The following is a 144179-nucleotide window of genomic DNA, read 5'->3' as shown; positions in this document are numbered from 1 at the left end:
GCAGGGAGCTGAGCTGGCTGTCAGCTCTGCCTCTGCCCACTGCCCCTCGCTGGTGGCATCCAGGCAGCCCAGCCCTGTGGGGACAGGCCCCTGAGGGGCAGGGAGGGAGCATGGCAGCAGGCCCAGGGGCTGACATGCCAGGGCTGGGAAAGGGAGCAGCCAGAGGGCCCTGGAACTCTCTGTTGCTCAGACACCTGGAACAGGTTGTACAGGGTGATGGGCTGGTGAGCCCTGAGCCCTCTGGGCTGGTGGGCCCCATACCTGTCACACGATGGGGCCACACGCAGGAGTGTCACCACCACATCAGCGGGCTGTGCCTCAGTGAGATCCAGCAGAGTGTTCTCCATCGTGTGGTCAGCAGACTCATTGGTCATGAGCCACTGGTAGATGTACCTCACCATGCCAGGCACCTGAAGGAGGCGTGGGGAGACTTGGAAACCTGCTAGAGGGAGTAATGTCCCCAGAGAAGTGTTTCCCTTCCCACCACACTGGAATGGCCTCAAAGGCTTACAGGGACCAGCAGGCCCCAGTGGCTTGAGAGGCCATATGACTCATGGAGGAATTAAACCCTGGCCACAGGCTGCTTACCTGCTCTGGAATGAAAACACCCTTCTCCACAAGCAAATCCATCATGGCAGCACTGGTGTCAGTGGTGTAGACGTCACTGTTTTCAATAATCTCAAGGCCCATGACACTGGTCTCTTCCTGCCAAATGGATGTGGTGAATTTGCACGTCTGGCAGGATAACAAAGGGCAAGAAGCCAGGGCTTTTCCATGGAGTGCTCCAAGCATGGCGCTTGGCTGAGCAGTGACAGCAGGCCCAGCCCAGCTGGGGATGGCTGCAGGTACCTGTGCTGTCCTGCGGAAGAGGCCACCAGTGGGTTCCTGCTTTTGTGTCGGCTCCACGGCTGCACCTGGCAAAGAGCGAGCAGAGCCAGAGCTGAGGGGCTGCGGGAGAGGCTGGAGAACACAGCCAGGCCTTCATTCCCCAGGCAGGGACAGCCCCGGGATGCCCCAGGGGATGGAGCACGGCCACTGTGAGCTGTCTGCCCGGCCCCTCTTCTGTCCTGTCCATGGGTGTGTCCACAGGGGATGGGATGGGATGGGATGGGATGGGATGGGATGGGATGGGATGGGATGGGATGGGATGGGATGGGATAGGATGGGGCCAAGCTGGATGCTGGCAGCAGCCCTGAAGCCCAGCTCACCCTGCTGTTCTGGCTGGAACGGTACCACCTCTTCAGTCTCCTGTGCTGGGGAAGATCCAGGGTTTTCTTCCTCTTCTATCACCCAGGCCAGCTTGGGCACTCTCGGGGGTCTCTGTTCCATGTCAGTGACTGGATTGATGGCTACTGGCAGGAGAGATGCCTTGGAAAACCTCTGAGTTAGCAAGTCTTGTAGTCGTGCCTGGAAGACAAGACTGCTCTCCTGGTAAGAGTACAGGACAGCAGGTCCTGCACTCTGGTCTCGAGGGCTCCTTCCACAAGGATGGGACACTCCTCGTCAACGACTGTGGTCAGAAAATCCCTCAGTGTGGTCTTGAGGGCAACTGCTGCGGGAATGGGAGATGCCTCAGACAGCTCGGCACCAAGTCCCACGATCTATCCCTCTGCAGGGCACCTGGAGAATACCAGACTTGGGAAGGCCGCAGGTCACCAAGTCCTGTGGTCTGGCCTCGAGGTCACCTGCAGGAATAATGACTCTGAAAAGCTCCGGGTCAGGCACGAAGGAGTGTGCTGTGCAGGGACTCCTCACAGCACAGCTCTGGCGCGTCCTGTCCCGTCGCGTGCTCCGAGCACTGTGGTGTGGCCGTGTCACCACCAGCTCCTATGTCACCACATGTCACAAAGGGTCCTTTGACAGCGTTCCAAGCCACAGTGACCATGCTGCACCGTGTCACAAAGGGCCCTTGCACACGCTGCCACCTGGCCTGGGGACACCCTGAGACCACGCAAAGTGGCCCAGGAATCCCTTGGCCCAAATGTCTAAGCCCGACAGGAATGTTAGGAATGCCTCAAATCATATCCGGCGATGTCCGGCTCCACGGGCACAAGGCATTTAAAAATCCTCAAATCAGGAAAGCTTTCCTTCCCAATTGCTCAACTCAAGTAATTCCAAAAAGTTGCAAACTTCCTAAATTCATTGGCATGGCCTGAGAGTGTGATAGATTTGGAAGTTTGCTTCCCATCTCAAAACGGCAACTCGTTTCCCTTAACATCATCCATTGAGAGTCACTTTACAAAAGAACACTACACAGAGGCAAAAAAACGCCATTCTTTACTTTGCAAATGGTTTTCAGTGAAGAGATGAGAACATCCTAATTCTATGAAAGAATAAAAGCTCACAAGGAATCGAAGTCCACTCAGTGTCACAAAATTAGCCCAAACAAATGAGTAGATTGCAAAATGGCTAATCCTCCTCCTGGTACAGATAGCTAAGTGGCTCATGAAGTCCAGCTGTCCTCTCTTCCTCCCTGCAGGAGAATCAGGGCCACTAACAGAAAAAATCACAGCTATTCCTTCTGCCCTCCTAACCTAAGCTGTGCCAAAGCACAGATGCTGCCTTCAAGCTGACTCCAATTTCACCTCTCACCTTCCAGACAACTCCTTCCCCAAGACACCCATCAACACCAACCCCCCTAAACAGCCACACACGAGCCCCCAACAGCCTGCCAAGATCCCCAGCTATCCCCATCCCTCCGCAGAGCTTTCCCAGCCTCCAGCAGACCCCCTGGTTCCCTGCACGTGCCGTGGGATGGCACTCAGGAGGATCTGCTCCAAGGCATTCCCCGGTAGCAAGCTCAGGCTGCCAGGTCTATGGTCCCTGGACCATCCTTCCCACCACCCCTCCCTGTGCACAGCTGTTACATTTGCACATTGGTACTCACCTTGGATTTCTGCACTTGAGCAGCAGTGCTGGGAAAGGATGGAGAGTGGCCTGGCAAGCTCTTTTTCCAGCTCCCTCTTGACTCTTGAAGGAGGCAGAACATTCCACAGGAAAGCACCTGGTACCACAAGGAGTGGATGACATCAGACAGCTGTGGGGGGAATCCTCAGGACAGCTATATCCTGAGGGAACACCGTTGACCTTGACCTGTAGGCACCTGCAAAAGCTTAAAATCAGCTGCCTCAGCTTCCAGGACCTCTCTTGGCCAGCATCCTGGTGTGCACGCAGGACTGCTGCGGGGCACTGCTGGGACCCAGCGGGCCAGGAGCGGCTGTCTCGTGTCCACCCAGCACCCCCTGACAGAGCCAGGGTCATCCCTAAAGCAGACAAAAGATCTGGTGTCAGCAGAGAGGAGCAAGGAGAACTGGGCTGGCTCCTCTCAGGCTATTTCAGCTGGGCTTGCTCCACAACACGCCCTCATTTTAAGGCCTGCTAATGCCAAGATGCCAGAAATGCCGACCTTCTCCTCTCCAAGGTGCACAGGAAGAGCCAATCAGCAGGATGCTTTAGGAGGAAAACCTTCCCAGCCTTTGGTGAGGCCGGGGACACACCAGGATCAGCCAAGACTCTGCACGTAGCCTGGCCCACACAACCCAGCTCTTTGCTGGCCCTAGCCCACAGCAGCTTCCTCCAAGCGAGAGGCAATTGCATATTGCCAAGAGCTGAAACACAGCAGGCAGGTGAGATGTGAACAGTGTGTGCGTAAAGGCCTTTTAATTCACAGTTCTCAAAGAGAGCTTTGGGGCTCGCAGCTGCACAGAGATGCTCCTGCTCACACCTCCGTTCAAAGGAGGGTAACACACCCTGCTGCAGTTGCCTGGGTTGGTCTCCACAGCTCCAGGCAGATGCCAAACCTGCTCTTCACAGCCTTCGCCCTTCCCCTGCCCCAGTGCCAAGGGCAGCGGGCCTCAAGGACTGAAAGGACCACAGGGAGCCAAAGGGGGACACTGGCACCTACGGCACTGGGATCTCCTTGGGAAGCACTTCCCTGAAGAAGTAAGCCCCTTTCCTCCAAAGGTGTTTCCCCAAATGTGTAGCTTTCCTCAAGAACACCAACACACTCTTAAGAAACGCTGGCAAGGCAGAATTATTGCTGGTCTTTTCACAGAATGAAAGAATCACTGGGTTAGAAGAGACCTTCAAATCATCGAGTCCAACCCATGCCCTAACACTTCAACTAAGCCATGGCACTGAGTGCCACATCCAGTCTTTTCTTATGTGCATCCAGGGACGGAGACTCCACCACCTCCCTGGGCAGACAATCCGGTACTTGATCACTTTTTCCTAATATCCAACCTGTATTTCCCTTGGCGCAGCTTAAGACTCTGTCTTCTCATTCTGTCAGTGCTGCTTGGAGAAAGAGACCAACCCCACCTGACTACAGCCACCTTTCAGGGAGTTGTAGAGAGAGATAAGGTCACCCCTGAGTCTCCTTTTCTCCAGGCTAAACAACCCCAGCTCCCTCAGTCATTCCTCACAGGCTTTGTATTCCGAGCCCCTCCCCAGCCTTGTTGCTCTCCTCTGGACATGCTCAAGTGTCTCAAGGACCTTCCAAAACAGAGGGGCCCAGAACTGGACACAGCACTGAAGGCGTAGCCTCACCAGTGCTGAGTACAGGGGAAGAATGACCCTCCTGCTGGCCACACTCTTCCTGATCCAGGCCAGGGGCCATTGACCTTCTTGGCCACCAGGGCACACTGCTGGCTCATGTTCAGTCGGCTGTTGACCAGCACCCCCAGGCCCTTCTGGCCTGGGCACTGTCCAGCCACAGCATTCCCAGCCTATAACGTTGCAGGGGGTTATGGAGGCCAAAATGCAGGACTCAGCACTTGGATGTATTAAACTTCATTTTATTGGACTCTGCCTGTCCATCCAACCATTCCAGGTCTTTCTGCAGAGCCCTCCTACCTTCCAGCAGATCTACACATGCTCCCAGCTTTGTGTTTTCTGTAACTTTACTAATGAAAGACTCAATACCCTCATCCATGTCGTCAATAAAAATATTGAACAGGACTGGCCCCAGCACAGAGCCCTGAGGGACACCACTGGTGACTGATCCCCAGCTGGATGCAGCACCATTCACCACCACTCTCTGGGCCAGCCATCCAGAGTGCTCCTGTCCAAGCCGTGGGCTGCAGCTTTTCCAGGGAATGCTGTGTGAGACAGTGTCAAAGGCCTTGCTGGACTCCAAATACACAACATCCACAGCCCTTCCCACACCCACCAGGTGGGTCACTTGGTCATAAAAGGAGATCAGGTTGCTCAAACACGACCTACCTCTCCTAAACCTATGCTGGCTGGGTCTGATACCCTGACCATCCTGTAAGTGCTGCATGAGAACACTCAGTAGAAACTGTGTCATTACCTTACCTGGTACTGAGGTCAGGCTAACTGGCCTATAATAACTGGCCAGGATCCTCCTTCCCACCCGTTTTGTGAGTGAGTGTCACATTGGCCAGCTTCCAGTCATTTGGAACCTCACCAGTGAGCCAGGACTGCTGGTAAATGATGCAGAGGGGCTTTGCCAGCACATCTGCCAGCTCCCTCATCGGCCTGGCGTGGATCCCATCTGGTCCCATACATTTATGAACATCTAAGCTGCTCAGCGGTTCCCTGACTGCCTCCTCCTGGATAACAGGGGGACCATTCTGCTCCTTGATAGCATCTACAATCCAGGAGTACACTTGTCCAGAGGACAAGCCTTCTTCCCACTAAAGATTGAGGCAAAGAAGGTGTTAAGGACTTCTGCCTTCTCCACATCTGCAGTTACTAAATTCCCTCTCTCATCCAATAGAGAACAAAGGCTGGACTTACCCTTCCTTTTACCATTAATATATTTGTAAAAACATTTTTTATTCTCTTTTACAGAAGTTGCCATTTGTAGTTCAAACACAGCTTTGGCCTCCCTAATTTTTTTCCTACACTCTCTAGTTGCCCCCTTAAATACTTCTTGAGAGACCTGACTCTCCTTCCAAAGATGATACATCCTCTTTTTATTTCGAAGTTCTTTCAAAACCTCCTTGCCCATCCAGGCTGGACGTTTCCCTCGTTGACTCACCTTTCAGCACACAGAGACAGTCTGCTCCTGTGCCCTCAAGATCTCTGTTTGGAAGCACGCCCACCTTTCCTGAACTCCATTATTTTTAAGGGCTGCTTCCCAAGGAACTCTCTGAATAAGTTTCCTAAATATGCCAAAGTCTGCCCTCCGGAAGTCTCATGTAAAAGTCTTATTGATGTTCCTCCTGATTTCACCAAATATCGAGAACTCTGTAACTTCATGATCACTGTGCCCCAAGCGGCCTCCAACCACCCCATCTGCCACCAGCCCGTCTCTATTTACAAACTACGGATCTAATATAGTCCCTTCCCTGGTGGGCTGACTCACCAGGATAACAAGAAATTTTCCTCCAGACACTCTAAGAACTTCCTCTTTTCTGCTGTATTGAGTTTCCAGCAGATGTCTGGCAGCTTAAAGTCACCTACAAGAACAAGGTCTGATGATGCTGAAACATTCTCCAGCAGCTTATAGAATAAGTTGTCCACCTCTCCTCCCTGGTTGGGTGGACGAAAACAGACTCCTAGTAGGATGTCAGCCTTAGTAGCCTTGCCCTGAATTCTTACCCATAGGCACTCGACTTGATCATCATTCATTTCAATACCCATGGTGTCAAAAGCCTCCCTAATATAAAGGGCCACCCCTCCACTTCTCCCTTTCCTGTCTCTTCTGAAGAGCTTGTAGCCATCCAGTGCAGTGCTCCAGCTCTGTGATTCATCCCACCATGTTTCAGCGATGGCAGCTACATCATAGCTCTGCTCTTGCACCATGGCTTCCAGCTCTTCTTGTTTATTACCCATGCAGCGTGCATTGGGGTACATGCACCTCAGCTGGGCTACTGATTTCACCCCTAACTCAGGCTTACCACCCTTGGGCCTGCTTTCAGACAGCCCAGCTGCATCCCCTTCCTCCTTCAAACCTAGTTAAAAGCCCTCTCAACAAGGTCTGCAAGTTCATGAGCTAAATGCCTTTTGCCTTTAACTGAGAGATGGATCCCATCTGATTCCAGCAGGGAGGTCCTGTAAAAGTTGCCCCATGATCAAAAAATCCAAAATTTTGCCGATGACACCAACCCTTGATTGAGCCACTTGTTAATGATGTGAATTCTCCTATTCCTTTCACTGTTTATCTCAGCCACCACGGGGACTGAGGAAAAGACTACCTGTGCCCCACTCCTACCAACCACTTGACCCAATGCCCTAAAGTCCCTTTAAATTGCCCTGACACTCCTCTTTTCAGTCTCATCACTGACAGCCTGGACTATTGGCAGTGGGTAATAACCAGAGGGCTGAATCAGCCCACGAAGTCTCTCCGTGATATCCCATACCCAGGCCCCAGGGAGGCAGCAGACCTCCCTGTGGGATAGGTCCGGTCGACATATGGGGCCCTCAGTTCCCCTCAGAAGGGAGTCACCCACTACAACTACCCTTCTTTTCCTTTTCATGTCAGAGGTGGTGATCCCTTTGACAGATGAATTGTAATGGGGAGGCTCACTGTGCAGATAATTTTCTTCTAAATCATCTGAATCATCTGGCTGACTCTCTAAATCCAGGCCTTCATACTTATTCTGGAGTGGCACCTGGCTAGGTGATGGGGGCCAGGAGGAATTTTTATTATTACCTCCCTGAGCAGGGAACCATTTCCAGTCCCCTTCATCTACCAGGTGCCCTTCTATTGCCTAACAGTGGGAGGCATAGGAGTCCTCTGACTCTTGTTTGACCACTCTCAAAGATGGAAGGGCTGAACTCCACCAGTCTATTTCCCTTTCACTTTCCCTGATACTTCTTGTTCTTTCAACCTCCTCCCAAAGCTCGGCCACCAGTGAAAGGAGATGGTTCACCCGTTCAAACCACAGGCAGGATTCCTCCAGAACGCCCCCTGAAACCACTGATAAGCTCAAACATTCCACAAAGAAATGGGTCTGTACAGGTGTCACGATCCGCTATTAATGCAGAGTGGGGTCGTGATGGTTCTTTTGATCTTAAAGGTGCAAACAGGCAAAATGCAGGGGACAAAATCAGTTTATTCAACAGCAGAAAATCAGTTTATTCAACAACAGCAATGCATTTCATCAAATGCCAACAACTCAGTTACGGTAAAGGGGAGAGGTATAGGAAACAAAGTATAGGGAAAGGGGAAGGAAAGGAAGGGATGGGAAAATAGCTACCAACCGACGAGACGGGCGTCCTCACGGGTCATCCGATAGACGAGTCTTTGTCCGTGGGGAGATCTCAGGGGTCTTCTCCAGGGGGTCTTCATCAGTGGAGAGATCTCAAAGGGTCTTTTCCAGAGGGTTGCTCTTTTATAGTCCTTCTCCAAAGCGAGTGGCCTCTGGCCAAGAGGTGGGAAGATTTATGGACCATTGTGTGGTGCTGCAGGAGACAGGTACAGACAAGCAGTCCTCAGTTGACACAACACAACCTCTGGTTGGTGTCACAACAGCACAGTCCAGTGAACACAATACACCAGCACACAGTCACGAGCATCCACCTGGCCCGGCCAGGAAACCATTGTTGGGAGTCAGCCTGGGTGGGGGTCCTCGAGGTCTCCTTGCGACGGTCGGGAGGCAAAATCGAGGGGAACTTCGGACCGACCCTTACACCACCTCGTGACTCACGATCGTCGTCAAGAGCCCCCCCTTTGTGGAGTTGTAGTGAAATCTGCAGTTGTGGTGTCTTCAGGACTCGTCCAAGTTGGTAGCATATCCCGGAAAACAGAGACAGGACAGTAGGAAAAAGATAAGGGACAGGATAAGGAAAAGGAGAAAAGGGAAAACAAAACAGATTAATTATATTCAATTTTTTTGATTGCTAACAATTTCAAACAATTTGTTCAATTCTTTAAATTTTTCAATTTTGATTAGAAATAAATCAATTTTTTAAAGCAAGTTTTTGATTAAACAATTCTAATTGCAATTAGAAGATAATCAATTCTAGTTAAAAATCATATTTTATCCTATTTAAAGCCTTGTGTCAATAACTCTAGGGGTGTCAACAGTAACCGATCTGGATACATCTGTCACAGATGCCAATTGTGCTAACCGTTTCATTATTCTCCAAGTCATAATGTATAGAATTGCTGATAAAACAAAACCAATTAAAACCAAAATCAAAAGAACAATGGTGGGATGACACAATTTGTTCAGGACACCTGTAGCAGTAGGTGACCACCCAAATAGAGTATCCCACCACCTGTGTTCAGCATCTGTCTTTACCCTTTCCAAAACACGATGTATTTTTTCCACATTGTGATGAACAGCTATTAGAGTTTTCTGTCCGTTTTTCTTGATCTTCTCCAAAATTTCGATCAGATCTTGGTGGAGCAACAATTGCTTCACCAGAGAAAGGTTCATTCCAATTGGAGTGGGCAATAGATGGTGGATCAGTGTGTAATTTGACTGCAAAAGGTGGTGAGAAGTAACTGGGGCTACATAGGAAAAAATCACATCCTGAAATCCTAGTAAAGTTACAGACACAAAAGTTTGAATGATTTTTGGTATTCACTACTAAATTTTCTATGAAAACACCATCACAAGCACTTCTAAAGCATGCACATCCATTGCCTACATATACCAGTACTGTTTCAGGAACCTTGTTTGGATGAATTTCAAAATTGCAAACATTCTGTTCTGTATCCAAGCAAATATCTTGAGCTCTGATTGCATTCCTTTCACAGATAAACACTTGTTGTTCCCGGACAATGCAAGTTTCCAAATTGACAGTTTGCCACCTCCCACCAATTTGACGGGCCCATTCCCTATGCTCGAAAGGATAGAGAATAGCTCCATCATGGTTCAACCCTAATGTAATGATGGGGAATATTGAATGCACTGAAGCATTACAAATTGTCAGTACAAAGGCTGTGGCTGTGTTTGTGCTGGGATCATAGGTAAAAGTTACTAAGTTCCACCAGGACTGGAATTCTTTTTCAAAATCAGTGGCACTGTCCCAGACTATTTTTCGAATTTCAGTGGGAAAAGTGCCTTCCTCACCTTCTCTTATAATTAAAGCAGCAACCGACTGCATCCACAACTGGGCCTGGATACAACTGAGAGCCAAAGAGATGTTATTTGGTAGTACCAAGTGCATCGATTATCAATTTGTGGTCATTTACGTTTACCTTTTCCCAACTTGGTAATATGTTTGATAACAACCACTGTTGGGTCCCCAAAGCTGTTAAGGATGATTGCAGGGGCTGCTGTAATTTGGTTACATCTCCAGCTGTGGTAGCCAATTTATTCATTAGTACTTCTGAATCGATGCCATTCAAAATTCCCAATCCTGTTCCCACAACACCGGTTATGTCTCTTGCCATTCGTTTTTTTAGAAGGATTCCGTTTCCGCAGCCAGGTTGTCCATCCCTCAAAAGAAGTCTGTAGAAAGGGTGAACAAGCTGGCTGAACTTCTGAGACATTATTTTGCATCAGCAATTTGATCTGTTTGAGAGACCATGCCGGATTAAATAATATTTGTTGTTGGCCAGTTTTTCTAATTACATATGGTCCAAATTGAAAAATCGTAGGGCTCAGCACAAGCGGTGGTTGGGTAGTAGGTGTTACAACATTAACATCAAGTTCCCCCCAGTATTTTGTATCATTTTTTCCACACATGATTTTGTAGGAAAGTTGTATAGCAGTTAAGTTTAGCCAACAGTCCTAATTATGAATTTCACAATATAAAACACGGCCATAAAGTCCTGTGCCATAACTGTATGCAGGTTCGGTGAGGGATCCAGCCACTAATTTACAAGTTATTGTGACATCATCACCTTGTGTCACCATGGAAGGAGGAAAAACCTTGTTTTTGTCATCCAACACTAAGGGGGGGTGCTTCTTCATGTCCCTCGGTGTTCTTCTGTGAAAAGTAAACACAAACAGAGTCTGCCTCCAGGAGGCAGGAGATTAAAATGATGGAACTATCCAGTGTGTAGCGTGGACTGGAATTCTGTTAACTTCCCAATCATTTTGCTGCTGAAAAGGAAGCCACTCTGTACCTCCTTTAAACACAGCAAAAGGAGGCCACTGTACCTCCTTTAAACACATCATAGGAGTCAGTGTAGATGTAAACAAGAGAGATATTCTGTACCTCAAGTTGGAAAACACTCCAAACAACTGTCAGCTCCCCAGCCTGAGAGCTGCCTTCTCCCTCAGTAATAATTTGTTCACCACAGAAGTGGGGAGGGCTACTGCCCTGTATCTCCCCACCTTTCCCTCTCGTTTGGCAGAAGCATCAGTGAACCAAGAATTTGCTGATTGTTCAGGGGAGAAAGGAGTGGCTACTTTACTTACCAGGGCAGGTTTGTCATGGCTATTTGCCAAGCTCTCAGTTTCTTGTATTGCCAGATTTTTTATAGCTCTTTCTATCACTGAGAAGATGTTACAGTAATGTTTGATCTGGGCATACCACTTCCCAACTGAGGATCTCTGGGCCACCCAGTCAGGGGGAGGGGTCTCAATAGTGACTGTGATGTGTTTTCTCCAGAACACTAATAATTCTAGAGCCTGTTGGATCTCTTTCCTGGATTCAGGCAATTTAATTTGATCCAGGGAGGTTAGAGTATCAGGTGGAATACATGTCATACTTCCTTTCCCCCAAATTCCCAACAACTTCACCTCCTGAGAAGGTTTTTGAATTTTCTCTGAGGAAATTTGCAAATCAGGGTTTTCCAAATGAGAGATTATTTTTTGTTGGGTATCCCCCACTACTTTTATTTCATCCCTTCCCACCAGAATATCATCAATGTATTGATAGACAGCTGTATTGTCACGTTTGGGTATCTTTTCTAATTCCTGGGCTAAAGTGTGGTGGGCCGAAGTGGGGGAATGTTCAGACCCTTGGGAAAGCCCAGTGCAGGTGTACTGCTTTGGCTCAGCTCCCAGAGCCTGTGGAGGAGATTGATTTGGTTCATTGTTCAGAACTTGTGGAGAAGTTTGCTCTGGTACACTGCCCAGAACCTGTGGAGAACATTGCTCGGGGGGTGCATCACTGATATAATCATATTCTATTTTAATCACAGGTTTTAAGTTGGGGCACCAGTGTTGCCCACAATTTTTCATCAAAATTAGGTCTTTTTGAGAGTGTATTGGATTAATGTGAATAGCTTCCTTCTCCTGTGTTTCTTTTGGTGTTATACCCTGCGTTGAATTTTTGTCCCATTCTTCTCTTAAGGCAGCTTTTAACAAATTATTTTCATCTAGCAACAAATGGTTCTCATGCCTTTCTTGATCTAATTGCTTTTACAAAATTTGAACAAGATTTTGTAAAGAATCTATAATTGTGCTTTCTTCACTCACTCGCTTAGAGCGAGTTTCTATGGCTGCTGTAAGACAAGCTCCCAAAACTGAGCAGAGTATGGTTTTATTTTTGCCCAGTTTGAACTTTGACTCATGTTGCAAAGAATATATTCTATCAATCACATTCTCCAGATTAAACCGATTATTGTTAGCCCATTCCTCCCCACCTTGGGACGGTCTGGCGCTATACTTAGCTAATAGAGCATAAAATGCAGCTTTATCTGTTACAGTGGAATTCTCAGTCATTTTGTGAAGGGATAAGTAAAAACCACAACAGGGAGATCTATTGCTTAAGTTACCACACACAACGAAACAGCTTCCGCTGTGTGCCCCCCTTTGCTTCCCTGTGCGGGTGAAGAGACCAAACTACTTGGGAGGCACTCCTTAGTTACAAAACACCAGGTTGTCTCTTCACTACACCAAGTAGTCAAACATCATAAAAAACAACAACAACAACAACAACAACAACAACAACAACAACAGTGTCCCACCTTTTGCACCAGTAGATCTTTTGTGAAATTCTGACGACAGAACCCTCAAGCGAGTCTGGGGATGCTCCACACCAAGGTGTCTGCAGTCTGCGGGAAATCAGAAAAACACCCCTTGCTTTCTAGACAGGCTCACCCATCCAAGGTGGCCAGCTAGGTGCGGCTGGAGTAAGACTTCCTTCCCCTGATACAGACTACAGTCAACCTTGCATCCCTTCTGTCTGCCAGAAAATCCTGTCCATGACACCAGTTTCATGTCACGATCCGCTATTAATGCAGAGCGGGGGTCGTGATGGTTCTTTTGATCTTAAAGGTGCAAACAGGCAAAATGCAGGGGACAAAATCAGTTTATTCAACAGCAGAAAATCAGTTTATTCAACAACAGCAATGCATTTCATCAAATGCCAACAACTCAGTTACGGTAAAGGGGAGAGGTATAGGAAACAAAGTATAGGGAAAGGGGAAGGAAAGGAAGGGATGGGAAAATAGCTACCAACCGACGAGACGGGCGTCCTCACGGGTCATCTGATAGACGAGTCTTCATCTGTGGGGAGATCTCAGGGGTCTTCTCCAGGGGGTCTTCATCAGTGGAGAGATCTCAAAGGGTCTTTCCCAGAGGGTCGCTCTTTTATAGTCCTTCTCCAAAGCGAGTGGCCTCTGGCCAAGAGGTGGGAAGATTTATGGACCATTGTGTGGTGCTGCAGGAGACAGGTACGGACAAGCAGTCATCAGTTGATGCAACACAACCTCTGGTTGGTGTCACAACAGCACAGTCCAAGTGAACACAATACACCAGCACACAGTCACGAGCATCCACCTGGCCCGGCCAGGAAACCATTGTTGGGAGTCAGCCTGGGTGGGGGTCCTCGAGGTCTCCTTGTGACGGTCGGGAGGCAAAATCGAGGGGAACTTCGGACCGACCCTTACAACAAGCACATCCTTTTTTGAGGGTTCCACTTGGTTACATACACTTGTACTAACTGCAGGTTTTGATCATGTAACAGAAACCCTAACACCAGCCAGCCAACAGAAACACATCAGACAACACACAGGAAATCTTACTAGCAAGAAAACTTGTTCCCTGCCTGCTGGCCCTGCTGTGCACACTGCCGTGCCACGCCCCCAGGGATGTGCCACGCTCCTGTCTGCCAGCTCCTGTTCCCCACGCTCCCCAGAGGCCTCTTAGAAGCAGCCACTCACGGAGGAAGGAAGCCCCAACCCATTCCTGCCTGACACACAACTTATCCCTATCCTCTGCACTTCCCCACGTGTCTGCTTTGATGTTCACTGAGGAAATTCCCTTTTTTGTTGCCGTCCATTGCTGTGCATTTAACAGACTTGTGTTCCGCACAGACCAAAAAATGTGCAGCCTCATTGAAAGACTTGTGGAGCTCCTGCAGGACAGAGATGGAGAAATAGTTACAGTGACAGTCATGGTACTCAGCTTTATCGTGTTGGAGAAGGACATGCTGATACCCAGCCCCATCGCCCTGCAGCTGGCTGAGTCCCTCCTGCCACTCTTTGACCACGTAAGGCTTTGCGCCCCCAGCCACAGCCACTGGCAGTGGCTCAAACACTTTGTGCCCTGTGAATTTGCAGGCTAGCAGTCAGCTGAGCCCCGTGCAGCCAATGCTGAAATGTTCTCTTTCTTCCTTTCATACGGGAGAATAGCCAGGTGCAGCTGGTGTCCATATTGCTCTTCCGGACAATGGTGACTCTTCTAATGGAAAAAGAAAAAAAGGCCCTGAAGCCACAGGTGCAGAAGAGCCTGCTTCCACTCTTCTTCCACTGCCAGGATAAGAATCGACATGTGGCAGAGGTGAGGACTGGTGGGCTGCTGCTGTCCCCCTGGGAGGGGGCTTGGCTGCCTCCTGCTCTGGTGCCTGGCGGGCTGCAGCCTCCTCCCAGCCTTGGCACAGGGACACGGGTCCTGTGCTCTGTGCTGTGAAGCCATCTCTGCATCTCTGCTGCTCTCCAGGCCTCTCAGAAAACACTGGTTTGTGTGGCCAAGTTCCTAAGGAGAAGCGACCTTGAGAAACTGGTGAAAAAGAAGAAGCTGTGGATGTTTGCAGAGTGCCTGGTAAGGAGGGCCTGGAAGCGCCAGGCTCAGCCTGGAGAAGCCCCCTGAGCGCGGTGCTCACTGTGTGCGCTTGGCAGCTGTGGCCCTGCCCAGGGCTGCACGCAGGAGCCGCACGGGCTCTTCTCCAGGCTCCTGTGGGCCCGAGCCGGGTGCCCACGGAGCCCCGGCCCAGCGGCTGCTGGCCGCGCCTCAGGGCTGTGCGGGCAGGGGAGGCCGGGGCCGGCCAAAGCAGGGAGCGCCTGGCAAAGGGGCACAAAGCCCGGCCCGACCCTTCCCTCCCGCTGCTCTCTCCAGCTGGCAGACGACAGGAGCCGAGCGGCCGAGCACCTGCGCCAGGCCCTGCCGTACGTGCAGAGCCCACAGGAGCCCCTGCGAGAGGCGGCCATCAGGTTCATGGGTGAGCCCGGGCTCCCTCCCCGCCCCGTCCCGCCGCAGCTCGGCCCCAGCCCCGCCTGCTGCCCCGGCAGAGGCATCCGGGCCCGGCGCCGTGGAGCCCCGGCTGCCCTCGGGGCTGCTGCCGCCCTGTCGCAGCCGTGCCCTTGGGCGTCAGGATGCGGCAAGGGCCCGGGCTGAGCCCTGCCGGGCCACGAGGGCGTGTGGCCACAGGGCTGGCAGCGCCGCTGGCAGGGAGCTGTGCCGCTGGGCAGAGGCATGACAGGCTATATGTACCCAGGGATGGCCGGGCCGCACCTGAGGGGGAAGAAGGAAGAGCTGCAGCTCATCTACAGAGGTGAGTGAGGGCAGCGGGCTGTCAGCGGGGGCTGGCAGGAGCAGCTGCAAGCCCTGGCCCGGCTGCGGAGGGCTCTGCTCCCTGTGCGGTCGGGGGCCGGCGTGGGCAGAGCACACCGAGATTTCAGGGGCACGTGGGGGATTTGTGGCCAGCAGCTTCGGGCTGATCCCGGTGCTCCCTGCTCCCTCCTGGCCATGGCAAGAGCGGTCTCAGATGCCCCTGGCACGGGGGTCTCGTCATGTCCCCACAGATCTGGGATCTGACTGTGACTCTCTTCTTCCAGCTCTGGAGGTCGTGGCATGTGAGAGTAGCACTGCCGTCAGCAGCGTGGCAATTCAAACATGGTACATCCTCAAGGCAGATTCGGAGAACTCAATATTTCATTTTCGAGAATCTGCAAGGTCAGTTCCGCAGGGCATGGAAGACACGGCCTCATCTGTCAGATCTCGGCTGGCTGTGCTGCTGGACATCTGCAGAGAACTGATCTGGGAGGCTCTGTCTGCCGAGGCCACCTGGGCCAGTTGGATTTTCTTTTTCTTTAAGACAGTTCTTTTCTTCTTTTAGTTTTACTTTGGTCTAGAAATATAGGATGTGTTATAATACACAGACTGCCAGGATCCTTCTTTTGCTGATCAGGGTCTGCATGGCATCGGGGAAGAGGGGGAAAGGGTGCTTGTGCTCTGCAAGATGCCCAGGCATGCAGTGTTACAGGGAAAATGGCCAGAAGCCCCTTGGCCTTTGGTGGTTGTGCTGAAGCCTTTGTGCTGGTGACAGAGCGGGTGGGCAGGGGCCGGAGCTTCAGGGATCCCTGCGAGACCGGTGCCTGGAGATGGCCACGACCCCTGTCCCAACCAGGAACCACCATCGGTGTCCTCCTGCCCGGGTGTTGCTGGCTGGATTGCTGAGGGCTCTGAGGTGCCTCTTGATCCAGCTCCATAAGCAGCCCCCGGGCAGATGCCTTTTTCCTGACACCCGGCTGCTCTGGTGCTTCCCCAAAGCCTCTTCCAGCCCTGCAGCTAAATCCCTCGAGGCTGAGACACCCCCAGCAGGATGGTGGGGACATCCCCAAGGTGCCCAGGCTGGGCTGGCTGGGGACAAGGAGCACAAGGCTCCTCTGCTGGGGCACATGACAAGGTAGTGGGCAGTCAGGTGAACTGAGATTTTACCCCCAAAATATTGCCCATTTCTACCTGGATGAGCCAAGAATTGGAAACTGGGAATGAGCAAATTTCCCACATTTGAAGTTGGCAGGAAATTCCTCATATGTGGTGGTAGATTCAGCTGGCGGATTTGAAACTTGGTAGGAAAACAGCTGGAATTGGAGCAAGTTTATCCGAGGGGTGTGAGAATGCCAGGATATGCCAGCATCAGAGCACTCGGGATTCCAAGGAAGAAACCATAAAACCCTCGTTTCCAGGAGATACCAACCGTCTGCATCATTCCTGGGATTTTTCCTGAGAGGAATAGCAGAAATTCCAGTATAACAGGGCACCAGGGCCTGAAAGGGCCCAAAGTTTTGGTTTTATTTGGGAATTCTTTGGAGTTTAAAATTTTTAATTTTTTTTTCCATCAAAATCCCACTTTTCCTTTCTGATGCGACTGGAAGTTGTCTCCTTTTCGTGTAGTGCTGCTTTTGCCCATCCTCCTTCTGCAATATTTTTAGAAACTTCTAGAAAATGGTGAAAATGATGATGGATTGTGGCCTTTTTTCATTCTTGTTACTTGTGATGCAATTGCAGTGAAAAGAAGAGAAAAAAACGATAAGAAACGCCAAAAAAAGATTAAAAATGAGAATTTTACCATGTATCAGTGCCTGGCTTTTTGTTATAAAGCTTTGTTTGTCTAGTGCTCTTTATGATAAAATAAAATCGTAGGAGACTCTGAGTATGTTAAAAAAACAAACAAACAACTGAAATTTGAAAAAAAAAATTGACAAGATTCTAAATATTTTTTCTTTGTAGATTTTTTGGGGAGTAAATGTTTAGTGCTTTATTTGGTTTTGGTGGGAATTTGGAAGTGAAACAGGAGGATTCAAAATTCCCAACAGCAGAAATGCCGTAATTCCATGGGAATTTGTGTGGGGAAATGGAATAGTCTAAATTCCTGAAAACAGGAATGTAGTTATTCCATGGGAATTTGCTGTGATTTTGCGACTGCATCTGGCACATTCTAAATTCCTAACACCCAGAATGCCATTATTCCATGGGAATTTTGGTGGGGAACTGGAGTATTCGAATTTTGTGTCACCAGGAATGCTGTTATTCCATAGGAATTTGGTAGGAATTTGAGGGGGCATATGGGGGACTTGTAAATTCTTCAAACCCGGAATGCTATAATTCCATGGCAAATTGGGCGGAGAAATGGAGGATTCTCAATTCCTAACACTTGGAATTCTGTTGTTCCATGGGGATTATGGTGCGCAACTGGAAGATTCCAAATTCTTGACTCCCAGAATTCTCTTATTCCCTAGGAATTTGGGAAGGGAACTGGCAAATTCTCAATTCCCAATGTCCAGAATGTTGTTACTCCATGGGATTTTTGGAAAGGAACTAGAGGATTCCAAATTCCCCATTCCTGGAAGGCTGTTATTGCATTGGAATTATGGGAGGGCATATGGACAATTTAAAATTCCCCATGCCTGGGAGTGTGTTATTCCATGGGAATTTGAGAGGGCATATGGGTGATTCGAAAATCCTGATACCCAGAATGCATGTCCTTCATGGGAATTTGTGTGGGAAAGTGGAGTATCCTAAATTCCTGACACCCGGAATTCACTTATTCCATGGGAATTTGGTGGAGATTTCTGAGGGCATATGGGAGATTGTAAATTCCCACCAGCCAGAATGCCATTATTCTATGAGAAATTGGGAGGTGAACTGGAGGATTCAAGATTCCCAATGCTTAGAATATCTTTATTCCATGGGAATTTCCGTGGGGAACTGGAGTATTCAAAATTCCCGACACCTGGAATGCTGTTTTCCGTTGGAATTTGGTAAGAATTTGAGGGGGCATTTGAGGGACTGTAAATTCTTCAAATCCGGAATGCCATTATTCCAGGGGAAATTCAAAGGGGAACTGGAAGATTCTCAATTCCTGACACCTGGAATACTGTTATTCCATGGAGATTTTGGTGCGGAGCTGGAGGATTCCAAATTCTTGACTCCCAGAATTCTCTTATTCCCTAGGAATTTGAGAAGGGAATTGGCAAATTCTCAATTCTCAATGCCCAGAATGTCGTTATTCCATGGGCTTTTTGGAAGGGAACTAGAGGATTCCAAGTTCTCCATTCCCGGTAGGCTGTTTTCCATTGGAATTATGGGGCATATGGATTATTCCTAATTCCTGACTCCTGAAATGCCATTATTCCATGGAAATTTGGGAGATGAACTGCAGGGTTCTAAATTCCCAGTGCCCGGAATGCTGTAATTCCATACTTTTGGTGGGAATTTGGGAGTGAAAAGGGGGGATTCCGTATTCCCAACACCCAAATACGGTTTTTCAAGTATTTTTGTGGGAGTGTAATAGGTCGTATGGAGAACTCGAAAATCCCCAAACCTGGAATGCAGCTATTCTGTGACAGTTTGGGAGGGGCGCTGGAGGATTCAAAATTCTGAATGCCTGCACTGCTCTTATTCCATGGTTTTGTTGGCAATTTGCAGGAGGAAGTGGAGGATTCTAAATTCTCAACACACAAAATATCATTATTTCGTGGCACTCTGGTGGGAATTTGGGACAGGAAATGGAGTATTTGAAACTCCCAACTCCAGAAATGTGGCTATTCCATGGGAATTTGGAACTGGAACTTGAGGATTCTAAATTCCCATTGAGAGGAATGGTGTAATTCCATGTTTTTCGTGGGAATTGAGGAGGATAGCTAGAAGATTCTAAATCCCCAGTGCCAGGAATGCTGTAATTCCATGGGAATTAGTGAGGGGAATTGGAAGGTTCAAAATTCCCAACACCGAGAATGCCATTATTTCTCAGCAAATTGGTGAGGAACTGGAGTCTTCAAAATTCCTCACACCTGGAATGCTGCTACTGCATAGAAATTTGGTGCAAATTTTGGAGGATGTATTGGGGATTCTGAATTCCAAAAACCCGGAAAGCCATTATTCCATGGGAATTTGGTGGGGGGAAGTGGAGGATTCAAGATTCGCCATGGTTGGAAAGCTGTTCTTCCATGGTAATTTGACAGGGCATATAGAAATTCCTGACACCTGGAATGCCATTATTCCATGTTTTTTGTAGGAATTTGGAAGAGGAAGTGGAGGATCCCAAATTCCCAACACACCAAATGTGGTTATTCCATGGTCATTTGGGAGGAGAGCCGGAGGATTCTAAATTCCCATTGCCTGGAATGCTGTAATTCAATCGTTTTAGTGGGAATGTTGGAGGGAAGCAGGACGATTCTAAATTGTCAATGCCTGGAATGCTGTTATTCCATGGGTATTAGTAAGGGGAATTGGAGGTTGCAAAGTTCCCTACTCCAGTATTGCCATTATACCAAAGCAAATTCGATGGGGAAATTGGTGAAGAATTTGAATTTCCTGTCACTGGGAATGGTGCTATTTCATGGGAATTTGGTGGGAATTTGGGAGGTTGTAGGGGGGATTCTAAATTCCTGAAACCCAGAATGCCATTATTACATGGGAATTTGGGAGGAGATCTGCCAAATTCTAAATATCCAATGCCCAGAATATCATTGTTCCATGGGGAATTTGGGTAAGGAAGTAGACGATTATAAATTCCCCATGCCTGGGAATGTTTTACTCCATGGGAATTTGGGAGGGCATATGGACAGTTCGAAATTCCACATGCCTGGAAGGCTGTTATTCCTTGGGAATTTGGGAGGTGAATTGGAGTATTTGAAATTCACAATACTCTGAAATACTTATTCCAAGGGAATTTGGTAGGGGAACATGGCAATTATAGATTCCCAATACCTGAAATGCTGCTATTCCTTGGGAACTTTGGAGGGAAATTGGCAAATTCCAAATTCCCAGCACCCAGAATCCTGTTATTCCATGAGAATTTGGTGGGGAACTAGAAGATATTAAATACTGCATGCTTGGAAATGTCTTATTCCATGGGAATATGAGAGGAAACATGGACAATTTGAAATTTCTGATAACCGGAAGGCGATAATTCTGTGGGCAAAAGGTTGGAGAACTGGAATATTCCAAATTCCTGATGTCTGAAAAGTACCTCTTCCTTGGGTTTTGGTGGGATTTTGGGTCATTTAATGGGGGATTGTAAATTCCCAACAACAAGAATGCCATTATTCCATGAGGATTTGGGACGGTAAGTGGAGGAGTCAAGATTCCCACCACCCGGTATGCCATGATTCCAATGGAAATTCAAGGGGAACTGGAGGATGCTCAATTCCTGACACCTGGAATTCTGTTATTCCATGGCGATTATGGTGCGGATTTGAAGGATTCGAAATACGTGACACCCAGAAGTGTCTTATTCCCTAGGGATCTGGGAAGGGAATGGGCAAATTCTCAATTCTCCATGCCCAGACTATCATTATTCCATGTGCTTTTTGGAAGGGAACTAGAGGATTCCAATATCCCCATGCCTGCAAGGCTGTTATTCCATTGGAATTTGGGAACGGAACTGGAGGATTCCAAACTCCTAATTCCCAGAGTGCTGTAATTCCATGGTTTTGCTGGGAATTGGAAAGTGGAAGTGGCGGATACCATATTCCCAAGACCATGAATGCTGTTTTTCCGAGGTTGTCGTGGGAATTTAAGTGGGCATATAGATGTTTTGGAGATCCCCAAACCCGGAATGCAGCTAGTCTATGGCAATATGTAGGGGGAAGTGGAGCATTCGAAATTCCCAACACACTAAAATGGTTATTTCATGGGAATTTGCAAGGGGAACATGAGGATTCTAAGTTCCAAATGCCCGCGATATCGTTATTCCCTAAACATTTGGGAGGGAAACAGGCAGCTTCCAAGTACTCAGCTCCCAGAATGCTCTTATTCCATGGGAATTGGGGTATGGAACTAGATGAAACTCAATTCCCCATGCTTGGGTATGCGTTATTCCATGGGAATATGGGAGACTGTATGGACAATTCGAAATTCGTGATAGCCGGAAAGGCTGTTATTCTATGGGAATTTGGATGCGGAAATGGGGTATCCTAAATTCCTGACACTTGGAATGTCGCTATTGCATGGGAATTTGGTGGGATTTTGGGACAGCTTCTGGGGGGTTCCAAATTACAAAGTAACAGAATGCCATGTTTCCATGGGAATTTGGGAGGGGAAGAGGATGATTCTCAGTTCGTGAAATCTGGAATGTTGTTATTCCATGGGAATGTGGTGGGAATCTGGGAGGCTGTACGGGGCATTCTCAATTCCTCACACCTGGAATCCCATGATTCCATGGGAATTTTTTTTCAGAGAGCTGGAGGATTCCCAATTCCTGACACTTGGGATTATGTTATTCCACGGGAATTTGAGTGGGGAACTGGAATATTCCAAAGTGCAGACATCTGGACAGTTGCTTTTCTTTGGGAATATAGTGGGATTTGGGGTGGGTTTATGGGGGATTGTTAATTCCCAACACCCAGAATGCCATTTTTTCTGTGGGGATTTGGGAGGATAAGTGGAGGAGTCAAGATTCCCTGCACCAGGAATGCCATGATTCCATGGGAAATTGCGTGGGGAGCTGGCGGATAATCCATACCTGATATCTGGAATTCTGTTATTCCTTGTGAATTTTGGGTTATTTGGGAAGGTGTATGGGAGATTCTAAAGTGCCACCGTCCATAATGCCATGATTCCATGGGAAATTGCGTGGAGAGCTGGCGGATAATCCATACCTGATATCCGGAATTCTGTTATTCCTTGTGAATTTTGGGGTATTTCGGAGGGTGTATGGGAGATTCTAAAGTGCCGACAGCCAGAATGCCATGATACCATGGGAAATTCGAAGGGGAACTGGAGGATGCTCAATTCCTGACACCTGGAATTCTGTTATTCCATGGCTGTTATGGTGTGGAGCTGAAGGATTTGAAATACGTGACACCCAGAAGTGTCTTATTCACTGGGGATCTGGGAAGGGATTGGGCATATTCTCAATTCTCAATACCCAGAATGTCGTTATTCCATGGGCTTTTTGGAAGGGAACTAGAGGATTCCAATATCCCCATGCCTGCAAGGCCTTTATTCTATTGGAATTTGGGAGTGGAACTGGAGGATTCCAAATTCCCAATGCCCAGAATGCTGTAATTGCATGGTTTTGCTGGGAATTGGATAGTGCAAATGGCGGATACCATATTCCCAACATCATGAATGCTGTTGTTCTGAGGTTGTAGTGGGAATTTAAGTGGGCATATGGATGTTTTGGTAATCCCCATACCCGGAATGCAGCTCTTCTATGGGAATTTGGAAGGGGAAGTGGAGGATTCTATATTTCGCACACACAAAATGCCGTTCATCCATTCAAGTTTGGTGGAAATTTGGGAGTGGAAGAGGAGGAGCTGAAATAAGCAATGAGTGAACTGCTCTTATTCCATGGTTTTGTTGGGAATTTGGAAGGGGAAGTGGAGGATTCTAAATTCTCAACACACATAGTGTCATTATTTCGTTAGAGGTTGATTGGAATTTGGGAGAGGAAGTGGAGCATTCGAAATTCCCAACACACTAAAATGGTTATTTCATGGGAATTTGCAAGGGGAACATGCGGATTCTACGTTCCCAATGCCCGGAATGCCGTTATTCCCTAAACATTTGGGAGGGAAACAGGCAGATTCCAAATACTCAGCTCCCAGAATGCTCTTATTCCATGGGAATTGGGGTATGGAACTAGATGAAACTCAATTCCCCAAGCTAGGGTATGCGTTGTTCCATGGGAATATGGGAGACCGTATGGATGATTCGAAATTCCTGATAGCCGGAAGGCCGTTATTCTATGGGAATTTGGATGCGGAAATGGGGTATCCTAAATTCCTGACACTTGGAATGTCGCTATTGCATGGGAATTTGGTGGGATTTTGGGAAAGGTTACGGAGGGTTCCAAATTGCGGAAATACAGAATGCCATGTTTCCATGGGAATTTGGAAGGGGAAGAGGATGATTCTCAGTTCCTGAAATCTGGAATGTTGTTATTCCATGGGAATGTGGTGGGAATCTGGGAGGCTGTACGGGGCATTCTCAATTCCTCACACCTGGAATCCCATGATTCCATGGGAATTTTTTTCAGGGAGCTGGAGGATTCCCAATTCCTGACACTTGGGATGATGTATTCCATGGGAATTTGAGTGGGGAACTGGAATATTCCAAATTGCAGACATCTGGACAGTTGCTTTTCTTTGGGAATATAGTGGGATTTGGGGTGGGTTTATGGGGGATTGTTAATTCCCAACACCCAGAATACCATTATTCTGTGGGAATTTGGGTGGATAACTGGAGGAGTCAGGATTCCCTGCACCAGGAATGCCATGATTCCATGGGAAATTATGTGGAGAGCTGGCAAATAATCCATACCTGTTACCTGGAATTCTGTTATTCCTTGTGAATTTTGGGTTATTTGGGAAGGTTTAAGGGAGAATCTAAAGTGCCAACATTCAGAATGCCTTGATTCCGTGGGAAATTGCCTGGAGAACTGGAGAATAATACATACCTGATATCCGGAATTCTGTTATTCCTTGTGAATTTTGGGGTATTTGGGAGAGTGCATGGGAGTTCTTAAGTGCCGACAGCCAGAATGCCATGATTCCATGGGAAATTCGAAGGGGAACTGGAGGATGCTCAATTCCTGACACCTGGAATTCTGTTATTCCATGGCTGTTATGGTGCGGAGCAGAAGGATTCGAAATACGTGACACCCGGAAGTGTCTTATTCCCTAGGGATCTGGGAAGGCATTGGGCAAATTCTCAATTCTCAATACCCAGAAGTCGTTATTCCATGGGCTTTTTGGAAGGGAACTCGAGGATTCCAATATCCCCATGCCTGCAAGGCTGTTATTCTATTGGAATTTGGGAGTGGAACCGGAGGATTCCAAATTCCCAATGCCCAGAGTGCTGTAATTGCATGGTTTTGCTGGGAATTGGATAGTGCAAATGGCGGATACCATATTCCCAACACCATGAATGCTGTTTTTCCTAGGTTGTCGTGGGAATTTAAGTGGGCATATGGATGTTTTGGAAATCCCCATACCCGGAATGCAGCTATTCCATGGGAATTTGGAAGGGGAAGTGGAGGATTCTAAATTTGGCACACACAAAATGCCGTTCTTCCATTCGAGTTTGGTGAAATTTGGGAGAGGAAGAGGAGGAGTTGAAATTAGCAATGAGTGAACTGCTCTTATTCCATGGTTTTGTTGGGAATTTGGAAGGGGAAGTGGAGGATTCTAAATTCTCAACACACATAGTGTCATTATTTCGTTAGAGGTTGATTGGAATTTGGGAGAGGAAGTGGAGCATTCGAAATTCCCAACACACTAAAATGGTTATTTCATGGGAATTTGCAAGGGGAACATGCGGATTCTACGTTCCCAATGCCCGGAATGCCGTTATTCCCTAAACATTTGGGAGGGAAACAGGCAGCTTCCAAATACTCAGCTCCCAGAATGCTGTTATTCCATGGGAATTGGGGTATGGAACTAGATGAAACTCAATTCCCCAAGCTAGGGTATGCGTTGTTCCATGGGAATATGGGAGACCGTATGGACGATTCGAAATTCCTGATAGCCGGAAGGCCGTTATTCTATGGGAATTTGGATGCGGAAATGGGGTATCCTAAATTCCTGACACTTGGAATGTCGCTATTGCATGGGAATTTGGTGGGATTTTGGGAAAGGTTACGGAGGGTTCCAAATTGCGGAAATACAGAATGCCATGTTTCCATGGGAATTTGGAAGGGGAAGAGGATGATTCTCAGTTCGTGAAATCTGGAATGTTGTTATTCCATGGGAATGTGGTGGGAATCTGGGAGGCTGTACGGGGCATTCTCAATTGCTCACACCTGGAATCCCATGATTCCATGGGAATTTTTTTCAGGGAGCTGGAGGATTCCCAATTCCTGACACTTGGGATGATGTATTCCATGGGAATTTGAGTGGGGAACTGGAATATTCCAAATTGCAGACATCTGGACAGTTGCTTTTCTTTGGGAATATAGTGGGATTTGGGGTGGGTTTATGGGGGATTGTTAATTCCCAACACCCAGAATACCATTATTCTGTGGGAATTTGGGTGGATAACTGGAGGAGTCAGGATTCCCTGCACCAGGAATGCCATGATTCCATGGGAAATTATGTGGAGAGCTGGCAAATAATCCATACCTGTTACCTGGAATTCTGTTATTCCTTGTGAATTTTGGGTTATTTGGGAAGGTTTAAGGGAGAATCTAAAGTGCCAACATTCAGAATGCCTTGATTCCGTGGGAAATTGCCTGGAGAACTGGAGAATAATACATACCTGATATCCGGAATTCTGTTATTCCTTGTGAATTTTGGGGTATTTGGGAGAGTGCATGGGAGTTCTTAAGTGCCGACAGCCAGAATGCCATGATTCCATGGGAAATTCGAAGGGGAACTGGAGGATGCTCAATTCCTGACACCTGGAATTCTGTTATTCCATGGCTGTTATGGTGCGGAGCAGAAGGATTCGAAATACGTGACACCCGGAAGTGTCTTATTCCCTAGGGATCTGGGAAGGCATTGGGCAAATTCTCAATTCTCAATACCCAGAAGTCGTTATTCCATGGGCTTTTTGGAAGGGAACTCGAGGATTCCAATATCCCCATGCCTGCAAGGCTGTTATTCTATTGGAATTTGGGAGTGGAACCGGAGGATTCCAAATTCCCAATGCCCAGAGTGCTGTAATTGCATGGTTTTGCTGGGAATTGGATAGTGCAAATGGCGGATACCATATTCCCAACACCATGAATGCTGTTTTTCCTAGGTTGTCGTGGGAATTTAAGTGGGCATATGGATGTTTTGGAAATCCCCATACCCGGAATGCAGCTATTCCATGGGAATTTGGAAGGGGAAGTGGAGGATTCTAAATTTGGCACACACAAAATGCCGTTCTTCCATTCGAGTTTGGTGAAATTTGGGAGAGGAAGAGGAGGAGTTGAAATTAGCAATGAGTGAACTGCTCTTATTCCATGGTTTTGTTGGGAATTTGGAAGGGGAAGTGGAGGATTCTAAATTCTCAACACACATAGTGTCATTATTTCGTTAGAGGTTGATTGGAATTTGGGAGAGGAAGTGGAGCATTCGAAATTCCCAACACACTAAAATGGTTATTTCATGGGAATTTGCAAGGGGAACATGCGGATTCTACGTTCCCAATGCCCGGAATGCCGTTATTCCCTAAACATTTGGGAGGGAAACAGGCAGCTTCCAAATACTCAGCTCCCAGAATGCTGTTATTCCATGGGAATTGGGGTATGGAACTAGATGAAACTCAATTCCCCATGCTTGGGTATGCGTTGTTCCATGGGAATATGGGAGACCGTATGGACGATTCGAAATTCCTGATAGCCGGAAGGCCGTTATTCTATGGGAATTTGGATGCGGAAATGGGGTATCCTAAATTCCTGACACTTGGAATGTCGCTATTGCATGGGAATTTGGTGGGATTTTGGGAAAGGTTACGGAGGGTTCCAAATTGCGGAAATACAGAATGCCATGTTTCCATGGGAATTTGGAAGGGGAAGAGGATGATTCTCAGTTCCTGAAATCTGGAATGTTGTTATTCCATGGGAATGTGGTGGGAATCTGGGAGGCTGTACGGGGCATTCTCAATTGCTCACACCTGGAATCCCATGATTCCATGGGAATTTTTTTCAGGGAGCTGGAGGATTCCCAATTCCTGACACTTGGGATGATGTATTCCATGGGAATTTGAGTGGGGAACTGGAATATTCCAAATTGCAGACATCTGGACAGTTGCTTTTCTTTGGGAATATAGTGGGATTTGGGGTGGGTTTATGGGGGATTGTTAATTCCCAACACCCAGAATACCATTATTCTGTGGGAATTTGGGTGGATAACTGGAGGAGTCAGGATTCCCTGCACCAGGAATGCCATGATTCCATGGGAAATTATGTGGAGAGCTGGCAAATAATCCATACCTGATACCTGGAATTCTGTTATTCCTTGTGAATTTTGGGTTATTTGGGAAGGTGTATGGGAGATTCTAAAGTGCCAACAGCCAGAATGCCATGATTCCATGGGAAATTCGAAGGGGAAGTGGTGGATGCTCAATTCCTGACACCTGGAATTCTGTTATTCCATGGCAGTTATGGTGCGGATTTGAAGGATTCCAAATGCCTGACACCCGGAATTCTCTTATTCCCTAGGGATCTGGGAGGGAAATGGGCAAATTGTCAATTCTCAATACCCAGAATGTCGTTATTCCATGGGCTTTTTGGAAGGGAACTCGAGGATTCCAATATCCCCATGCCTGCAAGGCTGTTATTCTATTGGAATTTGGGAGTGGAACCGGAGGATTCCAAATTCCCAATGCCCAGAGTGCTGTAATTGCATGGTTTTGCTGGAATTGGATAGTGCAAATGGCGGATACCATATTCCCAACACCATGAACGCTGTTTTTCCGAGGTTGTCGTGGGAATTTAAGTGGGCATATGGATGTTTTGAAAATCCCCATACCCGGAATGCAGCTATTCTATGGGAATTTGGAAGGGGAAGTGGAGGATTCTAAATTTCACACACACATAGTGTCATGATTTCGTTACAGGTTGATTGGAATTTGGGCGAGGAACTGGAGCATTCGAAATTCCCAAGACATTAAATTGGTTATTTCATGGGAATTTGCAAGGGGAACATGAGGATTCTACGTTCCCAATGCCCAGAATGCCATTATTCCCTAAATATTTGGGAGTGAAATAGGCGGATTCCAAGTACTCAGCTCCCAGAATGCTGTTATTCCATGGGAATTGGGGTATGGAACTAGATGAAACTCAATTCCCCATGCTTGGGTATGCGTTATTCCATGGGAATATGGGAGACCGTATGGATGATTCGAAATTCCTGATAGCCGGAAGGCCGTTATTCTATGGGAATTTGGATGCGGAAATGGGGTATCCTAAATTCCTGACACTTGGAATGCCGCTATTGCATGGGAATTTGGTGGGATTTTGGGACAGCTTCTGGGGGGTTCCAAATTGCGGAAAAACCGAATGCAATGTTCCCATGGGAATTTGGGAGGGGAAGAGGATGATTCTCAGTTCCTGAAATCTGGAATGTTGTTATTCCATGGGAATGTGGTGGGAATCTGGGAGGCTGTACGGGGCATTCTCAATTCCTCACACCTGGAATCCCATGATTCCATGGGAATTTTTTTCAGGAAGCTGGAGGATTCCCAATTCCTGACACTTGGGATGCTGTTGTTCCATCGGAATTTGAGTGGGGAACTGGAATATTTCAAATTGCGGACATCTGGAAAGTTGCTTTTCTTTGGGAATGTGCTGGGATTTGGGGTGGGTTTCTGGGGGATTGTTAATTCCCAACACGCAGAATGCCATATTTCTATGGGGATTTGGGAGCATAACTGGAGGAGTCAAGATTCCCTGCAGCAGTAATTCCATGATTCGATGGGAAATTCGAAGGGGAACTGGACCATGCTCAAATCCTAACAACTGGAATTCTGTTATTCCATGGGGATTATGGTGCCGATCTGAAGGATTCCAAATATCTGACACCCAGCGTTGTCTTAGTCCCTGGGTATTTGGGAATGGATTTGGGAAATTCTCAATTCCCAATATCCAGAATGTCATTATCCCATGGGTTTTTTGGAAGGGAACTAGAGGATTCCAAATTCCTGAAGGCTAGAAGGTTGTTATTTCATTTGAATTTGGGAGACAAACTGGAGGATTCCAAACACCCAATGCCCACAGTGCTGTAATTCCATGGTTTTGCTGGGAATTGGATTGTGCAAGTGGCAGATACCATATTCCCAACACCATGAATGCTGTTTTTCTGAGGTTTTCGTGAGTGTTCAAGTGGGCATATGGATGTTTTGAAAATCCTCATCCCCAGACTGCAGATATTCCATGGGAATGTGGGAGAGGAGGTGGTGCATTCTAAATTCCCAACACACTAAATGTCAGTATTCCTTTAGAGTTTGTTCAGAATTTGGGAGAGGGACTGGAGGAGTTGAAATTGCCAGTGCCTGAACTGCTCTTTTTCCATTTTTGTGGGGGAATTATGAAGGGAAAGTGGAGGATATTAAATTCTCAAATCCGGAAAGGCAGTATTCTGTGGCAGTTTGGGGGGATTTTGAGAGTGGACCCTCAATATTAATAATTCATAACACCTGAATTGTGATTATTCCATGGGAATTTGAGGGGGGAACTGGACAATTCTAATTTCCCAATTCCTGGAATGCTGTTATTCCATGGTTTTAGTGGGAATATTGGAGGGAAACAGAAGGATTCTTAATTCTCAGTGCCTAAAATGCCTCTATTCCATGCGAGTATGGCAGTCTAACTGGAGTATTCTGAAACCTGGAATGCTGTTTTTCCATGGGAATTGAGTGGGAATTTGGGAAACTGTATGGGGGAACTCTTCATTCCCAACACCTGGAATGCCATTATTCCAGGGGAAATTAGGAGGAGAACTGGAGAATTGTCAATTCCTGACACCTGGAATGCTGTTTTTCCTTGGGAATTTGGTGTCATTTTGGGACGTTTTATTGGAGATGCCAAATTCTCGACAACTAGAATGCCATTTTTCCATGGGAGTATTGAAAAGAAACTGGACGATTCAAGATTCCCAACACCCATTATACCATTATTCCAGAGGAATTTATGTGGGCAGCTGGAGAATTCTAAATTCCTAATGCCAGGAATGCTGTAATTCCATAGTTTAAGTGGGTATCTGGGAGGGCAGCAAGAGGATTCTACATCCTTAGCACCTGGAATACAGTTATTCCATGGATTCATAGCGTACCCCATGAAATACAACCATGGACCTTCAAATCCTACTATGCACATTCATATGCAACCTTTGACCACCAACTCCTACACTGGACTTCAACTCCAACCTGGATTATCAATTTCAACCTTGAACCACCTGGGATGGGATGGGATGGGATGGGATGGGATGGGATGGGATGGGATGGGATGGGATGGGATGGGATGGGATGGGATGGGGCCAAGCTGGATGCAGGCACCAGCCCTGAGGCCCAGCTCTGCCACTCACCCTGCTGTTCTGGCTGGAACGGCACCACCTCTTCAGTCTCCTGTGCTGGGGCAGCTCCAGGGCTTTCTTCCTCCTCTGTCACCCAGGTCAGCTTGGGCACTCTCGGGAGTCTCTGCTCCATGTCAGTTCCTGGATTGATGGCTACTGGCAGGAGAGATGCCTTGGAAAACCTCTGAGTCAGCATGTCCTTCAGTCATGCCTGGAAGGCACCTGCAAGAGAGAAGCCTCAGGAAGGCTCCAGGAGAGCAGGTCCTGCTGAAACAGTTAATGAGAGACTGCACAGGCCTAGAGGAGAAATGTGAAAAGGGCATGGAGGTGACAACGGTCCTTGAGAACTGCCCAGAAGGAAGCAATTTCCCAGACATCTCAACCACAAACCGTAAGAGAACTCCGTGCTGTCCTTGGAATGACACGTTGGTGCCAACTAGGGATATAGAGCAATGGATTGATTGTGAAACCTTTCTATGAATTGGTGAAAATGTCTAAAACTACCTTGATATGGAGCCCAGAAGTGAACAGGGCCTTTGAAGAAACAAAGCGTGAACTCATGAGGGCCCTTGCTTTGGGGCCGCTGATGTGAGTAAGCTATTTTGGGTATTCTCACATGAGAGACAGGGAAGAGCTTTAGCAGTTCTGGCACAATGCCTGGGGCCTTACAAAAGGGCAGTAGGCTGCTTTTCTAAACAACTCCATACTGTGCCCAAGGGCTGGCCCACCTGCCTTAGGGCAGGAGCAGCAGCCATCATGAACATTGAAGAAGCAAGGAAGTTTACAACAGGACAAAAGATGACTGTCTTAGTCTCACACACGCTGTCACCTGTTTTAGATCAGAAAAGAGACCCAATGTCTGTCTCCCTCAAGGCTCCTAAAATATCAAGCAGTCTTGGCTGAACCTGATGATACTGAAATTCAAGTGAGCAGTAGCGTTAACCCAGCCTCTTTTCTGCAAAGGAAGTCAGAAGCTGAACCTGTAGTACACGATTGCCTAGAGACCATGGAAGCTGTGTATTCCAGCCAGCCAAATCTAAAGGAACAGCTGCTCCCAGCTGCCATGAACTGGTTCACTGATGGCAGCAGTTTGTGAGACAGCGAGTGTGAAGGGTGGGGTAGCCTGTGACTACAGTCTCGGAGGTCATCAAGTCAAGCCCATTGCCAGCAGGAACCTGAGCACAAAGGGCTGAGCTGAGAGCCCTCACTCGAGCATCACAACTGGCAAAAGGAAGGAAAGTTAATGTTTGGACTGATGGGAGATGTGCTTATGGCAATTGTTCATACCCACAGAGCCATATGGAGGGAAAGAAGACTCCTGACTGCACAAAAGAAGAGCGTCAAATATGCCACTGAAATCCTCCGGCTCCCCAGGGAGGTGGAACTCCCATTGCAAGTGGCAACTGTACATTGCTGAGGGCACTCTAAAGGTAACACCCTCCCGGAAGGCAGCAGGAAATTTGCAGATGATGCAGCTGGAATCGCTGCCAAAAGAAATGAACCACTTGTGGCAGCTCTAATACCCACTGCAGTATCAACTAAGCAGCCTGTAAAACACCAACCTTCTGATTATAAATGGATTAATGAAAAGAAAAGGAAACTTTTAGAAAATGGTTGGGGACAATTAGACAACAGGTCAACTAATAATACCAGAAAAGTTCATGGTCATAATGTGAAATCTGTACGTGGTAAGACTTGTAAGAGGAGCAGAATCCCTACAACACCACCTAAAAAATGAATTGCAGGCCCAGGCATGCAGGACATTGTTAAAGAAGTAACATCACAATGTGTGACTTGTTTGAAGAATAATCCAAACCCTATAGGATTTAGGCTAGAACAAGGAGTTATTAGTGGAGGAGCTTTTCCTGGAGCCCTGTGGCAGACAGACTTTTCTGAACTCCCAACAAAGGGGGGTTTTGATATTTGCTGGTACTTACTGATACTTTCTCTGGGTGGCCAGAATCTGCGTTCCCTTGTAGGACAAATAAAGCTAGAGAAGTGATAAAAGTGTTTTTGAATGAGATCATACCTTGGTTTGGTGCACCCAGAGAAATATCCCCTGACAGAGGATCACATTTCTGTGCAGAAATTGTGCAAGCTCTCAGCAAAGCATTAGGAATCCAAGGGCAGCTTCACACACCCTACAGATCACAAGCTAGTGGTCAAGTAGAAAACCTCAATCATATGATCAAAAAACAGATAGCTAAAATATGTCAAGAAATTAATTTATATTGCTATCAAGCTTTACCTATTGCCCTTACCAGACTCAGAAGAAAACCTAGGTCTAAAGAAAAAGTTAGTTCATTTGAAATGCTGTGTTGGTTTGAAAGTAAAACCAGTTCGAGACTCCAAGTCAGTAATACAATTTAATAGGAGAAAAGAGAAAAAATAAAATACATGCAATAATATAAAAGAAACAACCATCGACACAGTCAGAAATATAACCTGACACGCTGTCAGTCAGGGTGTTGGTAGCAGTCCCTATAAATGGTGGCTGCAGTCCTCCTGGATGACGGATGTGGTTCCGTTGAAGCAGTGCTCCTGTAGAGGGTGCAGTTTTCCTCAGAAGATCCAGCGATGATGTGGAAATGATCCGACTTTCCTCTGGGATCCAGTGGAAAGGTCTGCCTTCGTGTCCCAAACCCCAGTTTTTAATCTAGGTAGGAAAGGCTTGGCTCCTGCCCCAGCTGGGGCATCTCCCAATGGGATGATGTAATCTTATCAGTCACACAATAGGACTTAATGGCCCATTAACGGAATATATCTTCTGGAGGAAGGATGGGTTGTGAAAAGATAACGATGATCATCCCCCGATCTTATCAGATGGCACAGCAGCAGAGGATATCTCCCACAGAGATAAGGATCACCACCCCTCCTACATTTTAACAGATGGTGATAGAATACACATTTTTGCATTGTACCCCAGGACAAATGCTTTGTGGCAGACCTTATGGATTAAATGTTACTCATGATGAAAATTTGGCTCAAGTTGGTAATCAATATGTCTATGAATATTTAATGGCTATAAACAACCAATTGCACCAGATGTTTAATACTGTGTTTGAGAATCAAGCGAAGCAGCCAGATCATAAATTACATACAATTGATCCTGGTGACTGGGTGTAGGTCAAGAATGTTACAGGTGATCCTCTGCAAGTAAAGTGGGATGGATCCATCCAAGTGCTCCTGACTACCTTTACATCCGTTTGAGTAAAGGAAAGACCTACCTGGATTCACTGCATCCCAGTGAAGAAATCACCAATTAAACCTTGGACAATCAAATCTGTTGGGGATCATGGACTAAAATTGAAATTCACTCAAAAACCATTAAATTCATATTGCATTTCACTGTCTTCTTCATTGCTTATACTGTCACTGGCCTTCAAAGTTATCAGCCATGTAACACTAATAGGAACCACAGCTAATTATACAGGACTCAGGGATTGCTGGCTTTGTGGAAAGGTGCAACAATGGAACCTTCCTTAACAGGGGTGCCATCAAGCAATTGGTCAGATTTAAAGCCCTGTAGCTTACACAGCACTAGTGCTCAGTGTAGACAGGCAGGATCTTCCTTGGGCAAGCCCCTTCTCCAATTACTGCCTATCAACGAGTCAGTCGCATACACAGGGCTGAACCACTCTGGAGCAAATCTTGGCAACTTTTCCAGTAACACAACTGAGTGGGTCAATGTCACTTAGCCAATGTGAGAAAACTGTCTTCTTGACAGACATAGTGGAAACGAGTCCCTGAGAATTAACACCAGCTGCAACCTTCCTGGTGCATCAGCAGCTGATGGTGTTCTGGTGCTCCTGCCAATCCCTTCCCCGAAAAAAATAATTTCAGGACGGACAGCTTCTGCCTGCTGACAGATGCCAAGTGTTGCCAGCAGTTGCTCCAGGTGCTCCTGCCAATAGCCCCTGTAGGAAGGAGCACAGCCCCCAGTGCACATGGGCTTTGGCTCCCTCTGGCACAGAAGCCCCCAGGGGCACAGGTCTCTGGGGCAGGAGCCGGGCACCAGCGCTGCCAAGGCTCAGAGGGGTGGCAGCTCTGCTTGAGCTGGGACTCTGCCACAGCTGCTTATTTCAGTGCTGGCAGGGCCCCAGGGGTCAGAGCAGCATTCATGCCCTGACCCACACGTTCCTTCTCTGTGTCACACCCGTGGGTTTAGGATGGTTTTGGCAGTTAGGTTTCTTTTCTTTTTTCTTTCTTTCTTTCCTATAGAATTTTGGCCATAAGCTCTTAAGAAACACTGACTACTTGGCACTGATGAGTAACTAAGAAAACAAAGAAGTGGCAAAGCCCAGGGGGAAGGAGGGCAACTGGTTGCATTATCTCGCATCTGGGAATTTCTCTTGGGGGAACAGAGATACCGTGGGATCTTGGGCAGGAAAAGTAGGGCTGGTGCAGCTGCGAGCTCTCTTGCTCTGCAGCTTCAGAGGAGGACGCTCGGAGCTGCTGCTGCATGGGGAATGGGATTCGCCATAACCCAGCCCAGACGTTCTTGTTCTTGTTCCTCTTCTTTTTCTTGTTCCTTGTCTTTTTCTTGTTCCTCTTGTTGTTGTTGTTGTTGTTCTTCTGCTTCTTCTGTGTGGTGAGCCACTGCTCGTGAGAGCAGCCACTGACCTGGGACCTTATTATCACCCTACCTCACTAAAAGAGGGATCTATCAGCATCTGCTTGTGTGCCTGGGAATCCTGAGACCACCTCTCCCTGCCCTGCTTGGAGCCAGGCAAGCAAAGCTCTCCTCCATCCTTTCCCGGCTCAGCCGAGAAGGATGTCAAAGGGTCTCTGGTTCTGTTTGTTACGAATTCCATAGTTGTTATTGTTTGTTTGCCTTGTTATACATAATAGTAAAGAACTGTTGTTCCTATCCTCATATATTTGCCTGAGAGCCTCTTAATGGGAAAACTATAAGAATTTGGAAGGAGGGGGTTTACAGCCTCATTCCAAGGGAGGGACCTGCCTTCTCTAGCAGACACCTGTCTTTCAGTTGGCCACCAGCTGGGACGTGTCCCAAGGAGGCTGAGCCAGCTTCTGTGGAAGGCCCTGTGCCCTTCCCATTACAGCTGTGTCAGAAGCCCTCGGGGCTCCTTCTGCTGCCCTGAGCCTGCAGAGCAGGGCAGCGTTTGCTGATGGCTTAAGCTGTTCCTAAGGATCCTGTCAGGCTGTCTTAGACACTTGGGCCAAGGGATTTCTTCCAACCTGGGCCACTTTGGCTGAGCTGGGGCCAGCCCCAGGCCAGGTGGCAGCGTGTGCAAGGGCCCTTTGTGACACATGGTTACCATGGAACGGAACGGAACGGAACAGGGTGTCCAAGGACCCTTTGTGACATGTGGTGACATAGGAGCTGGTGGTGCCACGGCCACACCACAGTGCTCGGAGCACACTGCGGGACAGGACGCACCAGAGCTGTGCTGTGAGGAGCCCCTGCACAGCACACTCATTCGTGCCTGACCAGAGCTTTTCCGAAGAGTGATTCCTGCAGGTGACCTTGAGACCAGACTGAGGGATTTGCTGATCACGATCCCTGACGAGGAGTCTCTCGTCCTTCTGGTAAGAACCTTTGAGACCAGAGTGCAGGACCTGCTGTCCTGTGGCCTTCCCAGAAGATTTGTGTTGCAGGTGCCTTGCAGGCACGACTGCAGGACTTGCTGACTCATGGTTTTCTGAGGCAACTCTCCTGCCATTAGCCATCAATCCAGTCACTGACATGGAGCAGAGAACCCCAAGAATGACCAAGCTGGCCTGGGGGAATGTGGAGGAAGAAAGTCCTGGAGCTGCCTCAGCACAGGAGACAGAACAGGTGGTGACACTGCAGCCAGAACAGCAGGGTGAGTGGCAGATCTGGGCCTCAGGGCTGGTGCCTGCAGACAGCTTGACCTCATCCCATCCCATCCCATCCCATCCCATCCCATCCCATCCCATCCCATCCCACCCCACCCACTGTGGACATGCCCATGGACAGGATGGAAGAGGAAGCCGGGCAGACAGCTTATAGTGGCCCAGCTCCATCCCCTGGGGTATCTTGGGGCTGTCCCTGCCTGGGGAATGAAGGGCTGGGCTGTGTTTTCCAGCCTCTCCCGCAGCCCCTCAGCTCTGGCTCTGCTCGCTCTTTGCCAGGTGCAGCCATGGAGCCGACACAAAAGCAGGAACCCACTGGTGGCCTCTTCCGCAGGACAGCACAGGTACCTGCAGCCATCCCCAGCTGGGCTGGGCCTGCTGTCACTGCTCAGCCAAGCACCATGCTTGGAGCACTCCATGGAACAGCTCTCGATTCGTGCCCTTTGTTCTCCTGCTGGACTTGCAATTTCATTAAATGCATTTGGCAGGAAGAGACAAGCGCCGTGGGCATTGGGTCCATGGAAAACTGTGACATCTACACCACCAACACCAGTGCTGCCCTGATGGATATGCTTGTAGAAGAGAGTTTTTCCACTCCAAAGCAAGTAAGCAGCCTGTGGGCAGGGTTTGATCCTCCTATGAATTGCTTGGCTCTCCAGCCACTGGGCTATGTTGGTCACTGTAAGCCTTTGAGGCCATTCCAGTGTGGTGGGAAGGGAAGCATTTCTCTCGGGAGCTGGGGACATTACTCCCTCTAGCAGCTTTCTAAGTCTATCTGTGCCTCCTGCAGGTGCCTGGCATGGTGAGGTACATCCACCAGTGGCTCATGACCAATGAGTCTGCTGACCACAGGATGGAGAAGACCCTGCTGGATCTCACTGAGGCACAGCCTGCTGATGTGGTGGTGACTCTCCTGGATGTGGCCCCATCGTGTGACAGGTATGGGGCTCACCAGCCCAGAGGGCTCAGGGCTCACCAGCCCATCACCCTGTACAACCTGTTCCAGGTGTCTGAGCAACAGAGAGTTCCAGGGCCCTCTGGCTGCTCCCTTTCTCAGCCCTGGCATGTCAGCCCCTGAGCCTGCTGCCATGCTCCCTCCCTGCCCCTCAGGGGCCTGTCCCCACAGGGCTGGGCTGCCTGGGTGCCACCAGCGAGGGGCAGTGGGCAGAGGCAGAGCTGGCAGCCAGCTCAGCTCCCCACTGCTGCCCAGGCCACAGTTCTGTGTCTGAGACTGCCCTGAGACAGAGCTCTGACCCCACAGAGCTGCTATGACCATGTGGAAGACGATCATGTCCTCGAGCAGGACCTCGGAGCTGGCACAGCTGACACTCCTCGATGTGATGGGGAACTGGCCAGAGCACAGCACATGCACCTCTGATGGGGACAGAATGCGTGTCTTTGCCCTGGCTGTGAGTTTCTGGAAGTGGCCTTTGCTCACTCCAAAGCCGCCTCTCCAGCAGCTCTCCACCCTCCTTCCCCCACTGCATCTCCCTGCCTCAGGCATTGCACTGAATCCTGGCCTAGGGGCAGCTTCATGGGCACCAGGCCCGGTGCTCCCCCTGCATCTCCCCTGGCCTCTCCGTGCCACGCTCGGGCCCTGCCGCACTGACACCTGGGCACTGAGCGCTGTCTCGGGGTGCTTTGTCCTTTGCAGGCAACTCTGGTGATGTGGAAGATCCTCCAGCAGCCCAGCTGCCCACATATAGTGACGGTGTATTTCACCCGCCTATTTGTCCACCTGCTCTTCCAAGTGTTCTTCCATACTCGGGATATGCCAGAGGAGGTCGACACCTTCTGGAAGGGATGCCAGGAAGAGCACGGCCTTGCCGCCAGCCCCAACAGGTTCTCCATGCCAGTCCATCTGTCCCTGCCATGTCCTCAGGCATGGAGCCAGTGCTCCCAGCATGACCTGAGCTTTGCTCTGCACACAGATTTGCAGTGCAGACCCTGAAGTCTCTGCTCTGCCAAATGCAGTATGAGACTGTAGTCATGGAAATGGAACGCAGGCGTGGCTGGGACACCCTGCTCTGTGTTGACACCCAGCACTATGCCGTGGGTCTGCTGGCCAGGTGAGATCCCCTTCTCCTCACTGCCCCCAGCATTTGTGCTCTGTGCCTGGTCTGCTTCACACCTGTACCTGTGGTCATGGACCAGAGGGCCTTGTCACTGTGGGATGCTCAAGCAGCCTGGAAAAGGCTGGGAGAGGAGGGTCCCCAAAAGCAGCCACCTCCCAAATGGCCCAGGCCCCCTTGCAGGATGGTGGGCAAAGACGAGAACTGTGTGAGTCAGTCCTGGGAGAGGTTTGTCCCCCTGGCTCAGGCCTTGGTTCCTTTTTCCTCCTTTCAGGGTAATGCACCATTCATCCATACCCTTGTGTTCTGGGATTGCATTGTACCTGCTCAGGCTGATCAGCATGGAGATGCCATTCTGGGATTTCTATGCCCTGGCATTCTTTGTGGAGGTGAGCCTGATGGCCAGCTCTGTGCCCTTTCGTAGCCACAGTTGCCTGGGATGGTGCCTGTGCCCCGTGCTGCTGTCTGGGCCCAGCCCTATGTGGTTACAGGCTCCTGCCGGCCCAGTCCCCTGTCACTGCCCTGTGCCTTTCAGGTCCTTGAGTGCTTGGACGTGACTGAATATGGGGCCATCCTCCTTGAGATCATGTCAAAAAACCTGCAGAGCGAGTGCAGGGAGAGGCGTCGCCTGGCCCTCAGAGGCCTCGTAGTGCTCAGCAAGAATCCCCCCATGGTGAGAAGGGGGCAGTTGCTGAAGCCCTGCCAGCAGCGTGAGGCTGGGGAATGCAGTCGCTTGGGCATGGCTGTGCTTCGGGTGCTGAGGCAGCTGCTCCCAGCTCTCTAGTTCTTTAGGACAGGCCTTTGGCCTCTAGACCCTGTGGCAGCAGGCTGGCCTTTCACACACTTGTGTTCCATACAGGCAAAAAAAATATGGAGCCTGACTGAAAGTCTTGTGCAGCTCCTGCAAGAAAATGATAGCGACGTGGTCAGGATGGCTGTCGTTCTACTCAGATATTTGTTTCTCTATAACGGTGTCCCCATACCCAGCCCCATCGCCCTGCAGCTGGCTGAGGCGCTCCTGCCACTCTTTGACAATGTAAGGCTCTGGGCCCCCAGCCACAGCCACTGGGTGCAGCCTGGACACTTGGTGCCCTGTGCATTTCTATGCCGGTGCCCAGGTGGGCCTGAAAGAACCAATGCTTAGGCTTCTTCTCCTTCCTTTCATACAGGATGATAGCCAGGTGCAACTATGTTCCATGCTTGTCTTTCAAGAGATAATGGATTTACTAGTGGAAGAGGAAAGAAGGGCCCTGAAGCCACATGTGCGCCAGAGTCTGGTCCCACTCTCTTTCCACTGCCATGATGAGAATCCGCAAGTGGCAGAGGTGAGGACTCGTGGGCTGCTGGCGTCCCCCTGGGAGGGGGCTCGGCTGCCTCCAGATCTGGCACCTCCCGGGCTGCAGCCTCCTCCCAGCCTTGGCACAGGGACACGGGTCCTGTGCCCTGAACTGCGGTGCCATCTGCACATCTCTGCTACTCTCCAGGCCTCTCGGGAAACGCTGCATTGTTCTGCAAGATTCCTGAAGAGGAGGGATATTGAACAGATGCTGCAGGTGGATAAGACGTGGAGATTTGGCGAGTGCCTGGTAAGGAGGGCCTGGAAGCGCCAGGCTCAGCCTGGAGAAGCCCCCTGAGCGCGGTGCTCACTGTGTGCGCTTGGCAGCTGTGGCCCTGCCCAGGGCTGCACGCAGGAGCCGCACGGGCTCTTCTCCAGGCTCCTGTGGGCCCGAGCCGGGTGCCCACGGAGCCCCGGCCCAGCGGCTGCTGGCCGCGCCTCAGGGCTGTGCGGGCAGGGGAGGCCGGGGCCGGCCAAAGCGGGGAGCGCCTGGCAAAGGGGCACAAAGCCCGGCCCGACCCTTCCCTCCTGCCGCTCTCTCCAGCTGGCAGACGACAGGAGCCGAGCGGCCGAGCACCTGCGCCAGGCCCTGCCGTACGTGCAGAGCCCACAGGAGCCCCTGCGAGAGGCGGCCATCAGGTTCATGGGTGAGCCCGGGCTCCCTCCCCGCCCCGCCCCGTCCCGCCGCAGCTCGGCCCCAGCCCCGCCTGCTGCCCCGGCAGCGGCATCCGGGCCCGGCGCCGTGGAGCCCCGGCTGCCCTCGGGGCTGCTGCCGCCCTGTCGCAGCCGTGCCCTTGGGCGTCAGGATGCGGCAAGGGCCCGGGCTGAGCCCTGCCGGGCCACGAGGGCGTGTGGCCACAGGGCTGGCAGCGCCGCTGGCAGGGAGCTCTGCCGCTGGGCAGAGCCGTGACAGGCTCTCTCGTTCCCAGGGATGGCCGGGCCGCACCTGAGGGGGAAGAAGGAAGAGCTGCAGCTCATCTGTGAGGGTGAGTGAGGGCAGCGGGCTGTCAGCAGGGGCTGGCAGGAGCAGCTGCAAGCCCTGGCCCGGCTGCGGAGGGCTCTGCTCCCTGTGCGGGCGGGGGTCGGCGTGGGCAGAGCACACCGAGATTTCAGGGGCACGTGGGGGATTTGTGGCCATCAGCTTCGGGCTGATCCCAGTGGTCCCTGGTCCCTCCTGGCCATGGCTGGAGCTGGCTGGGATAGCCCTGGCACGGGGGGCTCGTGGTGTCCCCACAGATCCGGGATCTTACCGTGGCTCTGTTCCACACTCTTGCAGCTCTGGATGACACGGCAGATGACAGTAACCCTGCCATTAGAAACCTCGCAAGTGAAACAGCGTTTGTCCTGCGTGCATTACAGAGAGCTCCGTACTCCATATTGCGGAGGCTGCAAGACCGATTCCGCAGGGCATGCAAGAGACGGCGTTGTCTGTGCGGCAGTGCCTGGCTGTGCTGCTGGAGCTCTGCAGAGAGCTGAGTATGTAGGCTGTGTCTGGTGGGGCCACCTGAATGAGCAGAGAATTTTCTTTCAGTTTGTTCTCCTTTCTGTTTTACTCTATTATATAAATATAGGATGTGTTATAATAAACAGACTCCCTGGAGCTTTCTTTTGCTGCCCAGGGTCCGCATGGCATCGGGGAAGAGGGGGAAAGGGTGCCTGTGCTCTGCAAGCTGCCCAGGCATGCGGTGTTACAAGGAAAATGGCCAGAAGCCCCTTGGCCTTTGGTGGTTGTGCTGAAGCCTTTGTGCTGGTGACAGAGCGGGTGGGCAGGGGCTGGAGCTGCAGGGATCCCTGCGAGACCGGTGCCTGGAGATGGCCACGACCCCTGTCCCTGCCAGGAACCGCCATCGGTGTCCTCCTGCCCGGGTGTTGCTGGCTGGATTGCTGAGGGCTCCGTGGTGCCTCTTGATCGGGTTCCTCTGGAGCTGGGCAGGTTGGCCTGGCTGGGGGAGACCCTGAGGGGACAGGGCACTGGGAGGCCATGAAGGGATGAGGGACTGAGGAGATCCTGATGGGACAAGGCTGTGGGAAGGCACGAGGGGGATTTGTGTGGGATTCGGTGGCAGGAGGCTACAAGGGGACAGGAGGCACCTGAGGGACTGTGGTGGGAAGCCCTGAGGAATTGGGTGTCAGAGGCCATAAGCAGCCCCCAGGCTTGTTCGTGTAACCTGTCTGCTCTGGTGCTTTCCCAAAGCCTTTCCCCAGCCTGCAGCAGAAGCCTCAGCAGGAGGGTAGGGACACTGCCAAAGTGCCCAGGCTGGGCCGGCTGGGGACAAACAGGGCAAGGCTCCCATGCTGGGGGATGGGACAAGGTTGGCTCTTTGTCGAGTACCCAAGGCATGGAACTGTGGTTTCCTCAGATACATTGCCTGCCTTTAGGCAACCATTTCTGATACCTTCAGGAACCTTACACTGGCCCCTGGTAGTATTACAAAGGCTACTTACTTTACGAAAGTTCCCAGTACAAATAGTTGAGTATTCTGAGTAGCTCAGCCCATCAAAGGACGTAGTTGTGCTATCAGGATTCCATGCATATCTGGGTCACCATCACGTGGTCATGGAATTGGGCATGATATACCCTCATAGGATGATGATGTTCCTGGCTACCCCTCCAAGTTGATTGGTTAATATCCCTGATGACCTGCAATACCCCAAGAATGACATTCAATTCTCAAACGCACATCCTCTATGAGATCTGTTCCATGTATTAAGCAGACGACCAGTACGATTTATTATTCTAGTTGCACAAGAGTTGGCTCTTGGAAACAATATTTGTTGGGTGGGATTCCTGGTGGGCTCAGTTACTATATCTCTACATGACGATGGTCTCCCCACCTATGTGTCACAGAAGAAGAGGACTATCTTGCACTAGGTTATAGCCTTCCATTTTTATTTGCTTAGTGCAAAAATCCTGATAGAAATCACATGAAAATGAATGCACACACTACTTGTTCAAGGGTCACAGACGCACATGGTCACTGTAGTAATCTTATCTACAAGGGATTTGTGAGTTTCAAATATACAAGCCATAGAGATCTTACTTTCAGGTGGGACAAGAAAGGCAGGCATGGAGTCAGGTTTTCCTCAATCTTCAACTGCTTGTCATTAATCCGTAAAATGACGTCAAGCCTTTTTACCTTTTTAATCCCTTTTAGCCCATTAGATCCTGAATATTTTTGAGTGTTCCATCCACCAGGATCTTGCAGGCCAAGAAGATCTTGATGGTAGTGACAGTCATCAAGTGTGGCTTGAATTCTGATAAGAAGCATCAGGAAGACGATGATCATGTGAAACACAGCTTGGTTTCTCCTGTTCTTTCTCAGGTCTAGTTTTGGACTCCCCTTGCCTTTTGCAGAAGCCTTTTGATTCTGGAATAAAGTATCCAAGAGATTAATGCTTTCAGCTTTAAAGGCTGTATAAGTGATTAAAAGTACTAAATAGAGTTCTTTCCATTTTGGCATAAGACAGTTTCCCTCAGGGGATTTTACGTATATCTGGTCCCTAGGCTGGATTTGGGGAGAGGAGCGTCCTCTTGCTCATGTGCTCAAAATGTGTTGATTAGCTTTCTGCAGCTGTTGTGTTAGTTGGACCACATAGTCCTGGAGATACCCCTCCTCCACTTGTACAGTAGCTTCCCCTTGATAGTTGTGCTTCTCTGGTATTCTACACAGTATTTCGAAGGCATTCAGCTTGTCTTTTGTTCTTGATCTTACTCAAATCCATAGTAAAGCCAAAGGTGGGTTCTGGGGCCAAGGTGTGTTGGCCTCTTGTCCAGTTTTAACCATCTGTTGTTGTATCAGATAATTCATCTTTTCCACCTGGTCGCTGGCCTGGGCCTATACAGCATGTGTAGGTGCCAGTTGATTTGGAGATTGTTGCAAAAGTCCAGTGCAATATTTGCTAGGGAATGTGGTACTCGATGGGAGGAGATGTCGAGAAGCACTCTGAACCGGGCCTTATGTTGTTTAACAAAATGTTGACAACTTCTTTGGCTTTATTTGTTTGAGTTGGGAATGCCTCAGGTCACACTTAGAAGGTGTCCTAGGGTGATGTTATGGTGCTTGTATCCCCAATTGTGTGTTCTGTTTGTGCTTGGTATTATGTTCTGTGCTTTCAGGACTGAATCTGAAAGTGAAGGTTTGTTTTGTCTCGTTATCAGTCAGCTCACCTCCTCCATGGTCTCTGTTTAGGAGAGGCTTGCTCGCGTGCTTGCTTTCTTGCTTGCTTCCTTTTGTTCCTACTTTTTTTGCTTTTGCCCTTGCTTTTGCTCATTAGTTAGTTCAGCTAGGCAGTCCTTTTTTTTCCCTGGACTGTTTTTGTTTTTTTTTTTTCCTCTCCCTTTCCTGAATACCATCAGAACCTGTTCCAGACGGGGACCTGGGAAACACCAAGAAACACCGGGAGTCTGCATTTTGTGATGTGTAGCAGCCATCCCCCAATGCCAGAGACCGGTAACTGAGTGACGACGCGCAGGAGAGACTTTCTGAGTTTGTCATCCATTCAGAGCTGTGAAAGAGTTTTCCATCATCTGGTGTTGTTTCTTTGTGCCAAGGAGTGTTTAGTTTGTTAAATACACAGGTTTTCAGGTTTTTTTTCCACTCCTCTCTGAGGAGATTCTTCCCGAACCTGGTGGTGGGGGGAGGAGTCATGGGGGTTTGCTTTCTGGGGGCTCCGTCCGAAGGTTTTCCCCCATATTTGCCCTAAACCAGGACAGCCCAGCACCCCTTCACCAGCCCAACCCCGTGGAAATGGCATGGAGCAGCAGCCAGACTGGAGGGCTTCTAGCCCCTTGTTCTGATCCACTGATTAAAATGATCAGAAATGGCTCTGCCTCCATTACAGTGCAAATGAGACCATGTGCCAAAGTCAATAGTTTTATTGAACAGTAAATGAGAGAGAGACAAAATGACAAAGAGAGAAAAACAGAAATGGAATAGAGGTAGGGGGAGAGCAAGAGAGTGACAGAGAAAGATTCATTGGAAAACCTCACCACTTGGTGGATCCCAATGGCTTCCTGTGGATGCTCTACATCTCTTTCTTCTTGGTGCTCTGGGTCCCCCACAAACACAGAGTTCTGGGGGTCCATACACATTTGGGCCAAGTGGGAAGGCCCAGGTACCTCCCCTGGCAGGGACAAGTCTGACACAGGCTCTGGCAGCAGCCTCTGGCTCTGCTGCATCCCTTTGCATCAGGAGCAGTGCTCTGCTGCAAGGCCTCAGCAGTGAGTCTGGGCAGGGCTTTGGGGCCGTTGGATGGATTCTGGCACCTCCTCAGGTGTCCTTCATGGGAATGTGCCATGGATGTGGCCTTCCCGGGTGGGGAATTTTCAGCTGAGGCAGTTTGTGTGAGGGAGGATGGGTGTTCACTGCTTGTGAGCAGAGGTTCCCCACAGCCCCAGAACTCTCCTCCTCCCTGGCTGGCTGTGGGCAGTGTGTGCAAAGGTGGCCTCAGCAGATGAGCCTGTGGGCCACGGCCTTGCCCAGCCCCAGCCTGGCCCAAGCTGATTTTCAGGAGAGCTGCTGGCTTTGGCTTTCTTTGGATACATTCTCCTGCCTCAGTCTTGTGTCCTTGTCCCTAGACCAGAGGCAATTGATCAGTGGTGTCACCTTGACGGTACCTCAGGTGCTGTTAGGCCACTCATGTGCCAGGCCAATGCTGCAGTCAGGTTAAAGAAGCGTTTCCGGAGAGGCCTGGAGAGTAGCAGAGATGTGCAGATGGCACCGCAGTTCAGGGCACAGGACCATCGCGTCCCTGTGCCGAGGCTGGGAGGAGGCTGCAGCCTTGGAGGTGCCAGGGCAGGAGGCAGGTGAGCCCCTCCCAGTGATCCACCAGCATCACACAAATCCTCATCTTTGCCAGGTGCAGGTTCTCATCATGGCAGTAGATTAGAAGTGGGTACAGGCTCTTGTGAACAATTGTCTTCAGGCACTTTTTTCCCTCATCCACTACCAATTCCATCACTTTACAGAAGAGGTGAATGGAGAGCAGCTGCACTTGGCTGTTGTGCTAGAGGAAAGAGAAAAACTTAAGCACCTACTACTCCAGGCCCACCAAGGCAAAGGCCTTAAAACGCAGAGGGCACAAATTTCTGGGAAGCACCCAATGCCTGTGGCTCGGGGCGCAGAACCTTACGTGGTCAAAGAGCTCCAGGAGTGCCTTGGCCAGCTTGGGGGTGTGGTGCTGGATATCAGGATGTCTTTGTCCTGGAGCACATTAGTGAACACACGGACGGTCATGCCAATCACCTCTCCATCTGCATCACCCAGCAGCTCCAAAAGACTTGGAGACAGGCTGCACATTTTTCTGGCCTGTGTGGAACACAAGGCTGTGCTGTGCTGTGAAGCCATGAGCGGCTGCAGCACCAACACCGCGCTGGCACTGCAACCTCACCCTGCTGCTGCAGGGCCCAGAGGCCAAAGGTCTGTCCCGAAGAACTCAGGGAGGTGAGGCAGGAGAGCTGGGAGCATCTGCTGCAGCTCCTGAAGCCCAGGCAGCCCAAGGGGCAGCTTTCCCCAGTACAGCTTCAGCCCTGCCCCCTTCTCACCATCGAGGGATCCTTGCTGAGCACCACAAGGCCTCTGAGCGCCAGACGACGTCTCTCCCTGCACTTGTTCTGCAGGTGCCTTGACATGATCTCAAGGATGCTGTCACCACATTTAGTGAAATCCAAGCAGTTCAGCACCTGAAAGGCACAGGGTAGTGAAAGGGGGATCCAGTCGGCAGGACCCCAGAACCGCACAGGGCTGGGCTCAGAGAGCAGCACAAGGCACGGGCAGTGTCCCAGGCAGCTGTGGCGACGAGAGGACAGAGAGCTGGGAGGGAGCTCAGCGAGTCAGCGCTGGCCATCAGGCTCACCTCCACAAGGAATGCCAGGAAGGGCATATCCCAGTGTGGCTCTTCCTTACTGAGCCACCCAAGCAGGTGGTGGGGAAATCCCAGATCAGAAGGAGAGGGAGATATGGCGCATCTCCCTGGTGGGGGTGAAAAGGCACCAAGGCACTGAGGTGGGCAAGCAAACCACTCCCAGCACTGACTCACCGAGATCCAGTCTTTCCCCAGCATCCCTGGAGGTCATGTGGGCACTTTGAGAGGCAGTTCCTTCTGGACACCTCCTCTGCCAGCCTTTTCCAGTCTGCTTGGCCGTCCATCGGTGACAAGGCCCTCTGGCCCATGACCACAGGGACTGTGTGGGGCACCCCGGGCATTGAGCACAAATGTTGGGGGCAGAGGGGAAATGGGGGGGTCTCACCTGTCCAGCAGAGCCACGGCATAGTGCTGGGTGTCAGCACAGAGCAGCGTGTCCCAGCCACGCTTGCGCTCCATGGCCATCACCTCAGGGTCATACTGCAGACAGAAGAGCAGAGCCTTCATGGTCTGCACTGCAAACCTGTGTGCAGAGCAAAGCCCAGGTCACACTGGGAGCACTGGCGCTGGTCACGAGGGCATGGGAAGGACAGGAGGGCCGGAACCTGTTGGGCTTGCTGGGAAGGTGGTGATCCTACCAGCACACCCTCCAGAAGTTATCAACTTCCTCTGGCATCTGCTGTGTTGTGATGACAACATGGAAGAGTTGTCAACATCCATCAAATTGGATTTAGAGCATGTGTTCCTATCTCACTGTGCATGACTCCAGCATCAGTGGGGAGCATGAGTCCTTGCTGTGCTCCACTGATGAGCTGGAAGCTTGGTGGATACAGCCAGGACGTTCTCTGTTTCCACCACAGCTGGCACCTGCAGGCACCTTGGCACCCCTTGGCACAGGCTGTGCCACCCAACAAAGCCCGGAAGGCCAGCAGGAGAGCCCAGGGGCAGCACAACTGCTTAGGCAGTCACTCCTTCCATGGACCCATCCAAACCCATCCCTGATCAGCCACTGCCAGCCCTGACCCGCCCAGCCCCGTGACAGCTCCCCCAGCCCAAGGGGACAGAGTCAGGCCCTCTCAGGACACACTGGAGCCTTGCTCTCCCCCTCTGCCCTTTCCCCACCATGGTTACCCCTTGCAGCCCCTCCCAGCTTTTGGGCGGTGTCTCCCATGGAGGGACCCCAGCAGGAGTGCTCAGTACCCGAGTGCCCTGAGCCTGTTTGGGATAATTCCTCTGGGCTGTGCCGGCCTTGCCCAGCCTGTGCAAGAGTAAACATTAAGAATTAATGCAATTTTATTATTTATTGCAGAAGAGTCCAAAGATTCTAGGTTTTGTTATAAATGAGAAAAAAAGTCTCAATATTCAGCAAAATTTAGATTGCTTTATTTGATATAGGTCGAGCAATGCAGCCCTGGAGAACGTGAGGGGTCACTGCCCACTCCATGCTCCACCGAACCCCGGCCTGCAGCCTTTTCTTATGCTATGGTTTCTCTCCGTAATCAATAATTTTTGTATTTTAGCTGTCATAATTTTGCTAGGTAAGCAGTGGTGGTCGAATAAACATCCTTATAGAAATTCACAAAGTCTCTGGCGATAGTCAGTTTCACAGATAATCATCTGGTCCTTGTAGATAACCACCAGCGAAGTTCTGGAAGTCTGGTCCTTGAGATAGGCAGCATTGATCAAACAGAGGCAGGAAAGACTATCAGGAAGTCTGTTATTGTAAGCTGGTAGTAGATTCAACTTACTTGGAAAACATAACATAACATAACATAACATAACATAACAAACATAACATAACATAACATAACATGGTGATTTAAAACAGAATTATTTAATCGTATAATTTCCTTTATCTAGTGTCCATGCTTCACTTCAGAGCTTAGTATTCTGGTTTATACAAACCCCAATACTTTTGTGATTAACACAAAACTTTTATTAATTTTCGCAGTTTCCATAACTGTAAAACTACTTTGACAAATACAGGACTGTTGGGGGAAAGGGAAATAAACATTTCAGATTTATGTTCTATGAAAACTCTTTTTAATTGCTGGAAATGAAAAACATTCCTAAATGTTTCAAAATGAAAAACAAAGATAACATGAGGTGTCTGTATGTATCAGGAGCCCCATGCCCAGCTGCTGCCTGCCCAGCCCTGGCTGTGCCAGACAAGGAGCTCCACCAGTGCTGCTGGTACCGCTCAGACCCCAGAGCTGAAGCCCAAAGGTGATGCTGGACTCAAGCACTGTCTTGGCTGGAAGGCCCCACTTCCTGCCCTGGTTGGAGAGTGGGGCCAGTCCCTTTGGGGACAGAGGGACCTGTTCAGCATGCTGGTGGCAGCTTGTACACAGCATTTAGCTGGTATTGCAATTGTGGTATGGAAAACGAACACGTGCATGGAGATGCAAGATGACAGATCCAGTCTGTCCAGACTGAAGTTGTCGGCCGGTCTTGAGAAGGGGGAGAAGTGCTCCTGTGGAGAGAGGAGTGTCTGAGGCCCCAGCTGCCACTGGCACACAGGGAACCTCCTGCACAGCAGAGCCCAGAGCTGGCGAGGCTCCCCAGCACGGCTGGAGCTGCTGGCACACCTTGGCCCAGCTGCACAGCTGCCCCTCAGGGCCCCGGCGAGCAAGGCATGGCTCTGGGCAGGGTCCCTGGCCAGGAGCGGGCCCCAGAGCGCATCTGCCTTCCAAGGGCAACCTGGACCCTGCTCTTTCTCCTCCCCACCTTGCTTTGTCTCTGCCCGCTGCTCCTGGGGCTGCTCTTGGCCACGCAGCCTCAGTGGGAGCCAGCACTGGCTGCAGCCCCAGTAGGCTCCCCCGGACAAGGCCCAGCAATTAAGAGGCCAATTAAAGCACTAGGCTGCAGCAGAACCCTCAGCAGAGTTATACGGACAACCATTGACCATCCACAACTCCACAGCAGCCTCACTAGGAATGTTTCCTTTCTACAAGCAGCCATCAAATGAAGCTGTGTGAGGGGGAGAGCAACAAAACACTCACTGTTTTCTCTTCCAGCAATACCAGATTCTGACACACAAAATGAAGACAAGCTCCAAAACAAAGAGGCCTGTCATTATCTCTACCTAACAGCGTGTTCCCTGACAGAAACCCTTTCCAATGTCCTTCTGGGAATCAGGAAGACGTGTTGAGGTGCCGGCTGCATGTGTGGGAGCAATGGGGACCGTGAGCCTGTGCTGTGCTCCACTGCTCAGCTGGCAGCTCGCTGGATAAGGCCACGACGTTCTCTGTTTCCCCCACAGCTGGGTCCTGCAGGCACCTTGGCATCCCATGGCACAGGCAGTGCCACACAACAAAGCCCAGAAGGCCGGGAGGAAAGCCCAGGGGCAGCGCAGCTGCTTGGGGAGTTGCTCCTTCCAGGGACACGGCCAAACCCATCCCTCAGCAGCCACTAGCAGCAACCCTAACCCTAGCCCTAACCCTAACCCTAACCCTAACCCTAACCCTAACCCTAACCCTAACCCTAACCCTGACCCTCCCAGCCCCGTGACAGCTCCCCCAGCCCAAGGGGACAGAGTCAGGCCCTGTCAGGACCCAGTGCAGCCCCTGCCCAGTCGGGAGCCCTGGGCTCTCAGCAGGGCTCCCACTCGGGGCTGCTCCTGTGCCTTGGGCCTCTGGGCACTCAGGGCAGCTCCAGGAGCAGCTGCAGCAGGAGGGACCTTGGTGCACCACTCCCGTATCCCAGGGGCTGGGAACGAGCTCCAGAGGCCTCGAAGCCAAAGCGCCTCCAGCTTTGGCTGCTGCCAGGCCATGCAAGGGCAGGCCCTGGGAGAAGAGCTGCTGCCACACAGCCCTGCCCAGGGCTGAGCCTGACACAGCAATTACCTCCTCTGCCTGTGCCCGTGCCTGGCATTGCCTCCTTTCCTTCTGGAAATGCCTCCTTCCATAGAGCCTCTCTGTCCATTCCTTGAGAAAGGAAGAGGTAGAGCTGCATCTGATGAAACCATTACATATCAGGGAATTGGCCTCGTCAGGAGGCAATACTTGCCAAAGACATGGATAAGGATGAGGAAAAGGCCCAGGCTCTTGGGGCTATGACAGGGCTCTCTCTTGTCCAAAGCAGCACTTCTCCTGACCTACCCTGAGACCGGGAAATGGCAGGGATCTCAGGGTGTGCATGGCCCGTGGGGCACTTTGGGCTCCCTGGCAGCTGATGCCAAATGCCTTCCTGCAGAGGCTGGGGAGAAGCTGCAGCCAGGCCAGGCTGGGAAACAGCCCTGCAGGGTGTGACAGCAGCAGCAGGGCAGTGAGGCTTCCTGCTGTGCCAGGCACAATGTGTCCAGATGTGCAGAGAAAGCCCCTGGCTGCTGAGTGTCAGGAGAAGGCTGAGGGAAATGCACCCACCTTGTCTTCCCTGCCGCATTTCCTTCAGCTTTTGCTGCCTGAGTTTGGATAAATCATGAAGTTTCTTGTGTTCTGAAGCTTTGTTCCTTCCTCTTGGAGGACCTTAGAGCAACAAAATTCCATTTCCCAGAAACGGATCCCACAAAAGCAGTGCTCAGCCTGTGGGGTCAGCAGGGACATACAACTCACCCCTGCCATGGGAGCCGGGCTTGTGTGCAGCAACCAGCAGAGGAGTTGGAGAAATCCTCCCTGCAGACACACCTGTAACTCAACAGCCACAGAGGCTTCTGTCATCTCTGCACTGCTGGCCGACGTTTGGGCTCTGAGCTGGCAGCTGTCACAGGGGTAACGCCTTGACCTAGCCTCACCATCTCCCAAAGACTCATTCCTGAACGAGGGTTGGGAAGCCAGATCACCTTCCCCAACAGGTTCATTGGCAAAGAAAGGCAGGACAGAACAACTCCCAGCACCACAGGAAATCCTCAGGCTGCCTGGGTGTCTTGGTTTGAAAGACAGGTATCTGCCAAAAGAGACAGGGGCCTGTTTTTTTTTTTGATAAGGAGAGTATAACCCCCCATCACTCTACTACGATTTTGAAATTAAAAGATTCTCAGGCGAAGATATGGGGGTAGGAATAACAGTTCTTAACTGATATATATATATATGTAACCAGGGAAACAAAACACAACAACAATAACTGCGAGATCTACAACAACCGAGCAGAAAACCCAGCAAACAGTTCTCTCGGTTGTGGACACCTTTCCTCTGAGGTCCAGTTACAGTTCTGGTGCTGCCTGCCAGCCCCTGGTGAGCAGGGAGGAGATGCGGTGATCCCACGTGGCTGGAGGGGCGCTGCGGTGAACGGCCTCTGTATCCCAGATGGGAAGAGCGGAGGGGAGACGCTGCTCACAGGTCGCAGGGCAGTGTCAGTCCTGATGCTTCAAAAGGATGTGCTGCAGTCAGTAGGAGATGCGGGACAGCGTCCAAGCAGGGAGGTTGCGAAATCGCACAGCCAAGGAAGGCAGCTCCCGGCGTCAGCGTGGCAGAGCTGAGTTTCTAGCGACCGTCCTCCGAGCCAGACCCGCGAGAGAGGCAGAGAACAGCCCCTACCCCACCTCTCCTTTTCCGCTACTGCCCCTTCTCGTCCCCCCTTCGAGAGAAACTGTTAACTTAGCTATCCGACCTTCTGCGTGTAGCTCCAAATACTTAGCATAACAACGGGAAAAATTCCACAGAAAGAAAAGGGGAAAATTCAACCCCCAAGACTGGGGCCAGCAAAGGAGCCCAGCAAGGCACAGCCCCGGGGCACAGCCCTGGGCCCTTCCCTTCCCTCTCTGCTCTTCTCCCTGGCTGCACAGAGCACATGGAAGGAGACACTGGCATTGCACATGGGAAGAGGATTGACAGTTAAATGCTCCTTCCTCCCACTGACAGCAATCCTGTGGGATCATCAGGGCTCAAAAAGCGAGCAGGGCAACGATTCCACTATGCTTCAACCTTGAGGTGATCTTAAGGGAAATGGCACATGAGGGAGCTCTTGCCTCAGTGACACTGCATATTCTATCAGGAAAGGCACATTGAGAACTTGCCTCCAGCATCTCAGACGATCTTCAAAGCACCATTCACCAGCAATTCCAAATAATCCAAGTCAGGTTCCCAATCTAGAAGGAAGCACAGATCAGAACTATTTCCATGGTATCCTGGGATCCCCTTCTGCCTTAGGGAACTGGGCACTGCAAGGGGCTCGGGTAAAGCTGTGGGAGCCAGATCAGAATGGATGTGACCAAACCTGCAGAGGGGCCTGGGAAGCTCTGGGCTGGCTCCTGATTGTGAAAAACGAGGTCCAGTTTCCTGGTAGATTTTAACAAGTTTAATAAAAGACAATAACAGACAATAAAGCCAAAGGTTACAAGGGCCCAGTGCTTGGCATTCTGCCAAGAGCACACCTTAACTCAGAGAACATTTTCTTAAATGCATCCACCTGTTGCATATTCATGGACCTTCATGCAGAAATTAAAATCACCCCCAACCTCTAAACCAACATCTTTACTTCTTTTTTTTTTTTTTCCCTTGTGGATCCTTCTTGTCAGTGCACTCTCTGCTATTGGAGATCAAAGGATCCTTTCCTTAGAGTTCTGCTGTTCCTCAGCCCGCCTTCATCCAGAAAGGATAATCCAAGAATGTGAAGAATTTCCTGATTATCTTTTTACCAATCTCTGAGTTAGTTACATGAAAAAAAGCTTTTCATATCAACATGTTACAGTCCAAGAAATATATTTATCACACTATTATGTCTAAGTTTTGCTAATAGCAGAACTAAAAGAAACTATATTCATTCAGCAAAGCTTTCCAACATTCTGCATAGAGCATTCATTTTAATATTTGTGAAAACCAATCATATAAGATGTACTTATGACACTCATGTCACCTCAGTGGCATGTAGGGCACCCGCCACCCACTTCCCCCTCAGTGACCCCCCTGTCACCTCAGTGGCATGCAGGTGCCTGGCATTCAAAGACCATCATGACACATCAGTGACACACGGAAAATCCGCCTCCCTTGAGTGATGCATGAGGCACTTGTGTCAGGAAAATTAATCCACAAACACCAGAGGTTTATGTCCAAATCAGAGACAGAGGAGTCCTGTTACTTTCTCTGAATAAAGGGACAGGCCATGGGACATTCCCCTGGGGAGTTTCACATTTTTAGAGGATGCAGCCTCCTTTTTATCCTCATTTCCTGGCCGCATTTCCCTCTCTCTAACCCCATTGGCTAATACAGGTACTAATACAGACCCCTTCTAATGTAGACCCGCACTTTTTCTTTTCCTATGGAATTGATGGTTCCATCCATTGCTTCTTTCATCTCTCATTCTCTAGCTTTACCCACAGTTTATTTGTAAAGACAAATCTCTCTCATTCCTTTCACCTGCAGCCTCCTCTGGGACCCTAATATCCTCTCAGCGACCAAATGCCCCCTCAGCATCACCTGGGACACCCACCTTTTCCTCAGTGACCCTCACGTCCCATCAGCAAACCCAGGGGCAGCAGCCACCCCCGCAGTGACACAGCCCCAGCAGAGCGGGTCATGCTGGCCCAAGGCCAGCAGCAGGCAGAAAGCCGTCAGGGGTGGGGAAAAGGCTCTGTTCTGCTTCCAGCCTTGGCCACGGGCCGGGACAGCTCCATTTCCCCCTTCAGGATTTGGAGACAGGGGCTTGCACTCTCCTTATAGGGCTGCCCTTGTCTCCTGGCAGCCAGAGGAGCACGACAGCAAAAGGCCAACGACAGCACAGCAGAGAGACAGCCCTGCGCACAGGGAGGTCGCCCAGCCCCAAGCCAGCCGTGGCACCCTGAAGGTGCTCACCACACTCTCTGTGTGCCTGCCCTGGCAATGCCAGCAAAGCCCTTTGCCCACAGGGCCTTTCTGCAGGGCTCTCCCTTGGGCTCGAAGGTGCTGCTCGTCTCACTCAGTCGTGCCTAAAGCCAAGGATCTTGGCCTCCGTCATGACAACAGGAACAAGACTCAGCACCCAGGCAGTCGAGCTCATGGCCTGAGGCGGAGGGGACTCCAGTGCCCAGGACAGGGTGGGCACACGCCCAGTGCCACAACTCAGACTGGGCCCGCAGCTCAGAAAGGCCAGCATCAGGGTGACACTCCCGGTTATAGGGAGCCCCTTAAAGAGCCTGCTGAGTGAAATACCTTGGGAAAGCACCAGAGCAGACACGTTACAGGAACAAGGCAGCTGCCCAGGGGCTATATATGGCCTCTGACACCCATTTCCTTAGGGCTCCCCACCACAGTCCCTCAGGTGCCTCCTGTAACCTTGTAGCCTCCTGCCACCCACTCCCTCACATGTACACCTCGTGCCTTCCCACTGCCTGGTCCCATCGGGCCTCCACAGCCCCTCATCCCTTCATGGCCTCCCAGTGCCTGTCCCCTCAGGGTCTCCCCCAGCCAGGCCAACCTGCCCAGCAGCAGCACTGCAGCCCCACAGGAGCTCCAGAAAAGCCCGATCAAGAGACACCACAGGAACTCTCAGTAATCCAGCCAGCAACACCTGAGCAGGAGGACACCGATGGCGGTTCCTGGCTGGGACAGGGGTCGTGGCCATCTCCAGGCACCGGTCTCGCAGGGATCCTTGAAGCTCCAGCCCCTGCCCACCCGCTCTGTCACCAGCACAAAGGATTCAGCACAACCACCAAAGGCCAAGGGGCTTCTGGCCATTCTCCCTTCAACACTACACGGCTGCGCAGCTTGCTGAGCACAAGCACCTATTCCCCCTCTTCCCTGTAGCCATGCAGACCCTGGGCAGGAAAAGAAAGCTCCTGGGAGTCTGTCTATTCTAACATATCCTATATTTCTGAAGTAAAACAATAAAAAAGAAAAAAAACCATTTTGACAAAAAAGAAAATTCTCGCTGGCTCAGGTGGCCCCAGCAGACAGAGCTTCCCAGATCAGTTCTCTGCAGAGCTCCAGCAGCGCAGACGGCCGACGCTCGACAGACGAGGCCGCGTCTTCCATGCCCGGCGGAGCTGAGCTTGCAGCCTCTGGAACATGGAGATCCGAGGCTGCTCTACTGCCCTAAGAATGTAGGAAGTTTGAAGTGCCAGGCTTCCGACGGCAAGGCTGATGTCATCTGCCATGTCATCCAGGGCTGGAAGAGAAAGGAAAAGAGCCATGGCCAGATCCTTGATCTGCGGGGACATGACGAGACCCCCGTGCCAGGGGCAACCCAGCCCGCTCTTGCCATGGCCAGGAGGGAGCAGGGACCACTGGGATCAGCCCGAAGCTGCTGGCCACAAATCCCCCACGTGCCCCTGAAATCTCGGTGTGCTCTGCCCACGCCGACCCCCGCCCGCACAGGGAGCAGAGCCCTCCGCAGCCGGGCCAGGGCTTGCAGCTGCTCCTGCCAGCCCCCGCTGACAGCCCGCTGCCCTCACTCACCTCTGTAGATGAGCTGCAGCTCTTCCTGCTGCCTCCGAAAGCTCCGTCCGGCGATCCCTGGGTACATATAGCCTGTCATGCCTCTGGCCAGCGGCACAGCTCCCTGCCAGCGGCGCTGCCAGCCCTGTGGCCACACGCCCTCGTGGCCCGGCAGGGCTCAGCCCGGGCCCTGGCCGCATCCTGACGCCCAAGGGCACGGCTGCGACAGGGCGGCAGCAGCCCCGAGGGCAGCCGGGGCTCCACGGCGCCGGGCCCGGATGCCGCTGCCGGGGCAGCAGGCGGGGCTGGGGCCGAGCTGCGGCGGGACGGGGCGGGGCGGGGAGGGAGCCCGGGCTCACCCATGAACCTGATGGCCGCCTCTCGCAGGGGCTCCTGTGGGCTCTGCACGTACGGCAGGGCCTGGCGCAGGTGCTCGGCCGCTCGGCTCCTGTCGTCTGCCAGCTGGAGAGAGCGGCGGGAGGGAAGGGTCGGGCCGGGCTTTGTGCCCCTTTGCCAGGCGTTCCCCGCTTTGGCCGGCCCCGGCCTCCCCTGCCCGCACAGCCCTGAGGCGCGGCCAGCAGCCGCTGGGCCGGGGCTCCGTGGGCACCCGGCTCGGGCCCACAGGAGCCTGGAGAAGAGCCCGTGCGGCTCCTGCGTGCAGCCCTGGGCAGGGCCACAGCTGCCAAGCGCACACAGTGAGCACCGCTCTCAGGGGCTTCTCCAGGCTGAGCCTGGCGCTTCCAGACACTCCTTACCAGGCACTCGGCGAACTTCCAGAGTTTCTCCTCCTTCACCAGCTTTTTGAGATCCCTGTTCTTCAGGAATTTGACCACACAAAGCAGGGTTTCCCGAGAGGCCTGGAGAGCAGCAGAGATGTGCAGATGGCACCGCAGCTCAGGGCACAGGAGCCGTGTCCCTGTGCCAAGCCTGGGAGGAGGCTGTAGCCTGGGAGGTGCCAGGGCAGGAGGCAGCCGAGCCCCCTCCCAGGGAGACACCAGCAGCCCACCAGTCCTCACCTGTGCCACATGCAGATTCTCATCATGGCAGTGGAAGAAGAGAGGGAGGAGACTCTGCTGCACTGGATTCTCCAAAAGCTTTTCTCTCTCTTCCATGAAATATTCCAGCATATCTTTGAAGAGCCTTATGGAGAGCAGCTGCACCTGGCTATCATCCTGTATGAAAGGAAGGAAAAAAAATCCTCAGCTTTGGCTGATCCAGGCCCATTCCAGCACCCACCTTAAAATCCATAGGGCACCAAGCTTCTGAGAAGCACCCAGGGGCCATGGCCTGGGGCACAGAGCCTTACCGCGTCAAGGAAAGGCAAGAGCGCCTCAGCCAATTGCAGTGCAATGGAGCTTGGTATCAGGAAATATTTGTGCATGAATATAAAGTTGATGGTGATGAGTGTCATCCCAACTATCTCTGCATCCTTGTCCCACAGTAGGTCCATGAGGCCTTCAGTCAGGCTGAACATTTTTTCGGCCTATGCAGAACACAAGTCTGTGAAACGCCACCCTGCTGCCTCAGGCCGCAGAGGCCAAAGGCCTGTCCTGAAGCACTCGGGCAGCTGAACAGGGAGGCAGGAGAGCTGGGAGCAGGTGCTCCAGCACCCGAAGCCCAAGGGGCTGCTTTCCCCAGTGCAGCTTCAGCCACTGCCCCCTTCTCACCATGGAGGGATCATCAATGAGCTCAAGAAGGGCCCTGAGTGCCAGGCAACGCTTCTCCCTGCACTCGCTCTGCAGGTACCTTGATGTGACCTTTACAACACTGCCACCACATTCACGGGGGTCCAGGCACCTGAGGACCTGAAAGGCAGAGGGCAATGACAGGGGACCCGGCCAGCAAGAGCCCAGAACTGCACAGGGCTGGGCCCAGACAGCAGCACGGGGCACGGGCACCGTCCCAGGCAGCTGTGGTGATGAGAGGGCAGAGAGCTGGGAGGCAGCTCAGTGAGGCAGCGCTGGCCATCAGGCTCACCTCCACAAGAAATGCCATGGCAGGCAGATCCCAGCATGTTTCCTGTATGGTGAGCACCTGGAGTAGGTGGAGTGCAATACTGGAACACAACCACATAGAAGCATGACGCATCTCCCTAGCAGGCCGAAAAAGAAACCAGGTTCCTGAGTTGGGGGGTAAATCTCTCTGCTCTTTCCCCACCATGATACAAGGGGAGCTGGGCCATTGGAAGGTGGCTGCTCCTGAGCACCTCCTCTCCTAGCCATTTGCAGTCTGATTGGCCATCTCTCAGTGACAAGGCCCTCTGGCCCATGACCACAGGGACTGTGTGGCACACCCCGGGCACAGAACACAAATGCTGGGGGCAGTGGAGAGCAGGGAATCTCACCTGGCCAACAGACCCACGGCATAGTGGTGGGTGTCAACACAGAGCAGCGTGTCCCAGCCACGCTTGCGCTCCATTGCCATCACCACATCCTCACACTGGAGAAAGCAGAGCAGAGACTTCAGGGTCTGCACTGCAAACCTGTGTGCAGAGCAAAGCTCAGGTCACACTGGGAGCACTGGCTCCTTGACAGGGGATGTGTCAGGGACAGAAGGACTGGCATGGAGAACCTGTTGGGGCTGGTGGCAAGGCCATGTTCTTCCTGGCATCCCTTCCAGAAGTTATCGACCTCCTCTGGTGTATCCAGAGTGCTGAAGAACACTTGGAAGAGCAGGTGGACAAACAGACAGGGGAAATACATCACCAGTATATCTGGCCAGCAGGGCACCTGGAGGATCTTCCACATCACCAGAGTTGCCTGCAAAGGACAAAGCACCCCGAGACAGCGCTCAGTGCCCAGGTGTCGGTGCGGCAGGGCCCGAGCGTGGCACGGAGAGGCCAGGGGAGATGCAGGGGGAGCACCGGGCCTGATGACCCTGAAGGTGCCCCTAGGCCAGGATTCAGCGCAGTGCCTGAGGCAGGGAGATGCAGTGGGGGAAGGAGGGTGGAGAGCTGCTGGAGAGGCGGCCTTGGGGTGAGCAAAGGCGAGTTCCAGAAACTCACAGCCAGGGCAAAGACACCCGTTCTGTCCCCATCAGAGGTGTATGTGCTGTGCTCTGGCCAGTCCCCCAGCACATCCAGGAGTATCTCCAGCACTGGCTCCACAGTCCTGCTCGAGGACATGATCGTCTTCCACATGGCCATAGCAGCTCTGTGGGGTCAGAGCTCTGTCTCAGGGCCGTCTCAGACACAGAACTGTGGCCTGGGCAGCAGCAGGGAGCTGAGCTGGCTGTCAGCTCTGCCTCTGCCCACTGCCCCTCGCTGGTGGCATCCAGGCAGCCCAGCCCTGTGGGGACAGGCCCCTGAGGGGCAGGGAGGGAGCATGGCAGCAGGCCCAGGGGCTGACATGCCAGGGCTGGGAAAGGGAGCAGCCAGAGGGCCCTGGAACTCTCTGTTGCTCAGACACCTGGAACAGGTTGTACAGGGTGATGGGCTGGTGAGCCCTGAGCCCTCTGGGCTGGTGGGCCCCATACCTGTCACACGATGGGGCCACACGCAGGAGTGTCACCACCACATCAGCGGGCTGTGCCTCAGTGAGATCCAGCAGAGTGTTCTCCATCGTGTGGTCAGCAGACTCATTGGTCATGAGCCACTGGTAGATGTACCTCACCATGCCAGGCACCTGAAGGAGGCGTGGGGAGACTTGGAAACCTGCTAGAGGGAGTAATGTCCCCAGAGAAGTGTTTCCCTTCCCACCACACTGGAATGGCCTCAAAGGCTTACAGGGACCAGCAGGCCCCAGTGGCTTGAGAGGCCATATGACTCATGGAGGAATTAAACCCTGGCCACAGGCTGCTTACCTGCTCTGGAATGAAAACACCCTTCTCCACAAGCAAATCCATCATGGCAGCACTGGTGTCAGTGGTGTAGACGTCACTGTTTTCAATAATCTCAAGGCCCATGACACTGGTCTCTTCCTGCCAAATGGATGTGGTGAATTTGCACGTCTGGCAGGATAACAAAGGGCAAGAAGCCAGGGCTTTTCCATGGAGTGCTCCAAGCATGGCGCTTGGCTGAGCAGTGACAGCAGGCCCAGCCCAGCTGGGGATGGCTGCAGGTACCTGTGCTGTCCTGCGGAAGAGGCCACCAGTGGGTTCCTGCTTTTGTGTCGGCTCCACGGCTGCACCTGGCAAAGAGCGAGCAGAGCCAGAGCTGAGGGGCTGCGGGAGAGGCTGGAGAACACAGCCAGGCCTTCATTCCCCAGGCAGGGACAGCCCCGGGATGCCCCAGGGGATGGAGCACGGCCACTGTGAGCTGTCTGCCCGGCCCCTCTTCTGTCCTGTCCATGGGTGTGTCCACAGGGGATGGGATGGGATGGGATGGGATGGGATGGGATGGGATGGGATGGGATGGGATGGGATGGGATGGGATGGGATGGGATAGGATGGGGCCAAGCTGGATGCTGGCAGCAGCCCTGAAGCCCAGCTCACCCTGCTGTTCTGGCTGGAACGGTACCACCTCTTCAGTCTCCTGTGCTGGGGAAGATCCAGGGTTTTCTTCCTCTTCTATCACCCAGGCCAGCTTGGGCACTCTCGGGGGTCTCTGCTCCATGTCAGTGACTGGATTGATGGCTACTGGCAGGAGAGATGCCTTGGAAAACCTCTGAGTTAGCAAGTCTTGTAGTCGTGCCTGGAAGACAAGACTGCTCTCCTGGTAAGAGTACAGGACAGCAGGTCCTGCACTCTGGTCTCGAGGGCTCCTTCCACAAGGATGGGACACTCCTCGTCAACGACTGTGGTCAGAAAATCCCTCAGTGTGGTCTTGAGGGCAACTGCTGCGGGAATGGGAGATGCCTCAGACAGCTCGGCACCAAGTCCCACGATCTATCCCTCTGCAGGGCACCTGGAGAATACCAGACTTGGGAAGGCCGCAGGTCACCAAGTCCTGTGGTCTGGCCTCGAGGTCACCTGCAGGAATAATGACTCAGAAAAGCTCCGGGTCAGGCACGAAGGAGTGTGCTGTGCAGGGACTCCTCACAGCACAGCTCTGGCGCGTCCTGTCCCGTCGCGTGCTCCGAGCACTGTGGTGTGGCCGTGTCACCACCAGCTCCTATGTCACCACATGTCACAAAGGGTCCTTTGACAGCGTTCCAAGCCACAGTGACCATGCTGCACCGTGTCACAAAGGGCCCTTGCACACGCTGCCACCTGGCCTGGGGACACCCTGAGACCACGCAAAGTGGCCCAGGAATCCCTTGGCCCAAATGTCTAAGCCCGACAGGAATGTTAGGAATGCCTCAAATCATATCCGGCGATGTCCGGCTCCACGGGCACAAGGCATTTAAAAATCCTCAAATCAGGAAAGCTTTCCTTCCCAATTGCTCAACTCAAGTAATTCCAAAAAGTTGCAAACTTCCTAAATTCATTGGCATGGCCTGAGAGTGTGATAGATTTGGAAGTTTGCTTCCCATCTCAAAACGGCAACTCGTTTCCCTTAACATCATCCATTGAGAGTCACTTTACAAAAGAACACTACACAGAGGCAAAAAAACGCCATTCTTTACTTTGCAAATGGTTTTCAGTGAAGAGATGAGAACATCCTAATTCTATGAAAGAATAAAAGCTCACAAGGAATCGAAGTCCACTCAGTGTCACAAAATTAGCCCAAACAAATGAGTAGATTGCAAAATGGCTAATCCTCCTCCTGGTACAGATAGCTAAGTGGCTCATGAAGTCCAGCTGTCCTCTCTTCCTCCCTGCAGGAGAATCAGGGCCACTAACAGAAAAAATCACAGCTATTCCTTCTGCCCTCCTAACCTAAGCTGTGCCAAAGCACAGATGCTGCCTTCAAGCTGACTCCAATTTCACCTCTCACCTTCCAGACAACTCCTTCCCCAAGACACCCATCAACACCAACCCCCCTAAACAGCCACACACGAGCCCCCAACAGCCTGCCAAGATCCCCAGCTATCCCCATCCCTCCGCAGAGCTTTCCCAGCCTCCAGCAGACCCCCTGGTTCCCTGCACGTGCCGTGGGATGGCACTCAGGAGGATCTGCTCCAAGGCATTCCCCGGTAGCAAGCTCAGGCTGCCAGGTCTATGGTCCCTGGACCATCCTTCCCACCACCCCTCCCTGTGCACAGCTGTTACATTTGCACATTGGTACTCACCTTGGATTTCTGCACTTGAGCAGCAGTGCTGGGAAAGGATGGAGAGTGGCCTGGCAAGCTCTTTTTCCAGCTCCCTCTTGACTCTTGAAGGAGGCAGAACATTCCACAGGAAAGCACCTGGTACCACAAGGAGTGGATGACATCAGACAGCTGTGGGGGGAATCCTCAGGACAGCTATATCCTGAGGGAACACCGTTGACCTTGACCTGTAGGCACCTGCAAAAGCTTAAAATCAGCTGCCTCAGCTTCCAGGACCTCTCTTGGCCAGCATCCTGGTGTGCACGCAGGACTGCTGCGGGGCACTGCTGGGACCCAGCGGGCCAGGAGCGGCTGTCTCGTGTCCACCCAGCACCCCCTGACAGAGCCAGGGTCATCCCTAAAGCAGACAAAAGATCTGGTGTCAGCAGAGAGGAGCAAGGAGAACTGGGCTGGCTCCTCTCAGGCTATTTCAGCTGGGCTTGCTCCACAACACGCCCTCATTTTAAGGCCTGCTAATGCCAAGATGCCAGAAATGCCGACCTTCTCCTCTCCAAGGTGCACAGGAAGAGCCAATCAGCAGGATGCTTTAGGAGGAAAACCTTCCCAGCCTTTGGTGAGGCCGGGGACACACCAGGATCAGCCAAGACTCTGCACGTAGCCTGGCCCACACAACCCAGCTCTTTGCTGGCCCTAGCCCACAGCAGCTTCCTCCAAGCGAGAGGCAATTGCATATTGCCAAGAGCTGAAACACAGCAGGCAGGTGAGATGTGAACAGTGTGTGCGTAAAGGCCTTTTAATTCACAGTTCTCAAAGAGAGCTTTGGGGCTCGCAGCTGCACAGAGATGCTCCTGCTCACACCTCCGTTCAAAGGAGGGTAACACACCCTGCTGCAGTTGCCTGGGTTGGTCTCCACAGCTCCAGGCAGATGCCAAACCTGCTCTTCACAGCCTTCGCCCTTCCCCTGCCCCAGTGCCAAGGGCAGCGGGCCTCAAGGACTGAAAGGACCACAGGGAGCCAAAGGGGGACACTGGCACCTACGGCACTGGGATCTCCTTGGGAAGCACTTCCCTGAAGAAGTAAGCCCCTTTCCTCCAAAGGTGTTTCCCCAAATGTGTAGCTTTCCTCAAGAACACCAACACACTCTTAAGAAACGCTGGCAAGGCAGAATTATTGCTGGTCTTTTCACAGAATGAAAGAATCACTGGGTTAGAAGAGACCTTCAAATCATCGAGTCCAACCCATGCCCTAACACTTCAACTAAGCCATGGCACTGAGTGCCACATCCAGTCTTTTCTTATGTGCATCCAGGGACGGAGACTCCACCACCTCCCTGGGCAGACAATCCGGTACTTGATCACTTTTTCCTAATATCCAACCTGTATTTCCCTTGGCGCAGCTTAAGACTCTGTCTTCTCATTCTGTCAGTGCTGCTTGGAGAAAGAGACCAACCCCACCTGACTACAGCCACCTTTCAGGGAGTTGTAGAGAGAGATAAGGTCACCCCTGAGTCTCCTTTTCTCCAGGCTAAACAACCCCAGCTCCCTCAGTCATTCCTCACAGGCTTTGTATTCCGAGCCCCTCCCCAGCCTTGTTGCTCTCCTCTGGACATGCTCAAGTGTCTCAAGGACCTTCCAAAACAGAGGGGCCCAGAACTGGACACAGCACTGAAGGCGTGGCCTCACCAGTGCTGAGTACAGGGGAAGAATGACCCTCCTGCTGGCCACACTCTTCCTGATCCAGGCCAGGGGCCATTGACCTTCTTGGCCACCAGGGCACACTGCTGGCTCATGTTCAGTCGGCTGTTGACCAGCACCCCCAGGCCCTTCTGGCCTGGGCACTGTCCAGCCACAGCATTCCCAGCCTATAACGTTGCAGGGGGTTATGGAGGCCAAAATGCAGGACTCAGCACTTGGATGTATTAAACTTCATTTTATTGGACTCTGCCTGTCCATCCAACCATTCCAGGTCTTTCTGCAGAGCCCTCCTACCTTCCAGCAGATCTACACATGCTCCCAGCTTTGTGTTTTCTGTAACTTTACTAATGAAAGACTCAATACCCTCATCCATGTCGTCAATAAAAATATTGAACAGGACTGGCCCCAGCACAGAGCCCTGAGGGACACCACTGGTGACTGATCCCCAGCTGGATGCAGCACCATTCACCACCACTCTCTGGGCCAGCCATCCAGAGTGCTCCTGTCCAAGCCGTGGGCTGCAGCTTTTCCAGGGAATGCTGTGTGAGACAGTGTCAAAGGCCTTGCTGGACTCCAAATACACAACATCCACAGCCCTTCCCACACCCACCAGGTGGGTCACTTGGTCATAAAAGGAGATCAGGTTGCTCAAACACGACCTACCTCTCCTAAACCTATGCTGGCTGGGTCTGATACCCTGACCATCCTGTAAGTGCTGCATGAGAACACTCAGTAGAAACTGTGTCATTACCTTACCTGGTACTGAGCTCAGGCTAACTGGCCTATAATAACTGGCCAGGATCCTCCTTCCCACCCGTTTTGTGAGTGAGTGTCACATTGGCCAGCTTCCAGTCATTTGGAACCTCACCAGTGAGCCAGGACTGCTGGTAAATGATGCAGAGGGGCTTTGCCAGCACATCTGCCAGCTCCCTCATCGGCCTGGCGTGGATCCCATCTGGTCCCATACATTTATGAACATCTAAGCTGCTCAGCGGTTCCCTGACTGCCTCCTCCTGGATAACAGGGGGACCATTCTGCTCCTTGATAGCATCTACAATCCAGGAGTACACTTGTCCAGAGGACAAGCCTTCTTCCCACTAAAGATTGAGGCAAAGAAGGTGTTAAGGACTTCTGCCTTCTCCACATCTGCAGTTACTAAATTCCCTCTCTCATCCAATAGAGAACAAAGGCTGGACTTACCCTTCCTTTTACCATTAATATATTTGTAAAAACATTTTTTATTCTCTTTTACAGAAGTTGCCATTTGTAGTTCAAACACAGCTTTGGCCTCCCTAATTTTTTTCCTACACTCTCTAGTTGCCCCCTTAAATACTTCTTGAGAGACCTGACTCTCCTTCCAAAGATGATACATCCTCTTTTTATTTCGAAGTTCTTTCAAAACCTCCTTGCCCATCCAGGCTGGACGTTTCCCTCGTTGACTCACCTTTCAGCACACAGAGACAGTCTGCTCCTGTGCCCTCAAGATCTCTGTTTGGAAGCACGCCCACCTTTCCTGAACTCCATTATTTTTAAGGGCTGCTTCCCAAGGAACTCTCTGAATAAGTTTCCTAAATATGCCAAAGTCTGCCCTCCGGAAGTCTCATGTAAAAGTCTTATTGATGTTCCTCCTGATTTCACCAAATATCGAGAACTCTGTAACTTCATGATCACTGTGCCCCAAGCGGCCTCCAACCACCCCATCTGCCACCAGCCCGTCTCTATTTACAAACTACGGATCTAATATAGTCCCTTCCCTGGTGGGCTGACTCACCAGGATAACAAGAAATTTTCCTCCAGACACTCTAAGAACTTCCTCTTTTCTGCTGTATTGAGTTTCCAGCAGATGTCTGGCAGCTTAAAGTCACCTACAAGAACAAGGTCTGATGATGCTGAAACATTCTCCAGCAGCTTATAGAATAAGTTGTCCACCTCTCCTCCCTGGTTGGGTGGACGAAAACAGACTCCTAGTAGGATGTCAGCCTTAGTAGCCTTGCCCTGAATTCTTACCCATAGGCACTCGACTTGATCATCATTCATTTCAATACCCATGGTGTCAAAAGCCTCCCTAATATAAAGGGCCACCCCTCCACTTCTCCCTTTCCTGTCTCTTCTGAAGAGCTTGTAGCCATCCAGTGCAGTGCTCCAGCTCTGTGATTCATCCCACCATGTTTCAGCGATGGCAGCTACATCATAGCTCTGCTCTTGCACCATGGCTTCCAGCTCTTCTTGTTTATTACCCATGCAGCGTGCATTGGGGTACATGCACCTCAGCTGGGCTACTGATTTCACCCCTAACTCAGGCTTACCACCCTTGGGCCTGCTTTCAGACAGCCCAGCTGCATCCCCTTCCTCCTTCAAACCTAGTTAAAAGCCCTCTCAACAAGGTCTGCAAGTTCATGAGCTAAATGCCTTTTGCCTTTAACTGAGAGATGGATCCCATCTGATTCCAGCAGGGAGGTCCTGTAAAAGTTGCCCCATGATCAAAAAATCCAAAATTTTGCCGATGACACCAACCCTTGATTGAGCCACTTGTTAATGATGTGAATTCTCCTATTCCTTTCACTGTTTATCTCAGCCACCACGGGGACTGAGGAAAAGACTACCTGTGCCCCACTCCTACCAACCACTTGACCCAATGCCCTAAAGTCCCTTTAAATTGCCCTGACACTCCTCTTTTCAGTCTCATCACTGACAGCCTGGACTATTGGCAGTGGGTAATAACCAGAGGGCTGAATCAGCCCACGAAGTCTCTCCGTGATATCCCATACCCAGGCCCCAGGGAGGCAGCAGACCTCCCTGTGGGATAGGTCCGGTCGACATATGGGGCCCTCAGTTCCCCTCAGAAGGGAGTCACCCACTACAACTACCCTTCTTTTCCTTTTCATGTCAGAGGTGGTGATCCCTTTGACAGATGAATTGTAATGGGGAGGCTCACTGTGCAGATAATTTTCTTCTAAATCATCTGAATCATCTGGCTGACTCTCTAAATCCAGGCCTTCATACTTATTCTGGAGTGGCACCTGGCTAGGTGATGGGGGCCAGGAGGAATTTTTATTATTACCTCCCTGAGCAGGGAACCATTTCCAGTCCCCTTCATCTACCAGGTGCCCTTCTATTGCCTAACAGTGGGAGGCATAGGAGTCCTCTGACTCTTGTTTGACCACTCTCAAAGATGGAAGGGCTGAACTCCACCAGTCTATTTCCCTTTCACTTTCCCTGATACTTCTTGTTCTTTCAACCTCCTCCCAAAGCTCGGCCACCAGTGAAAGGAGATGGTTCACCCGTTCAAACCACAGGCAGGATTCCTCCAGAACGCCCCCTGAAACCACTGATAAGCTCAAACATTCCACAAAGAAATGGGTCTGTACAGGTGTCACGATCCGCTATTAATGCAGAGTGGGGTCGTGATGGTTCTTTTGATCTTAAAGGTGCAAACAGGCAAAATGCAGGGGACAAAATCAGTTTATTCAACAGCAGAAAATCAGTTTATTCAACAACAGCAATGCATTTCATCAAATGCCAACAACTCAGTCACAGTAAAGAGGAGAGGTATAGGAAACAAAGTATAGGGAAAGGGGAAGGAAAGGAAGGGATGGGAAAATAGCTACCAACAGACGAGACGGGCGTCCTCACGGGTCATCTGATAGACGAGTCTTCGTCCGTGGGGAGATCTCAGGGGTCTTCTCCAGGGGGTCTTCATCAGTGGAGAGATCTCAAAGGGTCTTTCCCAGAGGGTTGCTCTTTTATAGTCCTTCTCCAAAGCGAGTGGCCTCTGGCCAAGAGGTGGGGAGATTTATGGACCATTGTGTGGTGCTGCAGGAGACAGGTACGGACAAGCAGTCCTCAGTTGACACAACACAACCTCTGGTTGGTGTCACAACAGCACAGTCCAAGTGAACACAATACACCAGCACACAGTCACGAGCATCCACCTGGCCCGGCCAGGAAACCATTGTTGGGAGTCAGCCTGGGTGGGGGTCCTCGAGGTCTCCTTGCGACGGTCGGGAGGCAAAATCGAGGGGAACTTCGGACCGACCCTTACACCACCTCGTGACTCACAATCGTTGTCAAGAGCACCCCCTTTGTAGAGTTGTAGTGACATCTTCAGTTGTGGTGTCTTCAGGACTTGTCCAAGTTGGTAGCATATCCCGGAAAACAGAGACAGGAGAGTAGGAAAAAGATAAAGGACAGGATAAGGAAAAGGAGAAAAGGGAAAACAAAACAGATTAATTATATTCAATTTTTTTGATTGTTAACAATTTCAAACAATTTGTTCAATTCTTTAAATTTTTCAATTTTGATTAGAAATAAATCAATTTTTTAAAGCAAGTTTTTGATTAAACAATTCTAATTGCAATTAGAAGATAATCAATTCTAGTTAAAAATCATATTTTATCCTATTTAAAACCTTGTGTCAATAACCCTAGGGGTGTCGACAGTAACCGATCTGGATACATCTGTCACAGATGCCAATTGTGCTAACCGTTTCATTATTCTCCAAGTCATAATGTATAGAATTGCTGATAAAACAAAACCAATTAAAACCAAAATCAAAAGAACAATGGTGGGATGACACAATTTGTTCAGGACACCTGTAGCAGTAGGTGACCACCCAAATAGAGTATCCCACCACCTGTGTTCAGCATCTGTCTTTACCCTTTCCAAAACACGATGTATTTTTTCCACATTGTGATGAACAGCTATTAGAGTTTTCTGTCCGTTTTTCTTGATCTTCTCCAAAATTTCGATCAGATCTTGGTGGAGCAACAATTGCTTCACCAGAGAAAGGTTCATTCCAATTGGAGTGGGCAATAGATGGTGGATCAGTGTGTAATTTGACTGCAAAAGGTGGTTAGAAGTAACTGGGGCTACATAGGAAAAAATCACATCCTGAAATCCTAGTAAAATTACAGACACAAAAGTTTGAATGATTTTTGGTATTCACTACTAAATTTTCTATGAAAACACTATCACAAGCAGTTCTAAACATGCACATCCATTGCCTACATATACCAGTACTGTTTCAGGAACCTTGTTTGGATGAATTTCAAAATTGCAAACATTCTGTTCTGTATCCAAGCAAATATCTTGAGCTCTGATTGCATTACTTTCACAGATAAACACTTGTTGTTCCCGGACAATGCAAGTTTCCAAATTGACAGTTTGCCACCTCCCACCAATTTGACGGGCCCATTCCCTATGCTCGAAAGGATAGAGAATAGCTCCATCATGGTTCAACCCTAACGTAATGATGGGGAATATTGAATGCACTGAAGCATTACAAATTGTCAGTACAAAGGCTGTGGCTGTGTTTGTGCTGGGATCATAGGTAAAAGTTACTAAGTTCCACCAGGACTGGAATTCTTTTTCAAAATCAGTGCCACTGTCCCAGACTATTTTTCGAATTTCAGTGGGAAAAGTGCCTTCCTCACCTTCTCTTATAATTAAAGCAGCAACCGACTGCATCCACAACTGGGCCTGGATACAACTGAGAGCCAAAGAGATGTTATTTGGTAGTACCAAGTGCATCGATTATCAATTTGTGGTCATTTACGTTTACCTTTTCCCAACTTGGTAATATGTTTGATAACAACCACTGTTGGGTCCCCAAAGCTGTTAAGGATGATTGCAGGGGCTGCTGTAATTTGGTTACATCTCCAGCTGTGGTAGCCAATTTATTCATTAGTACTTCTGAATCGATGCCATTCAAAATTCCCAATCCTGTTCCCACAACACCGGTTATGTCTCTTGCCATTCGTTTTTTTAGAAGGATTCCGTTTCCGCAGCCAGGTTGTCCATCCCTCAAAAGAAGTCTGTAGAAAGGGTGAACAAGCTGGCTGAAATTCTGAGACATTATTTTGCATCAGCAATTTGATCTGTTTGAGAGACCATGCCGGATTAAATAATATTTGTTGTTGGCCAGTTTTTCTAATTACATATGGTCCAAATTGAAAAATCGTAGGGCTCAGCACAAGCGGTGGTTGGGTAGTAGGTGTTACAACATTAACATCAAGTTCCCCCCAGTATTTTGTATCATTTTTTCCACACATGATTTTGTAGGAAAGTTGTATAGCAGTTAAGTTTAGCCAACAGTCCTAATTATGAATTTCACAATATAAAACACGGCCATAAAGTCCTGTGCCATAACTGTATGCAGGTTCGGTGAGGGATCCAGCCACTAATTTACAAGTTATTGTGACACCATCACCTTGTGTCACCATGGAAGGAGGAAAAACCTTGTTTTTGTCATCCAGCACTAAGGGGGGGTGCTTCTTCATGTCCCTCGGTGTTCTTCTGTGAAAAGTAAACACAAACAGAGTCTGCCTCCAGGAGGCAGGAGATTAAAATGATGGAACTATCCAGTGTGTAGCGTGGACTGGAATTCTGTTAACTTCCCAATCATTTTGCTGCTGAAAAGGAAGCCACTCTGTACCTCCTTTAAACACAGCAAAAGGAGGCCACTGTACCTCCTTTAAACACATCATAGGAGTCAGTGTAGATGTAAACAAGAGAGATATTCTGTACCTCAAGTTGGAAAACACTCCAAACAACTGTCAGCTCCCCAGCCTGAGAGCTGCCTTCTCCCTCAGTAATAATTTGTTCACCACAGAAGTGGGGAGGGCTACTGCCCTGTATCTCCCCACCTTTCCCTCTCGTTTGGCAGAAGCATCAGTGAACCAAGAATTTGCTGATTGTTCAGGGGAGAAAGGAATGGCTACTTTACTTACCAGGGCAGGTTTGTCATGGCTATTTGCCAAGCTCTCAGTTTCTTGTATTGCCAGATTTTTTATAGCTCTTTCTATCACTGAGAAGATGTTACAGTAATGTTTGATCTGGGCATACCACTTCCCAACTGAGGATCTCTGGGCCACCCAGTCAGGGGGAGGGGTCTCAATAGTGACTGTGATGTGTTTTCTCCAGAACACTAATAATTCTAGAGCCTGTTGGATCTCTTTCCTGGATTCAGGCAATTTAATTTGATCCAGGGAGGTTAGAGTATCAGGTGGAATACATGTCATACTTCCTTTCCCCCAAATTCCCAACAACTTCACCTCCTGAGAAGGTTTTTGAATTTTCTCTGAGGAAATTTGCAAATCAGGGTTTTCCAAATGAGAGATTATTTTTTGTTGGGTATCCCCCACTACTTTTATTTCATCCCTTCCCACCAGAATATCATCAATGTATTGATAGACAGCTGTATTGTCACGTTTGGGTATCTTTTCTAATTCCTGGGCTAAAGTGTGGTGGGCCGAAGTGGGGGAATGTTCAGACCCTTGGGAAAGCCCAGTGCAGGTGTACTGCTTTGGCTCAGCTCCCAGAGCCTGTGGAGGAGATTGATTTGGTTCATTGTTCAGAACTTGTGGAGAAGTTTGCTCTGGTACACTGCCCAGAACCTGTGGAGAACATTGCTCGGGGGGTGCATCACTGATATAATCATATTCTATTTTAATCACAGGTTTTAAGTTGGGGCACCAGTGTTGCCCACAATTTTTCATCAAAATTAGGTCTTTTTGAGAGTGTATTGGATTAATGTGAATAGCTTCCTTCTCCTGTGTTTCTTTTGGTGTTATACCCTGCGTTGAATTTTTGTCCCATTCTTCTCTTAAGGCAGCTTTTAACAAATTATTTTCATCTAGCAACAAATGGTTCTCATGCCTTTCTTGATCTAATTGCTTTTACAAAATTTGAACAAGATTTTGTAAAGAATCTATAATTGTGCTTTCTTCACTCACTCGCTTAGAGCGAGTTTCTATGGCTGCTGTAAGACAAGCTCCCAAAACTGAGCAGAGTATGGTTTTATTTTTGCCCAGTTTGAACTTTGACTCATGTTGCAAAGAATATATTCTATCAATCACATTCTCCAGATTAAACCGATTATTGTTCGCCCATTCCTCCCCACCTTGGGACGGTCTGGCGCTATACTTAGCTAATAGAGCATAAAATGCAGCTTTATCTGTTACAGTGGAATTCTCAGTCATTTTGTGAAGGGATAAGTAAAAACCACAACAGGGAGATCTATTGCTTAAGTTACCACACACAACGAAACAGCTTCCGCTGTGTGCCCCCCTTTGCTTCCCTGTGCGGGTGAAGAGACCAAACTACTTGGGAGGCACTCCTTAGTTACAAAACACCAGGTTGTCTCTTCACTACACCAAGTAGTCAAACATCATAAAAAACAACAACAACAACAACAACAACAACAACAACAACAACAGTGTCCCACCTTTTGCACCAGTAGATCTTTTGTGAAATTCTGACGACAGAACCCTCAAGCGAGTCTGGGGATGCTCCACACCAAGGTGTCTGCAGTCTGCGGGAAATCAGAAAAACACCCCTTGCTTTCTAGACAGGCTCACCCATCCAAGGTGGCCAGCTAGGTGCGGCTGGAGTAAGACTTCCTTCCCCTGATACAGACTACAGTCAACCTTGCATCCCTTCTGTCTGCCAGAAAATCCTGTCCATGACACCAGTTTCATGTCACGATCCGCTATTAATGCAGAGCGGGGGTCGTGATGGTTCTTTTGATCTTAAAGGTGCAAACAGGCAAAATGCAGGGGACAAAATCAGTTTATTCAACAGCAGAAAATCAGTTTATTCAACAACAGCAATGCATTTCATCAAATGCCAACAACTCAGTTACGGTAAAGGGGAGAGGTATAGGAAACAAAGTATAGGGAAAGGGGAAGGAAAGGAAGGGATGGGAAAATAGCTACCAACCGACGAGACGGGCGTCCTCACGGGTCATCTGATAGACGAGTCTTCATCTGTGGGGAGATCTCAGGGGTCTTCTCCAGGGGGTCTTCATCAGTGGAGAGATCTCAAAGGGTCTTTCCCAGAGGGTCGCTCTTTTATAGTCCTTCTCCAAAGCGAGTGGCCTCTGGCCAAGAGGTGGGAAGATTTATGGACCATTGTGTGGTGCTGCAGGAGACAGGTACGGACAAGCAGTCATCAGTTGATGCAACACAACCTCTGGTTGGTGTCACAACAGCACAGTCCAAGTGAACACAATACACCAGCACACAGTCACGAGCATCCACCTGGCCCGGCCAGGAAACCATTGTTGGGAGTCAGCCTGGGTGGGGGTCCTCGAGGTCTCCTTGTGACGGTCGGGAGGCAAAATCGAGGGGAACTTCGGACCGACCCTTACAACAAGCACATCCTTTTTTGAGGGTTCCACTTGGTTACATACACTTGTACTAACTGCAGGTTTTGATCATGTAACAGAAACCCTAACACCAGCCAGCCAACAGAAACACAGCAGACAACACACAGGAAATCTTACTAGCAAGAAAACTTGTTCCCTGCCTGCTGGCCCTGCTGTGCACACTGCCGTGCCACGCCCCCAGGGATGTGCCACGCTCCTGTCTGCCAGCTCCTGTTCCCCACGCTCCCCAGAGGCCTCTTAGAAGCAGCCACTCACGGAGGAAGGAAGCCCCAACCCATTCCTGCCTGACACACAACTTATCCCTATCCTCTGCACTTCCCCACGTGTCTGCTTTGATGTTCACTGAGGAAATTCCCTTTTTTGTTGCCGTCCATTGCTGTGCATTTAACAGACTTGTGTTCCGCACAGACCAAAAAATGTGCAGCCTCATTGAAAGACTTGTGGAGCTCCTGCAGGACAGAGATGGAGAAATAGTTACAGTGACAGTCATGGTACTCAGCTTTATCGTGTTGGAGAAGGACATGCTGATACCCAGCCCCATCGCCCTGCAGCTGGCTGAGTCCCTCCTGCCACTCTTTGACCACGTAAGGCTTTGCGCCCCCAGCCACAGCCACTGGCAGTGGCTCAAACACTTTGTGCCCTGTGAATTTGCAGGCTAGCAGTCAGCTGAGCCCCGTGCAGCCAATGCTGAAATGTTCTCTTTCTTCCTTTCATACAGGAGAATAGCCAGGTGCAGCTGGTGTCCATATTGCTCTTCCGGACAATGGTGACTCTTCTAATGGAAAAAGAAAAAAAGGCCCTGAAGCCACAGGTGCAGAAGAGCCTGCTTCCACTCTTCTTCCACTGCCAGGATAAGAATCGACATGTGGCAGAGGTGAGGACTGGTGGGCTGCTGCTGTCCCCCTGGGAGGGGGCTTGGCTGCCTCCTGCTCTGGTGCCTGGCGGGCTGCAGCCTCCTCCCAGCCTTGGCACAGGGACACGGGTCCTGTGCTCTGTGCTGTGAAGCCATCTCTGCATCTCTGCTGCTCTCCAGGCCTCTCAGAAAACACTGGTTTGTGTGGCCAAGTTCCTAAGGAGAAGCGACCTTGAGAAACTGGTGAAAAAGAAGAAGCTGTGGATGTTTGCAGAGTGCCTGGTAAGGAGGGCCTGGAAGCGCCAGGCTCAGCCTGGAGAAGCCCCCTGAGCGCGGTGCTCACTGTGTGCGCTTGGCAGCTGTGGCCCTGCCCAGGGCTGCACGCAGGAGCCGCACGGGCTCTTCTCCAGGCTCCTGTGGGCCCGAGCCGGGTGCCCACGGAGCCCCGGCCCAGCGGCTGCTGGCCGCGCCTCAGGGCTGTGCGGGCAGGGGAGGCCGGGGCCGGCCAAAGCAGGGAGCGCCTGGCAAAGGGGCACAAAGCCCGGCCCGACCCTTCCCTCCCGCTGCTCTCTCCAGCTGGCAGACGACAGGAGCCGAGCGGCCGAGCACCTGCGCCAGGCCCTGCCGTACGTGCAGAGCCCACAGGAGCCCCTGCGAGAGGCGGCCATCAGGTTCATGGGTGAGCCCGGGCTCCCTCCCCGCCCCGTCCCGCCGCAGCTCGGCCCCAGCCCCGCCTGCTGCCCCGGCAGCGGCATCCGGGCCCGGCGCCGTGGAGCCCCGGCTGCCCTCGGGGCTGCTGCCGCCCTGTCGCAGCCGTGCCCTTGGGCGTCAGGATGCGGCAAGGGCCCGGGCTGAGCCCTGCCGGGCCACGAGGGCGTGTGGCCACAGGGCTGGCAGCGCCGCTGGCAGGGAGCTCTGCCGCTGGGCAGAGGCATGACAGGCTATATGTACCCAGGGATGGCCGGGCCGCACCTGAGGGGGAAGAAGGAAGAGCTGCAGCTCATCTACAGAGGTGAGTGAGGGCAGCGGGCTGTCAGCGGGGGCTGGCAGGAGCAGCTGCAAGCCCTGGCCCGGCTGCGGAGGGCTCTGCTCCCTGTGCGGTCGGGGGCCGGCGTGGGCAGAGCACACCGAGATTTCAGGGGCACGTGGGGGATTTGTGGCCAGCAGCTTCGGGCTGATCCCGGTGCTCCCTGCTCCCTCCTGGCCATGGCAAGAGCGGTCTCAGATGCCCCTGGCACGGGGGTCTCGTCATGTCCCCACAGATCTGGGATCTGACTGTGACTCTCTTCTTCCAGCTCTGGAGGTCGTGGCATGTGAGAGTAGCACTGCCGTCAGCAGCGTGGCAATTCAAACATGGTACATCCTCAAGGCAGATTCGGAGAACTCAATATTTCATTTTCGAGAATCTGCAAGGTCAGTTCCGCAGGGCATGGAAGACACGGCCTCATCTGTCAGATCTCGGCTGGCTGTGCTGCTGGACATCTGCAGAGAACTGATCTGGGAGGCTCTGTCTGCCGAGGCCACCTGGGCCAGTTGGATTTTCTTTTTCTTTAAGACAGTTCTTTTCTTCTTTTAGTTTTACTTTGGTCTAGAAATATAGGATGTGTTATAATACACAGACTGCCAGGATCCTTCTTTTGCTGATCAGGGTCTGCATGGCATCGGGGAAGAGGGGGAAAGGGTGCTTGTGCTCTGCAAGATGCCCAGGCATGCAGTGTTACAGGGAAAATGGCCAGAAGCCCCTTGGCCTTTGGTGGTTGTGCTGAAGCCTTTGTGCTGGTGACAGAGCGGGTGGGCAGGGGCCGGAGCTTCAGGGATCCCTGCGAGACCGGTGCCTGGAGATGGCCACGACCCCTGTCCCAACCAGGAACCACCATCGGTGTCCTCCTGCCCGGGTGTTGCTGGCTGGATTGCTGAGGGCTCTGAGGTGCCTCTTGATCCAGCTCCATAAGCAGCCCCCGGGCAGATGCCTTTTTCCTGACACCCGGCTGCTCTGGTGCTTCCCCAAAGCCTCTTCCAGCCCTGCAGCTAAATCCCTCGAGGCTGAGACACCCCCAGCAGGATGGTGGGGACATCCCCAAGGTGCCCAGGCTGGGCTGGCTGGGGACAAGGAGCACAAGGCTCCTCTGCTGGGGCACATGACAAGGTAGTGGGCAGTCAGGTGAACTGAGATTTTACCCCCAAAATATTGCCCATTTCTACCTGGATGAGCCAAGAATTGGAAACCGGGAATGAGCAAATTTCCCACATTTGAAGTTGGCAGGAAATTCCTCATATGTGGTGGTAGATTCAGCTGGCGGATTTGAAACTTGGTAGGAAAACAGCTGGAATTGGAGCAAGTTTATCCGAGGGGTGTGAGAATGCCAGGATATGCCAGCATCAGAGCACTCGGGATTCCAAGGAAGAAACCATAAAACCCTCGTTTCCAGGAGATACCAACCGTCTGCATCATTCCTGGGATTTTTCCTGAGAGGAATAGCAGAAATTCCAGTATAACAGGGCACCAGGGCCTGAAAGGGCCCAAAGTTTTGGTTTTATTTGGGAATTCTTTGGAGTTTAAAATTTTTAATTTTTTTTTCCATCAAAATCCCACTTTTCCTTTCTGATGCGACTGGAAGTTGTCTCCTTTTCGTGTAGTGCTGCTTTTGCCCATCCTCCTTCTGCAATATTTTTAGAAACTTCTAGAAAATGGTGAAAATGATGATGGATTGTGGCCTTTTTTCATTCTTGTTACTTGTGATGCAATTGCAGTGAAAAGAAGAGAAAAAAACGATAAGAAACGCCAAAAAAAGATTAAAAATGAGAATTTTACCATGTATCAGTGCCTGGCTTTTTGTTATAAAGCTTTGTTTGTCTAGTGCTCTTTATGATAAAATAAAATCGTAGGAGACTCTGAGTATGTTAAAAAAACAAACAAACAACTGAAATTTGAAAAAAAAAATTGACAAGATTCTAAATATTTTTTCTTTGTAGATTTTTTGGGGAGTAAATGTTTAGTGCTTTATTTGGTTTTGGTGGGAATTTGGAAGTGAAACAGGAGGATTCAAAATTCCCAACAGCAGAAATGCCGTAATTCCATGGGAATTTGTGTGGGGAAATGGAATAGTCTAAATTCCTGAAAACAGGAATGTAGTTATTCCATGGGAATTTGCTGTGATTTTGCGACTGCATCTGGCACATTCTAAATTCCTAACACCCAGAATGCCATTATTCCATGGGAATTTTGGTGGGGAACTGGAGTATTCGAATTTTGTGTCACCAGGAATGCTGTTATTCCATAGGAATTTGGTAGGAATTTGAGGGGGCATATGGGGGACTTGTAAATTCTTCAAACCCGGAATGCTATAATTCCATGGCAAATTGGGCGGAGAAATGGAGGATTCTCAATTCCTAACACTTGGAATTCTGTTGTTCCATGGGGATTATGGTGCGCAACTGGAAGATTCCAAATTCTTGACTCCCAGAATTCTCTTATTCCCTAGGAATTTGGGAAGGGAACTGGCAAATTCTCAATTCCCAATGTCCAGAATGTTGTTACTCCATGGGATTTTTGGAAAGGAACTAGAGGATTCCAAATTCCCCATTCCTGGAAGGCTGTTATTGCATTGGAATTATGGGAGGGCATATGGACAATTTAAAATTCCCCATGCCTGGGAGTGTGTTATTCCATGGGAATTTGAGAGGGCATATGGGTGATTCGAAAATCCTGATACCCAGAATGCATGTCCTTCATGGGAATTTGTGTGGGAAAGTGGAGTATCCTAAATTCCTGACACCCGGAATTCACTTATTCCATGGGAATTTGGTGGAGATTTCTGAGGGCATATGGGAGATTGTAAATTCCCACCAGCCAGAATGCCATTATTCTATGAGAAATTGGGAGGTGAACTGGAGGATTCAAGATTCCCAATGCTTAGAATATCTTTATTCCATGGGAATTTCCGTCGGGAACTGGAGTATTCAAAATTCCCGACACCTGGAATGCTGTTTTCCGTTGGAATTTGGTAAGAATTTGAGGGGGCATTTGAGGGACTGTAAATTCTTCAAATCCGGAATGCCATTATTCCAGGGGAAATTCAAAGGGGAACTGGAAGATTCTCAATTCCTGACACCTGGAATACTGTTATTCCATGGAGATTTTGGTGCGGAGCTGGAGGATTCCAAATTCTTGACTCCCAGAATTCTCTTATTCCCTAGGAATTTGAGAAGGGAATTGGCAAATTCTCAATTCTCAATGCCCAGAATGTCGTTATTCCATGGGCTTTTTGGAAGGGAACTAGAGGATTCCAAGTTCTCCATTCCCGGTAGGCTGTTTTCCATTGGAATTATGGGGCATATGGATTATTCCTAATTCCTGACTCCTGAAATGCCATTATTCCATGGAAATTTGGGAGATGAACTGCAGGGTTCTAAATTCCCAGTGCCCGGAATGCTGTAATTCCATACTTTTGGTGGGAATTTGGGAGTGAAAAGGGGGGATTCCGTATTCCCAACACCCAAATACGGTTTTTCAAGTATTTTTGTGGGAGTGTAATAGGTCGTATGGAGAACTCGAAAATCCCCAAACCTGGAATGCAGCTATTCTGTGACAGTTTGGGAGGGGCGCTGGAGGATTCAAAATTCTGAATGCCTGCACTGCTCTTATTCCATGGTTTTGTTGGCAATTTGCAGGAGGAAGTGGAGGATTCTAAATTCTCAACACACAAAATATCATTATTTCGTGGCACTCTGGTGGGAATTTGGGACAGGAAATGGAGTATTTGAAACTCCCAACTCCAGAAATGTGGCTATTCCATGGGAATTTGGAACTGGAACTTGAGGATTCTAAATTCCCATTGAGAGGAATGGTGTAATTCCATGTTTTTCGTGGGAATTGAGGAGGATAGCTAGAAGATTCTAAATCCCCAGTGCCAGGAATGCTGTAATTCCATGGGAATTAGTGAGGGGAATTGGAAGGTTCAAAATTCCCAACACCGAGAATGCCATTATTTCTCAGCAAATTGGTGAGGAACTGGAGTCTTCAAAATTCCTCACACCTGGAATGCTGCTACTGCATAGAAATTTGGTGCAAATTTTGGAGGATGTATTGGGGATTCTGAATTCCAAAAACCCGGAAAGCCATTATTCCATGGGAATTTGGTGGGGGGAAGTGGAGGATTCAAGATTCGCCATGGTTGGAAAGCTGTTCTTCCATGGTAATTTGACAGGGCATATAGAAATTCCTGACACCTGGAATGCCATTATTCCATGTTTTTTGTAGGAATTTGGAAGAGGAAGTGGAGGATCCCAAATTCCCAACACACCAAATGTGGTTATTCCATGGTCATTTGGGAGGAGAGCCGGAGGATTCTAAATTCCCATTGCCTGGAATGCTGTAATTCAATCGTTTTAGTGGGAATGTTGGAGGGAAGCAGGACGATTCTAAATTGTCAATGCCTGGAATGCTGTTATTCCATGGGTATTAGTAAGGGGAATTGGAGGTTGCAAAGTTCCCTACTCCAGTATTGCCATTATACCAAAGCAAATTCGATGGGGAAATTGGTGAAGAATTCGAATTTCCTGTCACTGGGAATGGTGCTATTTCATGGGAATTTGGTGGGAATTTGGGAGGTTGTACGGGGGATTCTAAATTCCTGAAACCCAGAATGCCATTATTACATGGGAATTTGGGAGGAGAACTGCCAAATTCTAAATATCCAATGCCCAGAATATCATTGTTCCACGGGGAATTTGGGTAAGGAAGTAGACGATTATAAATTCCCCATGCCTGGGACTGTTTTACTCCATGGGAATTTGGGAGGGCATATGGACAGTTCGAAATTCCCCATGCCTGGAAGGCTGTTATTCCTTGGGAATTTGGGAGGTTAACTGGAGTATTTGAAATTCAAAATACTCTGAAATGCTTATTCCAAGGGAATTTGGAAGGGGAACATGATGATTCTAGATTCCCAATACCCGGAATGCTGCTATTCCTTGGGAATTTTGGAGGGAAATTGGCAAATACCAAATTCCCAGCGTCCAGAATCCTGTTATTCCATGAGAATTTGGTGAGGAACTAGAAGATTTTAAATACCCCATGCCTGGTAATGTGTTATTCCATGGGAATATGAGAGGGAACATGGACAATTTGAAATTTCTGATAACCGGAAGTCGATAATTCTGTGGGCAAACGCTTGGGGAACTGGAATATTCCAAATTCCTGATATCTGAAAAGTATCTCTTCCTTGTGATTTTGGTGAGATTTTGGGTCGTTTAATGGGGGATTGTAAATTCCCAACACCCAGAATGCCATTATTCCATGGGGATTTGGGAGGGTAAGTGGAGGAGTCAAGATTCCCACCACCCGGTATACCATAATTCCAATGGAAATTCGAGGGGAACTGGAGGATGCTCAATTCCTGACACCTGGAATTCTGTTATTCCATAGTGGTTATGGCGCGGATTTGAAGGATACCAAATGCCTGACACCCGGAATTGCCTTATTCCCTAGAAATTGGGGAAGGTAATGAGCGAATTCTCAATTCTCCATGCCCAGACTGTCGTTATTCCATGGGCTTTTTGGAAGGGAACTCGAGGATTCCAATATCCCCATACCTGCAAGGCAGGTATTCTATTGGAATTTGGGAACGGAACTGGAGGATTTCAAGTTCCCAATTCCCAGAGTGCTGTAATCCCATGGTTTTGCTGGGAATTGGGTAGTGCAAGAGACGGATACCATATTCCCAACACCATGAATGCTGTTTTCCTGAGCTTTTCGTGGGAATTTAAGTGGGCATATAGATGTTTTGGAGATCCCCAAACCCGGAATGCAGCTAGTCTATGGCAATATGTAGGGGGAAGTGGAGCATTCGAAATTCCCAACACACTAAAATGGTTATTTCATGGGAATTTGCAAGGGGAACATGAGGATTCTAAGTTCCAAATGCCCGCGATATCGTTATTCCCTAAACATTTGGGAGGGAAACAGGCAGCTTCCAAGTACTCAGCTCCCAGAATGCTCTTATTCCATGGGAATTGGGGTATGGAACTAGATGAAACTCAATTCCCCATGCTTGGGTATGCGTTATTCCATGGGAATATGGGAGACTGTATGGACAATTCGAAATTCGTGATAGCCGGAAAGGCTGTTATTCTATGGGAATTTGGATGCGGAAATGGGGTATCCTAAATTCCTGACACTTGGAATGTCGCTATTGCATGGGAATTTGGTGGGATTTTGGGACAGCTTCTGGGGGGTTCCAAATTACAAAGTAACAGAATGCCATGTTTCCATGGGAATTTGGGAGGGGAAGAGGATGATTCTCAGTTCGTGAAATCTGGAATGTTGTTATTCCATGGGAATGTGGTGGGAATCTGGGAGGCTGTACGGGGCATTCTCAATTCCTCACACCTGGAATCCCATGATTCCATGGGAATTTTTTTTCAGAGAGCTGGAGGATTCCCAATTCCTGACACTTGGGATTATGTTATTCCACGGGAATTTGAGTGGGGAACTGGAATATTCCAAAGTGCAGACATCTGGAAAGTTGCTTTTCTTTGGGAATATAGTGGGATTTGGGGTGGGTTTATGGGGGATTGTTAATTCCCAACACCCAGAATGCCATTTTTTCTGTGGGGATTTGGGAGGATAAGTGGAGGAGTCAAGATTCCCTGCACCAGGAATGCCATGATTCCATGGGAAATTGCGTGGGGAGCTGGCGGATAATCCATACCTGATATCTGGAATTCTGTTATTCCTTGTGAATTTTGGGTTATTTGGGAAGGTGTATGGGAGATTCTAAAGTGCCACCGTCCATAATGCCATGATTCCATGGGAAATTGCATGGAGAGCTGGCGGATAATCCATACCTGACATCCGGAATTCTGTTATTCCTTGTGAATTTTGGGGTATTTCGGAGGGTGTATGGGAGATTCTAAAGTGCCGACAGCCAGAATGCCATGATACCATGGGAAATTCGAAGGGGAACTGGAGGATGCTCAATTCCTGACACCTGGAATTCTGTTATTCCATGGCTGTTATGGTGTGGAGCTGAAGGATTTGAAATACGTGACACCCAGAAGTGTCTTATTCACTGGGGATCTGGGAAGGGATTGGGCATATTCTCAATTCTCAATACCCAGAATGTCGTTATTCCATGGGCTTTTTGGAAGGGAACTAGAGGATTCCAATATCCCCATGCCTGCAAGGCCTTTATTCTATTGGAATTTGGGAGTGGAACTGGAGGATTCCAAATTCCCAATGCCCAGAATGCTGTAATTGCATGGTTTTGCTGGGAATTGGATAGTGCAAATGGCGGATACCATATTCCCAACATCATGAATGCTGTTGTTCTGAGGTTGTAGTGGGAATTTAAGTGGGCATATGGATGTTTTGGTAATCCCCATACCCGGAATGCAGCTCTTCTATGGGAATTTGGAAGGGGAAGTGGAGGATTCTATATTTCGCACACACAAAATGCCGTTCATCCATTCAAGTTTGGTGGAAATTTGGGAGTGGAAGAGGAGGAGCTGAAATAAGCAATGAGTGAACTGCTCTTATTCCATGGTTTTGTTGGGAATTTGGAAGGGGAAGTGGAGGATTCTAAATTCTCAACACACATAGTGTCATTATTTCGTTAGAGGTTGATTGGAATTTGGGAGAGGAAGTGGAGCATTCGAAATTCCCAACACACTAAAATGGTTATTTCATGGGAATTTGCAAGGGGAACATGCGGATTCTACGTTCCCAATGCCCGGAATGCCGTTATTCCCTAAACATTTGGGAGGGAAACAGGCAGATTCCAAATACTCAGCTCCCAGAATGCTCTTATTCCATGGGAATTGGGGTATGGAACTAGATGAAACTCAATTCCCCAAGCTAGGGTATGCGTTGTTCCATGGGAATATGGGAGACCGTATGGATGATTCGAAATTCCTGATAGCCGGAAGGCCGTTATTCTATGGGAATTTGGATGCGGAAATGGGGTATCCTAAATTCCTGACACTTGGAATGTCGCTATTGCATGGGAATTTGGTGGGATTTTGGGAAAGGTTACGGAGGGTTCCAAATTGCGGAAATACAGAATGCCATGTTTCCATGGGAATTTGGAAGGGGAAGAGGATGATTCTCAGTTCCTGAAATCTGGAATGTTGTTATTCCATGGGAATGTGGTGGGAATCTGGGAGGCTGTACGGGGCATTCTCAATTCCTCACACCTGGAATCCCATGATTCCATGGGAATTTTTTTCAGGGAGCTGGAGGATTCCCAATTCCTGACACTTGGGATGATGTATTCCATGGGAATTTGAGTGGGGAACTGGAATATTCCAAATTGCAGACATCTGGACAGTTGCTTTTCTTTGGGAATATAGTGGGATTTGGGGTGGGTTTATGGGGGATTGTTAATTCCCAACACCCAGAATACCATTATTCTGTGGGAATTTGGGTGGATAACTGGAGGAGTCAGGATTCCCTGCACCAGGAATGCCATGATTCCATGGGAAATTATGTGGAGAGCTGGCAAATAATCCATACCTGTTACCTGGAATTCTGTTATTCCTTGTGAATTTTGGGTTATTTGGGAAGGTTTAAGGGAGAATCTAAAGTGCCAACATTCAGAATGCCTTGATTCCGTGGGAAATTGCCTGGAGAACTGGAGAATAATACGTACCTGATATCCGGAATTCTGTTATTCCTTGTGAATTTTGGGGTATTTGGGAGAGTGCATGGGAGTTCTTAAGTGCCGACAGCCAGAATGCCATGATTCCATGGGAAATTCGAAGGGGAACTGGAGGATGCTCAATTCCTGACACCTGGAATTCTGTTATTCCATGGCTGTTATGGTGCGGAGCAGAAGGATTCGAAATACGTGACACCCGGAAGTGTCTTATTCCCTAGGGATCTGGGAAGGCATTGGGCAAATTCTCAATTCTCAATACCCAGAAGTCGTTATTCCATGGGCTTTTTGGAAGGGAACTCGAGGATTCCAATATCCCCATGCCTGCAAGGCTGTTATTCTATTGGAATTTGGGAGTGGAACCGGAGGATTCCAAATTCCCAATGCCCAGAGTGCTGTAATTGCATGGTTTTGCTGGGAATTGGATAGTGCAAATGGCGGATACCATATTCCCAACACCATGAATGCTGTTTTTCCTAGGTTGTCGTGGGAATTTAAGTGGGCATATGGATGTTTTGGAAATCCCCATACCCGGAATGCAGCTATTCCATGGGAATTTGGAAGGGGAAGTGGAGGATTCTAAATTTGGCACACACAAAATGCCGTTCTTCCATTCGAGTTTGGTGAAATTTGGGAGAGGAAGAGGAGGAGTTGAAATTAGCAATGAGTGAACTGCTCTTATTCCATGGTTTTGTTGGGAATTTGGAAGGGGAAGTGGAGGATTCTAAATTCTCAACACACATAGTGTCATTATTTCGTTAGAGGTTGATTGGAATTTGGGAGAGGAAGTGGAGCATTCGAAATTCCCAACACACTAAAATGGTTATTTCATGGGAATTTGCAAGGGGAACATGCGGATTCTACGTTCCCAATGCCCGGAATGCCGTTATTCCCTAAACATTTGGGAGGGAAACAGGCAGCTTCCAAATACTCAGCTCCCAGAATGCTGTTATTCCATGGGAATTGGGGTATGGAACTAGATGAAACTCAATTCCCCAAGCTAGGGTATGCGTTGTTCCATGGGAATATGGGAGACCGTATGGACGATTCGAAATTCCTGATAGCCGGAAGGCCGTTATTCTATGGGAATTTGGATGCGGAAATGGGGTATCCTAAATTCCTGACACTTGGAATGTCGCTATTGCATGGGAATTTGGTGGGATTTTGGGAAAGGTTACGGAGGGTTCCAAATTGCGGAAATACAGAATGCCATGTTTCCATGGGAATTTGGAAGGGGAAGAGGATGATTCTCAGTTCGTGAAATCTGGAATGTTGTTATTCCATGGGAATGTGGTGGGAATCTGGGAGGCTGTACGGGGCATTCTCAATTCCTCACACCTGGAATCCCATGATTCCATGGGAATTTTTTTCAGGGAGCTGGAGGATTCCCAATTCCTGACACTTGGGATGATGTATTCCATGGGAATTTGAGTGGGGAACTGGAATATTCCAAATTGCAGACATCTGGACAGTTGCTTTTCTTTGGGAATATAGTGGGATTTGGGGTGGGTTTATGGGGGATTGTTAATTCCCAACACCCAGAATACCATTATTCTGTGGGAATTTGGGTGGATAACTGGAGGAGTCAGGATTCCCTGCACCAGGAATGCCATGATTCCATGGGAAATTATGTGGAGAGCTGGCAAATAATCCATACCTGTTACCTGGAATTCTGTTATTCCTTGTGAATTTTGGGTTATTTGGGAAGGTTTAAGGGAGAATCTAAAGTGCCAACATTCAGAATGCCTTGATTCCGTGGGAAATTGCCTGGAGAACTGGAGAATAATACATACCTGATATCCGGAATTCTGTTATTCCTTGTGAATTTTGGGGTATTTGGGAGAGTGCATAGGAGTTCTTAAGTGCCGACAGCCAGAATGCCATGATTCCATGGGAAATTCGAAGGGGAAGTGGAGGATGCTCCATTCCTGACACCTGGAATTCTGTTATTCCATGGCTGTTATGGTGCGGAGCAGAAGGATTCGAAATACGTGACACCCGGAAGTGTCTTATTCCCTAGGGATCTGGGAAGGCATTGGGCAAATTCTCAATTCTCAATACCCAGAAGTCGTTATTCCATGGGCTTTTTGGAAGGGAACTCGAGGATTCCAATATCCCCATGCCTGCAAGGCTGTTATTCTATTGGAATTTGGGAGTGGAACCGGAGGATTCCAAATTCCCAATGCCCAGAGTGCTGTAATTGCATGGTTTTGCTGGGAATTGGATAGTGCAAATGGCGGATACCATATTCCCAACACCATGAATGCTGTTTTTCCTAGGTTGTCGTGGGAATTTAAGTGGGCATATGGATGTTTTGGAAATCCCCATACCCGGAATGCAGCTATTCCATGGGAATTTGGAAGGGGAAGTGGAGGATTCTAAATTTGGCACACACAAAATGCCGTTCTTCCATTCGAGTTTGGTGAAATTTGGGAGAGGAAGAGGAGGAGTTGAAATTAGCAATGAGTGAACTGCTCTTATTCCATGGTTTTGTTGGGAATTTGGAAGGGGAAGTGGAGGATTCTAAATTCTCAACACACATAGTGTCATTATTTCGTTAGAGGTTGATTGGAATTTGGGAGAGGAAGTGGAGCATTCGAAATTCCCAACACACTAAAATGGTTATTTCATGGGAATTTGCAAGGGGAACATGCGGATTCTACGTTCCCAATGCCCGGAATGCCGTTATTCCCTAAACATTTGGGAGGGAAACAGGCAGCTTCCAAATACTCAGCTCCCAGAATGCTGTTATTCCATGGGAATTGGGGTATGGAACTAGATGAAACTCAATTCCCCATGCTTGGGTATGCGTTGTTCCATGGGAATATGGGAGACCGTATGGACGATTCGAAATTCCTGATAGCCGGAAGGCCGTTATTCTATGGGAATTTGGATGCGGAAATGGGGTATCCTAAATTCCTGACACTTGGAATGTCGCTATTGCATGGGAATTTGGTGGGATTTTGGGAAAGGTTACGGAGGGTTCCAAATTGCGGAAATACAGAATGCCATGTTTCCATGGGAATTTGGAAGGGGAAGAGGATGATTCTCAGTTCCTGAAATCTGGAATGTTGTTATTCCATGGGAATGTGGTGGGAATCTGGGAGGCTGTACGGGGCATTCTCAATTGCTCACCCCTGGAATCCCATGATTCCATGGGAATTTTTTTCAGGGAGCTGGAGGATTCCCAATTCCTGACACTTGGGATGATGTATTCCATGGGAATTTGAGTGGGGAACTGGAATATTCCAAATTGCAGACATCTGGACAGTTGCTTTTCTTTGGGAATATAGTGGGATTTGGGGTGGGTTTATGGGGGATTGTTAATTCCCAACACCCAGAATACCATTATTCTGTGGGAATTTGGGTGGATAACTGGAGGAGTCAGGATTCCCTGCACCAGGAATGCCATGATTCCATGGGAAATTATGTGGAGAGCTGGCAAATAATCCATACCTGTTACCTGGAATTCTGTTATTCCTTGTGAATTTTGGGTTATTTGGGAAGGTGTATGGGAGATTCTAAAGTGCCAACAGCCAGAATGCCATGATTCCATGGGAAATTCGAAGGGGAAGTGGTGGATGCTCAATTCCTGACACCTGGAATTCTGTTATTCCATGGCAGTTATGGTGCGGATTTGAAGGATTCCAAATGCCTGACACCCGGAATTCTCTTATTCCCTAGGGATCTGGGAGGGAAATGGGCAAATTGTCAATTCTCAATACCCAGAATGTCGTTATTCCATGGGCTTTTTGGAAGGGAACTCGAGGATTCCAATATCCCCATGCCTGCAAGGCTGTTATTCTATTGGAATTTGGGAGTGGAACCGGAGGATTCCAAATTCCCAATGCCCAGAGTGCTGTAATTGCATGGTTTTGCTGGAATTGGATAGTGCAAATGGCGGATACCATATTCCCAACACCATGAACGCTGTTTTTCCGAGGTTGTCGTGGGAATTTAAGTGGGCATATGGATGTTTTGAAAATCCCCATACCCGGAATGCAGCTATTCTATGGGAATTTGGAAGGGGAAGTGGAGGATTCTAAATTTCACACACACATAGTGTCATGATTTCGTTACAGGTTGATTGGAATTTGGGCGAGGAACTGGAGCATTCGAAATTCCCAAGACATTAAATTGGTTATTTCATGGGAATTTGCAAGGGGAACATGAGGATTCTACGTTCCCAATGCCCAGAATGCCATTATTCCCTAAATATTTGGGAGTGAAATAGGCGGATTCCAAGTACTCAGCTCCCAGAATGCTGTTATTCCATGGGAATTGGGGTATGGAACTAGATGAAACTCAATTCCCCATGCTTGGGTATGCGTTATTCCATGGGAATATGGGAGACCGTATGGATGATTCGAAATTCCTGATAGCCGGAAGGCCGTTATTCTATGGGAATTTGGATGCGGAAATGGGGTATCCTAAATTCCTGACACTTGGAATGCCGCTATTGCATGGGAATTTGGTGGGATTTTGGGACAGCTTCTGGGGGGTTCCAAATTGCGGAAAAACCGAATGCAATGTTCCCATCGGAATTTGGGAGGGGAAGAGGATGATTCTCAGTTCCTGAAATCTGGAATGTTGTTATTCCATGGGAATGTGGTGGGAATCTGGGAGGCTGTACGGGGCATTCTCAATTCCTCACACCTGGAATCCCATGATTCCATGGGAATTTTTTTCAGGAAGCTGGAGGATTCCCAATTCCTGACACTTGGGATGCTGTTGTTCCATCGGAATTTGAGTGGGGAACTGGAATATTTCAAATTGCGGACATCTGGAAAGTTGCTTTTCTTTGGGAATGTGCTGGGATTTGGGGTGGGTTTCTGGGGGATTGTTAATTCCCAACACGCAGAATGCCATATTTCTATGGGGATTTGGGAGCATAACTGGAGGAGTCAAGATTCCCTGCAGCAGTAATTCCATGATTCGATGGGAAATTCGAAGGGGAACTGGACCATGCTCAAATCCTAACAACTGGAATTCTGTTATTCCATGGGGATTATGGTGCCGATCTGAAGGATTCCAAATATCTGACACCCAGCGTTGTCTTAGTCCCTGGGTATTTGGGAATGGATTTGGGAAATTCTCAATTCCCAATATCCAGAATGTCATTATCCCATGGGTTTTTTGGAAGGGAACTAGAGGATTCCAAATTCCTGAAGGCTAGAAGGTTGTTATTTCATTTGAATTTGGGAGACAAACTGGAGGATTCCAAACACCCAATGCCCACAGTGCTGTAATTCCATGGTTTTGCTGGGAATTGGATTGTGCAAGTGGCAGATACCATATTCCCAACACCATGAATGCTGTTTTTCTGAGGTTTTCGTGAGTGTTCAAGTGGGCATATGGATGTTTTGAAAATCCTCATCCCCAGACTGCAGATATTCCATGGGAATGTGGGAGAGGAGGTGGTGCATTCTAAATTCCCAACACACTAAATGTCAGTATTCCTTTAGAGTTTGTTCAGAATTTGGGAGAGGGACTGGAGGAGTTGAAATTGCCAGTGCCTGAACTGCTCTTTTTCCATTTTTGTGGGGGAATTATGAAGGGAAAGTGGAGGATATTAAATTCTCAAATCCGGAAAGGCAGTATTCTGTGGCAGTTTGGGGGGATTTTGAGAGTGGACCCTCAATATTAATAATTCATAACACCTGAATTGTGATTATTCCATGGGAATTTGAGGGGGGAACTGGACAATTCTAATTTCCCAATTCCTGGAATGCTGTTATTCCATGGTTTTAGTGGGAATATTGGAGGGAAACAGAAGGATTCTTAATTCTCAGTGCCTAAAATGCCTCTATTCCATGCGAGTATGGCAGTCTAACTGGAGTATTCTGAAACCTGGAATGCTGTTTTTCCATGGGAATTGAGTGGGAATTTGGGAAACTGTATGGGGGAACTCTTCATTCCCAACACCTGGAATGCCATTATTCCAGGGGAAATTAGGAGGAGAACTGGAGAATTGTCAATTCCTGACACCTGGAATGCTGTTTTTCCTTGGGAATTTGGTGTCATTTTGGGACGTTTTATTGGAGATGCCAAATTCTCGACAACTAGAATGCCATTTTTCCATGGGAGTATTGAAAAGAAACTGGAGGATTCAAGATTCCCAACACCCATTATACCATTATTCCAGAGGAATTTATGTGGGCAGCTGGAGAATTCTAAATTCCTAATGCCAGGAATGCTGTAATTCCATAGTTTAAGTGGGTATCTGGGAGGGCAGCAAGAGGATTCTACATCCTTAGCACCTGGAATACAGTTATTCCATGGATTCATAGCGTACCCCATGAAATACAACCGTGGACCTTCAAATCCTACTATGCACATTCATATGCAACCTTTGACCACCAACTCCTACACTGGACTTCAACTCCAACCTGGATTATCAATTTCAACCTTGAACCACCTGGGATGGGATGGGATGGGATGGGATGGGATGGGATGGGATGGGATGGGATGGGATGGGATGGGATGGGATGGGATGGGATGGGATGGGGCCAAGCTGGATGCAGGCACCAGCCCTGAGGCCCAGCTCTGCCACTCACCCTGCTGTTCTGGCTGGAACGGCACCACCTCTTCAGTCTCCTGTGCTGGGGCAGCTCCAGGGCTTTCTTCCTCCTCTGTCACCCAGGTCAGCTTGGGCACTCTCGGGAGTCTCTGCTCCATGTCAGTTCCTGGATTGATGGCTACTGGCAGGAGAGATGCCTTGGAAAACCTCTGAGTCAGCATGTCCTTCAGTCATGCCTGGAAGGCACCTGCAAGAGAGAAGCCTCAGGAAGGCTCCAGGAGAGCAGGTCCTGCTGAAACAGTTAATGAGAGACTGCACAGGCCTAGAGGAGAAATGTGAAAAGGGCATGGAGGTGACAACGGTCCTTGAGAACTGCCCAGAAGGAAGCAATTTCCCAGACATCTCAACCACAAACCGTAAGAGAACTCCGTGCTGTCCTTGGAATGACACGTTGGTGCCAACTAGGGATATAGAGCAATGGATTGATTGTGAAACCTTTCTATGAATTGGTGAAAATGTCTAAAACTACCTTGATATGGAGCCCAGAAGTGAACAGGGCCTTTGAAGAAACAAAGCGTGAACTCATGAGGGCCCTTGCTTTGGGGCCGCTGATGTGAGTAAGCTATTTTGGGTATTCTCACATGAGAGACAGGGAAGAGCTTTAGCAGTTCTGGCACAATGCCTGGGGCCTTACAAAAGGGCAGTAGGCTGCTTTTCTAAACAACTCCATACTGTGCCCAAGGGCTGGCCCGCCTGCCTTAGGGCAGGAGCAGCAGCCATCATGAACATTGAAGAAGCAAGGAAGTTTACAACAGGACAAAAGATGACTGTCTTAGTCTCACACACGCTGTCACCTGTTTTAGATCAGAAAAGAGACCCAATGTCTGTCTCCCTCAAGGCTCCTAAAATATCAAGCAGTCTTGGCTGAACCTGATGATACTGAAATTCAAGTGAGCAGTAGCGTTAACCCAGCCTCTTTTCTGCAAAGGAAGTCAGAAGCTGAACCTGTAGTACACGATTGCCTAGAGACCATGGAAGCTGTGTATTCCAGCCAGCCAAATCTAAAGGAACAGCTGCTCCCAGCTGCCATGAACTGGTTCACTGATGGCAGCAGTTTGTGAGACAGCGAGTGTGAAGGGTGGGGTAGCCTGTGACTACAGTCTCGGAGGTCATCAAGTCAAGCCCATTGCCAGCAGGAACCTGAGCACAAAGGGCTGAGCTGAGAGCCCTCACTCGAGCATCACAACTGGCAAAAGGAAGGAAAGTTAATGTTTGGACTGATGGGAGATGTGCTTATGGCAATTGTTCATACCCACAGAGCCATATGGAGGGAAAGAAGACTCCTGACTGCACAAAAGAAGAGCGTCAAATATGCCACTGAAATCCTCCGGCTCCCCAGGGAGGTGGAACTCCCATTGCAAGTGGCAATTGTACATTGCTGAGGGCACTCTAAAGGTAACATCCTCCCGAAGGCAGCAGGAAATTTGCAGATGATGCAGCTGGAATCGCTGCCAAAAGAAATCAACCACTTGTGGCAGCTCTAATACCCACTGCAGTATCAACTAAGCAGCCTGTAAAACACCAACCTTCTGATTATAAATGGATTAATGAAAAGAAAAGGAAACTTTTAGAAAATGGTTGGGGACAATTAGACAACAGGTCAACTAATAATACCAGAAAAGTTCATGGTCATAATGTGAAATCTGTACGTGGTAAGACTTGTAAGAGGAGCAGAATCCCTACAACACCACCTAAAAAATGAATTGCAGGCCCAGGCATGCAGGACATTGTTAAAGAAGTAACATCACAATGTGTGACTTGTTTGAAGAATAATCCAAACCCTATAGGATTTAGGCTAGAACAAGGAGTTATTAGTGGAGGAGCTTTTCCTGGAGCCCTGTGGCAGACAGACTTTTCTGAACTCCCAACAAAGGGGGGTTTTGATATTTGCTGGTACTTACTGATACTTTCTCTGGGTGGCCAGAATCTGCGTTCCCTTGTAGGACAAATAAAGCTAGAGAAGTGATAAAAGTGTTGTTGAATGAGATCATACCTTGGTTTGGTGCACCCAGAGAAATATCCCCTGACAGAGGATCACATTTCTGTGCAGACATTGTGCAAGCTCTCAGCAAAGCATTAGGAATCCAAGGGCAGCTTCACACACCCTACAGATCACAAGCTAGTGGTCAAGTAGAAAACCTCAATCATATGATCAAAAAACAGATAGCTAAAATATGTCAAGAAATTAATTTATATTGCTATCAAGCTTTACCTATTGCCCTTACCAGACTCAGAAGAAAACCTAGGTCTAAAGAAAAAGTTAGTTCATTTGAAATGCTGTGTTGGTTTGAAAGTAAAACCAGTTCGAGACTCCAAGTCAGTAATACAATTTAATAGGAGAAAAGAGAAAAAATAAAATACATGCAATAATATAAAAGAAACAACCATCGACACAGTCAGAAATATAACCTGACACGCTGTCAGTCAGGGTGTTGGTAGCAGTCCCTATAAATGGTGGCTGCAGTCCTCCTGGATGACGGATGTGGTTCCGTTGAAGCAGTGCTCCTGTAGAGGGTGCAGTTTTCCTCAGAAGATCCAGCGATGATGTGGAAATGTTCCGACTTTCCTCTGGGATCCAGTGGAAAGGTCTGCCTTCGCGTCCCAAACCCCAGTTTTTTATCTAGGTAGGAAAGGCTTGGCTCCTGCCCCAGCTGGGGCATCTCCCAATGGGATGATGTAATCTTATCAGTCACACAATAGGACTTAATGGCCCATTAACGGAATATATCTTCTGGAGGAAGGATGGGTTGTGAAAAGATAACGATGATCATCCCCCGATCTTATCAGATGGCACATCAGCAGAGGATATCTCCCACAGAGATAAGGATCACCACCCCTCCTACATTTTAACAGATGGTGATAGAATACACATTTTTGCATTGTACCCCAGGACAAATGCTTTGTGGCAGACCTTATGGATTAAATGTTACTCATGATGAAAATTTGGCTCAAGTTGGTAATCAATATATCTATGAATATTTAATGGCTATAAACAACCAATTGCACCAGATGTTTAATACTGTGTTTGAGAATCAAGCGAAGCAGCCAGATCATAAATTACATACAATTGATCCTGGTGACTGGGTGTAGGTCAAGAATGTTACAGGTGATCCTCTGCAAGTAAAGTGGGACGGATCCATCCAAGTGCTCCTGACTACCTTTACATCCGTTTGAGTAAAGGAAAGACCTACCTGGATTCACTGCATCCCAGTGAAGAAATCACCAATTAAACCTTGGACAACCAAATCTGTTGGGGATCATGGACTAAAATTGAAATTAACTCAAAAACCATTAAATTCATATTGCATTTCACTGTCTTCTTCATTGCTTATACTGTCACTGGCCTTCAAAGTTATCAGCCATGTAACACTAATAGGAACCACAGCTAATTATACAGGACTCAGGGATTGCTGGCTTTGTGGAGAGGTGCAACAATGGAACCTTCCCTTAACAGGGGTACCATCAAGCAATTGGTCAGATTTGAAGCCCTGTAGCTTACACAGCACTAGTGCTCAGTGTAGACAGGCAGGATCTTCCTTGGGCAAGCCCCTTCTCCAATTACTGCCTATCAACGAGTCAGTCGCATACACAGGGCTGAACCACTCTGGAGCAAATCTTGGCAACTTTTCCAGTAACACAACTGAGTGGGTCAATGTCACTTAGCCAATGTGAGAAAACTGTCTTCTTGACAGACATAGTGGAAACGAGTCCCTGAGAATTAACACCAGCTGCAACCTTCCTGGTGCATCAGCAGCTGATGGTGTTCTGGTGCTCCTGCCAATCCCTTCCCCGAAAAAAATAATTTCAGGACGGACAGCTTCTGCCTGCTGACAGATGCCAAGTGTTGCCAGCAGTTGCTCCAGGTGCTCCTGCCAATAGCCCCTGTAGGAAGGAGCACAGCCCCCAGTGCACATGGGCTTTGGCTCCCTCTGGCACAGAAGCCCCCAGGGGCACAGGTCTCTGGGGCAGGAGCCGGGCACCAGCGCTGCCAAGGCTCAGAGGGGTGGCAGCTCTGCTTGAGCTGGGACTCTGCCACAGCTGCTTATTTCAGTGCTGGCAGGGCCCCAGGGGTCAGAGCAGCATTCATGCCCTGACCCACACGTTCCTTCTCTGTGTCACACCCGTGGGTTTAGGATGGTTTTGGCAGTTAGGTTTCTTTTCTTTTTTCTTTCTTTCTGTCCTATAGAATTTTGGCCATAAGCTCTTAAGAAACACTGACTACTTGGCACTGATGAGTAACTAAGAAAACAAAGAAGTGGCAAAGCCCAGGGGGAAGGAGGGCAACTGGTTGCATTATCTCTCATCTGGGAATTTCTCTTGGGGGAACAGAGATACAGTGGGATCTTGGGCAGGAAAAGTAGGGCTGGTGCAGCTGCGAGCTCTCTTGCTCTGCGGCTTCAGAGGAGGACGCTCGGAGCTGCTGCTGCATGGGGAAGGGGATTCGCCATAACCCAGCCCAGACGTTCTTGTTCTTGTTCCTCTTCTTTTTCTTGTTCCTTGTCTTTTTCTTGTTCCTCTTGTTGTTGTTCTTCTGCTTCTTCTGTGTGGTGAGCCTCTGCTCGTGAGAGCAGCCACTGACCTGGGACCTTATTATCACCCTACCTCACTAAAAGAGGGATCTATCAGCATCTGCTTGTGTGCCTGGGAATCCTGAGACCACCTCTCCCTGCCCTGCTTGGAGCCAGGCAAGCAAAGCTCTCCTCCATCCTTTCCCGGCTCAGCCGAGAAGGATGTCAAAGGATCTCTGGTTCTGTTTGTTACGAATTCCATAGTTGTTATTGTTTGTTTGCCTTGTTATACATAATAGTAAAGAACTGTTGTTCCTATCCTCATATATTTGCCTGAGAGCCTCTTAATGGGAAAACTATAAGAATTTGGAAAGAGGGGGTTTACAGCCTCATTCCAAGGGAAGGACCTGCCTTCTCTAGCAGACACCTGTCTTTCAGATGGCCACCAGCTGGGACGTGTCCCAAGAAGGCTGAGCCAGCTTCTGTGGAAGGCCCTGTGCCCTTCCCACTACAGCTGTGTCAGAAGCCCTCGGGGCTCCTTCTGCTGCCCTGAGCCTGCAGAGCAGGGCAGCGTTTGCTGATGGCTTAAGCTGTTCCTAAGGATCCTGTCAGGCTGTCTTAGACACTTGGGCCAAGGGATTTCTTCCAACCTGGGCCACTTGGGGTGAGCTGGGGCCAGCCCCAGGCCAGGTGGCAGCGTGTGCAAGGGCCCTTTGTGACACATGGTTACCATGGAACGGAACGGAACGGAACAGGGTGTCCAAGGACCCTTTGTGATGTATGGTGACATAGGAGCTGGTGGTGCCACGGCCACACCACAGTGCTCGGAGCACACTGCAGGACAGGACGCACCAGAGCTGTGCTGTGAGGAGCCCCTGCACAGCACACTCATTCGTGCCTGACCGGAGCTTTTCCGAAGAGTGATTCCTGCAGGTGACCTTGAGACCAGACTGAGGGATTTGCTGATCACGATCCCTGACGAGGAGTCTCTCGTCCTTCTGGTAAGAACCTTTGAGACCAGAGTGCAGGACCTGCTGTCCTGTGGCCTTCCCAGAAGATTTGTGTTGCAGGTGCCTTGCAGGCACGACTGCAGGACTTGCTCATGGTTTTCTGAGGTACCTCTCCTGCCATTAGCCATCAATCCAGTCACTGACATGGAGCAGAGAACCCCAAGAATGACCAAGCTGGCCTGGGGGAATGTGGAGGAAGAAAGTCCTGGAGCTGCCTCAGCACAGGAGACAGAACAGGTGGTGACACTGCAGTCAGAACAGCAGGGTGAGTGGCAGATCTGGGCCTCAGGGCTGGTGCCTGCAGACAGCTTGACCTCATCCCATCCCATCCCATCCCATCCCATCCCATCCCATCCCATCCCACCCACTGTGGACATGCCCATGGACAGGATGGAAGAGAAAGCCGGCCAGACAGCTTATAGTGGCCCTGCTCCATCCCCTGGGGTATCTTGGGGCTGTCCCTGCCTGGGGAATGAAGGGCTGGGCTGTGTTTTCCAGCCTCTCACGCAGCCCCTCAGCTCTGGCTCTGCTCGCTCTTTGCCAGGTGCAGCCATGGAGCCGACACAAAAGCAGGAACCCACTGGTGGCCTCTTCCGCAGGACAGCACAGGTACCTGCAGCCATCCCCAGCTGGGCTGGGCCTGCTGTCACTGCTCAGCCAAGCGCCACGCTTGGAGCACTCCATGGAACAGCTCTCGATTCGTGCCCTTTGTTCTCCTGCTGGACTTGCAATTTCATTAAATGCATTTGGCAGGAAGAGACAAGCGCCGTGGGCATTGGGTCCATGGAAAACTGTGACATCTACACCACCAACACCAGTGCTGCCCTGATGGATATGCTTGTAGAAGAGAGTTTTTCCACTCCAAAGCAAGTAAGCAGCCTGTGGGCAGGGTTTGATCCTCCTATGAATTGCTTGGCTCTCCAGCCACTGGGCTATGTTGGTCACTGTAAGCCTTTGAGGCCATTCCAGTGTGGTGGGAAGGGAAGCATTTCTCTGGGGAGCTGGGGACATTACTCCCTCTAGCAGCTTTCTAAGTCTCTCTGTGCCTCCTGCAGGTGCCTGGCATGGTGAGGTACATCCACCAGTGGCTCATGACCAATGAGTCTGCTGACCACAGGATGGAGAAGACCCTGCTGGATCTCACTGAGGCACAGCCTGCTGATGTGGTGGTGACTCTCCTGGATGTGGCCCCATCGTGTGACAGGTATGGGGCTCACCAGCCCAGAGGGCTCAGGGCTCACCAGCCCATCACCCTGTACAACCTGTTCCAGGTGTCTGAGCAACAGAGAGTTCCAGGGCCCTCTGGCTGCTCCCTTTCCCAGCCCTGGCATGTCAGCCCCTGAGCCTGCTGCCATGCTCCCTCCCTGCCCCTCAGGGGCCTGTCCCCACAGGGCTGGGCTGCCTGGGTGCCACCAGCGAGGGGCAGTTGGCAGAGGCAGAGCTGGCAGCCAGCTCAGCTCCCCACTGTTGCCCAGGCCACATTTCTGTGTCTGAGACTGCCCTGAGACAGAGCTCTGACCCCACAGAGCTGCTATGGCCATGTGGAAGACGATCTTGTGCTCAAGCAGGACCTCGGAGCTGGCACAGCTGACACTCCTCGATGTGATGGGGAACTGGCCAGAGCATAGCAGATACACCTCGGATGGGGACAGAATGCGTGTCTTTGCCCTGGCTGTGAGTTTCTGGAACTGGCCTTTGCTCACTCCAAAGCCGCCTCTCCAGCAGCTCTCCACCCTCCTTCCCCCACTGCATCTCCCTGCCTCAGGCACTGCACTGAATCCTGGCCTAGGGGCAGCTTCATGGGCACCAGGCCCGGTGCTCCCCCTGCATCTCCCCTGGCCTCTCCGTGCCACGCTCGGGCCCTGCCGCACCGACACCTGGGCACTGAGCGCTGTCTCGGGGTGCTTTGTCCTTTGCAGGCAACTCTGGTGATGTGGAAGATCCTCCAGGAGCCCAGCTGCCCACATATAGTGACGGTGTATTTCACCCGCCTATTTGTCCACCTGCTCTTCCAAGTGTTCTTCCATACTCGGAATATGCCAGAGGAGGTCGACACCTTCTGGAAGGGATGCCAGGAAGAGCACGGCCTTGCTGCCAGCCCCAACAGGTTCTCCATGCCAGTCCATCTGTCCCTGCCATGTCCTCAGGGATGGAGCCAGTGCTCCCAGCATGACCTGAGCTTTGCTCTGCACACAGATTTGCAGTGCAGACCCTGAAGTCTCTGCTCTGCCAAATGCAGTATGAGACTGTAGTCATGGAAATGGAACGCAGGCGTGGCTGGGACACCCTGCTCTGTGTTGACACCCAGCACTATGCCGTGGGTCTGCTGGCCAGGTGAGATCCCCTTCTCCTCACTGCCCCCAGCATTTGTGCTCTGTGCCTGATCTGCTTCACACCTGTACCTGTGGTCATGGACCAGAGGGCCTTGTCACTGTGGAATGCTCAAGCAGACTGGAAAAGGCTGGGAGAGGAGGGTGCCCAAAAGCAGCTACCTCCCAAATGGCCCAGGCCCCCTTGCAGGATGGTGGGCAAAGACGAGAACTGTGTGAGTCAGTCCTGGGAGAGGTTTGTCCCCCTGGCTCAGGCCTTGGTTCCTTTTTCCTCCTTTCAGGGTAATGCACCATTCATCCATACCCTTGTGTTCTGGGATTGCATTGTACCTGCTCAGGCTGATCAGCATGGAGATGCCATTCTGGGATTTCTATGCCCTGGCATTCTTTGTGGAGGTGAGCCTGATGGCCAGCTCTGTGCCCTTTCGTAGCCACAGTTGCCTGGGATGGTGCCTGTGCCCCGTGCTGCTGTCTGGGCCCAGCCCTATGTGGTTACAGGCTCCTGCCGGCCCAGTCCCCTGTCACTGCCCTGTGCCTTTCAGGTCCTTGAGTGCTTGGACGTGACTGAATATGGGGCCATCCTCCTTGAGATCATGTCAAAAAACCTGCAGAGCGAGTGCAGGGAGAGGCGTCGCCTGGCCCTCAGAGGCCTCGTAGTGCTCAGCAAGAATCCCCCCATGGTGAGAAAGGGGCAGTTGCTGAAGCCCTGCCAGCAGCGTGAGGCTGGGGAATGCAGTCGCTTGGGCATGGCTGTGCTTCGGGTGCTGAGGCAGCTGCTCCCAGCTCTCTAGTACTTTGCCCTAGTTCTTTAGGACAGGCCTTTGGCCTCTAGACCCTGTGGCAGCAGGCTGGCCTTTCACACACTTGTGTTCCATACAGGCAAAAAAAATATGGAGCCTGACTGAAAGTCTTGTGCAGCTCCTGCAGGAAAATGATAGCGACGTGGTCAGGATGGCTGTCGTTCTACTCAGATATTTGTTTCTCTATAACGGTGTCCCCATACCCAGCCCCATCGCCCTGCAGCTGGCTGAGGCGCTCCTGCCACTCTTTGACAATGTAAGGCTCTGGGCCCCCAGCCACAGCCACTGGGTGCAGCCTGGACACTTGGTGCCCTGTGCATTTCTATGCCGGTGCCCAGGTGGGCCTGAAAGAACCAATGCTTAGGCTTCTTCTCCTTCCTTTCATACAGGATGATAGCCAGGTGCAACTATGTTCCATGCTTGTCTTTCAAGAGATAATGGATTTACTAGTGGAAGAGGAAAGAAGGGCCCTGAAGCCACATGTGCGCCAGAGTCTGGTCCCACTCTCTTTCCACTGCCATGATGAGAATCCGCAAGTGGCAGAGGTGAGGACTCGTGGGCTGCTGGCGTCCCCCTGGGAGGGGGCTCGGCTGCCTCCAGATCTGGCACCTCCCGGGCTGCAGCCTCCTCCCAGCCTTGGCACAGGGACACGGGTCCTGTGCCCTGAACTGCGGTGCCATCTGCACATCTCTGCTACTCTCCAGGCCTCTCGGGAAACGCTGCATTGTTCAGCAAGATTCCTGAAGAGGAGGGATATTGAACAGATGCTGCAGGTGGATAAGACGTGGAGATTTGGCGAGTGCCTGGTAAGGAGGGCCTGGAAGCGCCAGGCTCAGCCTGGAGAAGCCCCTGAGCGCGGTGCTCACTGTGTGCGCTTGGCAGCTGTGGCCCTGCCCAGGGCTGCACGCAGGAGCCGCACGGGCTCTTCTCCAGGCTCCTGTGGGCCCGAGCCGGGTGCCCACGGAGCCCCGGCCCAGCGGCTGCTGGCCGCGCCTCAGGGCTGTGCGGGCAGGGGAGGCCGGGGCCGGCCAAAGCGGGAAGCGCCTGGCAAAGGGGCACAAAGCCCGGCCCGACCCTTCCCTCCCGCCGCTCTCTCCAGCTGGCAGACGACAGGAGCCGAGCGGCCGAGCACCTGCGCCAGGCCCTGCCGTACGTGCAGAGCCCACAGGAGCCCCTGCGAGAGGCGGCCATCAGGTTCATGGGTGAGCCCGGGCTCCCTCCCCGCCCCGTCCCGCCGCAGCTCGGCCCCAGCCCCGCCTGCTGCCCCGGCAGCGGCATCCGGGCCCGGCGCCGTGGAGCCCCGGCTGCCCTCGGGGCTGCTGCCGCCCTGTCGCAGCCGTGCCCTTGGGCGTCAGGATGCGGCAAGGGCCCGGGCTGAGCCCTGCCGGGCCACGAGGGCGTGTGGCCACAGGGCTGGCAGCGCCGCTGGCAGGGAGCTCTGCCGCTGGGCAGAGCTGTGACAGGCTCTCTCGTTCCCAGGGATGGCCGGGCCGCACCTGAGGGGGAAGAAGGAAGAGCTGCAGCTCATCTGTGAGGGTGAGTGATGGCAGCGGGCTGTCAGCAGGGGCTCGTAGGAGCAGCTGCAAGCCCTGGCCCGGCTGCGGACGGCTCTGCTCACTTTGCGGACGGGGGTCGGCGTGGGCAGAGCACACCGAGATTTCAGGGGCACGTGGGGGAATTGTGGCCAGCAGCTTCGGGCTGATCCCAGTGGTCCCTGCTCCCTCCTGGCCATAGCTGGAGCTGGCTGGGATAGCCCTGGCACGGGGGTCTCGTGGTGTCCCCACAGATCCGGGATCTTACCGTGGCTCTGTTCCACACTCTTGCAGCTCTGGATGACACGGCAGATGACAGTAACCCTGCCATTAGAAACCTCGCAAGTGAAACAGCGTTTGTCCTGCGTGCATTAGAGAGAGCTCCGTACTCCATATTGCGGAGGCTGCAAGACCGATTCCGCAGGGCATGCAAGAGACGGCGTTGTCTGTGCGGCAGTGCCTGGCTGTGCTGCTGGAGCTCTGCAGAGAGCTGAGCATGTAGGCTGTGTCTGGTGGGGCCACCTGAACGAGCAGAGAATTTTCTTTTCTTTCAGTTTGTTCTCCTTTCTGTTTTGCACTATTATATAAATATAGGATGTGTTATAATAAACAGACTCCCTGGAGCTTTCTTTTGCTGCCCAGGGTCCGCATGGCATCGGGGAAGAGGGGGAAAGGGTGCCTGTGCTCTGCAAGCTGCCCAGGCATGCGGTGTTACAAGGAAAATGGCCAGAAGCCCCTTGGCCTTTGGTGGTTGTGCTGAAGCCTTTGTACTGGTGACAGAGCGGGTGGGCAGGGGCTGGAGCTTCAGGGATCCCTGCGAGACCGGTGCCTGGAGATGGCCACGACCCCTGTCCCTGCCAGAAACCGCCATCGGTGTCCTCCTGCCCGGGTGTTGCTGGCTGGATTGCTGAGGGCTCCGTGGTGCCTCTTGATCGGGTTCCTCTGGAGCTCCTGTGGGGCTGCAGTGCTGCTGCTGGGCAGGTTGTCCAGGCTGGGGGAGACCCTGAGTGGACAGGGCACTGGGAGGCCATGAAGGGATGAGGGACTGAGGAGACCCTGATGGGACAAGGCTGTGGGAAGGCACGAGGGGGATTTGTGTGGGATTCGGTGGCAGGAGGCTACAAGGGGACAGGAGGCACCTGAGGGACTGTGGTGGGAAGCCCTGAGGAATTGGGTGTCAGAGGCCATAAGCAGCCCCCAGGCTTGTTCGTGTAACCTGTCTGCTCTGGTGCTTTCCCAAAGCCTTTCCCCAGCCTGCAGCAGAAGCCTCAGCAGGAGGGTAGGGACACTGCCAAAGTGCCCAGGCTGGGCCGGCTGGGGACAAACAGGGCAAGGCTCCCATGCTGGAGGATGGGACAAGGTTGGCTCTTTGTCGAGTACCCAAGGCATGTAACTGTGGTTTCCTCAGATACATTGCCTGCCTTTAGGCAACCATTTCTGATACCTTCAGGAACCTTACACTGGCCCCTGATAGTATTACAAAGGCTACTTACTTTACGAAAGTTCCCGGTACAAATAGTTGAGTATTCTGAGTAGCTCAGCCCATCAAAGGACGTAGTTGTGCTATCAGGATTCCATGCATATCTGGGTCACCATCACGTGGTCATGGAATTGGGCATGATATACCCTCATAGGATGGTGATGTTCCTGGCTACCCCTCCAAGTTGATTGGTTAATATCCCTGATGACCTGCAATACCCCAAGAATGACATTCAATTCTCAAACGCACATCCTCTATGAGATCTGTTCCATGTATTAAGCAGACGACCAGTACGATTTATTATTCTAGTTGCACAAGAGTTGGCTCTTGGAAACAATATTTGTTGGGTGGGATTCCTGGTGGGCTCAGTTACTATATCTCTACATGACGATGGTCTCCCCACCTATGTGTCACAGAAGAAGAGGACTATCTTGCACTAGGTTATAGCCTTCCATTTTTATTTGCTTAGTGCAAAAATCCTGATAGAAATCACATGAAAATGAATGCACACACTACTTGTTCAAGGGTCACAGACGCACATGGTCACTGTAGTAATCTTATCTACAAGGGATTTGTGAGTTTCAAATATACAAGCCATAGAGATCTTACTTTCAGGTGGGACAAGAAAGGCAGGCATGGAGTCAGGTTTTCCTCAATCTTCAGCTGCTTGTCATTAATCCGTAAAATGACGTCAAGCCTTTTTACCTTTTTAATCCCTTTTAGCCCATTAGATCCTGAATATTTTTGAGTGTTCCATCCACCAGGATCTTGCAGGCCAAGAAGATCTTGATGGTAGTGACAGTCATCAAGTATGGCTTGAATTCTGATAAGAAGCATCAGGAAGACGATGATCATGTGAAACACAGCTTGGTTTCTCCTGTTCTTTCTCAGGTCTAGTTTTGGACTCCCCTTGCCTTTTGCAGAAGCCTTTTGATTCTGGAATAAAGTATCCAAGAGATTAATGCTTTCAGCTTTAAAGGCTGTATAAGTGATTAAAAGTACTAAATAGAGTTCTTTCCATTTTGGCATAAGACAGTTTCCCTCAGGGGATTTTACATATAAATGGTCCCTAGGCTGGATTTGGGGAGAGGAGCGTCCTCTTGCTCATGTGCTCAAAATGTGTTGATTAGCTTTCTGCAGCTGTTGTGTTAGTTGGACCACATAGTCCTGGAGATACCCCTCCTCCACTTGTACAGTAGCTTCCCCTTGATAGTTGTGCTTCTCTGGTATTCTACACAGTATTTCGAAGGCATTCAGCTTGTCTTTTGTTCTTGATCTTACTCAAATCCATAGTAAAGCCAAAGGTGGGTTCTGGGGCCAAGGTGTGTTGGCCTCTTGTCCAGTTTTAACCATCTGTTGTTGTATCAGATAATTCATCTTTTCCACCTGGTCGCTGGCCTGGGCCTATACAGCAAGTGTAGGTGCCAGTTGATTTGGAGATTGTTGCAAAAGTCCAGTGCAATATTTGCTAGGGAATGTGGTACTCGATGGGAGGAGATGTCGAGAAGCACTCTGAACCGGGCCTTATGTTGTTTAACAAAATGTTGACAACTTCTTTGGCTTTATTTGTTTGAGTTGGGAATGCCTCAGGTCACACTTAGAAAGTGTCCTAGGGTGATGTTATGGTGCTTGTATCCCCAATTGTGTGTTCTGTTTGTGCTTGGTATTATGTTCTGTGCTTTCAGGACAGAATCTGAAAGTGAAGGTTTGTTTTGTCTCGTTATCAGTCAGCTCACCTCCTCCATGGTCTCTGTTTAGGAGAGGCTTGTTCGCGTGCTTGCTTTCTTGCTTGCTTCCTTTTGTTCCTACTTTTTTTGCTTTTGCCCTTGCTTTTGCTCATTAGTTAGTTCAGCTAGGCAGTCCTTTTTTTTCCCTGGACTTTTTTTTCCCTGGACTGTTTTTGTTTTTTTTTTCCTCTCCCTTTCCTGAATACCATCAGAACCTGTTCCAGACGGGGACCTGGGAAACACCAAGAAACACCGGGAGTCTGCATTTTGTGATGTGTAGCAGCCATCCCCCAGTGCCAGAGACCGGTAACTGAGTGACCACGCGCAGGAGAGACTTTCTGAGTTTGTCATCCATTCAGAGCTGTGAAAGAGTTTTCCATCATCTTGTGTTGTTTCTTTGTGCCAAGGAGTGTTTAGTTTGTTAAATACACAGATTTTCAGGTTTTTTTTCCACTCCTCTCTGAGGAAATTCTTCCTGAACCTGGTGGTGGGGGGAGGAGTCATGGGGGTTTGCTTTCTGGGGGCTCCTTCCGAAGGTTTTCCCCCATATTTGCCCTAAACCAGGACAGCCCAGCACCCCTTCACCAGCCCAACCCCGTGGAAATGGCATGGAGCAGCAGCCAGACTGGAGGGCTTCTAGCCCCTTGTTCTGATCCACTGATTAAAATGATCAGAAATGGCTCTGCCTCCATTACGGTGCAAATGAGACCATGTGCCAAAGTCAATAGTTTTATTGAACAGTAAATGAGAGAGAGACAAAATGACAAAGAGAGAAAAACAGAAATGGAATAGAGGTAGGGGGAGAGCAAGAGAGTGACAGAGAAAGATTCAGTAGAAAACCTCACCACTTGGTGGATCCCAATGGCTTCCTGTGGATGCTCTACATCTCTTTCTTCTTGGTGCTCTGGGTCCCCCACAAACACGGAGTTCTGGGGGTCCATACACATTTGGGCCAAGTGGGAAGGCCCAGGTACCTCCCCTGGCAGGGACAAGTCTGACACAGGCTCTGGCAGCAGCCTCTGGCTCTGCTGCATCCCTTTGCATCAGGAGCGGTGCTCTGCTGCAAGGCCTCAGCAGTGAGTCTGGGCAGGGCTTTGGGGCCGTTGGATGGATTCTGGCACCTCCTCAGGTGTCCTTCATGGGAATGTGCCATGGATGTGGCCTTCCCGGGTGGGGAATTTTCAGCTGAGGCAGTTTGTGTGAGGGAGGATGGGTGTTCACTGCTTGTGAGCAGAGGTTCCCCACAGCCCCAGAACTCTCCTCCTCCCTGGCTGGCTGTGGGCAGTGTGTGCAAAGGTGGCCTCAGCAGATGAGCCTGTGGGCCACGGCCTTGCCCAGCCCCAGCCTGGCCCAAGCTGATTTTCAGGAGAGCTGCTGGCTTTGGCTTTCTTTGGATACATTCTCCTGCCTCAGTCTTGTGTCCTTGTCCCTAGACCAGAGGCAATTGATCAGTGGTGTCACCTTGACGGTACCTCAGGTGCTGTTAGGCCACTCATGTGCCAGGCCAATGCTGCAGTCAGGTTAAAGAAGCGTTTCCAGAGAGGCCTGGAGAGTAGCAGAGATGTGCAGATGGCACCGCAGTTCAGGGCACAGGACCATCGCGTCCCTGTGCCGAGGCTGGGAGGAGGCTGCAGCCTTGGAGGTGCCAGGGCAGGAGGCAGGTGAGCCCCTCCCAGTGATCCACCAGCATCACACAAATCCTCATCTTTGCCAGGTGCAGGTTCTCATCATGGCAGTAGATTAGAAGTGGGTACAGGCTCTTGTGAACAATTGTCTTCAGGCACTTTTTTCCCTCATCCACTACCAATTCCATCACTTTACAGAAGAGGTGAATGGAGAGCAGCTGCACTTGGCTGTTGTGCTAGAGGAAAGAGAAAAACTTAAGCACCTACTACTCCAGGCCCACCAAGGCAAAGGCCTTAAAACGCAGAGGGCACAAATTTCTGGGAAGCACCCAATGCCTGTGGCTCGGGACGCAGAACCTTACGTGGTCAAAGAGCTCCAGGAGTGCCTCGGCCAGCTTGGGGGTGTGGTGCTGGATATCAGGATGTCTTTGTCCTGGAGCACATTAGTGAACACACGGACGGTCATGCCAATCACCTCTCCATCTGCATCACCCAGCAGCTCCAAAAGACTTGGAGACAGGCTGCACATTTTTCTGGCCTGTGTGGAACACAAGGCTGTGCTGTGCTGTGAAGCCATGAGCGGCTGCAGCACCAACACCGTGCTGGCACTGCAACCTCACCCTGCTGCTGCAGGGCCCAGAGGCCAAAGGTCTGTCCCGAAGAACTCAGGGAGGTGAGGCAGGAGAGCTGGGAGCATCTGCTGCAGCTCCTGAAGCCCAGGCAGCCCAAGGGGCAGCTTTCCCCAGTACAGCTTCAGCCCTGCCCCCTTCTCACCATCGAGGGATCCTTGCTGAGCACCACAAGGCCTCTGAGCGCCAGACGACGTCTCTCCCTGCACTTGTTCTGCAGGTGCCTTGACATGATCTCAAGGATGCTGTCACCACATTTAGTGAAATCCAAGCAGTTCAGCACCTGAAAAGCACAGGGTAGTGAAAGGGGATCCAGTCGGCAGGACCCCAGAACCGCACAGGGCTGGGCTCAGAGAGCAGCACAGGGTACGGGCACTGTCCCAGGCAGCTGTGGCGACGAGAGGACAGAGAGCTGGGAGGGAGCTCAGAGAGGCAGCGCTGGCCATCAGGCTCGCCTCCACAAGGAATGCCAGGAAGGGCAGATCCCAGTGTGGCTCTTCCTTACTGAGCCACCCAAGCAGGTGGTGGGGAAATCCCAGATCAGAAGGAGAGGGAGATATGGCGCATCTCCCTGGTGGGGGGGAAAAGGCACCAAGGCACTGAGGTGGGCAAGCAAACCACTCCCAGCACTGACTCACCGAGATCCAGTCTTTCCCCAGCATCCCTGGAGGTCATGTGGGCACTTTGGGAGGCAGTTCCTTCTGGACACCCCCTCTCCCAGCCTTTTCCAGTCTGCTTGGCCGTCCATCGGTGACAAGGCCCTCTGGCCCATGACCACAGGGACTGTGTGGGGCACCCCGGGCATTGAGCACAAATGTTGGGGGCAGAGGGGAAATGGGGGGGGTCTCACCTGTCCAGCAGAGCCACAGCATAGTGCTGGGTGTCAGCAGAGAGCAGCGTGTCCCAGCCACGCTTGCGCTCCATGGCCATCACCTCAGGGTCATACTGCAGACAGAAGAGCAGAGCCTTCATGGTCTGCACTGCAAACCTGTGTGCAGAGCAAAGCCCAGGTCACACTGGGAGCACTGGCGCTGGTCACGAGGGCATGGGAAGGACAGGAGGGCCGGAACCTGTTGGGCTTGCTGGGAAGGTGGTGATCCTACCAGCACACCCTCCAGAAGTTATCAACTTCCTCTGGCATCTGCTGTGTTGTGATGACAACATGGAAGAGTTGTCAACATCCATCAAATTGGATTTAGAGCATGTGTTCCTATCTCACTGTGCATGACTCCAGCATCAGTGGGGAGCATGAGTCCTTGCTGTGCTCCACTGATGAGCTGGAAGCTTGGTGGATACAGCCAGGACGTTCTCTGTTTCCACCACAGCTGGCACCTGCAGGCACCTTGGCACCCCTTGGCACAGGCTGTGCCACCCAACAAAGCCCGGAAGGCCAGCAGGAGAGCCCGGGGGCAGCACAACTGCTTAGGCAGTCACTCCTTCCATGGACCCAGCCAAACCCATCCCTGATCAGCCACTGCCAGCCCTGACCCTCCCAGCCCCGTGACAGCTCCCCCAGCCCAAGGGGACAGAGTCAGGCCCTCTCAGGACACACTGGAGCCTTGCTCTCCCCCTCTGCCCTTTCCCCACCATGGTTACCCCTTGCAGCCCCTCCCAGCTTTTGGGCAGTGTCTCCCATGGAGGGACCCCAGCAGGAGTGCTCAGTACCCAAGTGCCCTGAGCCTGTTCGGGATAATTCCTCTGGGCTGTGCCGGCCTTGCCCAGCCTGTGCAAGAGTAAACATTAAGAATTAATGCAATTTTATTATTTATTGCAGAAGAGTCCAAAGATTCTAGGTTTTGTTATAAATGAGAAAAAAGTCTCAATATTCAGCAAAATTTAGATTGCTTTATTTGATATAGGTCGAGCAATGCAGCCCTGGAGAACGTGAGGGGTCACTGCCCACTCCATGCTCCACCGAACCCCGGCCTGCAGCCTTTTCTTATGCTATGGTTTCTCTCCGTCATCAATAATTTTTGGTTTTTAGCTGTCATAATTTTGCCAGGTAAGCAGTGGTGGTCGAATAAACATCCTTATAGAAATTCACAAAGTCTCTGGCGATAGTCAGTTTCACAGATCATCATCTGGTCCTTGTAGATAACCACCAGCGAAGTTCTGGAAGTCTGGTCCTTGAGATAGGCAGCATTGATCAAACAGAGGCAGGAAAGACTATCAGGAAGTCTGTTATTGTAAGCTGGTAGTAGATTCAACTTACTTGGAAAACATAACATAACATAACATAACATAACATAACATAACATAACAAACATAACATAACATAACATAACATGGTGATTTAAAACAGAATTATTTAATCGTATAATTTCCTTTATCTAGTGTCCATGCTTCACTTCAGAGCTTAGTATTCTGGTTTATACAAACCCCAATACTTTTGTGATTAACACAAAACTTTTATTAATTATCGCAGTTTCCATAACTGCAAAACTACTTTGACAAATACAGGACTGTTGGGGGAAAGGGAAATAAACATTTCAGATTTATGTTCTATGAAAACTCTTTTCAATTGCTGGAAATGAAAAACATTCCTAAATGTTTCAAAATGAAAAACAAAGATAACATGAGGTGTCTGTATGTATCAGGAGCCCCATGCCCAGCTGCTACCTGCCCAGCCCTGGCTGTGCCAGACAAGGAGCTCCACCAGTGCTGCTGGTACCGCTCAGACCCCAGAGCTGAAGCCCAAAGGTGATGCTGGACTCAAGCACTGTCTTGGCTGGAAGGCCCCACTTCCTGCCCTGGTTGGAGAGTGGGGCCAGTCCCTTTGGGGACAGAGGGACCTGTTCAGCATGCTGGTGGCAGCTTGTACACAGCATTTAGCTGGTATTGCAATTGTGGTATGGAAAACGAACACGTGCATGGAGATGCAAGATGACAGATCCAGTCTGTCCAGACTGAAGTCGTCGGCCGGTCTTGAGAAGGGGGAGAAGTGCTCCTGTGGAGAGAGGAGTGTCTGAGGCCCCAGCTGCCACTGGCACACAGGGACCCTCCTGCACAGCAGAGCCCAGAGCTGGCGAGGCTCCCCAGCACGGCTGGAGCTGCTGGCACACCTTGGCCCAGCTGCACAGCTGCCCCTCAGGGCCCCGGAGAGCAAGGCATGGCTCTGGGCAGTGTCCCTGGCCAGGAGCGGGCCCCAGAGCGCATCTGCCTTCCAAGGGCAACCTGGACCCTGCTCTTTCTCCTCCCCACCTTGCTTTGTCTCTGCCCGCTGCTCCTGGGGCTGCTCTTGGCCACGCAGCCTCAGTGGGAGCCAGCACTGGCTGCAGCCCCAGTAGGCTCCCCCGGACAAGGCCCAGCAATTAAGAGGCCAATTAAAGCACTAGGCTGCAGCAGAACCCTCAGCAGAGTTATACGGACAACCATTGACCATCCACAACTCCACAGCAGCCTCACTAGGAATGTTTCCTTTCTACAAGCAGCCATCAAATGAAGCTGTGTGAGGGGGAGAGCAACAAAACACTCACTGTTTTCTCTTCCAGCAATACCAGATTCTGACACACAAAATGAAGACAAGCTCCAAAACAAAGAGGCATGTCATTATCTCTACCTAACAGCGTGTTCCCTGACAGAAACCCTTTCCAATGTCCTTCTGGGAATCAGGAAGACGTGTTGAGGTGCCAGCTGCATGTGTGGGAGCAATGGGGACCGTGAGCCTGTGCTGTGCTCCACTGCTCAGCTGGCAGCTCGCTGGATAAGGCCACGACGTTCTCTGTTTCCCCCACAGCTGGGTCCTGCAGGCACCTTGGCATCCCATGGCACAGGCAGTGCCACACAACAAAGCCCAGAAGGCCGGGAGGAAAGCCCAGGGGCAGCGCAGCTGCTTGGGCAGTTGCTCCTTCCAGGGACACGGCCAAACCCATCCCTCAGCAGCCACTAGCAGCAACCCTAACCCTAACCCTAACCCTAACCCTAACCCTAACCCTAACCCTAACCCTAACCCTGACCCTCCCAGCCCCGTGACAGCTCCCCCAGCCCAAGGGGACAGAGTCAGGCCCTGTAAGGACCCAGTGCAGCCCCTGCCCAGTCGGGAGCCCTGGGCTCTCAGCAGGGCTCCCACTCGGGGCTGTTCCTGTGCCTTGGGCCTCTGGGCAGTCAGGGCAGCTCCAGGAGCAGCTGCAGCAGGAGGGACCTTGGTGCACCACTCCCATATCCCAGGGGCTGGGAACGAGCTCCAGAGGCCTCGAAGCCAAAGCGCCTCCAGCTTTGGCTACTGCCAGGCCATGCAAGGGCAGGCCCTGGGAGAAGAGCTGCTGCCACACAGCCCTGCCCAGGGCTGAGCCTGACACAGCAATTACCTCCTCTGCCTGTGCCCGTGCCTGGCATTGCCTCCTTTCCTTCTGGAAATGCCTCCTTCCATAGAGCCTCTCTGTCCATTCCTTGAGAAAGGAAGAGGTAGAGCTGCATCTGATGAAACCATTACATATCAGGGAATTGGCCTCGTCGGGAGGCAATACTTGCCAAAGACATGGATAAGGATGAGGAAAAGGCCCAGGCTCTTGGGGCTATGACAGGGCTCTCTCTTGTCCAAAGCAGCACCTCTCCTGACCTACCCTGAGACCGGGAAATGGCAGGGATGTCAGGGTGTGCATGGCCCGTGGGGCACTTTGGGCTCCCTGGCAGCTGATGCCAAATGCCTTCCTGCAGAGGCTGGGGAGAAGCTGCAGCCAGGCCAGGCTGGGAAACAGCCCTGCAGGGTGTGACAGCAGCAGCAGGGCAGTGAGACTTCCTGCTGTGCCAGGCACAGTGTGTCCAGATGTGCAGAGAAAGCCCCTGGCTGCTGAGTGTCAGGAGAAGGCTGAGGGAAATGCACCCACCTTGTCTTCCCTGCCGCATTTCCTTCAGCTTTTGCTGCCTGAGTTTGGATAAATCATGAAGTTTCTTGTGTTCTGAAGCTTTGTTCCTTCCTCTTGGAGGACCTTAGAGCAACAAAATTCCATTTCCCAGAAACGGATCCCACAAAAGCAGTGCTCAGCCTGTGGGGTCAGCAGGGACACACAACTCACCCCTGCCATGGGAGCCGGGCTTGTGTGCAGCAACCAGCAGAGGAGTTGGAGAAATCCTCCCTGCAGACACACCTGTAACTCAACAGCCACAGAGGCTTCTGTCATCTCTGCACTGCTGGCCAACGTTTGGGCTCTGAGCTGGCAGCTGTCACAGGGGTAACGCCTTGACCTAGCCTCACCATCTCCCAAAGACTCATTCCTGAACGAGGGTTGGGAAGCCAGATCACCTTCCCCAACAGGTTCATCGGCAAAGAAAGGCAGGACAGAACAACTCCCAGCACCACAGGAAATCCTCAGGCTGCCTGGGTGTCTTGGTTTGAAAGACAGGTATCTGCCAAAAGAGACAGGGGCCTCTTTTTTTTTGATAAGGAGAGTATAACCCCCCATCACTCTACTACGATTTTGAAATTAAAGGATTCTCAGGCGAAGATATGGGGGTAGGAATAACAGTTCTTAACTGATATATATATATATGTAACCAGGGAAACAAAACACAACAACAATAACTGCGAGATCTACAACAACTGAGCAGAAAACCCAGCAAACAGTTCTCTCGGTTGTGGACACCTTTCCTCTGAGGTCCAGTTACAGTTCTGGTGCTGCCTGCCAGCCCCTGGTGAGCAGGGAGGAGATGCGGTGATCCCACGTGGCTGGAGGGGCGCTGCGGTGAACGGCCTCTGTATCCCAGATGGGAAGAGCGGAGGGGAGACGCTGCTCACAGGTCGCAGGGCAGTGTCAGTCCTGATGCTTCAAAAGGATGTGCTGCAATCAGTAGGAGATGCGGGACAGCGTCCAAGCAGCGAGGTTGCGAAATCGCACAGCCAAGGAAGGCAGCTCCCGGCGTCAGCGTGGCAGAGCTGAGTTTCTAGCGACCGTCCTTCTCCGAGCCAGACCCGCGAGAGAAGCAGAGAACAGCCCCTACCCCACCTCCCCTTTTCCGCTGCTGCCCCTTCTCGTCCCCCCTTCGAGAGAAACTGTTAACTTAGCTATCCGACCTTCTGCGTGTAGCTCCAAATACTTAGCATAACAACGGGAAAAATTCCACAGAAAGAAAAGGGGAAAATTCAACCCCCAAGACTGGGGCCAGCAAAGGAGCCCAGCAAGGCACAGCCCCGGGGCACAGCCCTGGGCCCTTCCCTTCTCTCTCTGCTCTTCTCCCTGGCTGCACAGAGCACATGGAAGGAGACACTGGCATTGCACATGGGAAGAGGATTGACAGTTAAATGCTCCTTCCTCCCACTGACAGCAATCCTGTGGGATCATCAGGGCTCAAAAAGCGAGCAGGGCAACGATTCCACTATGCTTCAACCTTGAGGTGATCTTAAGGGAAATGGCACATGAGGGAGCTCTTGCCTCTGTGACACTGCATATTCTATCAGGAAAGGCACATTGAGAACTTGCCTCCAGCATCTCAGACGATCTTCAAAGCACCATTCACCAGCAATTCCAAATAATCCAAGTCAGGTTCCCAATCTAGAAGGAAGCACAGATCAGAACTATTTCCATGGTATCCTGGGATCCCCTTCTGCCTTAGGGAACTGGGCACTGCAAGGGGCTCGGGTAAAGCTGTGGGAGCCAGATCAGAATGGATGTGACCAAACCTGCAGAGGGGCCTGGGAAGCTCTGGGCTGGCTCCTGATTGTGAAAAACGAGGTCCAGTTTCCTGGTAGATTTTAACAAGTTTAATAAAAGACAATAAGAGACAATAAAGCCAAAGGTTACAAGGGCCCAGTGCTTGGCATTCTGCCAAGAGCACACCTTAACTCAGAGAACATTTTCTTAAATGCATCCACCTGTTGCATATTCACGGACCTTCATGCAGAAATCAAAATCACCCCCAACCTCTAAACCAACATCTTTACTTCTTTTTTTTTTTTTTTCCCCTTGTGGATCCTTCTTGTCAGTGCACTCTCTGATATTGGAGATCAAAGGATCCTTTCCTTAGAGTTCTGCTGTTCCTCAGCCCGCCTTCATCCAGAAAGGATAATCCAAGAATGTGAAGAATTTCCTGATTATCTTTTTACCAATCTCTAAGTTAGTTACATGAAAAAAAGCTTTTCATATCACCATGTTACAGTCCAAGAAATATATTTATCACACTATTATGTCTAAGTTTTGCTAATAGCAGAACTAAAAGAAACTATATTAATTCAGCAAAGCTTTCCAACATTCTGCATAGAGCATTCATTTTAATATTTGTGAAAACCAATACTATAAGATGTACTTATGACACTCATGTCACCTCAGTGGCATGTAGGGCACCCGCCACCCACTTCCCCCTCAGTGACCCCCCTGTCACCTCAGTGGCATGCAGGTGCCTGGCATTCAGAGACCATCATGACACATCAGTGACACACGGAAAATCCGCCTCCCTTGAGTGATGCATGAGGCACTTGTGTCAGGAAAATTAATCCACAAACACCAGAGGTTTATGTCCAAATCAGAGACAGAGGAGTCCTGTTACTTTCTCTGAATAAAGGGACAGGCCATGGGACATTCCCCTGGGGAGTTTCACATTTTTAGAGGATGCAGCCTCCTTTTTATCCTCATTTCCTGGCCGCATTTCCCTCTCTCTAACCCCATTGGCTAATACAGGTACTAATACAGACCCCTTCTAATGTAGACCCGCACTTTTTCTTTTCCTATGGAATTGATGGTTCCATCCATTGCTTCTTTCATCTCTCATTCTCTAGCTTTACCCACAGTTTATTTGTAAAGACAAATCTCTCTCATTCCTTTCACCTGCAGCCTCCTCTGGGACCCTAATATCCTCTCAGCGACCAAATGCCCCCTCAGCATCACCTGGGACACCCACCTTTTCCTCAGTGACCCTCACGTCCCATCAGCAAACCCAGGGGCAGCAGCCACCCCCGCAGTGACACAGCCCCAGCAGAGCGGGTCATGCTGGCCCAAGGCCAGCAGCAGGCAGAAAGCCGTCAGGGGTGGGGAAAAGGCTCTGCTCTGCTTCCAGCCTTGGCCACGGGCCGGGACAGCTCCATTTCCCCCTTCAGGATTTGGAGACAGGGGCTTGCACTCTCCTTATAGGGCTGCTCTTGTCTCCTGGCAGCCAGAGGAGCTCGACAGCAAAAGGCCAACGACAGCACAGCAGAGAGACAGCCCTGCGCACAGGGAGGTCGCCCAGCCCCAAGCCAGCCGTGGCACCCTGAAGGTGCTCACCACACTCTCTGTGTGCCTGCCCTGGCAATGCCAGCAAAGCCCTTTGCCCACAGGGCCTTTCTGCAGGGCTCTCCCTTGGGCTCGAAGGCTCTGCTCGTCTCACTCAGTCGTGCCTAAAGCCAAGGATCTTGGCCTCCGTCATGACAACAGGAACAAGACTCAGCACCCAGGCAGTCGAGCTCATGGCCTGAGGCGGAGGGGACTCCAGTGCCCAGGACAGGGTGGGCACACGCCCAGTGCCACAACTCAGACTGGGCCCGCAGCTCAGAAAGGCCAGCATCAGGGTGACACTCCCGGTTATAGGGAGCCCCTTAAAGAGCCTGCTGAGTGAAATACCTTGGGAAAGCACCAGAGCAGACAGGTTACAGGAACAAGGCAGCTGCCCAGGGGCTACATATGGCCTCTGACACCCATTTCCTTAGGGCTCCCCACCACAGTCCCTCAGGTGCCTCCTGTAACCTTGTAGCCTCCTGCCACCCACTCCCTCACATGTACACCTCGTGCCTTCCCACTGCCTGGTCCCATCGGGCCTCCACAGCCCCTCATCCCTTCATGGCCTCCCAGTGCCTGTCTCCTCAGGGTCTCCCCCAGCCAGGCCAACCAGCCCAGCAGCAGCACTGCAGCCCCAGAGGAGCTCCAGAAAAGCCCGATCAAGAGACACCACAGGAACTCTCAGTAATCCAGCCAGCAACACCTGAGCAGGAGGACACCGATGGCGGTTACTGGCTGGGACAGGGGTGGTGGCCATCTCCAGGCACCGGTCTCGCAGGGATCCCTGAAGCTCCAGCCCCTGCCCACCCGCTCTGTCACCAGCACAAAGGCTTCAGCACAACCACCAAAGGCCAAGGGGCTTCTGGCCATTCTCCCTTCAACACTACATGGCTGCGCAGCTTGCTGAGCACAAGCACCTATTCCCCCTCTTCCCTGTAGCCATGCAGACCCTGGGCAGGAAAAGAAAGCTCCTGGGAGTCTGTCTATTCTAACATATCCTATATTTCTAAAGTAAAACAATAAAAAAGAAAAAAAACAATTTTGACAAAAAAGAAAATTCTCTCTGGCTCAGGTGGCCCCAGCAGACAGAGCTTCCCAGATCAGTTCTCTGCAGAGCTCCAGCAGCGCAGACGGCCGAGGCTCGACAGACGAGGCCGCGTCTTCCATGCCCGGCGGAGCTGAGCTTGCAGCCTCTGGAACATGGAGATCCGAGGCTGCTCTACTACCCTAAGAATGTAGGAAGTTTGAAGTGCCAGGCTTCCGACGGCAAGGCTGATGTCATCTGCCATGTCCTCCAGGGCTGGAAGAGAAAGGAAAAGAGCCATGGCCAGATCCTTGATCTGCGGGGACATGACGAGACCCCCGTGCCAGGGGCAACCCAGCCCGCTCTTGCCATGGCCAGGAGGGAGCAGGGACCACTGGGATCAGCCCGAAGCTGCTGGCCACAAATCCCCCACGTGCCCCTGAAATCTCGGTGTGCTCTGCCCACGCCGACCCCCGCCCGCACAGGGAGCAGAGCCCTCCGCAGCCGGGCCAGGGCTTGCAGCTGCTCCTGCCAGCCCCCGCTGACAGCCCGCTGCCCTCACTCACCTCTGTAGATGAGCTGCAGCTCTTCCTGCTGCCTCCGAAAGCTCCGTCCGGCGATCCCTGGGTACATATAGCCTGTCATGCATCTGCCCAGCGGCACAGCTCCCTGCCAGCGGCGCTGCCAGCCCTGTGGCCACACGCCCTCGTGGCCCGGCAGGGCTCAGCCCGGGCCCTGACCGCATCCTGACGCTCAAGGGCACGGCTGCGACAGGGCGGCAGCAGCCCCGAGGGCAGCCGGGGCTCCACGGCGCCGGGCCCGGATGCCGCTGCCGGGGCAGCAGGCGGGGCTGGGGCCGAGCTGCGGCGGGACGGGGCGGGGCGGGGAGGGAGCCCGGGCTCACCCATGAACCTGATGGCCGCCTCTCGCAGGGGCTCCTGTGGGCTCTGCACGTACGGCAGGGCCTGGCGCAGGTGCTCGGCCGCTCGGCTCCTGTCGTCTGCCAACTGGAGAGAGCGGCGGGAGGGAAGGGTCGGGCCGGGCTTTGTGCCCCTTTGGCAGGCACTCCCCGCTTTGGCCGGCCCCGGCCTCCCCTGCCCGCACAGCCCTGAGGCGCGGCCAGCAGCCGCTGGGCCGGGGCTCCGTGGGCACCCGGCTCGGGCCCACAGGAGCCTGGAGAAGAGCCCGTGCGGCTCCTGCGTGCAGCCCTGGGCAGGGCCACAGCTGCCAAGCGCACACAGTGAGCACCGCGCTCAGGGGCTTCTCCAGGCTGAGCCTGGCGCTTCCAGGCCCTCCTTACCAGGCACTCGGCGAACTTCCAGAGTTTCTCCTCCTTCACCAGCTTTTTGAGATCCCTGTTCTTCAGGAATTTGACCACACAAAGCAGGGTTTCCCGAGAGGCCTGGAGAGCAGCAGAGATGTGCAGATGGCACCGCAGCTCAGGGCACAGGAGCCGTGTCCCTGTGCCAAGGCTGGGAGGAGGCTGTAGCCTGGGAGGTGCCAGGGCAGGAGGCAGCCGAGCCCCCTCCCAGGGAGACACCAGCAGCCCACCAGTCCTCACCTGTGCCACATGCAGATTCTCATCATGGCAGTGGAAGAAGAGAGGGAGGAGACTCTGCTGCACTGGATTCTCCAAAAGCTTTTCTCTCTCTTCCATGAAATGTTCCAGCATATCTTTGAAGAGCCTTATGGAGAGCAGCTGCACCTGGCTATCATCCTGTATGAAAGGAAGGAAAAAAAATCCTCAGCTTTGGCTGATCCAGGCCCATTCCAGCACCCACCTTAAAATCCATAGGGCACCAAGCTTCTGAGAAGCACCCAGGGGCCATGGCCTGGGGCACAGAGCCTTACCGCATCAAGGAAAGGCAAGAGCGCCTCAGCCAATTGCAGTGCAATGGAGCTTGGTATCAGGAAATATTTGTGCATGAATATAAAGTTGATGGTGATGAGTGTCATCCCAACTATCTCTGCATCCTTGTCCCACAGTAGGTCCATGAGGCCTTCAGTCAGGCTGAACATTTTTTCGGCCTATGCAGAACACAAGTCTGTGAAACGCCACCCTGCTGCCTCAGGCCGCAGAGGCCAAAGGCCTGTCCTGAAGCACTCGGGCAGCTGAACAGGGAGGCAGGAGAGCTGGGAGCAGCTGCTCCAGCACCCGAAGCCCAAGGGGCTGCTTTCCCCAGTGCAGCTTCAGCCACTGCCCCCTTCTCACCATGGAGGGATCATCAATGAGCTCAAGAAGGGCCCTGAGTGCCAGGCAACGCTTCTCCCTGCACTCGCTCTGCAGGTACCTTGATGTGACCTTTACAACACTGCCACCACATTCACGGGGGTCCAGGCACCTGAGGACCTGAAAGGCAGAGGGCAATGACAGGGGACCCGGCCAGCAAGAGCCCAGAACTGCACAGGGCTGGGCCCAGACAGCAGCACGGGGCACGGGCACCGTCCCAGGCAGCTGCGGTGATGAGAGGGCAGAGAGCTGGGAGGCAGCTCAGTGAGGCAGCGCTGGCCATCAGGCTCACCTCCACAAGAAATGCCATGGCAGGCAGATCCCAGCATGTTTCCTGTATGGTGAGCACCTGGAGTAGGTGGAGTGCAATACTGGAACACAACCACATAGAAGCATGACGCATCTCCCTAGCAGGCCGAAAAAGAAACCAGGTTCCTGAGTTGGGGGGTAAATCTCTCTGGTCTTTCCCCACCATGATACAAGGGGAGCAGGGCCATTGGAAGGTGGCTGCTCCTGAGCACCTCCTCTCCCAGCCATTTGCAGTCTGATTGGCCATCTCTCAGTGACAAGGCCCTCTGGCCCATGACCACAGGGACTGTGTGGCACACCCCGGGCACAGAACACAAATGCTGGGGGCAGTGGAGAGCAGGGAATCTCACCTGGCCAACAGACCCACGGCATAGTGGTGGGTGTCAACACAGAGCAGCGTGTCCCAGCCACGCTTGCGCTCCATTGCCATCACCACATCCTCACACTGGAGAAAGCAGAGCAGAGACTTCAGGGTCTGCACTGCAAACCTGTGTGCAGAGCAAAGCTCAGGTCACACTGGGAGCACTGGCTCCTTGACAGGGGATGTGTCAGGGACAGGTGGACTGGCATGGAGAACCTGTTGGGGCTGGTGGCAAGGCCATGTTCTTCCTGGCATCCCTTCCAGAAGTTATCGACCTCCTCTGGTGTATCCAGAGTGCTGAAGAACACTTGGAAGAGCAGGTGGACAAACAGACAGGGGAAATACATCACCAGTATATCTGGCCAGCAGGGCACTTGGAGGATCTTCCACATCACCAGAGTTGCCTGCAAAGGACAAAGCACCCCGAGACAGCGCTCAGTGCTCAGGTGTCGGTGCGGCAGGGCCCGAGCGTGGCACGGAGAGGCCAGGGGAGATGCAGGGGGAGCACCGGGCCTGATGCCCCTGAAGGTGCCCCTAGGCCAGGATTCAGCGCAGTGCCTGAGGCAGGGAGATGCAGTGGGGGAAGGAGGGTGGAGAGCTGCTGGAGAGGCGGCCTTGGGGTGAGCAAAGGCGAGTTCCAGAAACTCACAGCCAGGGCAAAGACACACGTTCTGTCCCCATCAGAGGTGTATGTGCTGTGCTCTGGCCAGTCCCCCAGCACATCCAGGAGTATCTCCAGCACTGGCTCCACAGTCCTGCTCGAGGACATGATCGTCTTCCACATGGCCATAGCAGCTCTGTGGGGTCAGAGCTCTGTCTCAGGGCCGTCTCAGACACAGAACTGTGGCCTGGGCAGCAGCAGGGAGCTGAGCTGGCTGTCAGCTCTGCCTCTGCCCACTGCCCCTCGCTGGTGGCATCCAGGCAGCCCAGCCCTGTGGGGACAGGCCCCTGAGGGGCAGGGAGGGAGCATGGCAGCAGGCCCAGGGGCTGACATGCCAGGGCTGGGAAAGGGAGCAGCCAGAGGGCCCTGGAACTCTCTGTTGCTCAGACACCTGGAACAGGTTGTACAGGGTGATGGGCTGGTGAGCCCTGAGCCCTCTGGGCTGGTGGGCCCCATACCTGTCACACGATGGGGCCACACGCAGGAGTGTCACCACCACATCAGCGGGCTGTGCCTCAGTGAGATCCAGCAGAGTGTTCTCCATCGTGTGGTCAGCAGACTCATTGGTCATGAGCCACTGGTAGATGTACCTCACCATGCCAGGCACCTGAAGGAGGCGTGGGGAGACTTGGAAACCTGCTAGAGGGAGTAATGTCCCCAGAGAAGTGTTTCCCTTCCCACCACACTGGAATGGCCTCAAAGGCTTACAGGGACCAGCAGGCCCCAGTGGCTTGAGAGGCCATATGACTCATGGAGGAATTAAACCCTGGCCACAGGCTGCTTACCTGCTCTGGAATGAAAACACCCTTCTCCACAAGCAAATCCATCATGGCAGCACTGGTGTCAGTGGTGTAGACGTCACCGTTTTCAATAATCTCAAGGCCCATGACACTGGTCTCTTCCTGCCAAATGCATGTGGTGAATTTGCACGTCTGGCAGGATAACAAAGGGCAAGAAGCCAGGGCTTTTCCATGGAGTGCTCCAAGCATGGCGCTTGGCTGAGCAGTGACAGCAGGCCCAGCCCAGCTGGGGATGGCTGCAGGTACCTGTGCTGTCCTGCGGAAGAGGCCACCAGTGGGTTCCTGCTTTTGTGTAGGCTCCATGGCTGCACCTGGCAAAGAGCGAGCAGAGCCAGAGCTGAGGGGCTGCGGGAGAGGCTGGAGAATACAGCCAGGCCTTCATTCCCCAGGCAGGGACAGCCCCGGGATGCCCCAGGGGATGGAGCACGGCCACTGTGAGCTGTCTGCCCGGCCCCTCTTCTGTCCTGTCCATGGGTGTGTCCACAGGGGATGGGATGGGATGGGATGGGATGGGATGGGATGGGATGGGATGGGATGGGATGGGATGGGATGGGATGGGATGGGATAGGATGGGGCCAAGCTGGATGCTGGCAGCAGCCCTGAAGCCCAGCTCACCCTCCTGTTCTGGCTGGAATGGCACCACCTCTTCAGTCTCCTGTGCTGGGGAAGATCCAGGGTTTTCTTCCTCTTCTATCACCCAGGCCAGCTTGGGCACTCTCGGGGGTCTCTGCTCCATGTCAGTGCCTGGATTGATGGCTACTGGCAGGAGAGATGCCTTGGAAAACCTCTGAGTTAGCAAGTCTTGTAGTCGTGCCTGGAAGACAAGACTGCTCTCCTGGTAAGAGTACAGGACAGCAGGTCCTGCACTCTGGTCTCGAGGGCTCCTTCCACAAGGATGGGACACTCCTCGTCAACGACTGTGGTCAGAAAATCCCTCAGTGTGGTCTTGAGGGCAACTGCTGCGGGAATGGGAGATGCCTCAGAAAGCTCGGCACCAAGTCCCACGATCTATCCCTCTGCAGGGCACCTGGAGAATACCAGACTTGGGAAGGCCGCAGGTCACCAAGTCCTGTGGTCTGGCCTCGAGGTCACCTGCAGGAATAATGACTCAGAAAAGCTCTGGGTCAGGCACGAAGGAGTGTGCTGTGCAGAGGCTCCTCACAGCACAGCTCTGGCGCGTCCTGTCCCGTCGCATGCTCCGAGCACTGTGGTGTGGCCGTGTCACCACCAGCTCCTATGTCACCACATATCACAAAGGGTCCTTTGACAGCGTTCCATGCCACAGTGACCATGCTGCACCGTGTCACAAAGGGCCCTTGCACACGCTGCCACCTGGCCTGGGGACACCCTGAGACCACGCAAAGTGGCCCAGGAATCCCTTGGCCCAAATGTCTAAGACAGCCCGACAGGAATGTTAGGAATGGCTCAAATCATATCCGGCGATATCCGGCTCCACGGGCACAGGGCATTTAAAAATCCTCAAATCAGGAAAGCTTTCCTTCCCAATTTCTCTACTCAAGTAATTCCAAAAAGTTGCAAACTTCCTAAATTCATTGGCATGGCCTGAGAGTGTGATAGATTTGGAAGTTTGCTTCCCATCTCAAAACGGCAACTCGTTTCCCTTAACATCATCCATTGAGAGTCACTACAAAAGAACACTACACAGAGGCAAAAAAAGGCCATTCTTTACTTTGCAAATGGTTTTCAGTGAAGAGATGAGAACATCCTAATTCTATGAAAGAATAAAAGCTCGCAAGGAATCGAAGTCCACTCAGTGTCACAAAATTAGCCCAAACAAATGAGTAGATTGCAAAATGGCTAATCCTCCTCCTGGTACAGATAGCTAAGTGGCTCATAAAGTCCAGCTGTCCTCTCTTCCTCCCTGCAGGAGAATCAGGGCCACTAACAGAAAAAATCACAGCTATTCCTTCTGCCCTCCATAACCTAAGCTGTGCCAAAGCACAGATGCTGCCTTCAAGCTGACTCCAATTTCACCTCTCACCTCCCAGACAACTCCTTCCCCAAGACACCCACCAACACCAACCCCCCTAAATAGCCACACACGAGCTCCCAACAGCCTGCCAAGATCCCCAGCTATCCCCATCCCTCCGCAGAGCTTTCCCAGCCTCCAGCAGACCCCCTGGTTCCCTGCACGTGCCGTGGGATGGCACTCAGGAGGATCTGCTCCAAGGCATTCCCTGGTAGCAAGCTCAGGCTGCCAGGTCTATGGTCCCTGGACCATCCTTCCCACCACCCCTCCCTGTGCACAGCTGTTACATTTGCACATTGGTACTCACCTTGGATTTCTGCACTTGAGCAGCAGTGCTGGGAAAGGATGGAGAGTGGCCTGGCAAGCTCTTTTTCCAGCTCCCTCTTGACTCTTGAAGGAGGCAGAACATTCCACAGGAAAGCACCTGGTACCACAAGGAGTGGATGACATCAGACAGCTGTGGGGAGAATCCTCAGGACAGCTATATCCTGAGGGAACACCGTTGGCCTTGACCTGTAGGCACCTACAAAAGCTTAAAATCAGCTGCCTCAGCTTCCAGGACCTCTCTTGGCCAGCATCCTGGTGTGCACGCAGGACTGCTGCGGGGCACTGCTGGGACCCAGCGGGCCAGGAGCGGCTGTCTCGTGTCCACCCAGCACCCCCTGACAGAGCCAGGGTCATCCCTAAAGCAGACAAAAGATCTGGTGTCAGCAGAGAGGAGCAAGGAGAACTGGGCTGGCTCCTCTCAGGCTATTTCAGCTGGGCTTGCTCCACAACACGCCCTCATTTTAAGGCCTGCTAATGCCAAGATGCCAGAATTGCCGACCTTCTCCTCTCCAAGGTGCACAGGAAGAGCCAATCAGCAGGATGCCTTGGGAGGAAAACCTTCCCAGCCTTTGGTGAGGCCGGGGACACACCAGGATCAGCCAAGATTCTGCACGTAGCCTGGCCCACACAGCCCAGCTCTTTTCTGGCCCTAGCCCACAGCAGCTTCCTCCAAGCGAGAGGCAATTGCATATTGCCAAGAGCTGAAACACAGCAGGCAGGTGAGATGTGAACAGTGTGTGCGTAAAGGCCTTTTAATTCACAGCTCTCAAAGAGAGCTTTGGGGCTCGCAGCTGCACAGAGATGCTCCTGCTCACACCTCCGTTCAAAGGGGGGTAACACACCCTGCTGCAGTTGCCTGAGTTGGTCTCCACAGCTCCAGGCAGATGCCAAACCTGCTCTTCACAGCCTTCGCCCTTCCCCTGCCCCTGTGCCAAGGGCAGCGGGCCTCAAGGACTGAAAGGACCACAGGGAGCCAAAGGGGGACACTGGCACCTACGGCACTGGGATCTCCTTGGGAAGCACTTCCCTGAAGAAGTAAGCCCCTTTCCTCCAAAGGTGTTTCCCCAAATGTGTAGCTTTCCTTAAGAACACCAACACACTCTTAAGAAACGCTGGCAAGGCAGAATTATTGCTGGTCTTTTCACAGAATGAAAGAATCACTGGGTTAGAAGAGACCTTCAAATCATCGAGTCCAATCCATGCCCTAACACTTCAACTAAGCCATGGCACTGAGTGCCACATCCAGTCTTTTCTTATGTGCATCCAGGGACGGAGACTCCACCACCTCCCTGGGCAGACAATCCGGTACTTGATCACTTTTTCCTAATATCCAACCTGTATTTCCCTTGGCGCAGCTTAAGACTCTGTCTTCTCATTCTGTCAGTGCTGCTTGGAGAAAGAGACCAACCCCACCTGACTACAGCCACCTTTCAGGGAGTTGTAGAGAGAGATAAGGTCACCCCTGAGTCTCCTTTTCTCCAGGCTAAACAACCCCAGCTCCCTCAGTCATTCCTCACAGGCTTTGTGTTCCAAGCCCCTCCCCAGCCTTGTTGCTCTCCTCTGGACATGCTCAAGTGTCTCAAGGACCTTCCAAAACAGAGGGGCCCAGAACTGGACACAGCACTGAAGGCGTGGCCTCACCAGTGCTGAGTACAGGGGAAGAATGACCCTCCTGCTCCTGCTGGCCACACTCTTCCTGATCCAGGCCAGGGGCCATTGACCTTCTTGGCCACCAGGGCACACTGCTGGCTCATGTTCAGTCGGCTGTTGACCAGCACCCCCAGGTCCCTTCTGGCCTGGGCACTGTCCAGCCACAGCATTCCCAGCCTATAACGTTGCAGGGGGTTATGGAGGCCAAAATGCAGGACTCAGCACTTGGATGTATTAAACTTCATTTTATTGGACTCTGCCTGTCCATCCAACCATTCCAGGTCTTTCTGCAGAGCCCTCCTACCTTCCAGCAGATCTACACATGCTCCCAGCTTTGTGTTTTCTGTAACTTTACTAATGAAAGACTCAATACCCTCATCCATGTCGTCAATAAAAATATTGAACAGGACTGGCCCCAGCACAGAGCCCTGAGGGACACCACTGGTGACTGATCCCCAGCTGGATGCAGCACCATTCACCACCACTCTCTGGGCCAGCCATCCAGAGTGCTCCTGTCCAAGCCGTGGGCTGCAGCTTTTCCAGGGAATGCTGTGTGAGACAGTGTCAAAGGCCTTGCTGGACTCCAAATACACAACATCCACAGCCCTTCCCACACCCACCGGGTGGGTCACTTGGTCATAAAAGGAGATCAGGTTGCTCAAACACGACCTACCTCTCCTAAACCTATGCTGGCTGGGTCTGATACCCTGACCATCCTGTAAGTGCTGCATGAGAACACTCAGTAGAAACTGTGTCATTACCTTACCTGGTACTGAGCTCAGGCTAACTGGCCTATAATAACTGGCCAGGATCCTCCTTCCCACCCGTTTTGTGAGTGAGTGTCACATTGGCCAGTTTCCAGTCATTTGGAACCTCACCAGTGAGCCAGGACTGCTGGTAAATGATGCAGAGGGGCTTTGCCAGCACATCTGCCAGCTCCCTCATCGGCCTGGCGTGGATCCCATCTGGTCCCATACATTTATGAACATCTAAGCTGCTCAGCGGTTCCCTGTCTGCCTCCTCCTGGATAACAGGGGGACCATTCTGCTCCTTGATAGCATCTACAATCCAGGAGTACACTTGTCCAGAGGACAAGCCATCTTCCCACTAAAGATTGAGGCAAAGAAGGTGTTAAGGACTTCTGCCTTCTCCGCATCTGCAGTTACTAAATTCCCTCTCTCATCCAATAGAGAACAAAGGCTGGACTTACCCTTCCTTTTACCATTAATATATTTGTAAAAACATTTTTTATTCTCTTTTACAGAAGTTGCCATTTGTAGTTCAAACACAGCTTTGGCCTCCCTAATTTTTTTCCTACACTCTCTAGTTGCCCCCTTAAATACTTCTTGAGAGACCTGACTCTCCTTCCAAAGATGATACATCCTCTTTTTATTTCGAAGTTCCTTCAAAACCTCCTTGCCCATCCAGGCTGGACGTTTCCCTCGTTGACTCACCTTTCAGCACACAGAGACAGTCTGCTCCTGTGCCCTCAAGATCTCTGTTTGGAAGCACGCCCACCTTTCCTGAACTCCATTATTTTTAAGGGCTGCTTCCCAAGGAACTCTCTGAATAAGTTTCCTAAATTTGCCAAAGTCTGCCCTCCGGAAGTCTCATGTAAAAGTCTTATTGATGTTCCTCCTGATTTCACCAAATATCAAGAACTCTGTAACTTCATGATCACTGTGCCCCAAGCGGCCTCCAACCACCCCATCTGCCACCAGCCCGTCTCTATTTACAAACTACGGATCTAATATAGTCCCTTCCCTGGTGGGCTGACTCACCAGGATAACAAGAAATTTTCCTCCACACACTCTAAGAACTTCCTCTTTTCTGCTGTATTGAGTTTCCAGCAGATTTCTGGCAGCTTAAAGTCACCTACAAGAACAAGGTCTGATGATGCTGAAATATTCTCCAGCTGCTTATAGAATAAGTTGTCCACCTCTCCTCCCTGGTTGGGTGGACGAAAACAGACTCCTAGTAGGATGTCAGCCTTAGTAGCCTTGCCCTGAATTCTTACCCATAGGCACTCGACTTGATCATCATTCATTTCAATACCCATGGCGTCAAAAGCCTCCCTAATATAAAGGGCCACCCCTCCACTTCTCCCTTTCCTGTCTCTTCTGAAGAGCTTGTAGCCATCCAGTGCAGTGCTCCAGCTCTGTGATTCATCCCACCATGTTTCAGCGATGGCAGCTACATCATAGCTCTGCTCTTGCACCATGGCTTCCAGCTCTTCTTGTTTATTACCCATGCAGCGTGCATTGGGGTACATGCACCTCAGCTGGGCTACTGATTTCACCCCTAACTCAGGCTTACCACCCTTGGGCCTGCTTTCAGACAGCCCAGCTGCATCCCCTTCCTCCTTCAAACCTAGTTAAAAGCCCTCTCAACAAGGTCTGCAAGTTCATGAGCTAAATGCCTTTTGCCTTTAACTGAGAGATGGATCCCATCTGATTCCAGCAGGGAGGTCCTGTAAAAGTTGCCCCATGATCAAAAAATCCAAAATTTTGCCGATGACACCAACCCTTGATTGAGCCACTTGTTAATGATGTGAATTCTCCTATTCCTTTCACTGTTTATCTCAGCCACCACGGGGACTGAGGAAAAGACTACCTGTGCCCCACTCCTACCAACCACTTGACCCAATGCCCTAAAGTCCCTTTTAATTGCCCTGACACTCCTCTTTTCAGTCTCATCACTGCCAGCCTGGACTATTGGCAGTGGGTAACAACCAGAGGGCTGAATCAGCCCACGAAGTCTCTCAGTGATATCCCATACCCAGGCCCCAGGGAGGCAGCAGACCTCCCTGTGGGATAGGTCCGGTCGACATGTGGGGCCCTCAGTTCCCCTCAGAAGGGAGTCACCCACTACAACTACCCTTCTTTTCCTTTTCAAGTCAGAGGTGGTGATCCCTTTGACAGATGAATCATAATGGGGAGGCTCACTGTGCAGATCATTTTCTTCTAAATCAGCTGAATCATCTGGCTGACTCTCTAAATCCAGGCCTTCATACTTATTCTGGAGTGGCACCTGGCTAGGTGATGGGGGCCAGGAGGAATTTTTATTATTACCTCCCTGAGCAGGGAACCATTTCCAGTCCCCTTCATCTACCAGGTACCCTTCTATTGCCTAACAGTGGGAGGCATAGGAGTCCTCTGACTCTTGTTGGACCCCTCTCAAAGATGGAAGGGCTGAACTCCACCAGTCTATTTCCCTTTCACTTTCCCTGATACTTCTTGTTCTTTCAACTTCCTCCCAAAGCTCGGCCACCAGTGAAAGGAGATCGTTCACCCGTTCACACCACAGGCAGGATTCCTCCAGAACGCCCCCTGAAACCACTGATAAGCTCAAACATTCCACAAAGGAATGGGTCTGTACAGGTGTCACGATCCGCTATTAATGCAGAGCGGGGTCGTGATGATTCTTTTGATCTTAAAGGTGCAAACAGGCAAAATGCAGGGGACAAAATCAGTTTATTCAACAGCAGAAAATCAGTTTATTCAACAACAGCAATGCATTTCATCAAATGCCAACAACTCAGTTACAGTAAAGAGGAGAGGTATAGGAAACAAAGTATAGGGAAAGGGGAAGGAAAGGAAGGGATGGGAAAATAGCTACCAACAGACGAGACGGGCGTCCTCACGGGTCATCTGATAGACGAGTCTTCGTCCGTGGGGAGATCTCAGGGGTCTTCTCCAGGGGGTCTTCATCAGTGGAGAGATCTCAAAGGGTCTTTCCCAGAGGGTTGCTCTTTTATAGTCCTTCTCCAAAGCGAGTGGCCTCTGGCCAAGAGGTGGGAAGATTTATGGACCATTGTGTGGTGCTGCAGGAGACAGGTACGGACAAGCAGTCCTCAGTTGGTACAACACAACCTCTGGTTGGTGTCACAACAGCACAGTCCGAGTGAACACAATACACCAGCACACAGTCACGAGCATCCACCTGGCCCGGCCAGGAAACCATTGTTGGGAGTCAGCCTGGGTGGGGGTCCTCGAGGTCTCCTTGCGACGGTCGGGAGGCAAAATCGAGGGGAACTTCGGACCGACCCTTACACCACCTCCTGACTCACGATCGTCGTCAAGAGCACCCCCTTTGTAGAGTTCTAGTGACATCTTCAGTTGTGGTGTCTTCAGGACTCGTCCAAGTTGGTAGCATATCCCGGAAAACAGAGACAGGAGAGTAGGAAAAAGATAAGGGACAGGATAAGGAAAAGGAGAAAAGGGAAAACAAAACAGATTAATTATATTCAATTTTTTTGATTGTGAACAATTTCAAACAATTTGTTCAATTCTTTAAATTTTTCAATTTTGATTAGAAATAAATCAATTTTTTAAAGCAAGTTTTTGATTAAACAATTCTAATTGCAATTAGAAGATAATCAATTCTAGTTAAAAATCATATTTTATCCTATTTAACACCTTGTGTCAATAACCCTAGGGGTGTCGACAGTAACCGATCTGGATACATCTGTCACAGATGCCAATTGTGCTAACCGTTTCATTATTCTCCAAGTCATAATGTATAGAATTGCTGATAAAACAAAACCAATTAAAACCAAAATCAAAAGAACAATGGTGGGATGACACAATTTGTTCAGGACACCTGTAGCAGTAGGTGACCACCCAAATAGAGTATCCCACCACCTGTGTTCAGCATCGGTCTTTACCCTTTCCAAAACACGATGTATTTTTTCCACATTGTGATGAACAGCTATTAGAGTTTTCTGTCCGTTTTTCTTGATCTTCTCCAAAATTTCGATCAGATCTTGGTGGAGCAACAATTGCTTCACCAGAGAAAGGTTCATTCCAATTGGAGTGGGCAATAGATGGTGGATCAGTGTGTAATTTGACTGCAAAAGGTGGTGAGAAGTAACTGGGGCTACATAGGAAAAAATCACATCCTGAAATCCTAGTAAAGTTACAGACACAAAAGTTTGAATGATTTTTGGTATTCACTACTAAATTTTCTATGAAAACACTATCACAAGCAGTTCTAAACATGCACATCCATTGCCTACATATACCAGTACTGTTTCAGGAACCTCGTTTGGATGAATTTCAAAATTGCAAACATTCTGTTCTGTATCCAAGCAAATATCTTGAGCTCTGATTGCATTCCTTTCACAGATAAACACTTGTTGTTCCCGGACAATGCAAGTTTCCAAATTGACAGTTTGCCACCTCCCACCAATTTGACGGGCCCATTCCCTATGCTCGAAAGGATAGAGAATAGCTCCATCATGGTTCAACCCTAATGTAATGATGGGGAATATTGAATGCACTGAAGCATTACAAATTGTCAGTACAAAGGCTGTGGCTGTGTTTGTGCTGGGATCATAGGTAAAAGTTACTAAGTTCCACCAGGACTGGAATTCTTTTTCAAAATCAGTGGCACTGTCCCAGACTATTTTTCGAATTTCAGTGGGAAAAGTGCCTTCCTCACCTTCTCTTATAATTAAAGCAGCAACCGACTGCATCCACAACTGGGCCTGGATACAACTGAGAGCCAAAGAGATGTTATTTGGTAGTACCAAGTGCATCGATTATCAATTTGTGGTCATTTACGTTTACCTTTTCCCAGCTTGGTAACATGTTTGATAACAACCACTGTTGGGTCCCCAAAGCTGTTAAGGATGATTGCAGGGGCTGCTGTAATTTGGTTACATCTCCAGCTGTGGTAGCCAATTTATTCATTAGTACTTCTGAATCGATGCCATTCAAAATTCCCAATCCTGTTCCCACAACACCGGTTATGTCTCTTGCCATTTGTTTTTTCAGAAGGATTCCGTTTCTGCAGCCAGGTTGTCCATCCCTCAAAAGAAGTCTGTAGAAAGGGTGAACAAGCTGGCTGAACTTCTGAGACATTATTTTGCATCAGCAATTTGATCTGTTTGAGAGACCATGCCGGATTAAATAATATTTGTTGTTGGCCAGTTTTTCTAATTACATATGGTCCAAATTGAAAAATCGTAGGGCTCAGCACAAGCGGTGGTTGGGTAGTAGGTGTTACAACATTAACATCAAGTTCCCCCCAGTATTTTGTATCATTTTTTCCACACATGATTTTGTAGGAAAGTTGTATAGCAGTTAAGTTTAGCCAACAGTCCTAATTATGAATTTCACAATATAAAACACGGCCATAAAGTCCTGTGCCATAACTGTATGCAGGTTCGGTGAGGGATCCAGCCACTAATTTACAAGTTATTGTGACATCATCACCTTGTGTCACCATGGAAGGAGGAAAAACCTTGTTTTTGTCATCCAACACTAAGGGGGGGTGCTTCTTCATGTCCCTCGGTGTTCTTCTGTGAAAAGTAAACACAAACAGAGTCTGCCTCCAGGAGGCAGGAGATTAAAATGATGGAACTATCCAGTGTGTAGCGTGGACTGGAATTCTGTTAACTTCCCAATCATTTTGCTGCTGAAAAGGAAGCCACTCTGTACCTCCTTTAAACACAGCAAAAGGAGGCCACTCTGTACCTCCTTTAAACACATCATAGGAGTCAGTGTAGATGTAAACAAGAGAGATATTCTGTACCTCAAGTTGGAAAACACTCCAAACAACTGTCAGCTCCCCAGCCTGAGAGCTGCCTTCTCCCTCAGTAATAATTTGTTCACCACAGAAGTGGGGAGGGCTACTGCCCTGTATCTCCCCACCTTTCCCTCTCGTTTGGCAAAAGCATCAGTGAACCAAGAATTTGCTGATTATTCAGGGGAGAAAGGAGTGGCTACTTTACTTACCAAGGCAGGTTGGTCATGGCTATTTGCCAAGCTCTCAGTTTCTTGTATTGCCAGATTTTTTACAGCTCTTTCTATCACTGAGAAGATGTTACAGTAATGTTTGATCTGGGCATACCACTTCCCAACTGAGGATCTCTGGGCCACCCAGTCAGGGGGAGGGGTCTCAATAGTGACTGTGATGTGTTTTCTCCAGAACACTAATAATTCTAGAGCCTGTTGGATCTCTTTCCTGGATTCAGGCAATTTAATTTGATCCAGGGAGGTTAGAGTATCAGGTGGAATACATGTCATACTTCCTTTCCACCAAATTCCCAACAACTTCACCTCCTGAGAAGGTTTTTGAATTTTCTCTGAGGAAATTTGCAAATCAGGGTTTTCCAAATGAGAGATTATTTTTTGTTGGGTATCCCCCACTACTTTTATTTCATCCCTTCCCACCAGAATATCATCAATGTATTGATAGACAGCTGTATTGTCACGTTTGGGTATCTTTTCTAATTCCTGGGCTAAAGTGTGGTGGGCCGAAGTGGGGGAATGTTCAGACCCTTGGGAAAGCCCAGTGCAGGTGTACTGCTTTGGCTCAACTCCCAGAGCCTGTGGAGGAGATTGATTTGGTTCATTGTTCAGAACTTGTGGAGAAGTTTGCTCTGGTACACTGCCCAGAACCTGTGAAGAACGTTGCTCGGGGGGTGCATCACTGATATAATCATATTCTATTTTAATCACAGGTTTTAAGTTGGGGCAGCAGTGTTGCCCACAATTTTTCATCAAAATTAGGTCTTTTTGAGAGTGTATTGGATTAATGTGAATAGCTTCCTTCTCCTGTGTTTCTTTTGGTGTTATACCCTGCGTTGAATTTTTGTCCCATTCTTCTCTTAAGGCAGCTTTTAACAAATTATTTTCATCTAGCAACAAATGGTTCTCATGCCTTTCTTGATCTAATTGTTTTTACAAAATTTGAACAAGATTTTGTAAAGAATCTATAATTGTGCTTTCTTCACTCACTCGCTTAGAGCGAGTTTCTATGGCTGCTGTAAGACAAGCTCCCAAAACTGAGCAGAGTATGGTTTTATTTTTGCCCAGTTTGAACTTTGACTCATGTTGCAAAGAATATATTCTATCAATCACATTCTTCAGATTAAACCGATTATTGTTCGCCCATTCCTCCCCACCTTGGGACGGTCTGGCGCTATACTTAGCTAATAGAGCATAAAATGCAGCTTTATCTGTTACAGTGGAATTCTCAGTCATTTTGTGAAGGGATAAGTAAAAACCACAACAGGGAGATCTATTGCTTAAGTTACCACACACAACGAAACAGCTTTCGCTGTGTGCCCCCCTTTGCTTCCCTGTGCGGGTGAAGAGACCAAACTACTTGGGAGGCACTCGTTAGTTACAAAACACCAGGTTGTCTCTTCACTACACCAAGTAGTCAAACATCATAAAAAACAACAACAACAACAACAGTGTCCCACCTTTTGCACCAGTAGATCTTTTGTGAAATTCTGACGACAGAACCCTCAAGCGAGTCTGGGGATGCTCCACACCAAGGTGTCTGCAGTCTGCGGGAAATCAGAAAAACTCCCCTTGCTTTCTAGACAGGCTCACCCATCCAAGGTGGCCAGCTAGGTGTGGCTGGAGTAAGACTTCCTTCCCCTGATACAGACTACAGACAACCTTGCATCCCTTCTGTCTGCCAGAAAATCCTGTCCATGACACCAGTTTCATGTCACGATCCGCTATTAATGCAGAGCGGGGTCGTGATGGTTCTTTTGATCTTAAAGGTGCAAACAGGCAAAATGCAGGGGACAAAATCAGTTTATTCAACAGCAGAAAATCAGTTTATTCAACAACAGCAATGCATTTCATCAAATGCCAACAACTCAGTTACGGTAAAGGGGAGAGGTATAGGAAACAAAGTATAGGGAAAGGGGAAGGAAAGGAAGGGATGGGAAAATAGCTACCAACAGACGAGACGGGCATCCTCACGGGTCATCTGATAGACGAGTCTTCATCTGTGGGGAGATCTCAGGGGTCTTCTCCAGGGGGTCTTCATCACTGGAGAGATCTCAAAGGGTCTTTCCCAGAGGGTTGCTCTTTTATAGTCCTTCTCCAAAGCGAGTGGCCTCTGGCCAAGAGGTGGGAAGATTTATGGACCATTGTGTGGTGCTGCAGGAGACAGGTACTGACAAGCAGTCCTCAGTTGATACAACACAACCTCTGGTTGGTGTCACAACAGCACAGTCCAAGTGAACACAATACACCAGCACACAGTCACGAGCATCCACCTGGCCCGGCCAGGAAACCATTGTTGGGAGTCAGCCTGGGTGGGGGTCCTCGAGGTCTCCTTGTGACGGTCGGGAGGCAAAATCAAGGGGAACTTCGGACCGACCCTTACAACAAGCACATCCTTTTTTGAGGGTTCCACTTGGTTACATACACTTGTACTAACTGCAGGTTTTGATCATGTAACAGAAACCCTAACACCAGCCAGCCAACAGAAACACAGCAGACAACACACAGGAAATCTTACTAGCAAGAAAACCTGCTCCCTGCCTGCTGGCCCTGCTGTGCACACTGCCGTGCCACGCCCCCAGGGATGTGCCACGCTCCTGTCTGCCAGCTCCTGTTCCCCATGCTCCCCAGAGGCCTCTTAGAAGCAGCCACTCACGGAGGAAGGAAGCCCCAACCCATTCCTGCCTGACACACAACTTATCCCTATCCTCTGCACTTCCCCACGTGTCTGCTTTGATGTTCACTGAGGAAATTCCCTTTTTTGTTGCCGTCCATTGCTGTGCATTTAACAGACTTGTGTTCCGCACAGACCAAAAAATGTGCAGCCTCATTGGAAGACTTGTGGAGCTCCTGCAGGACAGAGATGGAGAAATAGTTACAATGACAGTCATGGTACTCAGCTTTATCGTGTTGGAGAAGGACATGCTGATACCCAGCCCCATCGCCCTGCAGCTGGCTGAGTCCCTCCTGCCACTCTTTGACCACGTAAGGCTTTGCGCCCCCAGCCACAGCCACTGGAAGCGGCTCAAGCACTTTGTGCCCTGTGAATTTGCAGGCTAGCAGCCAGCTGAGCCCCGTGCAGCCAATGCTGAAATGTTCTCTTTCTTCCTTTCATACAGGAGAATAGCCAGGTGCAGCTGGTGTCCATATTGCTCTTCCAGACAATGGTGACTCTTCTAATGGAAAAAGAAAAAAAGGCCCTGAAGCCACAGGTGCAGAAGAGCCTGCTTCCACTCTTCTTCCACTGCCAGGATAAGAATCGGCGTGTGGCAGAGGTGAGGACTGGTGGGCTGCTGGTGTCCCCCTGGGAGGGGGCTCGGCTGCCTCCTGCTCTGGTGCCTGGCGGGCTGCAGCCTCCTCCCAGCCTTGGCACAGGGACACGAGTCCTGTGCTCTGGGCTGTGAAGCCATCTCTGCTGCTCTCCAGGCCTCTCGGAAAACACTGGTTTGTGTGGCCAAGTTCCTAAGGAGAAGCGACCTTGAAAAACTGGTGAAAAAGAAGAAGCTGTGGATGTTTGCAGAGTGCGTGGTAAGGAGGGCCTGGAAACGCCAGGCTCAGCCTGGAGAAGCCCCCTGAGCGCGGTGCTCACTGTGTGCGCTTGGCAGCTGTGGCCCTGCCCAGGGCTGCACGCAGGAGCCGCACGGGCTCTTCTCCAGGCTCCTGGGGGCCCGAGCCGGGTGCCCACGGAGCCCCGGCCCAGCGGCTGCTGGCCGCGCCTCAGGGCTGTGCGGGCAGGGGAGGCCGGGGCCGGCCAAAGCGGGGAGCGCCTGGCAAAGGGGCACAAAGCCCGGCCCGACCCTTCCCTCCCGCCGCTCTCTCCAGCTGGCAGACGACAGGAGCCGAGCGGCCGAGCACCTGCGCCAGGCCCTGCCGTACGTGCAGAGCCCACAGGAGCCCCTGCGAGAGGCGGCCATCAGGTTCATGGGTGAGCCCGGGCTCCCTCCCCGCCCCGTCCCGCCGCAGCTCGGCCCCAGCCCCGCCTGCTGCCCCGGCAGCGGCATCCGGGCCCGGCGCCGTGGAGCCCCGGCTGCCCTCGGGGCTGCTGCCGCCCTGTCGCACCTGCGCCCTTGGGCGTCAGGATGCGGCCAGGGCCCGGGCTGAGCCCTGCCGGGCCACGAGGGCGTGTGGCCACAGGGCTGGCAGCGCCGCTGGCAGGGAGCTGTGCCGCTGGGCAGATGCATGACAGGCTATATGTACCCAGGGATCGCCGGACGGAGCTTTCGGAGGCAGCAGGAAGAGCTGCAGCTCATCTACAGAGGTGAGTGAGGGCAGCGGGCTGTCAGCGGGGGCTGGCAGGAGGAGCTGCAAGCCCTGGCCCGGCTGCGGAGGGCTCTGCTCCCTGTGCGGACGGGGGTCGGCGTGGGCAGAGCACACCGAGATTTCAGGGGCACGTGGGGGAATTGTGGCCAGCAGCTTCGGGCTGATCCCGGTGGTCCCTGCTCCCTCCTGGCCATGGCAAGAGCGGTCTCAGATGCCCCTGGCATGGGGGTCTCGTCATGTCCCCGCAGATCTGGGATCTGACCGTGACTCTCTTCTTCCAGCTCTGGAGGTCGTGGCAGATGACAGCAGCACTGCCGTTAGCAGCGTGGCAATTCAAACATGGTACATCCTCAAGGCAGATACGGAGAACTCAATATTTCATTTTCTAGAATCTGCAAGGTCAGTTCCGCAGGGCATGGAAGACACGGCCTCATCTGTCAGATCTCGGCTGGCTGTGCTGCTGGACATCTGCAGAAAACTGATCTGGGAGGCTCTGTCTGCCGAGGCCACCTGGGCCAGTTGGATTTTCTTTTTCTTTAAGACTGTTCTTCTCTTCTTTTAGTTTTACTTTGGTCTAGAAATATAGGATGTGTTATAATACACAGACTGCCAGGATCCTTCTTTTGCTGATCAGGGTCTGCATGGCATCGGGGAAGAGGGGGAAAGGGTGCTTGTGCTCTGCAAGATGCCCAGGCATGCAGTGTTACAGGGAAAATGGCCAGAAGCCCCTTGGCCTTTGGTGGTTGTGCTGAAGCCTTTGTGCTGGTGACAGAGCGGGTGGGCAGGGGCCAGAGCTTCAGGGATCCCTGCGAGACCGGTGCCTGGAGATGGCCACGACCCCTGTCCCAGCCAGGAGCCACCATCGGTGTCCTCCTGCCCGGGTGTTGCTGGCTGGATTGCTGAGGGCTCTGAGGTGCCTCTTGATCCAGCTCCATAAGCAGCCCCAGGGGAGATGCCTTTTTCCTGACATCCGGCTGCTCTGGTGCTTCCCCAAAGCCTCTTCCAGCCCTGCAGCTAAATCCCTCGAGGCTGAGACACCCCCAGCAGGATGGTGGGGACATCCCCAAGGTGCCCAGGCTGGGCTGGCTGGGGACAAGGAGCACAAGGCTCCTCTGCTGGGGCACATGACAAGGTAGTGGGCAGTCAGATGAACTGAGATTTTACCCCCAAAATATTGCCCATTTCTACCTGGATGAGCCAAGAATTGGAAACTGGGAATGAGCAAATTTCCCACATTTGAAGTTGGCAGGAAATTCCTCATATGTGGTGGTGGATTCAGCTGGAGGATTTGAAACTTGGTAGGAAAACAGCTGGAATTGGAGCAAGTTTATCTGAGGAGTGTGAGAATGCCAGGATATGCCAGCATCAGAGCACTCGGGATTCCAAGGAAGAAACCATAAAACCCTCTTTTCCAGGAGATACCAACCGTCTGCATCATTCCTGGGATTTTTCCTGAGAGGAATAGCAGAAATTCCAGTATAACGGGGCACCAGGGCCCGAAAGGGCCCAAAGTTTTGGTTTTATTTGGGAATTTTTTGGAGTTTAAAATTTTTATTTTTTTTCCATGAAAATCCCACTTTTCCTTTCTGATGCGACTGGAAGTTGTCTCCTTTTCGTGTAGTGCTGCTTTTGCCCATCCTCCTTCTGCAATATTTTTAGAAACTTCTAGAAAATGGTGAAAATGATGATGGATTGTGGCCTTTTTTCATTCTTGGTACTTGTGATGCAATTGCAGTGAAAAGAAGAGAAAAAAACGATAAGAAACGCCAAAAAAAGATTAAAAATGAGAATTTTACCATGTATCAGTGCCTGGCTTTTTGTTATAAAGCTTTGTTTGTCTAGTGCTCTTTATGATAAACTAAAATTGTAGGAGACTCTGAGTATGTTAAAAAAACCCAAACAACCGAAATTTGAAAAAAAAAAAAAAAGAGAAGATTCTAAATATTTCTTCTTTGTAGATTTTTTGGGGAGTAAATGTTTAGTGCTTTATTTGGTTTTGGTGGGAATTTGGAAGTGAAACAGGAGGATTCAAAATTCCCAACAGCAGAAATGCTGTAATTCCATGGGAATTTGTGTGGGGAAATGGAATAGTCTAAATTCCTGAAAACAGGAATGTAGTTATTCCATGGGAATTTGCTGTGATTTTGCGACTGCATCTGGCACATTCTAAATTCCTAACACCCAGAATGCCATTATTCCATGGGAATTTTGGTGGGGAACTGGAGTATTTGAATTTTGTGTCACCAGGAATGCTGTTATTCCATAGGAATTTGGTAGGAATTTGAGAGGGCATATGGGGGACTGTAAATTCTTCAAACCCGGAATGCTATAATTCCATGGCAAATTGGGAGGAGAAATGGAGGATTCTCAATTCCTAACACTTGGAATTCTGTTGTTCCATGGGGATTATGGTGCGCAACTGGAAGATTCCAAATTCTTGACTCCCAGAATTCTCTCATTCCCTAGGAATTTGGGAAGGGAACTGGCAAATTCTCAATTCCCAATGTCCAGAATGTTGCTACTCCATGAGATTTTTGGAAGGGAACTAGAGGATTCCAAATTCCCCATTCCTGGAAGGCTGTTATTGCATTGGAATTATGGGAGGGCATATGGACAATTTAAAATTCCCCATGCCTGGGAGTGTGTTATTCCATGGGAATTTGGGAGGGCATATGGGTGATTCGAAAATCCTGATACCCAGAATGCATGTCCTTCATGGGAATTTGTGTGGGAAAGTGGAGTATCCTAAATTCCTGACACCCGGAATTCACTTATTCCATGGGAATTTGGTGGAGATTTCTGAGGGCATATGGGAGATTGTAAATTCCCGCCAGCCAGAATGCCATTATTCTATGAGAAATTGGGAGGTGAACTGGAGGATTCAAGATTCCCAATGCTTAGAATATCTTTATTCCATGGGAATTTCCGTCGGGAACTGGAGTATTCAAAATTCCCGACACCTGGAATGCTGTTTTCCGTTGGAATTTGGCAAGAATTTGAGGGGGCATTTGAGGGACTGTAAATTCTTCAAATCCGGAATGCCATTATTCCAGGGGAAATTCAAAGGGGAACTGGAAGATTCTCAATTCCTGACACCTGGAATACTGTTATTCCATGGAGATTTTGGTGCGGAGCTGGAGGATTCCAAATTCTTGACTCCCAGAATTCTCTTATTCCCTAGGAATTTGAGAAGGGAATTGGCAAATTCTCAATTCTCAATGCCCAGAATGTCGTTATTCCATGGGCTTTTTGGAAGGGAACTAGAGGATTCCAAGTTCTCCATTCCCGGTAGGCTGTTTTCCATTGGAATTATGGGGCATATGGATTATTCCTAATTCCTGACTCCTGAAATGCCATTATTCCATGGAAATTTGGGAGATGAACTGCAGGGTTCTAAATTCCCAGTGCCCGGAATGCTGTAATTCCATACTTTTGGTGGGAATTTGGGAGTGAAAAGGGGGGATTCCGTATTCCCAACACCCAAATACGGTTTTTCAAGTATTTTTGTGGGAGTGTAATAGGTCGTATGGAGAACTCGAAAATCCCCAAACCTGGAATGCAGCTATTCTGTGACAGTTTGGGAGGGGCGCTGGAGGATTCAAAATTCTGAATGCCTGCACTGCTCTTATTCCATGGTTTTGTTGGCAATTTGCAGGAGGAAGTGGAGGATTCTAAATTCTCAACACACAAAATATCATTATTTCGTGGCACTCTGGTGGGAATTTGGGACAGGAAATGGAGTATTTGAAACTCCCAACTCCAGAAATGTGGCTATTCCATGGGAATTTGGAACTGGAACTTGAGGATTCTAAATTCCCATTGAGAGGAATGGTGTAATTCCATGTTTTTCGTGGGAATTGAGGAGGATAGCTAGAAGATTCTAAATCCCCAATGCCAGGAATGCTGTAATTCCATGGGAATTAGTGAGGGGAATTGGAAGGTTCAAAATTCCCAACACCGAGAATGCCATTATTTCTCAGCAAATTGGTGAGGAACTGGAGTCTTCAAAATTCTTCACACCTGGAATGCTGCTACTGCATAGAAATTTGGTGCAAATTTTGGAGGATGTATTGGGGATTCTGAATTCCAAAAACCCGGAAAGCCATTATTCCATGGGAATTTGGTGGGGGGAAGTGGAGGATTCAAGATTCGCCATGGTTGGAAAGCTGTTCTTCCATGGTAATTTGACAGGGCATATAGAAATTCCTGACACCTGGAATGCCATTATTCCATGTTTTTTGTAGGAATTTGGAAGAGGAAGTGGAGGATCCCAAATTCCCAACACACCAAATGTGGTTATTCCATGGTCATTTGGGAGGAGAGCCGGAGGATTCTAAATTCCCATTGCCTGGAATGCTGTAATTCAATCGTTTTAGTGGGAATGTTGGAGGGAAGCAGGACGATTCTAAATTGTCAATGCCTGGAATGCTGTTATTCCATGGGTATTAGTAAGGGGAATTGGAGGTTGCAAAGTTCCCTACTCCAGTATTGCCATTATACCAAAGCAAATTCGATGGGGAAATTGGTGAAGAATTCGAATTTCCTGTCACTGGGAATGGTGCTATTTCATGGGAATTTGGTGGGAATTTGGGAGGTTGTACGGGGGATTCTAAATTCCTGAAACCCAGAATGCCATTATTACATGGGAATTTGGGAGGAGAACTGCCAAATTCTAAATATCCAATGCCCAGAATATCATTGTTCCACGGGGAATTTGGGTAAGGAAGTAGACGATTATAAATTGCCCATGCCTGGGACTGTTTTACTCCATGGGAATTTGGGAGGGCATATGGACAGTTCGAAATTCCCCATGCCTGGAAGGCTGTTATTCCTTGGGAATTTGGGAGGTGAACTGGAGTATTTGAAATTCAAAATACTCTGAAATGCTTATTCCAAGGGAATTTGGAAGGGGAACATGACGATTCTAGATTCCCAATACCCGGAATGCTGCTATTCCTTGGGAATTTTGGAGGGAAATTGGCAAATACCAAATTCCCAGCGCCCAGAATCCTGTTATTCCATGAGAATTTGGTGAGGAACTAGAAGATTTTAAATACCCCATGCCTGGTAATGTGTTATTCCATGGGAATATGAGAGGGAACATGGACAATTTGAAATTTCTGATAACCGGAAGTCGATAATTCTGTGGGCAAACGCTTGGGGAACTGGAATATTCCAAATTCCTGATATCTGAAAAGTATCTCTTCCTTGTGATTTTGGTGAGATTTTGGGTCGTTTAATGGGGGATTGTAAATTCCCAACACCCAGAATGCCATTATTCCATGGGGATTTGGGAGGGTAAGTGGATGAGTCAAGATTCCCACCACCCGATATACCATAATTCCAATGGAAATTCGAGGGGAACTCGAGGATGCTCAATTCCTGACACCTGGAATTCTGTTATTCCATAGTGGTTATGGCGCGGATTTGAAGGATTCCAAATGCCTGACACCCGGAATTGCCTTATTCCCTAGAAATTGGGGAAGGTAATGAGCAAATTCTCAATTCTCCATGCCCAGACTGTCGTTATTCCATGTGCTTTTTGGAAGGGAACAAGAGGATTCCAATATCCCCATGCCTGCAAGGCAGGTATTCTATTGGAATTTGGGAACGGAACTGGAGGATTTCAAATTCCCAATTCCCAGAGTGCTGTAATCCCATGGTTTTGCTGGGAATTGGGTAGTGCAAGAGACGGATACCATATTCCCAACACCATGAATGCTGTTTTCCTGAGCTTTTCGTGGGAATTTAAGAAGGCATATAGATGTTTTGGAGATCCCCAAACCCGGAATGCAGCTATTCTATGGGAATATGTACGGGGAAGTGGAGCATTCGAAATTCCCAAAACACTAAAATGGTTATTTCATGGGAATTTGCAAGGGGAACATGAGGATTCTACGTTCCCAAAGCCCGGAATGCCGTTATTCCCTAAACATTTGGGAGGGAAACAGGCAGCTTCCAAGTACTCAGCTCCCAGAATGCTGTTATTCCATGGGAATTGGGGTATGGAACTAGATGAAACTCAATTCCCCAAGCTAGGGTATGCGTTATTCCATGGGAATATGGGAGACAGTATGGACGATTTGAAATTCCTGATAGCCGGAAGGCCGTTATTCTATGGGAATTTGGATGCGGAAATGGGGTATCCTAAATTCCTGATACTTGGAATGTCGCTATTGCATGGGAATTTGGTGGGATTTTGGGACAGCTTCTGGGGGGTTCCAAATTAGAAAGTAACAGAATGCCATGTTTCCATGGGAATTTGGGAGGGGAAGAGGATGATTCTCAGTTCGTGAAATCTGGAATGTTGTTATTCCATGGGAATGTGGTGGGAATCTGGGAGGCTGTACGGGGCATTCTCAATTGCTCACACCTGGAATCCCATGATTCCATGGGAATTTTTTTCAGGGAGCTGGAGGATTCCCAATTCCTGACACTTGGGATGATCTTATTCCATGGGAATTTGAGTGGGGAACTGGTATATTCCAAATTGCAGACATCTGGACAGTTGCTTTTTTTTGGGAATGTGGTGGGATATGGGGTGTGTTTATAGTGGATTTTGAATTCCGAACACCCAGAATGCCATTTTTCTATGGGGATTTGGGAGGATAACTGGAGGAGTCAAGATTCCCTGCACCAGGAATGCCATGATTCCATGGGAAATTGCGTGGAGAGCTAGCGGATAATCCATACCTTATACCTGGAATTCTGTTATTCCTTGTGAATTTTGGGGTATTTGGGAGGGTGTATGGGAGATTCTAAAGTGCCGACACCCAGAATGCCATGATTCCATGGGAAATTCGAAGGGGAAGTGGAGGATGCTCAATTCCTGACACCTGGAATTCTGTTATTCCATGGCTGTTATGGTGCGGAGCTGAAGGATTCTAAATACGTGACACCCAGAAGAGTCTTATTCCCTAGGGATCTGGGAAGGGATTGGGCAAATTGTCAATTCTCAATACCCAGAATGTCGTTATTCCATGGGCTTTTTGGAAGGGAACTCGAGGATTCCAATATCCCCATGCCTGCAAGGCTGTTATTCTATTGGAATTTGGGAGTGGAATTGGAGGATTCCAAATTCCCAATGCCCAGAGTGCTGTAATTGCATGGTTTTTTGGGAATTGGATAGTGCAAATTGGCGGATACCATATTCCCAACACCATGAATGCTGTTTTTCCGAGGTTGTCGTGGGAATTTAAGTGGGCATATGGATGTTTTGAAAATCCCCATGCCCGGAATGCAGCGATTCTATGGGAATTTGGAAGGGGGAGTGGAGGATTCTAAATTTCGCACACACAAAATGCCGTTCTTCCATTCGAGTTTGCTGGAAATTTGGGAGAGGAAGAGGAGGAGTTGAAATTAGCAATGAGTGAACTGCTCTTATTCCATGGTTTTGTTGGGAATTTGGAAGGGGAAGTGGAGGATTTTAAATTCTCAACACACATAGTGTCATTATTTCGTTAGAGGTTGATTGGAATTTGGGAGAGGAAGTGGAGCATTCGAAATTCCCAACACACTAAAATGGTTATTTCATGGGAATTTGCAAGGGGAACATGAGGATTCAACGTTCCCAATGCCCAGAATGCCGTTATTCCCTAAGCATTTGGGAGGGAAACAGGCAGATTCCAAATACTCAGCTCCCAGAATGCTGTTATTCCATGGGAATTGGGGTATGGAACTAGATGAAACTCAATTCCCCATGCTTGGGTATGCGTTATTCCATGGGAATATGGGAGACCGTATGGACGATTCGAAATTCCTGATAGCCGGAAGGCCGTTATTCTATGGGAATTTGGATGCGGAAATGGGGTATCCTAAATTCCTGACACTTGGAATGCCGCTATTGCATGGGAATTTGGTGGGATTTTGGGACAGCTTCTGGGGGGTTCCAAATTGCAGAAAAACCGAATGCAATGTTTCCATGGGAATTTGGGAGGGGAAGAGGATGATTCTCAGTTCGTGAAATCTGGAATGTTGTTATTCCATGGGAATGTGGTGGGAATCTGGGAGGCTGTATGGGGCATTCTCAATTGCTCAAACCTGGAATCCCATGATTCCATGGGAATTTTTTTCAGAGAGCTGGAGCATTCCCAATTCCTGACACTTGGGATGCTGTTGTTCCATCGGAATTTGAGTGGGGAACTGGAATATTTCAAATTGCAGACATCTGGAAAGTTGCTTTTCTTTGGGAATGTGCTGGGATTTGGGGTGGGTTTCTGGGGGATTGTTAATTCCCAACACGCAGAATGCCATATTTCTATGGGGATTTGGGAGGATAACTGGAGGAATCAAGATTCCCTGCACCAGGAATGCCATTTTTCCATGGGAAATTGCGTGGAGAGCTGGCAGATAATACATTCCTGATATCTGGAATTCTGTTATTCCTTGTGAATTTCTTGGGTATTTGGGAGGGTGTATGGGAGATTCTAAAGTGCCAACAGCCAGAATGCCATGATTCCATGGGAAATTCGAAGGGGAAGTGGAGGATGCTCAATTCCTGACACCTGGAATTCTGTTATTCCATGGCTGTTATGGTGCGGAGCTGAAGGATTCCAAATGCCTGACACCCGGTGTTGTCTTATTCCCTAGGGATCTGGGAGGGAAGTGGGCAAATTCTCAATTCTCAATACCCAGAATGTCGTTATTCCATGGGCTTTTTGGAAGGGAACTCGAGGATTCCAATATCCCCATGCCTGCAAGGCTGTTATTCTATTGGAATTTGGGAGTGGAACTGGAGGATTCCAAATTCCCAATGCCCAGAGTGCTGTAATTGCATGGTTTTGCTGGGAATTGGATAGTGCAAATTGGCGGATACCATATTCCCAACACCATGAATGCTGTTTTTCCGAGGTTGTCGTGGGAATTTAAGTGGGCATATGGATGTTCTGAAAATCCCCATACCCGGAATGCAGCTATTCTATGGGAATTTGGAAGGGGAAGTGGAGGATTCTAAATTTGGCACACACAAAATGCCGTTCTTCCATTCGAGTTTGGTGGAAATTTGGGAGAGGAAGAGGAGGAGTTGAAATTAGCAATGAGTGAACTGCTCTTATTCCATGGTTTTGTTGGGAATTTGGAAGGGGAAGTGGAGGATTTTAAATTCTCAACACACATAGTGTCATTATTTCGTTAGAGGTTGATTGGAATTTGGGAGAGGAAGTGGAGCATTCGAAATTCCCAACACACTAAAATGGTTATTTCATGGGAATTTGCAAGGGGAACATGAGGATTCAACGTTCCCAATGCCCAGAATGCCGTTATTCCCTAAGCATTTGGGAGGGAAACAGGCAGATTCCAAATACTCAGCTCCCAGAATGCTGTTATTCCATGGGAATTGGGGTATGGAACTAGATGAAACTCAATTCCCCATGCTTGGGTATGCGTTATTCCATGGGAATATGGGAGACCGTATGGACGATTCGAAATTCCTGATAGCCGGAAGGCCGTTATTCTATGGGAATTTGGATGCGGAAATGGGGTATCCTAAATTCCTGACACTTGGAATGCCGCTATTGCATGGGAATTTGGTGGGATTTTGGGACAGCTTCTGGGGGGTTCCAAATTGCAGAAAAACCGAATGCAATGTTTCCATGGGAATTTGGGAGGGGAAGAGGATGATTCTCAGTTCGTGAAATCTGGAATGTTGTTATTCCATGGGAATGTGGTGGGAATCTGGGAGGCTGTATGGGGCATTCTCAATTGCTCAAACCTGGAATCCCATGATTCCATGGGAATTTTTTTCAGAGAGCTGGAGCATTCCCAATTCCTGACACTTGGGATG

This window comes from Sturnus vulgaris, chromosome 7 (genome assembly GCF_052056855.1).
Source record: "Sturnus vulgaris isolate bStuVul1 chromosome 7, bStuVul1.hap1, whole genome shotgun sequence".
NCBI lineage: Eukaryota > Metazoa > Chordata > Aves > Passeriformes > Sturnidae > Sturnus > Sturnus vulgaris.
This window is presented reverse-complemented; position numbering follows the sequence as displayed.